We start from the raw sequence: 144,179 nt of genomic DNA, 5'->3' as shown, positions 1-144,179 counted from the left end.
AGTGGAGTAAAAAAGGAGCAAACTTCAAGCCCTTTTATAAGGACACTAATCCTGTCCTAGAGGGAAAACCCTCATGGCCTAGTCATCTTCCAAAGGCTCCATCCCAAGAAAGATTAAGTTCATCAGCTGGGCCTTTACATTCCAACTATGAAATTTTGAAGATCCTCATAAACTCAAACCATACCATCTTCCCACATGAGACTTTAAGAAGTGGACACTTTTTCTCAGGCCATAGTTACCTCTGCCCAGTACACCTAGCACTTAAGTAAAATCCATACAATCCTCCCCATTTATACTCCTATAGCACACTCACAAAGCACTTGCCATGGTAATTTTTAATTACAGATTGATTTAAAAAAAAAAAAGACTTCTAAGCCCCTTGAGAGAGGGAACCATTTTTCATCTTTGCATGTGCCTGCACAGTGTCAGCATCTAATTGTTTGTTAAAGTTGTTACATGATTGCTGAAATGAATTGTGTAGCTTAAATCTGTTCTGAAAAATAATGCCACATGACTTGCTGATCTATTCCATGCCTCAAAGGATTTGATTTTCTAGAATAGAGTTGAGTAGCATGGTCACTGAAGTATTGTAGAGACTAGGCTTTGGGTTTGGCATTTTTGTTTGTTTGTTTGCTAGTTACAGTTTATAAATAATTTATCAAAATTTCCTAGAAAACTGCAGTGCTCTGTGTATCAGAGGTTATAAGCAAGCATCACCAATGGGAATATTTAGAACAGACTTTCAGAATGCAACCTTCTGTTAGTAGGATCATTTGTCCATTCAATAAATACTTCTTACTTTGTGTCAAGGTGATCTAAGATTGGAGATGGAGTAATGAAGAAGAAAATAAAAGATCAATAATCCTCTCCTCTTTGAACTTCTGTTCTAGATAGTGAAACACATAAACTACATAGTTATGGGTTCTGTTGACTGTTAAGAAAAACATTCCATTGGGGTGTCATAGATAGAGGATGCAGTGGTGCAGTGGGAGTTGCTGCCTCAAGAAGTAGTCAGGGAAGGCCTTTGATAAAGTGGGTTTTGAGTCAAAGCCCATAGGGAAGATGCAATTAAGTACACTGGCCAAGGAAAGAGGTCACAAGCACAGGACCCTAAGGCAGAACTGTGGTTGGCATTTTCCAGGAGCAGCAAGGCATCAGGGTGGCTGAAACAAAGTAGCAAAGGAAGATAAGGTAGAATGTGACAGTGACAGTGGCCATGCAGCGAGAAGCAGTAGGCAGTGGAAGCCTCAGAGGCAATATTGTTGGAACTCTGATTTTTACTCTGAGTGGCTGGACGATTACTGCAAGGTTTTGAGGAGATGAATGAGACAATTTTACTTTCATCTTAAAGATAGCACTGCTGTGTGAAGAGTACACTCCGGGGACCAAACGATGGATTAGGGAAACCAGTTAGGAGACAACTGCGATGATGAAGCGAAAGAAAAGTGACTGGGCCCGGGATGCTATCGGCTGCCGAGGTATGAAATGTTTGCCTCTGGATAAAGTCTTGAGAGTCAAGCCAACAAATTGTGAAATGTGAGAGAAAATGATACATCCAATAGATTTGCCATGAATTGATAAGTGAGATTCTGTTAAATGTGTATCTTGTGGGGAGATGCAATGTCTTCTTTATTTCCATATTTTTAATAGATGATAAAATCATATAACACATGTTAAATAACTCTGAGGATCATTTGAGGGGTACCTTTTCTTCTTCCATTTCTCCCCAGTCACCAAGCCCTGATGCTTCTTTCTTAGAGTCTCATACACCTGCACATTTTCATTCATGTTCATTCCATTGAGGCCTTCAGCGAGTGGCCTAATCAGTCTCCAACCGTCAGTCTTGAATGCCGCCAGTCTCTCTCACACTGGCTAAAGCATGTAGAGAATTATCACCACCTGCTTAATGATCTTTTATGGTCTTTGTCCGGCTATTGAATGAAGACCAAGGCTCTCTGAGAGATTAGTATCTTTACAACACACTTTTTAAGCTTTGCCTCTTATTATGATTGGATCTTAAACATTCCCTCAAAGGCCATGCTGTGTTAGAGAGGTATTGCAACCTTTGTGGGGCCTAGTAGAGGAAGGTTAGTCATTCAGGACATGCCCTTGAAGGGAATATTGGGACCCCAGTCCCATCTTCTACCTCTCGTGCTTCCTAGCAACATAAGGTGACCTGCTTTATTCCATCTTATGCTCCCTGCCATGATATTTTGCCCAAAAAGGCCCAAAAGCATTAGGCCAACCATGAACTGAAATCTCTGAAACTGTGAGCCAAAATAAATCCTTTCTCCTTTTGATTCTTTCTCAGGTATTTTGTCACAGTGACAGAAATCTGACTGACATATCTCCTATTCTGTGGCCCATCGTATTTGTATCTTGTGTGCTACTGGTCTTTGCTTTAGTTGGTTTGCACTGTCAGCTCTTCCCAAACCTGCCTCATTTCTCACTATGCAAGTTAAAATGTTACCAATCATTGAATATCCATTCTTCTATGAAACCTAACAGCTTCATTCAGTAAGAATTAATGTTTTCCTGCCTTACAGGTCTACAATCCTTTGGGCCTCTACTTACTTCATTGTTTTTATGGAAAACTATGCATATGTTTCTACATTTTCTTTGAGGCAATGACCTACTGTATGAGAACACAGTCTTGGTCTCATAAACCATGTTTTTACAGTGCTCGGCAGAGTATTTCTTATAATTGATCCTCAATACATATTCACAGTGGATTTTGTTAAATTGCTACTGCAATGAGAATAAGTCTTTTTTTTCTGGTACTGGGGTTTGAACTCAGGGCCTTGCACTTGCAAGGCAGGTGCTTAAGCCACGCCTCCAGCCCTGTTTGCTCTGGTTATTTTGGAGATAAGTTCTTGCTTTTTGCCCAGACTGGCCTGGACTGCAATCCTCCTATTTTATGCTTCCTAGCATCACTGGGATAACAGGCACAAACCACTGTGCCCAGCTTTTTTTCTACTGAAATGGGGTCTTGGAAACATTTTTGCCCCAACTGGCCTCAAACCAGTCCTCTGATCTCAGCTTTGGGATCAGTCCATCTTGATCCCAAAGAGCTAGGATTGCAGACATGAGGCACCTGTTCCTGGTGAGAATAAGTCTTAATATTAAGAAAAGTCTTTCAAGATTTGTGGTGAGTCCTCACACATAAACATTACACCCACACACATTATTTTTCCAAATGCTTTCTCTTTTCTAGGATATTGTTATTATCAAAGACTTTTTAGAATGAACCTACCAAAAGTATTTTAAAGGTCATATTCAGATAGCATCCATAAATATAATCGTCTCTAGAGAAATATTTAGAAAACACTGTAAAATAAATTAGATGTTTTGTTCCTCTGCGGCCAAGTATGTTTTCATTTTCTTGTGCAAATAAAAATATATTGATTTTTCTTTTTCATTTCTGGACAACAAAACAGCAACTGTTTAAAACACACTAGGCAAACTGCTTATGTGTTGCCAAAGCCAGATGTCTAAGGGCACTGAAATAGAAAAATTAGTCCTGTAGCTCATAACTTAAGGATATCTTAAGAAAAAAGTGACAAATTTGTGACCTGGAAGCTGGAGGCTAGCTAGTTATATTTTGCTTAATATCAGGAGCACCTCCAGTACTCACTTCACTGCTGTATATTAACCGCATTGGTATAAATGTCTTTCTCTACCTAGATAATCACCTCCAAAGTCTCACTCCATTCCTATGAATTAAAATTATGGCAGGGGAGTAGGGGTGTAGCCCAGTGGTAGGGCACAAGCTTAACATGCACCAGACCCTGGATTCTAAACCAGCACCCAAAAGAATGCTAGAATAATAATGAATACAAATAAAATAAAATTGTCATTTATATATTTATTTTCATTAAGTGACAAATTCCTTGAGGGACACTGTACATCTTTTATTGGTATAAATGTGTTTTTCCTCACTAGATTTTAACTTTCTGAAGTGCAGGAACTATCCTTTGTATTTCCCACAGCTATTACCACAGAGCTTTGCACACAGTATTCACTCAAGAAACCATAAATTCATCTCCCCTTTGACTACTGCCTCTTTCAACTTCCCTTTCTTTGCTATTAGACATTAAAACACTCATCACTATCTCTGAGTTAGTACCTTGTATTATTTGTAATATAAATTCAGAGGCTGCAACAGATATCCAGAATAATAGATTTGTGTGTGTGTGTGTGTGTGTGTGTGTGTGTGTACACGTGTGTGTGTGTTATTTTGTTAGACACAGGGTCATGCTATGTAGCCCAGGCTGGCCTTGAACTTGCAATCTTCCTGCTTCAGCCTCCCAAGTGCTAGAATTACAGGCATGCCCTACCACAACCAGTTGAAAATAACAGTATTTTAAACATCCAAGTGTAAGCCTCCCAAGATTTACTCCTTCAGTCTCTCCTACCTGCAGAGGTGGCTCTGAGGTACTATGTGTGGTTGTACAGGATGTGCACTGTACAAATCCATGGAGACACATTAATTTTGATCTATGGGAATACAGTGAACACCTACACTGCTGTATTTAGAAGTCCTGTGGCTGTTTCCTGGCTCCTTTATCCCATTGCTGTACTATTCCTAAGGAGTTTCAAGATCTGTTGTGTTCCGGCTGGCTGCCACCGCATCCACATTCCAATAACATGGTTACAGAGAGTTACATGTGTCACTTCTATTCACATTGGCTATAACCTAGCCATACAGCCACGTCCAGCTGTAGAGGACACTGGAAAATGACTAAAGTTAAAACAAAAGGACTCAGTGATTACAGAAGTAGAGCACTGATTCAGGAGAAAATGAGAAGTCTCTACCACAAGCTAGAATGTTGCTTTCACTTTGTGAAATCACTTCAATTTCTTCAATCCTTGTTACAACTATTGTCACTCTTCATTCTGATAGCACTACAGCTTTTCAGACACACTTTATTTGCTGTCTGCACTCCTGTACCACCTTCTGTACTTCCTGGCCTCCAAGCACTCAGCTCCAGTCCATGGCTGATGTGAAATGCCAGCTAGTCTAATCCAGCCCCATCTCTCTTCCCTGCATTTTTCCTGCTGGATTTATATGCTCTTTCATCTGTTCCTGTTGATGTCCTAGTCCTTCCTGTAAGTAGTCTATATTTTCCCACCTGTGGGTCTTCTCAGATAGTCTCCTTTGCCACGATTACCTTCCTGCTCCTAATTATATGTCATCATCCTAACTGTTCTTTCAGTCCCAGCTCAGAAATGCCCCATCCCTTAGTCATTACCTAACCCTAGTCAGTTCTATTTCTCTTGAATATCCATGTGCTAATTTTATCATTTATGAATTTGTTTAAATATAATATATATATATATATATAGTGAAATGCACACACCTTAAGGATCTGACCCTATTAATTTGTACATCTGTAAATGCCTATTGTAGTAGGTAACATTTTGGTCCCTGTAACCCTCACCTCCTATGTCACATCTATGGATATGTTAGATAGAAGAAGGACTTGACACACCACTGCTGCTTTGAAGATGGACAGGATCACATAAGAAGGAATATGGTGGCTTTGAGGAGCTGAGAGAAGCCCAAATTGATAGTCAGCAGGGAAACAGAGAAGTCAGTGCTACAGAAAAACAATCTGTGAAAAACCTGCATGAACTTGGAATTTTTGCTCAGAACCTCCAGCTAAAGGACCCAGGTTAGCTGGTACCTTAATTTCCATTTTGTGGGTCCCTATGCAGAAAGTGCAACTGAGCCCAATGGGACTTCTGATCTACAGAACTGAGATAATAAATAGGCATTTTATAAAGCCACTAAGTTTACAGTAATTTGTTATCCTTTGGGGTCAAGGATGGGGCCAACGTCATAGCAGGGAACAGAAGATACAGAAGTGTATACAAATTAGTGAAAGAAAATTAATATGTCCATGTAAGCAGCCCCTGGATTCAAATTTGGAGTATTTCTAGTATTTTATGCTTCCTTAGTCAACAGCCCTGTGCACCAAAGGTCATCACTATTATTTCAATCATCATAATTTAGTTTTGCCTGTTCTTGAGCTTTCAGTGAAATCACATAGAATTATATATCTTTTATTGGCTTCTTTTACTCAACATTATGTATAAAATAGTCATCCTTACTACTGCATATGGTAGCAGTTAAATTTTAGTCACTTATTAACACTCCATTAAATTTGTTTACCCATTACTCTTCATGGACAGTTGGGTTGTCTTCAGTTTGGGCTTGTAATAGAGAACGTTGTTGTAAATATTCTTGTATATATCTTTTGAGGAACATGTACCATTTCTTTTGAGTATGTATGTGGGAATGGAACAGCTGAGTCTTTGGGCAGATATTACCATTTTTTTAAGTTCAACTTAGCATTGGCAGTATATGATAATTCCTATTCCATCACTTCTTGGTGAATTTTAATTTTAGCTATTTTGTTGTGCTATGTCTTGTGGCTATAGTTTGCATTTCTCTAATAACTAATGATTTTGTTCATGTCATGTACTTAATGAATATTTGGATAAGTTCTTTTGCAAAGTGCCTGTTACTGTCTCTTTTCTCATTGGCTTACAGTTCTCTTAAATTGGAGTCTTTTGTTGGATGTACATACTGTGATGATCTCCTCCCAGGCTGTGGCTTACCTATTCATTTGCTAAAGTAGTCTGCCACTAAACAGAAGTTTAATGAAGCCCACTTTCTTTATTTCTTTTTGTGCCTAGTGCTATTTGTGCTCTGCTTAAGAACTCTTTTGTGAGATAAGGTCAAAATAGTTTTTGCCTCGTAGCGAGGGGTTGGAGAGGGTAAGGGAGGAGGCAGAGGGGTAAGGGAGGGGGTAGGGGGAAGGGGGAAGAAATGACCCAAATGTTGTATGCATTTATGAATAAAATAAATAAATAAATAACTCTTGTGATCTTGAGGTTATGAAGATGTTCTACATTTTATTCTAGAAGCTTGGTTTCCCTTTTCAAATGTAGGTCTTTGATCACATCTTGTAAACAGATTTATGTAATATAAATCTGTTGGCATTTTCATTGGATTTACATTAAATCTATAGATCAGTTTGGAGAGAATATCACCTTAATATTGACTTGCTCAATGTATGCATTTTTCTATATAGGGCTTCTACCTATCATTTATAAGCTTTATTTCTAAGTGATTTTCAATGCTATTGTGAATACTAATTTTTATGTATCATTTTTAGTTGTTGCTAGTATATAGAACATACAGTTGACTTTGTGTATTGACCTTGTAATCAGCAAACTTGCTTAATTAATTTGTTAAGGCTAAGTTTATCTATAGATTCTTCTGATTATCTACTATTTCGACAGGCATATACCACCCATGAATAATGAGAGTGTTTGTTTCTTTCTTCCTCATTCTTATACTCTTCCCTCACCCTTATTTCATGAGTTAGAATCTCCATGACAATAAAATTGAAAATTTAATAGTGGGAAAATTTGTACCAGAAGAAAAACATTCAGTCAGTATATATCCCTTCAATATGATAGCCACTGTAGGTTACTTCTAAATACTAGTAGATTAAGAAAATTTTTGTTTTATTCTTAACTTACAGAACAGGGAAGCTATATGGGTATCTTTGGGACCTTCACATCCCCTTTCTAACCACTCTTGGTACTTCTTCAGGTGCTTAAGAATTCAATAACTTTCTCTTAGAAACTCTTCCATTCAGTTCTCAGAGTATAAATATTTACCTTCACCAATGATCACAATATTTTTGTTGTTGTTTATGAATTGCTATTTTATTTTAGACTAGATTTTACATTTTTAAGGACCATGCTTTACAATGGAAATGTAGAAAGAGATAACAATTAACCTCATGGAAATATAGCTAGTGTAGAAATCACTACCAAGGCAGTAAAAATATAAATTCATGCTGGTCATAACCTATAGTATCATTGACTCTAACTTATATAATATCTTATAGGTTTAGCATTGACTACAACAAACAATCCTATTAATTCCTCACAGATCATAAAGATTCCTGAGCAGTAGGATTTGAAAACAGTCTTGATGATTGTCACACAAGTCACATAAAAGACATTATCTACAACTCTGAAAGAAATGCTGTAGCAGATTGCTTATAACTGCTTATTGTAGTTTTACTCAAGTAAGCAAACAGCATACTTCCAGCACAGAACTCACTCACTAAACACAATCTTCCAAGCTCCCAAATATTTTAGATTAAGCACCTTACACTGACGATGCTCCTTTTTGATCTGCAAGTGGGTGAGGGTCTGTGGTAAGGCATCCATTTTGTTGGGAGGAATGGTCTTAATTTCCTTCAGATATTTATGATACTCTTTAGCTAGGATTTTTTTAATGAATTGTGGAGTAGACATTTTAGTTGAACTTAATTTCTGGGAAAGGCTTCCTGTGATTGAAAATGGTCACAAATTATTTATCACTCTTGCCATTCAGAGATATCTTAATTCTCCCTCCCATGAGTCCAGGCTGGCCTTGGGTCTGTCTAATTAATAGAATGTGATGTGAGCAACATAGAGCCAGTTCTGGAACTAATGTTTATGAGGACAATTTTCCCTTCCACCTCTTGAAATGCAGCCTCTCAGACCATATTACCTTGGAGAAATCCAAGATGCACAGAAAAGCCATGCAAAGACAACCACTTGAGAGCTCTAGCCAAGCATCAGACAAAAGCCAGCAGCAAATGCCAGCCATATGAGTCATTGTGGATGTTCCAGCTTAGTTGAGTGCCTAGGTAACTGCAGCCTCATCTGACATCACAGGGAGCAGCAATAAAGCCCCATCAGTTTGACCAGTTCATTGTGGCAAAAGAATGGTAATAGTGAAGTGACAGTTGTTTTAAGTCACTAAGTTTTGGGTGGTTTCTTAACTTAACATATAAAGGTATACCGCTCTCATATTTCAAGGGCTGGTAGAGAGGCTCAAGCTGTAAGAGTGCCTGCCCAGCAAGCATGAGGCCCTGAATTCAAACCCCAGTACTGCCAAAAAAGAAGGGATAACATTGTAGTTTTGCCAGAGTGCCTCAGTCAGAAAGAGCACCTGTTTAGCAAGCATGAGGCCCTGAGTTCAAACTCCAGTACTACAAAAAACAAGCCAAAAAATGCATTTCAGTTCACTGCATGCAGTCCTGCTTGTGTCACTGACACTCCAAAAAATCTGTTCTGTTAAAGTCTGAAGTCAAACTAATCATTGGCAAACATAAAAGGCTCCTTTCTATTCTTGCCATACGGGATTTCCTACTCCATTTGATTACTGACCTCTTCCTTTAAAAAAAATATATATATAGATTGATAAATATTTTCACAGGGTTTAAAAACTAGAGTGAGAAGTATCCACTCCATTTTTTCTGCAACTCAGCCAATCTCACACCCATTTCCACCCCCAGTGGGTAAAAACTATCATGTTTCTAGGTGTCTTTCCATAGTTTTCACATAAACATATAGATATTTAGGTGTGTCTTACATGTATATACACACATCATATGCGTATGTATATGCATACAGGTTATTTGTTACATACATGTACATTTTTCTCATTTTTTAAACATCCTATACACATTATTCTGTCCCTTTGTTTTTTCCCCATTATCAATGTACCTTGCGGATTTTTAAATTTTCTTTATTTTATTGTTATTGTTGTACTGGGGGTACAATGTGATAATTACAAAAGTTCTTGCAATATGTCGTAGCTGAATTCACCCCCTCCATCATTCTCCTTTAACCTCCTTCCCCTCATTTCTGGAATAGTTTCGACAGGTCTCACTTTTCAATTTACATACATGTGTACATAATATTTCCACCATATTCACCCTCCTACACCCTTTCTTTCAAATTTAAAACCACAGGTTTTTTTAAAAATGTCATAAGGCAAGTTCTAGATTAAAATGCTATACTTCCCAGCTAGATTTTTGTAGACAGCCTAAACAAAGTAAAAAATTTAAAACATTAGTTGTCTTCTTTCATTTCTAAATTAATAATGGCTAAGTATGCCATTCATAGTTGAGGGTGGTCCTTAGAAGAAGAAAAAATAACCAGTCGGTTGATCACAAATAGAATTCTACCTATTTCACCTTCACTAAACAGGCATTTTAATTTCATACTGAAATTAAATACAGTCATGGCTGTATTTGAAGAGTTGTGGAGATTAAAAAAAAAACCAAAACAAAACAGAAGATAGGAAGGACACAAATACCATACATGTGGACAAGTCTGAAAGCCTTTTCCTTTGATCCTTAATAGTGGCTGTATGTTCAAGTAACCTTGAAAAGTGCCCCTGTTATATACAACAGGCAGCATTCCATTTTGATGGGAGAAGATCTAGCAAATAAATGCTGCTAGAATACTGTGAGATCCAGCAGTGGGATAAGAAAGAGTAATAGAGGAGGTGACTATGATCAAAGTACAATTTATGCAACACCTTTGTGTGTGTATATACATATATTTGCTAATAAAAATGAATATTGGGAGAATTCCAAGATGGCAGATAGTTGAAGGACGCAGAAACCCTAAGCTCCACGATTTCAAAAAAATACTTCAGAACTGTGGTAGCAAGAATGGGGTAATTCTGATTTTTCAGCCAAATAAATTACTACCAACACATAGGATGCACATAAGGTTCAACGACCAACCCTTAAAATAGCTTTTTATTGCACATAACAGCTGGGGAAGTCCCAGCAGGGGTTGGGACTGGCACAGCTGCCAGGAAAGCTGTTCCTTCCCCTTTTTTTCCTCTTCACTTCCTCTCTCCTGTTTGAAAAAAGAAAAGATTCAAGGCAGAACCTGGACCCACCATATTACATGGACACAGAACCTTAGACTCCAGCCTACCTGCTCCCTGCCAGAGCTGACCCAATTCCACCAGAGTGAAATCTGCAACCCTGACAGGTAAGAGCTACATATCACCTGCCCTGGAGGAAACCACATAGGCTAGTGCAGCTGGTGAGCAGATTTCACCTCCTTGGACTAAAATGGTGGACATAAATGGAAGGTACAATTCACCTCTGCCTATTGGGGACAGGGCAGAATGCTCACCTGTCTCAGCCTGAGTGGTGGCAGAGCAATACAGCTGCCATCTGGTGAAATCAGCAACATACTGACCACCTTGAAGAAACAAGCAGTGAGCCAAAAAGTGAGTGCTCAGAAAGCAATTTCAGCTTGCCCTGTGGGCAGAAGAGACCAAAAACTGCTCACAAACCAGCTGCTGGTGGGACCACTTCAGAGAACCTGCCTACACTAGATGGCCCATCCCACCAAGGAAAGAGTGGGCTCAAACACCTTGAGCAGACTCCCCCAAAGCTGTCAGATTAGGAGGGGCAACATCCATTGCCACACAGCCCAGCATATCAACCTTAAGAAGGAACAGAGATACTGAGAAAGCCCCTGTCAAAAGTGTCAGCACCTGGATTTGAAATCAAAGGAAAAAGACAGAACTTTTAGCAAACTGATTTTTTTATTCATTTATTCACATATGCATACATTGTTTGGGTCATTTCTCTCCCCTCTCCCCTTACCCCACTTCCAGGCAGAACCTGTTCTAGCAAACTGATTTTTTTTCTTTTTTATTTAGTTATTTCTGTTTTTACTATTATTTTTATCTTTAACTTCACTTTCTTCATTCTTTCCTTTTTCTTATAATCTATTGTTACTTATCTTTCTCTTCTATTCTGTCCAAATATCAATTTGCTTGCCCTCTCTTGCTCCACTTTCCTTTCTCTCCCCCAACTTTTTATTCATCTCTTTTCTCTGTTCTCTCCTTCTTTCTTCTCCTATCCCTACTTTCCTCCCTCTACCTTTCCCCCACTGCCTCTATCTCCTCCACACTCACCACTCACTGAATAGTCTCCTATACCAACTTTATATATTACCTCCATCCTTCCTACCCTGTGATCCTTGACAATAGCACCTTCCCCCCAATGGCTGAGCTACATCTTCACACACATGAGGACCCTGTTACCCTATAGCCCCTACACCTCACACCTCTTTTGCCATCCATTCCCCCTTCCTGCCCCTTCTTTTAGTGCCATCTTTTCAATTACCCAAATAATCCCAAATAATATCTCAATCCAAACAACTGTTATCTTCCTAAAACCCACTGTTGGTAGACAATATCACCAAGGGGTTTTTATATATTATGTAAATAACTAGTTTGGCATTGAACTTGTGAATTTGTTGCTGCCTAGTTATACCTCCAGCAATTTTACAACAATCTAGCTAACAAATAAGCTAGTCAAAGCATAGAAATTAAGTCCAGGAAAAGAAGACAGGTGATTAAAACCCCCAAATAATTAATCAATAGCACATGAGCAAAACACAAAATAGAAACATGGGGACAAGAAGAAGGCAAGGAAATGTAACTCCTCAAAAGGCTAACAATAACATAATTGAAGATTTAATGGGAAGTGAAGAGGGTGAATCCCAAGTTGCTGACCTCAAAAGAATGATGATAAGAAAGTTCAATGAGCTTGAAGAGGAACTTAAAAAAAAAAACATGCAAAAACAATTCAACAAATATCAAGAGAGCATGGGGAAAAAACTCCAGAAGACACAGAAACAACTAAATGAACTCAAAGGATTTCAAAAAACTCCAAAATGAAACTAAGGAGACTATAAAAAAAAAGAGGTATATGAAATAAAGAAGACTAAAAAATATGAAAGGTTAGTATAACAAAGATATTAGAAGGTCTCAGGGGAAAAAAAATCAAACAGAAATCCTGGAAATAAAAAGTCACTTAAATCAATTACAAAATACAGTGGAAAGCCACTTCAACAGACCAGAACAAGTGGAAGACAGAATTTCAGGGCTTGAAGACAAAATAGATATATACAAAAAAAAACCAGAAGAATCTTTAAGCAAAAGACTCAAGACCTGTGAAAGGAACATGCAAGAACTCTGAGACTCCATCAAAAGACAAAACCTGTGAATCATGGGCACTGAAGAAGGAGAAGAGGTCCAAGTCAAAAGTATACGTAATATATTCAACAAAATAATAGCAAAACTGTCTCAGATGTCAAGAAAGAGATGCCCATTCAGGTACAGGAAGCCTCCCAAACACCAAACAGACATGACCAAAATAGAACCTATCCATGATATATTATAGTTAAAACAATTAGCACAGAGAATAAGGAAAGAATTTTGAAAGTTGTAAGAGAGAAAAATCAAATAACATATAAAAGTAGACCTATCGAAATAACAGCAGATTTCTCAACAGAAACTTTAAAAGCAAGAAAGGAATGGAATAAGGTATTTCAAGCACAGAAAGAAAACAACTTCAGCACTAAGATACTTTACCCAGCAAGGCTGTTCTTCAAAATTGAAGGAGAAATGAACACCTCCCATGATAAATAGAAACTAAAACAATACATGACCACTAAACCACCACTACAGAAGATCCTGAAAGGAATCCTACATACAGAAGATGAAAACAAACACAGCCATGAAAGGATGGAAATATTAAACCTCAAGAGAAGATCAGATAAGTAATCAGAGAGTAGCATAGAATTGCATGCACACACACAAACCCATATACAACAAAAACAACTACATAGCAGGAATTACCACATACCTTGCAATATTAACACTGAATATTAATGGACTCAATTTGCCCATCAAAAGACACCAATAGGCAAACTGGATTGAAAAGGAGGACCCTTTAGACTGATAATCTGTTGTTTACAAGAAACCCACCTTATGGACAGAAACAAATATTGACTTAGAGTGAAAGGGTGGAAGAAGATTTACCAAGCAAATGGCCTCCCCAAACAGGAAGAAGTAGCAATTATATGCATCAGATAAAGTAGATTTCAAACATAAATTGGTCAGAAGAGACAAAGATGGGCACTTCATACTAATAAAAGAAGCACTACAAGAGGAAATAGCAATCATTAATATATATGTGCCCAATGTCAGTGCACCCAACTTCATTAAACATACACTACTAGACTTAAAAACACAGATATACCCCAACACAGTGGAAGTAGATTTCATTACTCCTCTATCACCAATAGATAGGTCATAAAGACAAAAAATCAACAAAGAAACTAGAATTGAATGACACCATAGACCTAATGGACCTGAAAGTTGTCTACGGAGTAGACAACACAATATACATTCTTCTCAGCAGCCCTTGGAACCTTCTCCAAAACAAACCATATTTTAGGTCACAAAGGAATTCTTAACTAATATAAGAAAATCGAAATTATCCCCTGCATATTGTCTGACCACAGCACAACAAAACTAGACTTCAACAAGAAAAGAAACAACAGAAAATACTCAAACAATTTGAGGCCAAATAACACATTGCAATATGATGAGTGGGTCATTGAAGAAAAAAGAGAAGAAATCAGAAAGTTCCTGGAACTTAATGAGAATGAAAACACAACCTATCAGAACCTATGGGAAATAGCAAAGGCAGTCCTAATGGGAAAGTTTATAGCCATGAATACATATATTAAAAACACAGAAAGATCTCAAGTAAATGACCTAATGCTGCATCTCAAACTCCTAGAAAAACAAGAACAAGCTAAACCCAAAACAAACAAAAGGAGAGAAATAATAAAAATAAGGGCCCAAATCAACAAACTAGAGACCAACAAAGCCATACAAAGAATCAATGAAGCAAAAGTTGGTTCTTTGAAAAGATAAATAAGATCAACAAACCCCTGGCAAATCTGACTAAAATGAGGAGGGAAAAGACCCAAATTAATAAAATTAGAAGTGAAAAAAAGGAAGATAACACAAACACCAAGGAAATCACCAGGGACTTTTTTGAAAATCTGTGTTCAATTAAATTGGAAAATCTAGAAGAAATGAACAAATTTCTGGATACATATGATCATTCAAACTGGAAACAAGAGGATATTAATGACCTAAATAGATCTATAACAAACAATGAAATTCAAGCAGGAATAAAGAGTCTCCCAAGCAAAAAAAGTTGAGGACCTGACAGATTCACTGCTGAATTCTACCAGACCTTTAAAGAAGAACTAACACCAATACTCTTCAAACTTTCCCACAAAATAGAAAGGGAAGGAACACTGCCAAACACATTCTTTGAAGCCAGTATAACACTCATCCCTAAACCAGACCAGGACACAGCAGAAAAGAGAATTACAAGCCAATCTCTTTAATGAACATAGATGCAAAAATCTTCAATAAAATACTGACAAGTCAACTTCAGCAGCATATCAAAAAGATCATATCATGATCAAGTCAGATTCATCCCAGGGATGTAGGGATGGTTCAATATATGCAAATCATTAAAGGTAATACACAATATTAACAGAAACAAACACAAAAACCACATGATCATCTCAATAGATGCAGAAAAAGCCTTTCATAAATTCAACATCCTTTCATGATAAAAGCTCTGATGAAACTAGGAATAGAAGGAGTACCTCAACATAATAATGGCTATATATGATGAGCCTAAAGCCAATATCATACAAAGTGGGGGAAAAACTGATAACATTCCCTCTAAAGTCAGGAACAAGACAAGGGTGTCCACTCTCTCCACTCTTATTCAACATAGTCTTGGAACTCCTAGCCACAGCAATAAGACAGAAAGAAGAAATAAAAGAAATACAAACTGAAAAAGAAGTAGTCAAAATATCCTTATTTGCAGATGACATGATCTTATGCCTAAAAGACCCAAAAAACTCAACACCATAAACAGTTTCAGTAATGTTGCAGGATACAAACTCAATCTACAAAAATCAGTAGCCTTTCTATATACCAATGATGAACAGATTGAGAAAGAATACAGGAAAATAATTCTATTTATAATAGCCTCAAAAAATACCTAGGAATAAACTTAACAAAGGATGTGAAAGATCTCTACAAGGAAAACTACAAATTATTAAAAAAAGAAATTGAAGAAGATTATAGAAGATGGAAAGATCTCCCATGTTCATGGATTAGTAGAATCAACATAGTGAAAACAGCTATGTTACCAAAAGCAATCTACATGTTCAATGTGATTGCCATCAAAATTCTAACGACATTCATCACAGAGATTGAAAAACCTACACTAAAATTCATTTGGAAGCACAAAAAACTGTAAATAGCCAAGGCAATGCTGAGCAAAAAGAGCAATGTTGGTATCACAATACCTGATTTCAAACTATACTACAAAGCCATAGTGATAAAAACAGCATGGTACTGTCACAAAAACAGACATGAAGACCAGTGGAACAGAATAGAGGACCCAGATATGAATCCACATGACTACACTCATTTGATTTTTGATAAAGGTGCTAAAAACATACAATGGAGAAAAGACAGCCTGTTCAACAAATGCTGCTGGGAAAAGAGGATTATCTGTATGCAGAAAACTGAAACTAGATCCATGTTTGTCACCCTGAACAAATATCAACTCAAAGTGGATTAAGGACCTTAATATCAGACCTGAAACTTTGAAGCTAGTGCAGGAAAGAGCAGGGAATACACTGGAATTAATAGCCATAGGCAACAACTTCCTCAATAGAACTCAAATGGCTCAGCAACTAAGAGAAAAGATTGACAAATGGGACTTCATGAAACTAAAAAGCTCTGCACGACAAAAGAAATGGTCTCTAAATTGAAGAGGCCACCCACAGAATGGGAGAAAATCTTTCCTGGCTATACATCTGACAAGGGTTTGATTACCAGAATATACAGGGAGCCCAAAAAACAAAACACCCAAAAAATTCAATGACCCAATGAAGAAATGTTCAAAAGAACTGACCAGAACTTTCTCAAAAGAAGAACCCAAATGGCCAAAAACATGAAGAAATGCTCAACATCCCTGGCCAAAAAAGAAATGCATATCAAAACCATGTTAAGATTCTACCTTACTCCTGTTAAAATGGTTACTATCAAGAACACAAACAACAACAAATGTTGTGAGGATGTGGAGAAAAAAGAACCCTCATATACTCTGGTGGGAATGTAAATTAGTACAACCACTATGGAAAAACAGTATAGAGGCTCCTCAAAAAACTAAAAATAGGACTAAAAACAAAAAATGTGATCTAGCAATTCCACTCCTAAGGATATATCTGAAGGAATGTAAATCAGGTTACAACAAAGGCACCTGCACACCCATGTTTATTGCAGCATTATTCATAATAGCTAAGCTATGTAGCCAAGATGTCCCACTACCGACGAATGGATTAAGAAAATGTGGTACTTACATACAATGGAATTCTATTCAGCCACAAAGAAGAATAAAATTGTTTCATTTCCAAGTAAATGGATGGAACTGGAGAACATCATCTTAAGTGAATTAGCTAGGTTCAGAAGGTTGAAAGCCTCATGTTTTCTGTCATATTTGGAATATAGATCTAATATAAATGTAGCAATATTATGAAAAACAGGACACACCAAAGGGGGTCACACACAAGAGCAGGAGTGTAAAAGAAGGAAGTTAAGGTCAACATGGCTGATGCACTCTCTATTCAAGAATGAATATATAACTTTTAAACTGGTTGAAATAACCATAAGAAAGGGATTAAAGCAGAAAGAACAGAGGAAATGAACCAAATTGGGCAATAATACATATATACATGGAAGTGCCACAAGGAAATTCCCTATGCAGCTATTTTAAACGAGCAAAAATGTTATTTCTTTTTTCCTTTCCTTTGTAAAATCAGAGAGTGGGAGGGAGAAACGGGTCCTATGGGGGTGATACCAGTGTGGGGGAGGAGCTAGGGAAAGGGTGTAAGAGGGTGAATATGGTGTAAATACTGTGTACACATGAATGTAAAAGGAAAAACATACCTTTGAAACTATTTCTTAAATGAGAGGGGGGATAAAGGAGAATGGTGAAGGGAGTGAATTCAAGAATGATAATTTGATATTTTGTAAGACCCTTTGTAAATGCCATCATGTACCTCTAGCCAGCACAACAATAAAATAAAATAAATAAAAATATTGGGGGATCAATGTTGTCAAAAATAAAGTTAGATTCCTGTCCTACATCATAAACACTCAAAATTACAAATGAAACAAAAGATATATATACCATAGAAGAATAAAATAGGAGAAATGTACTTAAGGTTTTGAGGTGTCTAACAGGAATGTAAAACAGGTCATGTTAAGGGGAGGGTGCTAGTGGAAGGGGGCAGGTAAATGAAGAGGGTAAAGAAGGGTGAATACGGTTGATGTATGTTCTACACATGTGTAAATATGGAAAATTGAAACCTGTCAAAAGCATTTTAAGAAGGGTAGGGGAAGAGGGAGAATAATAGAGGGGATGAACTAAACCAGTGTATATTGTATGCATATGTGGAATTGTCACAACAAAACCTCCTGTACAACTATCATGTACTAATAAAAATGTTTTTAAAAAAGATTTTGAAGTGTCAGGCTCTTCCTAAGCAAAACGAACTCCAGGGAAAGGCTGAAAGATTGTATACACAAAGTTTTAAACATGCTGTAAGACAAAAGCCATCATAAACAGAGCTGAACACAAGCCCCATATAGAAACGTATAACAAAGAATTCACATATATAACTTACATACACTCTTACAAATCCTTTAAGACCAACACCCAAATAGAACAAATATGGACAAATATGCAAGAGCAATCCACAGAAAAATTACATAAACATGTAAATCAGTTTGATTTCAATAATCAAGTACATACAAATTGGAGAAAGTGAAAAAGTTTACACTAGTTAGTGTAAGAATATGAGAAAATGTGTTCCCATACCTTGCTGTTGGGATTAAGTTAATATAGCTTTTTTGAGGTATAATTTAGCAGCATTGAGCAGAATTTAAAATGCATTCCCTTTAACCTAACAATTAACAACCACAATGTCCACCAATGGAGAAATACATACTATGAAAACAGCATGTACACATACAACATATGTACGTAAACCTTGAAGACACTGTGTGAGCAAAACATAAAATATATATAGATTACATTTATGTAGACTTCTGTGCATGTATCTGTGAGTGTGTGTCACAGGAAAGACAAAAACAGACATGTGTTTTATAAAAGTCTAAAAAGACACAAAACTGCTACCAATGCTCTATGTGTTGGGGAGAAGGGAAGAACTGAAGGGGAACAAGGACTTTTTTTTAATTCTATGTCCTTCATCATTTGAATTTTGTCTTTTCTGAACAGCCAATAAAGTCCCAATGTTCCCACTACGACCAGAAAACTTCATGTGTTTGACCACAACAGCTGGACCATTTGACTTGTCAATTCTAATCAATTTAATCATATGTTTTATTCAGATTAGAAATGAAAGAAGATAACTTATAGTCTGTATTTTTCATATGATTTAGAATGAAAAAGATTTACATTACTTTTTAAAATGGGGACTTTGGACAATGAGCTTAAGGGTTTTTTTTTTTTTAAATCATCTTTTTGCTAGCAATGGCAGATTAATGAAGCAATTCTGAACAAAATTATTTCATCATATTCTGATTAAGGAACCCATAACTTTTATATTCTTCAGCTCATACCATACATACAAATTATTAACAATATGCTGACACAATGCAATTCTTTATTTAAAATGGTCTCCTGCTGAAGAAAGTAGTCACATACTCCAGCCCTGGGACTCCCCATCAGGGAGTGAAGTCCCCACTCTTCCTTCCTTGTAAATTCTGCCACGGTGGCCAGGCAGGCTGGAAAAATCTCTCTTCACAATTCTATCTTGTTTGAAAATGCTCATGGTAAAAAGCCATTACCATCAGGATACCACTGACACCCACTGTACTACCACTAAATGAAACAAAAGCCTTCTGCTCCTAATTCAAGATAAGGAAAATAGTTAAATTTATAGTTTTAAATCAATTCTTTTAATTCATTAAAAGGTTAGAAATGGAACTAAAACAACACAGCATTAACTGTACAACACATTAAAATATATGTGCTTATGATTTCTTCTTTGACCATTTATCCAACTAAAAACATAAAGAAAATTGATTTTTGTAAGATATATGTGATTTGAAGTTAATTCACATAATTTTAAATATCTAATACATGTCAATGTCAGACTTGAAACAGAAAGGAATGCCAGGTGTTAGAGAAAACATATACATACAAGTAACAAGTTTGCAGCTTTGGAAAAATCAGTATTTGTCACCCAAAAATCTGCACTCACCCAAAAAGCCCTTGAAGTCATTTTTTTTCTTCTTGAGTACACTTAGTGTAAATTAATCTTTCCATTTTCTCAGTTCTTAAGATTAATTTCTCTTTTAAGGGCTTTAATAAAGTTCAGTTAAAGTTTAGCTCAATAAAACCAGCTTCTGATTTAGCCACAGCTTATTTTAGTCAACTTATGATTAAATTAAAAATCATCCAGGCAAATTATAATTACTTTCTGTCATGCATATTTCTCAAAAACAAAAGCAATACATTTCCCACAATCTTGATATATTCCTAAGATGGTGTGGTGTGTGTGTGTGTGCACGCATGTGTTCCCATGTTGAGAAAAAGGCTTATTTTATAAAAACCCAAAGACACCCTTAGAGTTCTATTCAATTAACAATAGCACTACACAAAAATCTTTTAATATAATTCTAACTGTAATGATGTCTGTTAGTTCATTAAGTGCAGTACAACAAAAAATTCAACTGGGATTTACCATTGTTATCTATTTTATGCTTAGGTGAGTGAATAGTTCAGTGGTATGACTATCTACTATGCTTTTGTAAAAAGCACATGCAAAATGTCTTATTACTTCATATTATATAAATACTGAGTTGTTTTGTAGAAACTTAAAGCTATAGTGTTCATTTTAAAATGAAACAATAAGGAGAGCTGGAGGTGCCTCAAGTGGCAGAGTACCTACCTAGCAAGCACAAGACCATGACTTCATACCCCAGGGCCACCAAAAAGGAGGGGGTAGAGGGGAGGGGGGAGTAATGACCCAATTATTGTATGCACATATGAATAAAGGAAATTTTTTAAAAAGTAAAAAGAAAAACACAATGAGGAACAACCGTAGCTGATTCTTTTCAGAGGTAAGAAATATCTTTCCCTACCCTTTGTATTTCCCTATTACAATATTTCTTAAAGGCTGGTTGTATGGCTAAATTGTTTGTACCAAAGCTGTCACCTAACTTAACACCTTGATGAAAATGCACATTTCTTGGCCCCATAGTCACAGATGCACAATCTGTAAGGGAAGGGACTCTGGGTTCTCAAATGATTCTTCAAAAAAATATGTTCTTAAAACCATTTTTCTGCAGTCATTGTCCTTGAAGTGAAACCATAAAGTGTTAAGTAGATCAGAAATATTTTTAAGTTTTAAACTGTGTAAGTTGCATTTTAAAATGTAGAGGTGTGGGACTATCATAACATAAGAAATAAAATATATTTTACAGCAATTTTAATCTTGCATTATACCTGATTTTAGTAAGGCAGGATAACACAGAGTATTAGAGTAAGTACAACAGAATGCTGTAGTTAAGAACTTTTAAGCAAAATCAAAGTATGTTAATCACAGAATTTTACAGAGCATCACCTAGTGGCATAAAAGTCAATATGGAGGTTAACTGGAAATTGCATATGGCATGAAGAATTTAGTACTTTTAAACACTTAAAAAATACATTAATCTTCATATATCAGAGCACAGGCATATTAATCTGGTAAAATAAATCCTGATGCCTCACTTCACAGATGAATTCTTATGAATCAGAACAAAACATTGTCTGTCTAGGTGTTACTCTACAATAAAAATATTTTTAAAAAAAAAAACCTTAAAACATCAAAGTTAAGGAAGCTTAGCATGGTGGTACAAACCTGTAATCCCAGCTACACAGGAGGTGGAGATTGGGAGGATCGGGGTTCAAGGCCACACTGGGCAAAAATTTAGCAAGACTCTACCTAGAAAAACAAGCCGGGTGTGATAGCACATGCCTGTTATCCCACCTATGTGGGAGACATAGGTAGGAAGATAACAGCCCAAGGTCAGACTGGGCAAAAGTGCAAGACCCTACCTAATGAATAACTAAAGCAAAAATGGGGCAGGGCTGGGGGCAGGGTTCAAGTGGTAGACCACCTCCCTAGCAAGCATGAGGCCCTGAGTTCAAACCTACAGTACTGCTGAGGAAAAAAAACATCAAAGTTAATACCACTAGAAAATGGAAGGAATCAGTACTCCTGCTGAAAGGTGCACAAATTGAATGTAATCAAGAGGAAACATTGAACATACCCAAAGTGGAGGAGTTTTTGCAAAACAATTGCTGAAAAATGTCAGTCAAGAAAAATGGAGAAAAAATAAGGAAGTGCTATCGACCAAAAGATGACAAGAGATAGTAATTGGACTGGGGGTGTAATTAGGTTATAGGGCACTTGCCTAGCATAGGCAAGGGCCTGAGTTTGATGCACAGCGCCACAGAAAACACAACCTAAAACCAAACCAGAGATATAGATGGATGGATGAATAGATTCAATAGGTAGGTAGGTAGGTAGATAGACAGATAGATAGATAGATAGATAGACAGATAGATAGATAGATAGATAGATAGATAGATAGATAGATAGATAGATAGACAGATAGAGACAGAAGATAGATAGAAAGATAGACTGATTGATAGATGATAGATGATGGAAGATATGATGGATAGACAGGTAGATAAACAAAAGTAGTTCTTGAACTTGACTTAGATCTAGACCCAGAACATACACTTGTGCCTTTATCTGTGTTAAGACTGGAATAGGATCTGTAGACTAGATAAAGGTGTTACATAAATATTGATTTCTGTGAAAAAACTGAACCGTAAAATGTAAGAGAATGTTTTGGTTCTTAAGAAATACATACTGAAGAAATTAGTCATAAGAGTAAGTTTTAACTTACTCTCAAAAGGTTCATAAAATATGTGGAGAGAATGCTACAGCAAACGGGGCAAAAAATGTTAACAAGGGGGAAATTCTCTACAGGAGCTCTTTCTACTGTTCTTGTAAACTTGAAATTATTCCAAAATAAACACACAAAAATATTTTTTAAATTTATAACTGGAACACTAAAAAACCTACAATCTTTAAGATACTTTTAGGCTTCATATCTAGAGAGACCACTTACATGTCTATTTAAGTAGTTTATAAACTTAGTCTAAAATATGAACAAATTGAACTTTTCATTCAATTCAATGGTTTCCACTAGAAACTGTAAAATGGTGTCTCTCATTTTATCAATTATACATATAATCTAGATCTATAGATACATGAAAGGAAAATATCACTGCACTTTGAATATTCACTAGAAAGATGTTTAGAATGTTGCTTTTTACAGTTATTTTTTTCCTTCCACAATCCCTTAATGGTCTACTTTTTTAATTCTCATAATCTGTAACTGACTTCAGGTTTGCTTTAAAGTATTCCTTGCCAGAATGTTGTCTGGTAAGTGTGCCCTGATGGAAATAACAAAACTTTACCACATCATGTTACCAACACGCTGTATTTTGTTAAAGTTCAGATAATTATTTTGCAGTGTGATTTAATAGCCATTAACCTAGTAATTATGTCAAAGGTTTGTTGTGTAAGGTAGAGAAAGAGAAGACAGGAGGAAGATATTAAGTCCCTGCAACAGTACCTGGCACACAATTGGCAGGTACGGGAAAGGATTATTGAAAAATTCTGTATCACTAGCAATGTATCACCACAAACCATGGGTAGAAGATAATTAGATGCTTCCAAATCTAAACAGGTGCTGGGCGCTGGTGGCTCACGCCTTTCATCCTAGCTACTTGGGAGGCTGATATCTGGAGGACTGAGGTTTAAGGCCAGCCTGGATAAACAGTTCCCAAGACCTGGAGGCAGGGCTCAAGTAAGTGGTAGAGCACCTGCTTTGCAAGCTCAAAGCCCTGACCCCAGTCCCACAAAAAAAAAAAAAAAAAAAAACCTGCCACGCAAAAATAACACTTCTGAAAATACAGAGATGTCAAATAACAAACATTTCTGGAAAAAATGATTTTCTTATGTTTATTTTGGCATGCTTTTTTGATAAGCTATAGCTATCAGGATTGTATTAATATCAAATTAATACATTGAAAATAACTTTAAAACTTGTATATTATCCAATATATCAAACTACAAAGTTATGAAAAACTAAAATCAACCAGAATTTTAGCGAATGTCACCAAATACAGGTAGTGAGTATCAAGGTTTCCTTATGCGTGTTTTTCAAAGTCTATATGATTGGATTCAACTTCTATTTGATTTGAGCCCTGACTCGCCTACTAAAAGTGGTCACAGGAAACAGTGCAAAGGAATTTCAAATAGATTTTCTTTTGAAAATAGTGCTTTATTTTCTACACAAGTGACAGTTTAGAACTATGGTCTATATGCAAGCTAAATCTACAGTTTAGGTATGTTTTGAGTATATTAATGTTGTCAACAAATAGCTTAACGTGTTTTCATTTTTATTAAAGATAATCACAATTCCTATTTCACTACTTGAAAAAAAAGTATTACAGCTGCTTGGCAGGGAGTAAAAGACAAATTAGTGCAAATTTTAGGAATGTGATAAAAAATATTTCTCATAAGACAAGTATTTAACAAAATGAATATGTGAATTTCTTATGTATGTTACCAAAGGTGGAAGAACTCCTTGAAAAATTCTGCCAATAAAAATTCAAGACAAGAACCGATCAAGTAGTGTAAAACCAGAATGAGCTCTAGCAATTTGAGAATTAGTAAGCTAATACATACTGCTCATTTAACATTCAAATCCAGAGGAAACATTAAATGTAATGTAACAGAAAGTAGCACCTTTAAAAATGAAGTTATTGAAACCAAGTTTGCAAAACTGTTCGCAACTCCAAATCTCTACATGAAAAAAATTAGTAAAGGACACAGTAACGCATAATTAAGCAATTTTGAAAAGTGTAATGTAACACACTGGTTGTAAATGTAAACAATACAGAACATTTAAAGCCAAAATTATACTTAGATATCAACAGTAGGCAGAAAAAGTTCCTTTTCTTTTAAAATCACGCATTTAATCTCTCTCTAAACTTGGTCAGTAAATTAGCACATTTTAATATGGAGGGAGAATTTTTAAAGGATCAACTTAAGAATTAAAGCAGTAGTGAAGTATGTTCAAGTGTATTTCTTTAATAAACATGAGGAAAGCAGCTTTATTAAAGACTTTTTGCACCTGGTGCCAGTGGTTCATGCCTGTAATCCTAGGTACTCAGGAGGCAGAGATCAGGAGGATCATGGTTCCAAGCCAGGCTGGGCAAATAGTTCACGAGACCCTATCTCAAAAAACCCATCACAAAAAAGGATATTGGAGTGGCTCAAGTGGTAGAGCACCTGCCTAGTAAGTGTGAGGCCCTGGGTTCAAACCCAGTACTGCCAAAAAAACAAAACAAAGATGACATTCAGAGTGCACTTCAGACGGTACTTGTAAAATTCTAGTTATCTAAGTACCACGAGGGGTGACCCTAACAGGACTTTTATAACTCCACGGTACACAATAGCCTATCTCGGCCATAAATCTGAGCATGACATTATGAGCACCCCACAGAATTTCTTTTACCAGTGGACAAAGTAGATATTTATATTCTTCCTGATGTCTTAAAAGCCTTGCAGTTTGAAAAGGTTATCTTTGAGTGGTTAGTTCAAATAAAACTAAATTTGCTTAATACTGATAGTATTATCAGTGGCTGAGAAAGATTTACAAAACAGTTGGGGTATAGATCAGTGGTAGAGTTCTTGCCTAGCATGCACAAGGCCCTTGGCTCTATCCCCAGCACCATGAAAAAGAAAAAAAAAGAAAGAATATTTCCCAATTGTGCATCTCTTTGACTACTTTTATGTTACTACTTTACATTAAAAGCTTTACCCTAGCAAATTATATTCATAATACCAAATATCATTATTAATCATAAATGCTGCCTTAACTTGAAAAGATTGTGAATTTCAACACATTATTAATAAGTTATTGTAATTTTTATTTACTTTCATTTATTAATATCGCATAAATGTGACCAGAAGGTATCATGTTAGAGTATTAAACTAATTCTAAAATATTGATTTTAAAAGCCTTGAGCATATGCTGCAAAAATAAATTAGTAAAACTAACAAAAGCTTTTTTTCCAAGTAACACACCCGATTATTTGCTGAGTAATCAACAACTAGAGTTGCTAATATTTATACAGTTCTTGTAAAAAAAAAAGAGAGAGAGAGTAAGACTTGGCACAATATGAAGACAAACACTGGCATGTGTCTCAAGTTATATTTTAAGAAACAATACAATCCGTGATATTTCATGAAGTTGTTTATTAAAACTTGGACTCAAGTAAATCCTGGTTATTCTGGAAAAAGCACCTTATTTGTAGGGATCATTCAATCATCCTTTTCTACAACCACCTCTCCATGAAGCACCTTTCTTCTTTGACGTAGCATATGAAAATAGAGCTGTGGAAACACTTCATTGGAAAAAGAAAACAAAGAAAATAAGCTAATGCTTTAAATTATTTGTTCTCAAAACCTGTAAAGTGTGAGAGTAAGTACATTACCATTAGTATTTATTTACAGACCTTGGTGTATGAACACTAATAGAGGCCCACACATTTCATGTCTAATGTTTTAATGTCATAAACTGTTGGAGGTTTTGCTTTTTTTTTTGTTTTTATCAAACTTAAGATACCTTGATAAATACACCTTCATTATGACCTGGAAGGCTATGTCTAAAATTAGAATTCAGTAATACTTTGAAATGCTGTGCCCCACACTTCTTCCTTCTCTTCATTTTGTTGGACCGTAGGGATCTCATGAGTTCCCTACACACATCCAGGTTCATCCACACATAAACAGTTGCCCCATGTGCACATGCTAGTAACATGGTTAGTCCTCAGGACAGTGGATTAGGCAAGAGGCCTACAAAGACTCTAAGCATGCACACTCAGCAGCTGAGCAAATGATCATCTGTCCAGTCAAATTTGGAGAATATTTTGAGCCAATAGGAACCAATGCTTTAAGTCATAGCATAAATTTTGATTTGAGAACAAACTGACATCAGCTATGAATAATACAAATGTAAAAATATCTTAGAATAACCAAACTAAGGAACTTCATCACCAAACTAAGGAACTTCATCACAAAACAAGCTTTGGATGTTTTACGCAGCTATGAGTAAAAGCTTGTTTGTAGAATAGAGTTCAAACACAGCAAGAATGCAAAACAGGTTTTTGGTTTTTTTTTAATTTAGGTACTTCCAATCTTATAAATGTAGCCACTATGTCATACCTATATTCAGGTCATTTATATGTATAGCTGAGTGACTACTGTAAATACCTCTATAAAATCCTGAGTAGTTTGGCAGAAGATGTGGGCTTGAGTTCAAATCTTGGTGTTACCAGCTGGATGCTTCTTAAGCCATTCACTTAACCTCTCCCACCTGGATATTCTCACCAGTGAATAAGAAATATCACTCGTGTACTAAAACTAGTACTCAACAACTACTTTTAATTAGCAAAGTAAAATTAGTTGATATTTCTGCTAACATAAGTAATGGTAAGGAAGCACAGTGCACTGACTGACAGACCCTGGGGCAAGAGGGAGCTGCAGTAATGGTCAGAACCATAAATTGGAAAGTTGCTATTACCACAGGTCAGAGTCTATGTCCTGTAGGACACTGAAAAACTGTTTAAAGTTATCGATCAGGACCTAGGCTTCTGTGCACAGGATTCAGTGGTCATGAGGAGGGGATATCGATCTCTGCACCTGAAACTCTAGGACAGACACCTATACAGTTCTGGCTCTGCTCAAGGCATGCTACCTTTAACTATAAGGTACTGGAAAAAGCAAGGGGCATAGCAAACAGTATTTCATGCCCCTCCCTAGCTCTCCTGAACTGGCTCAGGTGGGAAATCTGACACAGATTCAGGATAGCATGGTAGAAGATAACCATTTTTATCATTTTTAAAGGAAAAGCTTTAAACCTAGAGACCTTGAGGACCTGGCCATGTTTTATGAAGATCCACTTTAGCGGAGATACTTTATATCATATTAAGTGTTAGAGTCTATAAACTTTCCTCATCTCCTTTCTTCCCCCACTGACATCAGTCTCTAATTTTATTGAAAAGGATGAATAACCTTGCTTTTCTCTCCTATTTCCAGCTAGTGACTATCCAAAATTGACAAAAAAATATATCACTACTAGGACTTAATTGAAGTGAGTGAAGCCTCACAATTCATTGCAATCCTTGAAAGATGATGACAAATTAGTGAAAAGGCTGCTTCATTCAGAATGGTTTAAGAAAAGCAGCTTTATTGTTTTCAAGTACATAGAGCAACACAAATAAGACTAAAAAGTACTCCTTGACAATTTTCCAAGTATGCTTAATGAATAAATAGGCAATGACCTGAAATTTTCTTCAGTAGAATGTTTACATTCAGATACATGATACCAAATGCTTGCTAAAGTTCACTTAGGCATACTTCTCAAATGATTTATTTTTTTTTAAAAAATCATACTATGTGCATTTTAAGTGATTTTGAAAAAAGCAACACTTGTGCATTATACTTATCCTTTTTCTCATAGTAAAAAAAATTCTGACTCACTCCTCTTCAATTATTCTAAAGCATGAATCAATGTGGAGTTGAGCAGAAGTTTTAATGTATTCATAAACAATTATTTCAAATTATTTCTCCTTGCTTTTTTAAAGCTAGACTAGGGTATCTTTCCAAAAACCTGTGTATCAAAGTACTAATAAATATATACTTACATGGTATATACGAAGCCATGGTTATAAGAAGAAAATAATAGTAGTCAAAAGATACATTGTATTTGTTAGGAAGTCTTATTGAAAACATCCCTGATTTCTTCACATATGGCAATGCAGCATATATTGTAAGAAGCTCACCAGCAACTCCCACAGGATATAAGATGATAAAAAAATTGTATCTGGAGAACGAAAAAAACTCAGAATTATTTTTCTTTCATAATTACTGGATTTTATATCACAGTTCTTTCACTATTACTGTATTTAAACTTAGAAATTTTCCTTTCTGTATGCATTTCCAGTAACCACACAGGTTAATTTTTCTGCTCTAATCATTTGCTTAACATTCTTTTTCTAGTAGTAGCCTCCATTCTAAATGGCCAGATCTTAACAAAAGTAGAAGTCATCTTATTTTACAGTACTGAAAGACTTTTAGACATTTAAAGACTGTATATGCAGTTTTTTTGTTCATTTTTTGAGATGGGGGTTCTTACTAGTTCTCCAGGCTGGTCTCTAATTCCTGGTCTCAATCCTTCTGCCTCAGCCGTCAGAGTCACTAGGACTATGGCTATGTGCCACCAACCCTAGTCATGCAGCTTTGGGGGTTTTTTTGTTTTTGTTTTTGTTTGTTTTTATTGTAGTATTATGAAGCTAGTCACTTATTGATCAAATGGTGTGCTTTAAAAAGACGAATTATGATCCTAATTTTTTTCTAAGCCTTGAAATGACCACAGCAGTTGTTTTAGGAAGTATTTGGAAAACTCTTTGTCATTACTAATAAAAAGTAGTTACTATTGCAGAAAACTGATAACACTACATAAAGCATGAGTCACTGGTAATGAGTACACTATCTAAAACTGCCTTCATATCAAAACAACACAAGTGTTTGACCATCAAGAGTTGGCTTGCTGAAAATAAGAGCTGAGAAAGTTTTTCCAAAGCCCCAAATCAACATTTGTTCAGTTCGTCTGGACTGTGGTAAGGTCTCTAACAGAGTCACAGAGTAGACCAGGCCTCCTTTACGCCTCCAGTAGGGAGCACTCTATTCCTATCTCCAACTGGAAAAACCTAAAGGATCAAAGCAATGACATTTCTCTATTTAGGCTACACTTTAAGTGTTTTCCTTTTTTTTTTGGTGGCACTGGAGTTTGAGACATTTCTCTATTTAGAAAATCATTTTTCTCCAAGTCAGTTACTATATAACCATTACCATACAAATAGGGTCAAATTTTTATGAAAAATCAAATTAATCTATATTTTATTTAATCTGATTGTTAGTAAGAATATTTACAAAGAAAAGTCAAATTTGTCAGTTGAAGAAGTTTAGAGACAACTTAAAAACCACCTGATTCCCATGTGCCACAGGTTTACAAAGGTGAGACGGGAGAGAAGGGCAGGACTGTTTGCCCAAATAGATTAACGGTTAAAGAAGAATAATCACTTCACTGTACCTACCTATTCTCTCCTTGCTCTGGCTATTATACCCTGTTTCCTTATCAGTCTTGTGAGTTATTTTTTTGTAGACTTTAAATCAATATTTTCTTATCACAATTTTTTAAATCACATAACTGAACATTTTATATTCCCATTTCTTAGTACTTAAACTGATTTTTATGTTTTTTTAAATTCATGTGACACTCAACTGATTTTTGATAGTACTGTTCTTTAAGAGAAAATAAATATTGCTCCTAGAATAAACAACTTCGAAGTGTTAAAGACAGTGAAAAATTCTAATGAAATGAGAACAAATTATATAGTTTATCTGGACTCACTTGCACTTCACAAAGAATATATGTCTTTAACTATCTAAGTTCTGAGAGTATTTGGGTGATTTAGCTACATATAGGCCACATTCAGAAAGATATAATTCTTCCTTGAAGATTCCCAATTGTTACCTCAAATTTTTTAGAGGAAACGCACTTTTAAAATTAAAAAGGAAATCAATACGAAAACATAACTCAATATAAAATCATCTGTTCTGTGGACATCTACAGGAACACTTTCAACATGTAAATAGAATCAAAGTAGTAAAATTTTGACATTAGTCCAGACTATTTATAAACGAGAAGGCATTTCTAACATGAAGTTTTGAGAACAATTGCTCCCTTATAAGAACTTAAATATAATAGTATTTTAGATTATTTAATGAAGTTGACAAATATATTTAGGCAGCTGAGATTTTTAAGATTTTTTGGAAATGCAACAACTATTCATGGTTATGATTAACTGACATGTATTATGCTAACCCATACATTTCAGTGTTGAAAGATTTTTATACAACACCTTGTTCAACATTAAGGCAACTGACAAGTGATTTCAAAACAGCAAATTTAAACATGGAATGGTAGAATTTTGTACTTTTTTAGAAATTTAAGACATGCAAATGCATCCCAAAAGGCAGAGAGACAATGTATTAAAAGCTAACATGCCTGACCTAAGTGCATTCTGTTATCTTTTTCAAACAAATTTTGTAAACAAAACACACAAAAGAGACTATGTCATGGGTTAATATTTTTAAAGGTGCCAGAGATCCACATGACTCCCATGCAAAAATGATACTGATTCACACTCCAAAGTTAAATCCAACTACATGCAAAGTTGCCAACCTCTTAAAAGCCCAAACTCTGAAACTGAAGTATGTTTTCAGTTATCACAAAAGTAAATCCAACCAAACACATATATGAAATGCAACTTTCTTACATCAGACAATACATGTAATCTCAGATTATAATTTTAAAGTATTATATTAAAAACTGGTAAGCCAAGAATGTCTAAAAAGGAGCTAGAGAATATTTTTAAAATATATAAAAATACATATAAGTACACATACATATTATATGTGTATACACACATATATATGGGCTATGGGCATAGCTCAAGTCATAGAGTACCTACCCAGCATATGTGAGGCCCTCAGTTCAAGGCCCAGTACTGACAAAAAAAAATTAAAAATAAGAATTAGAAAAGACTGGGCTGGGGTGTAACTCAAGTGGTATAGCAATCACTTGCCTAGCAAGTGAGAGGCCCTGAGTTCAAACTCCAGTACTGCTAAAACTAAAAAGCTAAATTAAAAAAAATTTAAATATATATGTATATATATATATACACACACACATACATATGTAAAAGGCAATCTCTGTGTAGAAGGTTTGTAAATAATTTTAAAGTTTTTCTTTCTTTTTATTTACATATTATAATTTATTACATTTGAACATATATAATCATGAGTTATTAAAAAAGCATAATCACTTAAGAAAGTGTTAAGCTTTTAATATATGGAGAGCTAAAATGTGAGACTAGCTAATAATTAAGAATGTATTAATACAATTATTAGTGCTTTTAAAATAACAGAAATATAGATATATTGTATATAAAATCTCAAAGCATTATTCATAATATCTGGAAGTGGTCTAACTTTTAGCAACATAGAACTGATTCAATCACACTACACAGCATGTGCAGTGTTGGAGTACTGGAGTTGAAGAGCTAGGTTGAAATATACTGTACCGATTTTAAAAATAGTAATGCAAGATATTAGCAAAAAGCAATGGGGTGATAATATCACCCTATTTATGTTTTAAAAAACTCACATCTGTGGTCTTGCATTTTTAATAGGAAAAGGTCTAGATGTGTAAACACATTATTTTTTCCTACAGGGCAAGAGAAGAAACAGGAACTTTCCATGTTTATTCTATATACTTCTGCATTATTTGAGCTTTTTATGATGAAAATGTGTTGCTTCTGTAGTTTAACAACAAAAATTAAGAATGAAAATATTCTTACCCTTTTTATCCTACACATATGGTACATACATATGTACTTACCATCACCTGATTTATTAGTTGGTTTTTAAATTTTTTTTGTCTTTGTCTCAAGAGGATATACTACATGTTTTGTTTTGTTTTGTGCACACCTGCATCTCAGGTGTGCAGCAGGCATATACCATGTGTCATAAACAAAGAAACATAACAAAGAAAACAGAATGAATGAATCTATGCTGGTTTGTGATTTGTTGTCCAAACAGTGGCTTTGTCTTTATAATAGCTATAAAATGCCAGTTGCTCATAGAATTCAAACTTCAAAAATCTTCAAATGTTTTGTTTTAAAAACTATTGCTTTAGGATAGATATATTTGAAACCCTTAAAGTATAAATATGGTCCATATTTCAAATAAAATCATTTCAAATAAATATGACTTTTAAAAATATCTGTCTTTTACTTACAGCAAAATAAAAAAATTGAAATTAAAAATGATGTTGTTTAAGGAACTGTGGATGCTAGATTAAATATTAAAATATTTTAAAATCAACCAGATAACATATTTTGATAGTTTATTTAATATAGTTCCAAAAATATATATGACCATTTCTGAGATAGTTAAGGATACAATTTGCCTTGTATTGATTTCACATAAAATGGATTTTAATATGATTCATCTCTGATCATTAAATTAAGCTTTTAAGAATCAAGTTATAACACAACTAATAGCCAAAACAGCTTCTGGCACCATAGAGCTACAACACAAATTTTAATTCTCTGGTGTTAGCTTAGCACACAAAATCAGCATGCACAGGACAGTGAGAAACTAAACTGCAAGACATCGCCACCTGGCCCATTTAATGAAGTATGGCAAGTGGTCGAGAAGACTGAATGTGTAGAAGGAATAGCGAGTGATCTCAGTCACAGTCCACGAGACCAGAAAAAGCACCACGCTCTCCTCATTCTGGATCTGCAGAATTACAGAGAAATCCTTGAACTTATTTTTTCAATGAGATATTTTTAAACTATTTTGTCTTCGATTATAATGGAATGTTCAGATTAGAAAACACAATGTAGGAAACAATGTAGTCACCATTATGAAATTAGTTATAAACAGGGATGCTAAGTATATCCTATGCAGAGAAATGATCAACTATTTACTGATTTTTCTCCCTTATCCTTTACTCTAGCCAGTATCTCCACCATTCCAGGACATCATCCCCGGGAAAGCAGAATGGGAACAATGTGACCTTCCCATTTTTTAATTTAATTTTATTTTTATGGTGCTGGAGATTGTTAAACTCAGGGCCTTCCACATGCTAGACAAGTGCTCTGCCCACCGAGCTACAGCCTCAGCTCCAGTAGTCATCAAATCACACAAACTCTACTATGATACTAATCCTGTAATCTGCCCACTCATCTTTATCCTTTTTATCATTATTTTAATTCAGAGCCTTAGCATTTCTTATTCAGACTACTCCAACTATTTCTTAAGTAATTTCTCCTCACTTTATTTATACTCATGGATGAAAGTTTTCTCTTAAAAACAAAGCAAACAAAACCATTAGAATCTGTTAAGTCTTATGATTTTGACATTTTGGTCACCCTTAACAGGCTGAAAAGATAAATCCTAACACCTGAGCCCAATATTGAAGGTTCCTGTAACTTCAGCTCAGAGATCTTTCCAGCTTCAACTCCAATAATTCAACCATCCCATCAACTTCTCACCCTGGTGATACTACACTTTATGTTATTTCTAGAATGTGCCATGAACTTTTGTGTATTCACAATATGCTACTTCCTCTAATTAGAATAAGGGAATGTTATGCCCTTATTGCTTCCCACAGAAAAATCCTTTCTCAGATTTTAAGACCCAACTAAAAGATCATACCTTCTGGAAAACTTTCCTGTTATGGTCTGAATATGAAAGGTACCCCTCAGCCTGAGTTGATAGCACTATTTGGGGAGGTGGTAGAAACTTTAGGAGGTAGGACCTAGCTAGAGGAAGTAGGTCACTGGGGGTGTGCCTTTGAAGGTTATACCTGGTACATGGCCACTTCCTCTCTCTCTGTTTCCTGTCTTCCATGAGGTAGTAACCTCTACCACATGCTCCTTCACTATGATGCTCTGCCTTACCACCAGTCAAGATTCAACAAAGTCAAGGACTATGGACTGAAACCTCTGAAACTGTGAGCTATAAGTCTTTTCCCCCTTAAGTTGTTTATGTTGGCAAAAGCTGACATGCATTTCCTGAACCTTTTTACTTGAGTGGTTACTTATTCACCTTCCTTGTTCTTACAGTACCTTGTTCATATTTATATGAACAATTTGAGTTCAAATTTTTTCTGGCTAACTCTTGTACATCTGTCAGTGCTCAATGTAGATGTCCATTTTTAGGGGGAAGCCTTTCCTCACTCCCTAGAGCAGACTAAACTATAGGTATTTATTATGATGCTTACTGGACTTTTGTTTCAAAGCGCTTAAGCCCAATATAATTAAATAAGTCTTTGTGTAACTACTTATTTCGCTTCTCTCTCAATAATTGGCTCCACAGAGTGGGAACCATATTTGTATTATTAGCAGCCAAATCCCTAACACAGTGTCAGGCATAGATTAACTATACATTTAGTACTTGTTGCATGATCAACACTTGTATGACTGCCCCCCACTTCTCAACATCCAGTACAGTGAGAGCTGGAATTGTCTTATTCATTTTCATAAATCCAAAAAATTAGCACAGTGCCAGGCATATAGAATGTGTTTAAGAAATACAGATGAATTAATTATAGAGTGGTTGATAAGATGCCACTGTGAAACTACTTTTGGATAAACAGAAATAGTAATTCTAGGGGGACAAATCCTGTGGAGGATAAAAGGAGCAGAAGGTTCTTTTTTCCCTTTGGGACTCACTGCTTTTCTTTAATTGCTTCTCTCAAGTTAATGTTGGCTACACCGTCTTTTGTCTTTCTTTTCCCTCTTCCGATTTCTTGTGGTCCTAACCCAACTATTATATTCACTCACTGCCTGGAGTAATCTTTTATTCTGTCAATATTGCACTCCTGCTTTCAAACTAGTAAGCAATCTTAATTAATAAAAAATTTGGCTCTCTGTGTGGCATATACACATTACTATCTATATGACAGTTCTGATTAGGGACCTAGTGGATCAAGCAAGTTGAATGAAAGATCCTAGTCAAGAGAACTGAAGTGTAGAGTAGTAAAAGGGCAGAAGGTCAGCGATCTGCCCCTATGCAGATGGAGGCCAGTGAGGCTCAGAGGAAGTAGAAAGGTTAGGTGTCAGCCCCAAGCACACAGGAGACAAGAAAGGCATCTGTGGAATGGAAAGGAGGCCAGAGATCTGTCCTCACATGGACAGGAGACTACAAGGCTGTCAAAAAGGTCAGAAAGGCTAGCTGGGAAATGTTTCTGACATGGCTTTAAAAGGCCCATATCATCACAGAGTCTGCATGATGTCTGTTTTGTCTACCAAGTTTAAGCTGCTAATTAGATCCAGTAATTAGGTCTTTCTCCTGTCATACATCCATGAATGTTAATTTTTCCCTATGTTACTCACCTCTAACTTTAAAAAATTATTTCTAATTGACAAATTTAAGTTGTGTATATTTATGGTACACCACCTGATGTTCTGAAATACAGACGAGTTAAAGAATGGCTAAATCAAGCAAATTATCATATGTATTACCTCACATGCTTCTCATTTAGTTGTGGTGATGCAGCATTAAGTCAATGTACAATGCTACTTAAAATCCAGCCCACCTCCTTTTTGCCCAATTGTTCTGCTTCCTGAAATATTTGTGTTAATATTTCAGATTCCTATTAACAAAAGTCTGTCCTGCAAGCTCAGGTAGACAACACATTTTCATTCCATAACTTACTGGTTTTATACTGTGAGTAATAAGCCACACCATGAAGATTCTTGAACTCACTTGGACCCCAGTCACAAGCACAGAAGTAGGAACAATTCCTGAAAGAGAAAAATGAGTCAACTATTGCCCTAAAGGTGATTTATAATAATAGCATAAAATTAAAGCAAAAACTCACCAATTAAACAGTGCACTATCTGTAAGCAAATAAAAAATCACAAATCAATTATATAAAACATAAAATAAATGCTTGTCAGCACTGCTATTAAACAAATCCGTAAGTGGTATATAATTAGCAAAATAAGACTGACATTGTTCAACAAAAATATTTGCAAATAAATAAACAGTATAGCACTGAAAATAGCATGATGAAAAACTTACCTCAAGCAAGGCAAATGTTTGGAAAAATTTAAGTGTCTTCTGAATACTTTTATATAAACCTCTGTGCGTTCCTTTTTCCATATAAAAGCGTACCATGGCAATAGCTAGAACCAACCACCTAGAGAAGATAAAAGAATTTTACAAAGTTCTATCAAAATTAATACCACTGCTCTGTACATGTGTTTATAGCAGTATTATTCACAATACTGAAAAGGTAGCAGCAACCCAGGTATCCATAAATTACTGAATGGATACACAAATATGTAGTCTATACTTACGATGGAATATTATTCAGCCTTATAAGAAGAATTTTCCATACATGTCATGACATGGAAAAACCCTGAAGGCATTATTATGTGAACTAAGCCAGTCACAAAAGGGCAAATACTATATGATCTCACTTATATGAAAGAAATCAAATCAGAGCGAGCAGAAAGTAGAACGGTCCTTGCCAGGGGGGAGGGGTAAACAGGACAATGGGGAGTTAGTGTTTAATGGGAACAGAGTTTCAGTTTTGCTAGATGATGTCGGGGAGGTGGCTGGTGATGCTGGCTGCACAGCAATGTGAATGTATACCTCATGCCAGTGACCTGAACATTTTACAAAGATTGAGGTGGCAAATGTCACTGAATGTCCTGAAAAGAAATGCCACAATTTATGTAGTAATATGCATGTTTTATTATGCTCAGATCATTACTCTGTTTTTTAAAAGTCCACAGGCGAGCTGGTGGAGTGGCTCAAGCAGTAAGAGTGCTTGCCTAGCAAGGGCAAGGCCCTGAGTTCAAACCCCAGTGCTGCCAAAAAAAAAGCCCACAATGGTATTTTTATACCAACTCTCCAAAGGAAATAACAACATATAAGAGACCAACTACAGACAAAACAATGTCCAGTGAATTTTGGGGGCTCAGCAAAGAAACGGATGGGCCAAAGAAATTAGTTCTATTTATCAAAACTTAAGTTGGGTGCAAGTGGCTCACACCTATAATTCTAGCTACTCAGGAGGCAGAGATAAGGAGGAGTTGAGGAGGACTGCAATTCAAAGCCAGCCCTAGCTAATAGCTCATGAGACCCTATCTCAAAAAAAAAAAAATCACAAAAAAGGGCTGGTGGGTGGCTCAAGGTGAAGGCCATGAGTTCAAGTCACAGTACTGAAAAAAAAATTAGTTTACCATAGAAGTTTTAATAATTATATAAAGGTATTGAGATCAAAAGCTGTCAAAAACTGTATATGCATAAAAAATATGTATTTTACACAAACAATAGTACATAATTATAAGTAGGAATCTTTAATAAGAATTATACTTACCATTTGCATAATTTTCACTAAATAAAAACAACTGCTATGCCATAGAGGGATACATACCAAAGATCAGATATGTGTCTGCTTTCAAAGAGTTTATTTTTAAAACCCAAAAAAATACATATATCCTTGCTTTTCAGCTTATATTTGTATATTAAATATGGACTCTGCTCCATGAGTTAACAGTACTTAAAATAGCAGCTACACAAGGGGACACCAGGTTTCTCATACATATTTCTTACTCTTCCTGGAGTCAGGTTCCCTTGCAATTATGAAAACATGTTGAAGGTTAAGAAAGTCGCTCATCTATGGCTTTTTAAAAGAATAATACATCCATGGAAATAAGTAGCTATCCCAGGTTTTAGGAGCAGAGATCTCCAAAATGTCTACTTATACAGATTTATGTTTACTCTAACCTACAATTTTAACTAAACAACATATAGTGGACAAATGGCTTAAAAAGATTCCTGCAAAACAAAAAAAGAAAAAAGCCTACTGACAGAATATGGTGAAAATGACAGCTGGACAGAACAGTATGGCAATAACAGAATGACACTTTCACCCCTAGAACTTTTCTTCCTCAGCACCTAATGAGGTAACAGCAGTGACCTGCTTTTGAGATATGACAAGAAGTCAGGTAAATGTCTAGAACAGTCAAAGACTTCTGAGATGCAGAAATATTAATGACACCAGCAGTGGCAACAGTGTGATTTCAGATTCTTTCTATGGTCCAGACACTGTTATATATTAACGCTTAACCTTCACAGTCACCCATGAAGTATTATCCAATTTTACTGCTGAGGAAACAGACTCGAAGGGACACACAGCTAGCCAGCTGGGATGGAAAGCTCTGCTCCTGGGCAACTACACTCACTTGGTCTGGCTCCAATTACCATGATTACATAGCAATTCAAATTTATATTATAAATGCATTATAAAAGTTATACACAGAGTCTATGCTCGGATATTTTAACTGGTAATAGTGTGCTTTCACAAAAGGTTGAAGGCCATTCTTTCAGACAAGACAGTCGTCATTCAGAGACATTAAGTGACTGAGCCCAAGTCTTGGAGTATGCTAATGGACAAAGCTGAAATAAGACTCTAGGATCTTTGATCCCAAGTCCTGTACTCTTTCCACTGGATTCAGCTCAATCTGGTATAAGAGCCAACACTGCATTCAGTGCTGGGATAATCCTAGAGTGCTAATCTGGACAGTGTTTTGGGCACCTCCCAAGCTTAAAATATTACAATTTCACTATCCTTAATTCCAAGTCCCTGAGCTTCCAATGACAAAACAAATAGCTTAATAAAGATGTTTTCATTCACATTTTTCATGCACTTGTCTGTTTCTAGGCAAACCCAAACTAGACAACTATAAAGAATAAATTTGAGAAGCAATGATTAACCTAACAAAGAACTCATCCAAGGATTAATTCAAATGTCATTTTCTACATTTTTGAAGAGCACTCTACAAAAACCCATGCACTGTAACTGTAACATTTCAAGTTTTACTGTTGTCCGTAGGTGGCAGCATTGTATCAAGTAGTACAGCATCACACACACATCAATCACTAAGGTTCAAAATAAATTAATGCACTCTGGGGTTTGAAAGGCCCAGCGAACCAACTATTCTAACCTCATCTGTTTTTCAGTAAATAAGGGTACCACCTACTCTAAGCTAACCAGAGCTCACTCCCTAATCCTACCATCAAACTGTCAAAGTTTCTCTGAGGACTCTACTGATAGCTAACTTTCGGCTTCCTTTATCCATTTGGTAAGTGATTATAATAAAAAATAAAACAAAAATCCAAAGCAACTGGACTAGCTCCTATTAGGAATTATTTTCTGACATGTTTTGTTCTGTTTTGGTTTTAAATATGCCACAGCTATTGATTACATGAACCGAAATAGATATGGTCTTTGATAAAACAGGTTCTATTCAAAAGAGAAAAATAACAAGAAATGTGTTACATATGTAGAAGATTTCTTGCTTGTTTCATTTATTCATTCACTCAGTTATTCATCTTTTGGGTTCAATATTTACTGTTAAGCCAGATATTAGGCTAACTGCTGGGGATACAGAGATAAATGGGTCATAGCTTTTGCCTCAGGGCACTCTTAAATTAGTAAGTAAAGATAACAGTATTTATCTTTACTTCTTTAACAAGAAGCAAGAATCATAACTTACAAAACACAGGGTCTTTTCACGCCATGATGGTTATAATAATCCTGAAAAACCTTATCTCGATCTTCTAGCTGACTTCAGGTATTTCTTTTTCTTCTGAGATTCCTCGAAGACAGACCACTTGTTCCCTGAAACAGTTATCTATGCCCATGCCTTCTTTTAAAAAATAATTTCAATATTGCCTTTAAATTTTTTATTGTAAGCAATTTCAAACTCATCAAATTTATAAAGAATGGTATAATGAACCCCCCATGTGCCCACGACCCAGCTTCAAGGATTATCATCTGATAGTCAACCTTGTTTCCTCCAAACATCTATGACTTCCCTTCCCTGATTATTTTGAATCAGATTCATAATATTCTGTAATATAATTACAAATGTTTCACTGTGTACCTCTAAAATGATTATTTTCTCAGAAAAATTATATCACTACCCACATCAAAACAGTAACTTCTTAATATTGTAAAACATTAAGTGAAGTACAAATATCCTCAATTGTCTCATAATTATTTTAAATCATGATTGAAATAGGCTTCATATACTGTAATTGGCAGGTATGACTAATTACATAACTCTTAATTTATAGGTTTTCTCCTCTGCCCTCCTTTCTTCCCTGGGTCCTTCCTTCCTTCTCTTTTCTTTTGCAATTTGTTCAATTTGAAAAATAATGACACTCTTATTTCCAATTTCCAAGTATCCACTTGGAGGCGTGTATGAGAAATGTCTTCAATTTTCATATATCTGTACACTCATAATTGTTCATTAACACCTTTAAACGGCCTTTCCAAGAATAAATTTTTACTTTCCTTTGTAGCCAACATATGAGTGTTTGAACTGATTGCACCTAGACACTTGTGCCAACAAAGAGTTAAGCTGAGGTTTTTAAGAGAAAAGACTGATAAACTGCACTTCAAATTAAGACCACCTGCTCTGAGAGACACTATTAAGAGAAGGAAACCAAGCCACAGCAGGTAGGAAACATTTGCAAATCACATATCTGGCAAAGGATTTGTACTCAGACTGTATAAAGAACTCTCAAAACTCACTATTAGGAAATCAAACAACTCATTAAACGAAAAACTCAAGAAGACATATAAGCCGCAAGTAAGCATGTGAAAACACTCAGCATCTTTAGTCACTAGGGAAATGGAAGTTAAAATCACAGCAAGACAACATAATATACCTATAGAATATCTAAAATTATGACGACCAGCCATACACCAAATGTCAGAGGGGATATAACTGTCTCATTCATTGAAAGTGGGAAGATAAAATAGTATAACTACTTGGGAAAAGTTTAGCAGTTTCTTAAAAATTAAACATGGGACTACTATATGACTGAGTCACTACATTTGTGGATTCTTACACACAAGAAAAACAAAAGCCTTATACATGATACATGAAGGTTCCCAGCTTGTTATAGCCAAGAACCCAAAAGTCCATCAACAGATGAATTGATAAATTTGTGGAGATCCATGCAACCAGTCCAACCTCCTCAGCAATAAAATTTATCTAGAAGATAAGGCTATTACTTAACATTTTGAGAAATAAACCTTGGTTTCATTGTTCTATTAAGTCACACTACATTTTCCGTGAAAATATCTTAAACTGCTTCTCTTTTTGCAAGAAGTGTAATTTTAAATTACATGTGGGGAATGGAAATGACCATTTTTAAACACCTACTATGCATCGGGTACCTGTGCTAAGAACTGTATACCTATTATTTCTTTATTTCTTATCCTAATCTAACAGAGTATTTGTATTGTTCAGTTTTACAGATGTGAAAACTATGTGTCGGAGAAGTTAAATAACATGTCTGAGGTTAACCAGCTTCAAAGGAATGAAATAAAATCTTTAATCAACATCTTCCTGTACTGTTAGTGCATTAAAATCCACCTGTAGGCAAGACACCTAAGGCCCTTCCACCTTCACTTCCCACTCTGCACACTTCAGGCCGTTGTTGTTATCTCACCAGATGTGTAGCAACTTCACATCTCTACCCTAACTCCTTCTGTCTTCTCTTCGATACCCATTAAGTCCTACTTATCCTTCACTGCTCAGTTCAAAGATTACAGTATCCCACACAAAGCGTTCTCTGGTTCACCCTACCTGTTTGCTTATCTACTTCTTCTCCTTCTATTGCAATCCTTATTTATACAGAAATTTCCCTAGGTTATACTTCTTTAAGGACAGACCTGGAAAATTTGCCTGATGTCCCCCACTTGACCTAGGACAATGCACTTAAACTTATGTTGAACAGCGGGTATGAGAGGGGACTACTCACTTCCTTAGTCAAGAACCTATTATGGATAAGTATCATAAAAATCCTTCAAAGGTGTAATTTTATTCCTGACAATTTATCACAAGCCACTAATTCGACGGAAACAAATCAAAGCAAAATACGATTATACTAGGCTTATAGAATTAGACAAGTTCCTTTTTATGCTTATGTAAACATGTATTTCTTTTTTTCTTTCTTTCTTTCTTTTTGTGGTACTAGGGGTCGAACTCAGGGCCTTGTGCTTGCTAGGCAGGCTATCTACCACTTAAGCCACACCATCACCTGTCTGGATTTCTTAAATGCTATTTTATCTTATTCTGTATTACTGGAAAAAGTCAGTAAGCATTCTAAAGTTCTGCTGAAAGAGAACTAAAAAGTTACAGGAACAAAAAGAACCTCCCTCGGTTAATCTTTGCTACTTCATTAAATGCAGATTTTGGCCCCAATTTTAACACCAACTCCAATCTTATCCACGACTATTCTCCAACATACTCCTCTTGTTCAATAATATACCAGAATAGCATCTCATGCTTCTTTCCAGAATTTATCTCACTTGAAATGTCTATCCTCTACGCATTCAAATCCTATTCCTTCTTCAAATCTCAACATCTCTAGAAAGCCTCCGCCAAAGTGGATTATTCCATATGGTTACCTTCGCCCTGTGGCTGTCTCAGTAGAGGCAGAGAAACAGATATTTTTAGGATAAGCACTGGTTTGCTGGGGAAGGGGAGGAAGAACAGGAATGAAGTGTGAGAACGCAAAAAAGAAAGCATTCGATTTGGCTCCAGATGAGGCAGGAGACCTAAGATATTTCAAATAGGCTGACTTGACTTGATTAGAAGTCAAGGGAAGAATACGGAGGCCATTGTAGAAAGAGCGAGCAGTCTGCGAAAAGACAGAGGGTACTGTGAAAATGCACTGAATTTGAGGAATCGTGAGTCAGAGATTTCAAATACAATTGTGGCTTGAAACGTAGAGTGACTGCCTAGCAAGCATGAGGCCCTGACTTCAAACTCCAGCACTGTCAAAAAAGAAAAGGAAAACTGGAAGGGGAAAATCTGGAAACAGACTGCAAATGGCCTTGAATAACAAACAGACTAAATCCCTTAGATTAAATGTCAGTGGGGGCAATGGAGGAGTCACTGAAAGCTTTTTTTTGGGGGGGGGATTGTGATTTTCAGTTTTGAATTTGCAACCTGGCCTTCAAAATGGAGTGGCCTGGAAAAAGAAGAGCCAGCCAGCCAATTAACACACAACATGTATTCCAGAAATGCTTATTAACTGCATGAGACTATCCCAGAGAGAAGAGAAGTTTCGCAGCCCGGACAGTATCTCACGGTGCAGCAGCTCATGGTGGGTGCTGGGTTCTTCTACAGTTGCTTTGAATACATGTTTTCTCTCCTTTCAAGATTATAAAATTTAGGAAGGCAGAGAGATGAAGTCACACAGACTCTGGAGTCTGGTAGTTTGGGTGGAAATCCACGTCTGCCACTTGCTGTTTGTGAATTTGACCAAGCGATTCAACTTCAAATGTTTCCTCACTTTTCTACAGGTTACAAGTACTTTCGTGTGTTACTGGGAAAACTAAAAAAAAAAAAAAAGTAAATATAATTTAGCAACGGAAACGCATCTTCCCGAGAGCTTTTGAGAAGCAGTTGACACAGCAGTCACTTGGACAGCTCTTTGAAGAGCGATAGTCATTGTGTAACCCTAACTTCCAAGTGACACTAAGAGCCAGATATAAAAGTCCAGGGTATCAGAAACGGAGCATGAGGCCATAAAGAAGCAGGACACGACTGCCATGCGCCCAGAAGGTAGAGTTAGTGTTTTAAAAACTCGTTCCAAGTTAAGAAGCTTTAAGATGTACCAAGGCTGAAAAAAAGAAAAAGTGGCGGTGACATAAAGAGTTAGGAAAGTGTCCAGCGACCTGTAGCAAGAGAAGCGCTGTCAGAGCCCGGGCGGGCCGGGAAGCGACAGTGCGCGGCACTGTCCGCGGACAGCTCCGGGCTTGGGGTGGTCCCCCGGTGTTTCTTCAACAGCAGCGCGAGGTGGCGGCCCGGCCGGAGCCGCCTTCCCAGCTGATCGACTCCGCATTCCTGCCCGGGTCTATACTTAACCCCGCGGCCGCCGCGCCACGCCGTGCACCGTATTAGGCAATGCCCAGCGAGCAGTGCCGCGGCCTCCCCCGCGCCCCGCCCGGCTCCATTCAACCCGGGCGGCGGCGCCCCTCCCCCACGGCCACCAACCTCGCACCCCCTTCCCCCACCCCGCGCCGCGACCACCCAACTGTCCAGCCCCGTGCGCCCTCTCCGCCCGCCGCCTGGCCCGGAGCGTCCGGGAAGGAGGGCCTGGGGATGGTGAAGGCCCTTCGGGGCGCGCGTACCCTGCGGTCATGGCGATGTTGTAGAAGGTGAGCCAAGCGGTGGCCAAGAAGCCCAGGCGCCTCCTCTTGCTGGTGGCCTCTTTCTCCTCGCCTGCCTCCGAAGCGCCACCGTTGGTGCCGTCCTCCTCGCTGGACGCCATGGTGGCCGCGCACCCAGGGGACGTGGAAGACAGGGGTAGGGGAGTGGGAGGGGGCCCCGCCGAGCGCGCCTCCGCCTCGGTCCAGCGCCCCATGTGCCGCGCGCAGGGGGCTCGGCGCCGCGAGCTCCGGCCACCACCCGCCCCGCCCCGCCCTTGTCCCCGCCTCTCGGGAGCGCGCGGCCAGGGGCACTGTCACCCGCGCGCGCGGGGACAGGGGGGCGCAGGGCCGCCAGCCCCGGGTCGCGGTTTCCAGGCGGCACTGTGCTGTGCGCTCTCATGGAAGAGCTATTCTCCTGCTAGCTGGGAGCACCTCTTCCTCGAGAGATGTCCAGACTCCTGTGCGACGTGCGCCTTGCTGGTGCGCTCTGTGGGCTCAGACGCCACACACCTGAACTTGACCCGGCCTGCCCCGCCCAGTCTTTTGTAAAGTGGAGACTGGAAGAGGGGGACTCCGGTCCCCAACACTCACTCTGTAGCGCTTCTGGGGAAGAAGCGCTCAAGTCGCCCCGTGTCACTTTTACTGGCCAGATGGGCAGGTAAAAACGTAAATGCACTGAGATTATCTCACTTTCTGGGATTCTCCCAGAGCCAGGGCTCTAAAAGCACTGACAGAGATTCATCGTGGAAGCTTGGAGGTCAGAGGACGATAAAGAGGACATGACAAGACAACCAAAAAAGAAAAGTTTGAACAGATATAGATAACCTAGTCGTGGGGCCCATAAAACTCTTCACAGCAGGGAGAGTAGTGTCCACTGTGCACTACTCTTGTGATTCTCATTCTCGCTCCTCCCTTCCCTTCCCTTCCCTTCCCTTCCCTTCTCTCCTTTTACTCCTCTCTTCCTTTCAAGATCCATGCTTTTTACAATATCTCTTTCCAGTTTCACCTTAAAGCAAGCATGGGGTTAAGAAGCAGGCTTTGGAGTCAGATTAGTGAAATTTAAACCCCAAATCCCTGACTCCACCCATCAAATGAACTGTGTGAATTTGGGCAATTTAACCTTTTTATGCCTCAGTTTCCTCAGTTGGCATAATATTTTTAATCTACTGCATAGAATTGTTGTGAAGTTTAAGTGAAATTATCCATTAAAAAACACAGATACGCCTGCAACAGTTTGTCACCCCAAATCTGCTTGTTCCACTATTCTGTAACCCCGCAGTGAAAAGAATTCTGCACAGGGCAACAAAGGGATGGCCCCTACAAGCCAGTTCAGATACTTCTTGAGGTATCCTAGTCCTAGTGCTCAGAGTAAAGCCTTGGAGATAGTATCAAAGGGAAGAAAGGAGCAATTGGTTACCTCACGCAAAGCTAAAGAGAATACTGCTTTGAAAAGTAATTTGGCTTTTTCTTAAAAAGATCAACATACACTTGCCGTATGACTGAATATTTTAAATCTTGGTATTTAACCAAGACAAATAAAAACTCATGTTCACACAGAGACTTGGATACAAACGTTCATAGCAGCTTTAATCATAGTAATCTCAAACTAAAAATAACCCATGTATCCATTCACACGTGAATAGACAAATTATAGTGTATTCATACAGTGGGATATTACTCAGCAATAAAAAGGATTAAACTATTCCATGTGCAATATGAACAAATCTCAAACTTTATACTGACCAAAAAGAAGCCAAGCACAAAACTTTATATGTTGTATGATTATTTTCATATGAGACTCCAGAAAAGGAAAATCTAATCTATAATGACAGGGTTGCCTGGGGCTGGGGATGTCTGTGAGGAGAACAGACTAAGAATAGACACAGGAGTTCTTTTAGGGAAATATAAATGCTGAATATGTTGATAGTAGTGGTTACACAGGCAAATAAATTTGTCAAAAGACATCATACTGGATGTGTAAACTGGGTGCATTTCTCTCTGTATATAATTGTTACTTACAGCTGACTTTAAATGTCATGAACAGCAAGTATTTTAAAGTTTAAAATTTATCATACTATTGATATGTTTAACATAATACCCAAGTATTGTGGCAGAACAGGTTTGTGTTTTGTGGTTAATAGTTTCCTTCCCAAATGTGCCTTTAACACATTGAATCTGACATGAGATGTACCTCACAATGGTTATGTTTTTTACAAAGCTCAATATAATAACATTTTTTATAAACCTTAAATATCCTAGGAATAAATAACATCAACAGATTTGTGGAACTGTCCCTTTAAAAAGTGAGTAATTTACTATGTTCTAGTTGCCCACATGAATGAAAAATGAGAGCTTATTCTCATGAAACTAGCAGGGTTTTATAGTAGATAAGAAAATCTTACAAATAATGAATTCCAAACTATCAAGCTATATTAGTAACATACTACTTCTCATGTGCCAAGCATGTTTTATTTGTTTGTTTTTGTAGTGCCGGGGATTGAATCCAGGGCTTTGTGCATACAAGGTAAGCTCTCTACCACTGAGCTATAGCCAACACTGTTTTGTTGTTTGTTAAGATAGTGTGAGGGAAGAAGTGACAGAGGAGACTGTCATGAGAGAGGCTCTTTAGAAGCAGACATCTAAAGGGCCATGGAAAATAACAAGCTTCTCAGAGAAATAACAAGTCCTTTACCAAAATAACAAAATGTAGCTGCACAATCTGGGTAGTGGGCCCCAAGGCCAGGATGAGCTGTCCAGACCTTCTTGGAATGCTCTGTTCAATAAGAAGAGGGATGGACATGTGACTGAGTTTAGCAAGAAGCTGAGCCAATCGCAAATACAGTTTCAAGGTAGAATAGTCGGACCAAAGCCTCGCAGCACCCTATATCACTCCTAGACTCCAGCTATACTACTGCTTAGCTCTTTTCCCTAAGCCTCTTCCATCCATTGCTATCCTTTCAATAAACTTTGTACTTGCTTTATTCTTAACTCCTGGCCCAGCTTCTTCAATCAACTTCTCCAGGACCTGAATCCAGGATCCAGTTTCAATAGGATCTCACTACGTATCACTGGCTGGCTTCGAACTCTGGATTCTCCTGCCTTAGCCTCCAGAGTGCTCTGATAACAGTCATGTGCCACCAAACCCAGCTCTCCTTAATTTTTATGGATGTGAAAACTCAGACACAGCAAAGTCCTTCTAGAACTTACCTAGAATCTCCTTTAGAACATCATCAATCATACAAATTTGGCTCTAGACTAACAGATAAAAGTTAAGACTTTAAGTAAAAACCTTTAGTTCTATAGGTATATAATTAAGAACTTCATTCCTGAAGAACCATTTCATATCTTACAATATTGCTCACGAAAATAAAACAAAACATACACATATGCTATTATAAGCATTCATTCTATATGAATTAACAGAATATTAAAGGTATCGTTTTAAATGTTCCTTTGGGGAAAGCACACATCAGCAGAGATATAATCCAGGGGACTTCAAATGAAGTTGGCTTTTTTTTCTTCTTATAAATCTCCCTATAGCAAGCAAGTATGTTTTTCATTGTGCTAAACCTTGAATTACCTTCAAAACTGAAGTTATTGTTTTGATGAATCCTTGAATGGTAAATAGATTCCTTGGTGAGGTTTTCCTTTTCAAAGAGCCTTCAGAATATACCAGCTGAAGACTGCGTTAGAGAAATCACAATGAGTCCAGACTAGCTGGTAAGTGTTGCTAATCCAGTTAGCCAGTCTGTGGCAATTATTATGTATTAAATATGATCTTTATAGTGGAAGGGAAGCAAAAGTGGAAGTCATGAACTAAACGATAGTAAACTGGGAGACTTTATATTTATTATAAAACTTTTATTATGAAAAAACCCTGACACTATAAAGATTGCTCAACTTTTCCCATTAAATAAATAACAAATAAATAGCAAGCCAGTCACCCATGGCTCACTCTCTAATCCTATCTTCTTGGGAGGCTGAAGTCAGGAGGATTGAGGTTCAAGGATTGGGCAAAAATGTTCCCATTTCAATGGGAAAAAGCTGGGCATGGTGATGAACACCTGTTATCCCAGAGACAGCAGGAAGCGTAAAATAGGAGGATTCCTGTCTAGACCAGTGTAGCAAAAAGCAAGACCCTATCTCTAAAATAACCATAACAAAAAGGGCTAGAGGTGTGACTCATACCTTAAAGTGCATACCTAGTAAGTGTAAGCCCTGAGTACAAACCACAATACCACCAAAAACAAGCAAAAAAAAGACCAGTTGTTCTAGAATATCTCTTACAGAAGGAAAAGCAATCAAGCTGCTGAGGTGGGGTCTGAGACTGTGGTTTTCAAACATCTTTGCTTTCTCAAACACATATCTTCTCTCATTCTAAAGTGATGACCTAAAAATATTCATCATAACCACAAACAGTTGTAAAGGATGTAATTTCTGGCTACTTTTAACAGTTTTATTGAGCTATAATTCACATATAATACATATATCTATGAAAGCATCACTATGAGAAAAATAATGAAGATAGAATACTCCAAATATCCTTATTTCCTTTTTAAAACATCCAGTGAAGCCCTTTTGGTCTATAAGTAACTTGACTGGAAGCTTTGAACAAGAAATACAATTTCTTTAACAGAAGTAGAGTGACTTAGGTAAAATACTGGTTAAGATTTAGTCATTTGCGTCTTTGAAGGAATTTGTCATTTCTTCCACATTGTCCTTTTAATAAAGTCAGTCATTATAAGCCAGGCATGTTAGAGTATGCCTGTAATTACAGCTACTCAGATGGCAGAGGTAAGAGGATTGAGAGTTCAAAGCAGACTGGGAAGAGTTAGAGACACTATTTCAAAAATAAAATGTGAACAAAAAAGCACTTGCCTGGCATGTACCAGGCTCTGGGTTCAATTCCCTGTACCAAAAGAAAAAAAAAAAGGAAAAAGTAGATCACAATATTTCATTATCATTTTAACATCTGTAGCTTCTGTAGCGATGTCACTTTTCTCATTTCCGAAATTAATAATGTCTGACTTTTCTTTTTTTCTCATCAATCTGCCTACATTTATACTTTTATCCACTCTCCTCATAAAACTAGCTTTTAGCTTTATTTATTCTCCCTATTGTTTTTGTGTTTACATTTTCACTGATTTCCATGCTTACATTTATTATTTCTTCTGCTTGCTTTAGGTTTCATTTGCTACTTTTTCTAGTTTCCTATGATGATACTTGAGATCATTAATTTGAGACCAAGAAAGGTTTCACCTCCTATAGGTGTTATATTGTAAATAAATACTATAACAAATGAATATACTATAATTTTATGAATACAGTATACAAATACATACAAATTATATAAAATATAAATAAAAATTTTCCATTTTTATTTCTCTTTGACTTCTGGGTTATTGAGGAATGTGTTGATTAGTTTTCAAGTATTTGGGCTTTTTAAAACACCCTTCTGCATGGGTCACACTAAGGGGAGAACGTGTACAAGAGGAATAGGGAAAGGTAGGAAACGTAAAACGCGAAAGTGTTTGTTGTGCCCACTGTAGAGGAGTGAATAAAGTAATATTAAACTAACAGAGGCCACTATGGGAAGGTGACTGGGAAGTAGTGAGTGCAGAGGTCTGGTAGAGATGAACCAATTTGGGTTGCAATACACATGTGCATGGAAGCAATGCTAGGAATCTCTCTGTATAGCTATCTTTATCTCAAGCTAGCAAAAATGCTATGTCTTTTTTTATTATCTCTTATGTTTTCTCTTCAACAAAATTGGAGAAGAGGGCAGAACAGGTTCTGCCTGGAAGCAATGGGAGTAGGGAGAGGGAGGTGGGGGTGGGGAGGGAGATGGCCCAAACAATGTACACATATATGAATAAATGAATAAACAATTAAAAAAATTTTTTAAATACCCTTTTGTATTTTTAATTTAACTCCATTGTAGTCAGAGAATATACCTTGTATGACTTGAATTGTTTTAAAGCTTATTAAGATTTGTTTCACAAAATTTAGAAAAATTAAAAGAAAGCTTAGAGTGTAGCTCAATGGGAGAGCCCATGCTTGATGTGCACGAGGCACTGACTTCGAGCCCCAGAATCCCAAAAAATAAAAATTAGAAGGGTCTTCAATACTTTCTAAGAATGCAAAGGGACCCTAAGACAAAACATTTTGAGATCCACTACCTAGTAAATATCTTTTCTAATGTATAACTTGTATACATTTCAATTCTTTTAAGTTCAACAGTTGTTTGCAAGTCAAAGAGAGGACATCCTCTCTCCACAGACAACTCCATTTTTTTCCCTTTATGCTGTTTCTCTGACAAATGAGCAGGACACACAGAGCCCCCCAACCAAACAGCAAGTAAATGATAAGAAATGAGTAAACCCCAGACTATGACAGCATGAAACAGACAGATACATAAGCTCCTTTGGTAACATGGAGTAAAATATGCTGGACAGGAAATTAAATTCTTTCCTTTGCCCTGTTCTATCCCATAAAATGGACCCTGAGATTGAAACTGGTTCTAACTGTATTCAGTGTTATATAGTAATGGTTCAATGACCACTTGCCTGATTTTGCAAACAGTTTTACTGAAACACAAACACACAAAGTTTGTTCTGTAACCCATATTATCTATCATGATAAATACATCATACGCATCTTGAAAAATATGTGTATGTATGTTCTATCAACTTCAATTAAGTTAGTTGTGCTAGTATTTTTCAAGTCTTTTACAACCTTATTGACTTTCTACTTGCCTTATTGATATCAAGACAGTGAAATTAAAATTTCCAACTACAATTATGTACTTGTCTATTTTTTTCTTAAAGTTCCTTCAGTTTTGGTTTCATGTACTTTGAGGCTCTGTTACACGTAACAGTGTATAGAATTATTATGTCCTCCAGATTATTTGATGCCCTTCTCATTATTAAATAACATTCTGTATCACTCAGTATTCATTTCTCAGAATCTTAATATAGCTACTCCAGTATTGATTAGTGTTAGCCGGGTACATTTTTATTTTCTGTATATATTTTATATTTTTATATTTCAGGTGGTTTTGATTGAATGTCTGTTTTATCTTGGGGAGTGCTGGATATTTTTGTGTTCCTAGAATGTTTATGAGCTTTTCTCTGGTACATAGTTATGTTACTTGAAAACATCCTGATCCTCTCAGGTCTTGCTTTTAAGCTGTCAGATGGGCCAAAGCAACTTTTAGTTTAAAGCTAATTTTGCCTTGCCATTGAAGCAAAACACTTCTGACTACTCTAGCCTGAGTACTCTACCCAATAACCTCTGTGATATAGTATGGGACCTATATGAGGTCTCTGCCCCCCTGTCTTGGCATGCAGTTTCTAAAATCTTCAGAACCCCTGAAGTAGTGCCTTTCTGTATGCTAATGAGATGACTGGTGGCAAGGTGGTCCTGTGTAGCCTCAGATGGGGGCTGGTTGCCTGGAAAATATCATGGGATTGAAGAGTTGGAACTTTCAGCCCCACATCACAACCTCCAGAGAGGAAGTCAGGTGTTAAAGGCTTTGTTGACCACCAGTGGCCAGAAATTCAACCAATCATGCCTATATAATAAAGGACACAAAACACAAAGAACAAGGTTTGGAGATCTTCTGGGTTGCTGAACAACCAGAAGAGGCTCAGAGGGTTGTGTACCTGAAGAGGACATGTGTTTTATGTTGGTTTTTTGGTTGTTAATTTTCTTTTTCCCTCTAACTTGTTCTTTAGATCTCTGTCATGAGAGTGGCTATAAGCCCTAGTTCTACGCTGTTTGTGGGCCTTTCACCATGTGCCTTTCACATGTTACTTCCTTATCCTGACAGAGTACTTAATGTGTAAGTGTCCTATTCATGACCAGGTGTCCCTTTTACAGGGAACTTGTTTGTACAGATGGTCCCTGGGTTATGACAGTTCAACTTGGGATTTTTTTTTTCAAATTTATAATGGTGCAGAAACAATATGCATTCAGGAGAATCTGTATTTTAAATTTTGAATTTTGATCTTTCTCTGGGCTAGCAATGTATAGGACAACAGTCTTCTGAGATGGCTGGGCAGCCTAGGTAAAGCCCAAACCCAGTCAGCAATTCAATCACAAAGGGAAACAACTAGTATGCTATACTCTACACAGTACACTGTGTTGCTGAGTTATGATGCTCAGTAGGTTAGATATTAAATTTGTTACGTGCCGGTTTGAAGTGTTGCAGGCCGATATGGAGGGTCCTTACCTTCATAGGCCAGGCAACTGGCTCATGAGGCAGCTGAATGATGAGCCAAAGTGGGATTTATTAGAGAGAAAGGAAAGTCTACAGATAGAGAAGTGCAGTGGAGCCCAGAAACCGGCTACTCATTGCTCAGGTGAAGACTGGGGTTTTAAGGATGCTTTAACTCTGGGTTAGGTGGGGTTTTCCCATTGGCTGTGGATTCGTGGGCTTTCTCAGGTGAACTGGTTTGGATTGCACCTTTATTGGAGGAGGGGAAACAATCTTGGGAGCATTTTGCTCATCAGCCCTGTGGCAGATCTATCAGACCCTGTATCTTTTCTTTAGGGTGCAGAAATGTGGATTTACAACTCCATCTCAGGGTACAGAAATGCAGGCCTCTTAACTCCTCAGGATGTAGAATGCAAGTGCTCTCTATGGGGGGATGGAAATCTGCCTTAGGCCTCCGGATCTAACAAATTCATTTTAGATTTACGGTATCTTCAACTTACAATGGGTTTATATCAGGGCAAAATCCCACTATTAGTCAAGGCGTATCTATACTGGAAAACACCCTTGTAGCTTTTGTCTGACTTGTGGTCAGTCAGTTTACTTAGGCCACCATAGCTGCAATCCAGAAGAGCCCTGACTAGGAGAGAAGGTGGGGCTGGGTGTGTTGGTCAAAAGAGACACAGAGGAGGCCACTTAAGAAAACACACAGAATAAAAGAAGCAGTTTATTATAAACCGCAGAAAAGGGTAACATGTCCCCCAGGGCTGAGAAGAATATAGTTTTTCCAAGACATGGTGCTCAACCAGTGGATGGGGAACAGGAGAGACAGAGGGTGAGGTTCCTGTGGGACTTTGCTGGGATCCAGGGCGTTCCTCAAACAGGTTTCTCTTTGGAAAGTTCTAATTGGTAGCCATAGAACAAGCAGGGACAAGTTATGTGGAGTCACATTATGACGGAGAGGTGGCCACTGTGGTGTTTCTGTACAGTACATGATGGATTTGGGGGGAGTCATTGGGGTGATTCAAATAGGTTGTATGTAGATGTCCCGTAGGGAGGTGGCTGTATAACACAGATATCTGGATTGACCACATTGGGAAGTTGGGAGGAGGAAGAGAACTAGAACCAGTATAAAGAATGACTAAGCCTACTCCTGGAATGAGAAAGTCTAAATTATATTTAGCCCAGTGTATCCAAAAGAATGTGCTCCAGGACATGATAGAACCACTTACACACCCATGTTTATTGCACACTATTCACAATAGCCAAGGTTTGGAAACAGCCCAGATGCTCCATAGCTGATGAATGAAGTAAGAAAATGTGGTGTATGTATAATGGAGTTTTATTCAGTCATAAAGAAGAATGAAATTATGTTGTTTGCAGGTAAATGAAGGGAACTGGAGAATATCATTTTAAGCAAAGTGAGCCAGGCTCAAAAAGTCAAAGGTCGAATGTTTTCCCTCATATGTGGAAGTTACCTATAAGTTAGATGCATATAGAAACACATATATAATCAGATAGATAGAAAATAGAGTGAGAGAGAACAAAAATGTGAGTCTGTCTGAGAGGACTATGGGAGGCAGGAGAGGGAAAGAAAATGTTACAGAGTGAAAAATATTGAAGCAAGCCATTTATATATAAATATAACATACTGTACTATAAGCTGTTGAATATTAGGGGAGCATGGTGATAGAGAAATAGGAAGTAATGGGGGGGGCATTAATTTGATTAAAGCAGGATATACACAGGCCTGAAGTACCAAGACAAAACCCGCTTGGACTATTAATATACACCTTAAAAAATGAAGGCTAGGAAGGTAAAATAGGTGTTTTCCAGGGATAATTACAAGTAGGAGTAGGATGGACATAAGGAAAGGGGGAATGATAGTGAATATGGTGAATGTATTTTATATTTATATATGAAAATAGAAGAATGAAATCTGTTGAAATTGTTCTAAGAAAGGGAAAGGAGGATAAAGGAGAATGATGAAGGGGTAAATCTAAGATATATTGTAAGCACATATGTAAATATCTCAATGTATCCCCATGTTCAACTATTATATGCTAATAATCTTTTTAAGAAATGGATGCTCAGGCAACATAAATTATAAGAACTCCCCATGGCATGAATGCTCCATATTCTTTCCCTCTTACCTTGCCTATGTATCTCTTTCATTAGGCTGTTCCTGAGTTATGTTCATTATAATATACAGGTAAATGGAAATAACATGTTAGCCTGAATTCTATCAGCCTTTCTAGCAAATAATCTAATCCAAGAAGGGAGTTATAGAACATCTGGTTTTATAGACAATCAGTTGGAAGCACAAAAGACAAGGTGTCTGAAATAGGGGCAGTGTTGTCAGAGAAAAATTAACCTGTGGGATCTGATGCTGTTGTCAGGTAGATGGTGTGAGAATTGAGTTTAATTGTTGGGCACCTGGTTGGTATCCACAGAGAACTTGAGAATCAGTATGGAAAACTCCATACACAACTGGTCACAGAAATGTTTTATGAACAGTATGAGAATAGAAAAAAAGTGTTATTTCCCTATACATCCTCTGAAAAATGACGGTATTTTTTTTTCCTGTCTGATGGAAACTAGCATCATTCTTGGCCTTTTGCAAGCTCCAGAGATAGTTCTCTCTAATGCCCCTGTCTCTAGCTTTGAGTACTTCCTTCACATGCATCAGCTGATCAATGCCCAGCTAAATATCCAGGAGGAATCATCTGCAGACCTCCTGAATCCTGTGTGTCACAAGTACTCTGTCCTGTGCCGTGGGCACCCAATATCCTCATCTCAAGGAGACTGTCAGTGCCACAGCCTAGAAAATCTACACAGGCAGTAATCTAAGGCATTCCTAAAACTTCATTTGCATCTCATCTCATCTCATTGTTTGTGTCCTCAGAACTTTTCAATTGTTTCAGGTAGGAGGACAAATCTAGCTTGTTAGTCCATCTTGAACAGAAAGTATCCAAAACACTCTTTTCTTTCTTTGCCTTTAGCACGAAAAAAAACTACCTATACAGTAATGAAAATGGGCATTCAGGCTGGGAGTGAGGCTCAAATGGGAGAGTGCTTGCCTAGAAAATGGGCACTCATCATTTTTTTTCACCATGGTAGTTGTAGAGAGGGTGATTGAGGAAAAGTAGTGTAGACGGGATAAATTTGATCAAAGTACATTCTATGTATGTTGTAAAATATCACATTGAAACCCCTTTGTACAATTAGTTTATGCTAAAAAAATTTTTAAAGATGGTAGCTGTAAGGTTTTTTGAAGATGCCATTTACCTGAGTTTGCTAAAGAGTTTTTTTTAATCACAAAGCTGCTGAATTTTGTGATAGGTTTTTCTGTACTTTCTGAGGTCATAGCTGATGATGAATTCTTGTTTGTTTGTTTTGCATGTGATTCTTTGTTTCATCTTTTGTATGCTGGGGATTGAACCCAGGGCTTTGAACATGCTGGACAAACTTTACTAATGAGCTACACTCCTCCCCCCTGCTCTCACCTTTATTTCAAAAGATATTTTGGCTATTATAGAATTCTATGGTGACAATTTTGAAGTTTTACAGTTTTAAATGTACTGCATGCTGTCTTTAAAATTGTGTAATTTTATTGTAAGTGTACTGTAATCTTATCTTTATTCATCTGTATATAACATATCTTTTTGGTTTTGGATGTTTTTAAGATTTTTGTCTTTATTACTGATTTTCAGCAATGTGGGCTTTGGTAACATTGTTATTGTTGCTATAGTTAGGGTTTACTGAAATTCTCAAATCCGTGGGAATAGCCTGGCACTGGTGGCTCATGCCTGCAATCCTAGTTTCTTGGGTGGCTGAGATATGGAAGATAACTGTTCAAGGCCAGCCTGGACAGGAAGTTTGAAGGACCTGTCTCAACCAATAGTGAGGCATGGTGGCATGTGCCTTCATCCCAACCTACAAGGGAGGATAATATCATGGATCAAGGCCAGTGAGACCCCATCTCAGTGGGAAAAAGCTGGGCATGGTAGTGTGTGCCTGTCATCCAAGCTACTGGATGGAGGTATGACAGTTCTAGAATTTTATTTATTTATTTATTTATTTATTTGCAGTACTAGGGATTGAACTCAGGACCTTGCACATGCTAGGCAAGTGCTCTGCCACTGAGCTACAGCCCCATCCTTGAATTTTACATTTTTGAATGCTGGTATTTTTTTTTTGGAGGGATGTTACAGTTTGGATCTGAAGTGTCTCCCAAAGTCCCACGTGTTATAGGCTTGGTCCCTAGCTTGGTACTATTGGGAGGTAGTGGAGTCTTTAGGAGGTAGGGCCTGGTAGAAGGTCTTTAGGTCATAGGAGACATGCCCTTGAAGGGAATAGTGGGATCTCAACCCCTTCTTTCTTTCTCTCTTTTCCTTACTGGCCACGGGGTGAGTGCTTTTGCTTTGCCACATGCTTCTGCCATGATAGGCTTTTTTTGCCTGAAGCAATAGAGGAAACTCATCACGGACAGAAACCTCTAAACTGCAAGCCAAAATAAGCCTTTTTTTCTTTAAGTTGACTATCTCAGGTATTGGTTAGAGTAACATAAAGCTGACCAACATGGGGTGGATATTCCTTTTAAGAGTTTTATACTTTGTTTTACCATTAACATATGTGTTGTCCATATGTATTGATCCTTTCAAGAGTTATTTATTTTTTTGCAGTACTGAGATTTGAACTCAAGGCCTACACCTTGAGCCACTCCACCAATTCCCACCCCCTTTTTTTTTGGTAATGGATTTTTTTTCAAGATAAGGGCTCCCTAACTATTTGTCCAAGCTGGCTTCAAACCGTGATCCCCCTGATCTCTGCCTCCTGAGTAGCTAGGATTACAGGTGTGAGCCACTGGTGCCCAGCAAGAGTTACTTTTTAAGAGCAAATCTAAAGCAGCCATCTTTCTTAGGCTACTTTCCCTTACTAAGACATCACCTCTTTGGGGTGCTTACCTAATAACCAGTGTTTTAGGTCTCTTACCTCTGATTCTGAGAACTGAAATGATTCCCAGATTATTGTGAAGTTTGGGGATTTTCAGGTTTTGCTCCCTGATAATTGTTCTTTCTGTGAAAGTTCTAGATTTGTAGAACTTTACCTTGCCCATGACTAGATTAGCATCCAGCAAGTCTCAATTCTCTGCAGAGCACCTTCCTACTCACTCCTTCAAATTCTTATCTCTTAGCTTCACCAAACTCTGATTTTTTTCTCTTCAATACTTCGAGAGCTTCTGGTTCTTTTTGGATTCCTTCTCCCTGTGCCACAGTCCAGAAACTGATTCTGGGCGGAAAGCTATTGGCAACCACAGGGCTTACTGCATGTTTCCTTTGTGCTCAGGATCCCACTCTAGTGTTGCCTGTCATCTCACATTTGAAATCAGTCATTCCATGTATTGTTGTCTAGTGTTCTATTTGCTTATGGTGAGAAGTCCAAATCCTATTACCTCCTTATGGCCAATAATGGAAGTATGACATTTAATCATAGCATATTTCATAATGCATTTGAAAAACATTTATGTGATACCTGTGAAAGCCCATAAATACAAATGATTAAAAAACTAATGCTTATATAAATAGGTAAAAAGTTATAATATTGTGGTAGCATTTAAATATGACACCCCAAATTCCTTGAAATTCCCTTCCCCAGAGGGTAAATTCTACTTCCTCCTCCCTTGAGGGTAGATACTGTGAGTGCTGGTCCAATAGAGTACTATTGAAATGATGCTGCACCCAGTTCCTAGTACAGGTCTTAAGAAATTAGTAGTTTCCCCTTTCTATCTTTTGGAATGCACAGACTTATGTCCATTCAAAGTGCTGGGAGGAACCAAGGAGATACATAGGAAGTCTCATGTAGTTGTCTGGCTAACAGCCTCAATGATCCAGTCAACTGCCAGTATCAATCGACAGATATATAACAAGCAAAATTTCAAATATTGCAGCCCTAACTGTAGAGTCATCCTAACCTTTGAGCTACTCCTTCTGATACTGTGTTTCAAGAAATGCAAGCTGTCCCTGCCCCTGCTGAGCTCTGATCAAATATCTGATTTGTAAGCACCAGATGATTGTTTTTGATGTAAGAGGCTAAATTTGGGGTGGTTTTATGTAGTAATCAATATCTAGAACAAATGTCATACCATTAAGTGCTGTGACACAAGTGGCCAATTAACCAATTAATTACAAATATTTACAATGTGCCTTTTATTGGTTAGGTACTAAGTCAGGAAATGCTTTTGGGAAATGAAGTCTGAATGGAGATGTACAGAAGGTCCAGGATCTATCTAAATTGAATAAGAGTTGTTCATTGGAGGATATGGAAAGGATGGGGATATGTGGCCAATTGCCAGGAGTTCAGAACAACTACAGAGTATGAGGAAAAAACTGTGTAGAGATGAGGTACTTAGGGACTAGTTCATGAAAGATGCAATACTAAAGAATTAGGGCTTAATCTTGAAAGCAGAAAACCCCACATTTGTAATCAGACAATTTAATTATTTAATGACTAAGTCTTCCCACTATGCTATCCTCCAATACAGGGTAAGTTCACATAGATCTTTTATCTTTATGCGATTCCCAGAATCTAGAATGGCACCTGGCATGCACAGGGAGTTAACATTTATCAAATGATTGAATGACTTCAGAGTCATGTAAGAATTTTAAGGGAATGATACAATTATATTTGCATATTAGAAAGAATGGTCTGGGGATATGTGATTGTATTAGTCAACTTGGGCTGCCATAACAAAATGCCAGAGTGACTGAAACAAACTGATTTTCTCACAGTAATGGAGGTTGGAACACTACAATCAGGGTGTCAGCATGGTTAGGTTTTGGCAAGAGTTCTCTTACTTGCTTAGATAGGTGCCTTCTTGTGTCTTCATAATGCAGAGGAAGAAAGACAGCAAGTGATGTAGCATCTCTTTTTATAAGACACTATTTAATCCCCACTAATCCCATCAAAAGGGTGTCCAAATTTAATCATCTCCTAAAGAACACACCATTGCATTGGGATTAAGTCTTCAATATAGGAACTTTGAGGGATACAATTTGTTATATAGCAGTAGGAAAGAAGAATATATTGGGATGTGAAAGTATTAGAGTAGTTTCCCCCCCACACTTATCTATTGGGGATATGGCCATGGGTGCCCCAAACTGTAGCTAGTACTGCACCATATAAACCACATATACGAATATATGTATTGTTTTTTCCTACACATACATACCAATGATAAAGTTTAATTTAGAAGTTAGGCATAGCAAGAGATTAACAACAATAAAATAGAACAATTATAATAAAAGTTATGCGAATATGGTTAATATCATAATCAAATGGCTAGGAAGTGACTAATGGGAGGTAGCATATATAGTATGGATACACTGGACAAAATGATGCACGAGGCTAGAAGGAGCACAATGGTGTGAGAGTTCATCATGCTACTTAGAAAGGCCTGCAATTTAAAACTGGTTTATTTACTATTCTTGGACCTGGCTAAGCATGGGTCCTGCAGATAAGGGGATGAAGTGTATCAGAGCTACAGTAGTGACAATGAAGCTAGGGAAGAAGGGCTGAACCTGAGAAATATTAGTCATTCTTATTTGAATTGGAACTATTAAACTGTTAATAACCTTTCTGAGATATTCTTTTCCCTAAATCTTAAAATTATAGATTTGTCCTGGAGTAATTCTGTTTGCATGTCAGTGTCTTTGTTTGCAATGTAGAACAATTTTCAAAATCAAACTGAGAATAATGGGATATATTTTAAAATCATAATAGAATTTGTTAAACATAGTATTATAGAAACATTACAATGTGAAATTGAGACAGTCTCTCTAAAATGTTTTAAAAGCAATGTAGTTTCAGTGTTCTAAAGGGAAACTAGCTTCAAAATACAAACAGTTTGCTTCTTATATTTGGCTTCTACTTTAAATATAAAAAATCATGAATTTTGTATTTTAAAAATGTTTATTTTTGTAGCATAGCAATCATAAAGACGCCCAATAACTTGCTAAAGCCACTTTTCTAGGTCAGAATACATGGGTGTTATTATTGTTACTACCCATATTCACATATTGATAATTAAGGCTTGAACAATTTGTTCACTAGCTTATTGCTGGCAACAGAACAATTCAATCTCATTACTGGAGCAGAAAGCATGTCCAAATACATTTTCATAACTATCTGGCCCTGATACAGGACAATTATGATAATGTCCCCAAGATGCTGCTCTGTAACTTGAGGTGGACAAGTTGTCACTTGATTCTGTCAGCCTAGTAATCCAGAGCAGGTTTTTGAGAGACAATACTCTGCTTCTCATATGTAGTGATAATTTGGAAAAATTTTATTCTTGTCATAATGAAAGCACAGCACTTTTTTTTTTGTGAAGCTGGGGTTTAAACTTAGGGCTTCATGCTTGAAAAGCAGGTGCTCTACAGCTTGAGCCACATCTCCAGCCCATTTTCACAGATACGTTTTTGACATTGGCCCTTCTAAATATTAAGAACCTGGTGGTACCAACAAACCACATTTTTTCATTGCTGTTTTTAACATGGTTGGTTTTTTATTTTTTGCCTTTGAAAGAAAATATTAGGGAAATATAAAATGCACGAGGACCAAAAGCATCATCCAGAATCTTAACATTCCAAAAGAATAATATTCTCATGAATTTCCTTTCAGACTTTTTAAGTTGAAGAGTATTTGTATTTTAGTTTTGTAACCTTTCAAAAACATGTATTCAGATTTCCAATATAAGTACAGATCTATAATGTCACTTTCAATTGGCTATATGGATTTAAAATCACATGTACTATAACTTATTTGACCAATAGTAATTATAATGACTGGTTACTTATTTAGTGTCTACTGGATGCCAGGCACTGTTACAAGGGTTTTGTTTGTATTAATCCACTTGACCCTCACAACTCTATTATTCTTCTTTCTTATAGATGAGGAAATAGACAACCAAAAGGCGAAATAATTTGTTCAATCCCTTAATATTGGATATTTTAATTGCTAACCATGCTTTGATATTATACCCAATATTGCCATGTATATCATCGTCCATGTTTTAAAAGAATGTCTTTAGGATAAGTTTCAAAAAGTAGAATTGCTAAGTCCAAACGTATTTACATTTTAAAAGCTTGTTACATACTTTCAAATAGTACCCTTAGGAAGACTGTTAATTTACACTTCAGCCAACATATGTAACTGTTCAGTTCCCAACATTCTTGATTCGTCTATCTTTGTCTGAATGAGGAAAAACATTAACTGCTACTTTAAGTTGCATTTTTCACCTTCAGAGTTGGGGTTTCATTTTAACTGGGGTTTTGTAAGCACATTTTGTGTACTACAATCTAATCGTTGACGTGTCAATGTTTGTTTCCAGCTACATTCGGAAGTGTTGTAATTTGGGTTTAATTTACATAACTTCGATTTACGTGCAAGATGAATTTCCTAAATTTGTCCCAAATCTCCAGGAGATGGCCCTTAAAATTTCTACTTGGCCTACAGGCTAATTTTTTTTGCACCTAAAAAAACGGTGCAAAAAGAAGTCTTGAAATCAACACATTAAGCTGCTAGGAATCACTCATCAGTCGCTAGCTCCGTTTTTTCATTCTGGTTTTGCAGTTAGGGGCGGCGACCTCGAGCAGCGAACCGCTCAGTTCTAATACCGCAGCTGCCTGGTGCCTGCCGGGTTAGTCACAGGTGCAGACGCCCCACGACCCGAGCTGTCCGCACACGGGGGACTCCCGGGGAGGAGCCGCGCGGCGCGGTGACCTCCTCCTCCGACCGCCCCGCACCGCACGCCCTGACACTCCCCTCCGCAGGGATTCCAGCCAGCTCCTCAGCTCACATGACTCCATCTAAGCAAGTTTCTGATCATCCCAGTCAGCGAACCGCACTCATAGACTTTTTACTTAGAAGATGATCCAAAAGAATCCCCATCCCTTTCCAGAGGTTCTGCAATGTTATGACAGCCGAAAAAACAAGCCAGAGAGCAAAACAAAACAAAGCAAAAGCAAAAAAAAAAAAAGGACTTCGCCCTACCCCAACTGGACCCTGTCTCAGTCTGATTCACTCCTGGGGTCGTTAGTCGGCTTCGGTGCGCCTGGAGGACCCTGTCCTCCGGAGCCGCCTTGCCAAGGGAAAAGCAGAAAATGCAGCCACTAATTCTTCTCGCACGTGTGGGCAATCAAAATAGAAATGAGATAGAGGGGGCTCTGTTGGTGGACCTGCGCTGACCGGTCGGATTCTGGTTAGTTTGAGGAAGGCAGTGCTGAGGTCGCCTAGATTCCCGACATGCTCTGCGCGGGGGCCTGCTCGGCTCCTTTGCTGTTGCCGCCGCTGCCGCGGTTGCTGGGGGTGGATGGGAGGAGGAGCTGTCGCGACCCCTGTGGAATCAGTATTTTCTGTTTTTACCTGAGCCGTCTTTCATCCTCCATCGCACCCTGACTCCCGTGTGTCGAGGGGGAGTTCCTGCGGACACCCGGCACGCAGTGGAGATGCCTCTCTTTGCCACCAATCCCTTCGACCAGGATGTTGGTAAGTGTTTTTACCGCTCGCTCTGCTGTCCATTTCCCCACTATTCTGCAAGCCCCCTCTGCCCACCGCCTGCGTACATTGTGGACTTTAAGGCCATGACCAAGCTCTTCCCCTTTCCCGTGGCTCCGTTAAGAGCTGGGAGAAGGGGAGGCTAGTGCATCCTTTTAGGAAGAAATAAGACACAGAACCCCTCCAATGGGCCTTGAGCTAGTACCATGGGTTTGGAAGGAACTTAAGGGGTTGGTGTGAAGGGCCCGGGAGGGGCAGCTGGTGGAGCATCTGGTGCTGGGACTTTGCTTCTGGAAGAACAGGGAAGGGCTGAGGCGGATCTTGGCTGGAGAAGGATTGTAAACCCGGGAGCAGAAATGTTTCTCTTGCCAAATGAGGAGCATCTGAAACTAACAGAATCTTTTAGCTAAGGCTCCTTAGAGGGTTTTATAATCTCTTGTGTAAGGGTTTCTGGAGGAGAGAGCTCCGTAAGGGTAGAAATGTTGGGAGATACGAAGATGAAATACTTGGCCACAGCTGAAACGCAATTGAGGACCTGAGACTTTGGGATGTCTTTCCCACGCTAGGTCTTTGCACGTGAAGTATGGAAGAGGACTTTGAATCTGGAAACGTGTCTGAAATGCTGAATTTGTGTCGTTCTCTTGAGTCTTTTTGGGTTCCTACCCCCGGGTTTGGAGTAATAATTAGGGGATTTGAATTTGAGGGAAGAGAATTTTGGGGTGATTTGAATGCAGTTAGGAACTACCTTGGCATAAAGTGTAAAATGAAAGCAAGCCAAATATTATATCCAGGTCCCATAAGAGAGAATTGAACAATTACTATAGAAACAGTGTAAGGACAACCTGACAGTTACTTTATGCATCTTTCAATGTTGTGGTTATGAAAGGTGAATTTTGAATTTTGTTCCTTTGACTTTTCTTTAAGCATGTCACTGAAGCTTGGAGGTTTGGGTTAAGAGTAGAAAAGGGTTCAGTCCTACCTGTGCCACCACCTAGCTCACAGTGAAAACATAGGCATAGTAAACTCTCTTAGTTCCAGTGTTCTCCTCTTTAAAGAAGGGAAAACTGTTCTGTGAGTCAATGAAATATGTAAGAAATCCTACCACAGTACACTTATACAGGCACTTGATGGATGCTAGTTTTTTTTGTTCCAATTTGAATGAAGTTCCTGAATCTTAGCAGTAAATGGAACTTTAGAGCTGACTAATAATGCTAAACAAGTAACAAATTGGGAAATTTGTTATAAATGCTCAGCCACTATTAAACAACACAGTGCTCATTCACTTAAAGATAGAATGATGAAGGAGACCTGGTTGCTGCTCTCAGGCAGTTTCACAACTCATTACATTCATCTTAAATGCTTAAGATAAAACAATTTTATATTTGTTTCTTCTGTTTCCAGCACCTTTTTCTAGTTTTAATAGTACTGTGTAATCTAGCTACCAACTAACCTTTATGTCCCACTGACGACTTTGTTTTTATGGTGCTGGGTTTTGAAGCCAGGGCCTCAAGCATGTTCCTATGATTTTTTGGTCACATGTTTGCATTGGATTCAGATAAATTTCTTAGTAAGAAAAAGTAAATAAAAAAAAAACCCCAAACAGATCAGTTTCTTAATGTCAAACCTGTTTTTTGCACCTACAACGCCCAGTAAAAACACAGGCTCTTCTTGCCTTTTAACTTTTGTTTCTATTGTTTCCTCCTTCTACATGTCTTCATATTTTAAGGACAACTCAGAATCCAACTCGATATACCTGAATTATTTCCTGATTACTATAGCCTAGAGTTTCTCAGTAGCAACATGTTTAACAGTTTGGGCTAGGTAAATATCTTTATGGGATCTGTCTTACACAATGTAGGACATTTAGCTTAATCCTTGGCCTTTACTGGCTGGATACCAGTGGCACCCTGCTTTCAGTCGTGATTGAAAAAGTCTGGCTCCCAGTTTAAAACCACTGCTCTAGTCCATTGTAATTTCTACCTTGTCCCAAACTCCTGCAAGGCATTTTAACATTTTTGTCTTTATCAAATGATTAAGCATTAGAGATGTTACACTATTTTTTGTTCCTTATTTTATTACTGCGCAGTATGTTTTCTCATTGTTGTGTTGTGTTGTTTTGTTTTGTGTTTACTGGGTATTGAATCCAGGACACTGAGCTTGCATTTTACTAGAGGAGCCATATCCTCCAGTCCCATAGTAGTTTTTCTTGTGGTGTGGGAAATTGAGCCTAGGGCCTTGCACATGCTACACAAACAAATATTCTACCACTGAGGTACATTTGCCACCTACCATAGTAGGTTTTTAATAAATGTTTGTTGAGTTGAGAATGTGTCCATTGCGATTGCTAGACAGTAAACTTCTTGGATGCAGGAATGTTGTCACAGACTTTTGATCCACTTGCCTCAGCCTCCTGAGTGCTGGGATTATAGGTATGTGCTACCACACACAAAACCAGAAAAGTTTACTTTTTAAAGTTAGTCAAGTTCTGGAATTTGGGGCAGTTCTTTCCTCATGTTCCATGTATTGAAATTTAATGAAAGTTCGCCTAGGAAGACCCTTTAGAAATTCCCAGTTAACAATCCTTGGGCAGAGTCCAATAGACTCCCATGTTCCTTTTTTGTTTTTTACTGGTAAGGCATACAGAACACAGTATGTAGAATACATTTAGCAATATTCTTTTTTACCTGTCTGCTAGTAAGTGTGTGAGTTACAACAAAGCATTCTAACTCACTTGATATTTTTGATAAGCTAGCATTTGCTTTTTCTCAAAATTGACATCATCCTTATTCATGCCCTGAAACCTTGAATCAGAAATTGACTGATTTATGTAATACAATATTTTTTTGTTGTTGTTGGTAGTACTGGGGATTGAACTCAGAGCCTTGCTAGGCAAGCCACGGTGCCTGAGTAGGCAAGAGCTTTCTGGTAGGACTCTTTGTTGCCACTTTTGCTCTTTATAATTGATTTTCACTACATTGACCTTTTAAAAATGTTGGATAGAGGTCACTTACCTGCACTTAGAAGAAAATGCGAATTCCTTACTGCGGCCCTCGATCCAGCCCCTTCCTGGGTCTCTCATGCAGTTATGACGGCCAGACCCTGTTGCGCCAGGATTCTTGCTATCTGAGCACTCAGAGCTTATTCTGCCTCTCTAGCTGTCATGTGTTATTTTCTTTGCTTAGGTTACCCTAAGGGTTTTTTGTTGTTGTTCTTTTTGGGCAGTACTGGAGCTTGAACTCAGAGCTATGCCATTGAGTCAAACCCCCAGCACTTTTTGCTTTAGCTATTTTTCAAATAGGGCCTCATGTTTTTTGTCTGGGCCAGCTTGCACTTCAATCCTTCTCTATCTATGCCTTCGCATAGCTGGAATTACAGGCATGTCACACCATACCTGGTTCCTTCCCTAAGGTAGTTTGTGGTCTCAGTGTCATCACATCATTCAGGACTTGGCTCAAAAGTCACTTTCTAAGAGAGGCTTTCCTTTGTTACCATCTGTAAAATGTATATCCATCCATACTCACTCACTCCTTCCTTGTTACATTTACTTGACATTGGGAGGGTGGCTCAAGTAATAGAGCACTTGCCTACAAAGCATGAACCCTGAGTTCAATCCCCAGTACTGCAAAATAAACAAACAGAAACAAAACCCAAAAACTACCTGATATTAAATTGACTAACTGATTGTCCATTTTTTGGAATATAAACTCCATGAAGATGAGAACTTGTCATTTTTATCCCTAGTATTTCAGAGACAATGCCTGGTACATAGTAGAGTACTCAATTTATCCAATAACAAATTATTAATACTTTTCTAGCTGGTCAGTCTTGTGTCCCTTTTGGTTGTTTTATTATCACCTAAAAAACAATCTTGAAAAAAAAAGTACTTAACTTTCCAGTCTGGTTCTTCATTCATTACTTGATAATTTTATTGTGTTCCAGTATCTTGATTTAAAACCCAAGAAGTGTCTTTATTTTGTTTTATTTTATTTCATTTTTAAGTTTAATTTAACTTAATTTTATTTTTTGTGGTGCTGGGAATCAAACATAGAGCCTTGCACATGCTAGGCAAATGCTGTACCACTGAGCTACACTCTCAGCCCTTGACCTTATCTTTTTTGTTTTTGTTTTGTTTTTTTGAGACAGGGCCTTGCTGTGTTGTGCAAGCTGGCTTGAACTTGTGTCCTCCTGCTTCCGCCTTCTGAGTTCTGGGATTATAGGTGTGCACCACTAAGCCTGGTGCCAACAAGAGGTGTCTTTGAATCACTACCGTCTCTACTAATTCATTATATCTTTGCTTATATACATATATATATATATGTGTGTGTATAAGCAAATATACACATATATATATGTATATATATATGCGTATATATATATATGTATGTATAGTAAATTTGAATTCTTAATCAAACTACCCCTAAAGGGCCAGTACACACTGTACAGACTTAGGCATGTTTTTAATCCATTTCACTTTGTCCAATCAGTATTAAAAACCACAATCAGTTTTTCCCCAGAACTGTTGTTTGATGGGAAGACTTTGTTGGCTTTGGGCTTAAATTGTACCTACAACATTTACTCTTAGTAAATGGGCAAAATTTATAGTTGCACATGTATAGAGAGAACCTCTTTGAGATCACTTTTCACACTGTAACTAGGCATAAAAATATCCCACTGATGGGGTTGCTCTGAGGATTACTTTTAAAAAGAATTAACATTCTGACTTTTTACTGCAGTTGGGTGTGCTTCATCTACTTCAAATTTGACATATTCAAAATGATACTAAATTTTTTTTCTCAATTATGCTTTTCCTCTGTTTTGATGACTGGTACACCAGTTTTTACTTAGGGAGGTCAAGAGCCTAGGTGTCATCTTGACTTCTGTAGTTGTAATTTTCTACATTCCAAGCAATAAATATGTACTGTGTGCTGTGTGTCAGACACATTGAAGATGCCCCTCGACGACTGCAGCGTTGCTCTAGCCTGTGTGCCTATCTTCCTCATAGCTCTTGAATCCATCCCTCCATTCATGCAGCTGCTTTTAGATTAATACAGAAGCCTCTAACTGTCCTTTCCTGCCTGTAGTCTGTCCCAGTCATTTTCCAGGTGGTTGATAGTGATATTTTAAAACGGTGAGTATAATTGTATGGCTCTTCTGATAAAAGTATTTCATTGAATCTGAAGCCTTCATGGTAATTTGACTTCTCAGCATGGCTTATAAGACCTCCTGAGCATTTGGCTCCTTCTTAACTCCTCAGCCTTACCTTCCATTCTGAGGTAATGCTGTTCTAAGGTATTTCATGCCTAAGTGGTTTTACAATATTATGCTTTTCAGATGTAGATTTTCTGGCCTAACATAACCTTCTCTCCATTGGTTCTCTCTCTTTTTCCTTCTGTTTTGTTTTGTGTGCTGGAGATTGAACCCAGGCCCCAAGCACATACTGCACGCTACCTCTGAGCCACACCCCCCGCCACTGGCCATTGTTGAAGGAGTATTGTGTCTGTAAACTGACTCAATTACATCCTTCTCTGGCAACCTGAACATAATGGGTAGTCATCCCAAATGATTGACAGTCACAAGTTTTGAGGACATCACAGTATCTGCTTATCAGAAAAAACTAATCCAATCCATTGAGAATACCATTGAGATTCATTTGAGGCTCTGGTGTGATTTTTCTGGATACTGTGGGCAAATTTCTGAATTTTTTTGCGTATTAGTGTAAAGATAATCTGAGGATGAAATTGTCATCATGAGGGTTTAAGTTCTTTAGAAGCAAGTCTGTTTTGTGTTATTTGTTCATGGGTGTTCAGAATATTTGATAATGACTGCCACACATTCCTGGATATGCATTAATTCAGAATTCTCAAGATTGTAACTATGGTAATAGGCAGTTTATAATTAATCAGACATAGGCCTGTCATTTTAAAATAGTAACTTTTTAATAATTTATGTGGGTTTTTTGGGCAGTACTGGGTTTTGAACTCAGAGCTCTGCATTACCAGTTGAGCCACACCTCTAGCCCGATAATTTAGCTTTAATTAACTTAGCTAGTATATTTTTAAATGAGATGGTAAGTTTTAGGATTTAAATGTGTTCTTTTAAAAAATGTATTCTGGTATTTTTAAAAGAGGCCAGTATGGCTACCAGGCAGTAAGAATGATGAATTAATTATTAAAATGCACTACCAAATCAAAATAACAACTGGCTTTCCTTTTCTAAGATGAAGTAAAAATTAGACTGTGAGATATTGTTCAGAGTGTCTTACCCAATCCCTTTGAACTGCACAGCAGTTGAGGACTATTAGGTAGGGTGCTGGACACTGAAGCTTCATATTTGAGACTCTCTTAGTGTTAGTTGAGTACTCAGGCTGAGGGCATGCATACTGAAACAATTACTCAAAGTAGAACTTGTTATTATTTTTGAGGGATTTACAATATATTATGGCTTCTTGAATAATTAGAGGTAAATCTGAGACAATTCTCTTAGCATACCCCTAAGCCAGAACAAAATTGAAGAGCATTTCAACAAGTGCATCCTAAGTAACCTACTTAATTATCAGAGTAATGTTATTTTCTCTCTTATGAACCATTTTTACGTATTGACAGTAGGTTAATTTCTTTCCAGCAGCCAAGATCTGACTAGATTATTTCCTTGTTCAAAACTCTTGGCTGTCTGTCTCCCTTCCCCCTTGCTGTACGGAGGTTTGAACTCAGGGCTTTATGCTTGATGGTCAGGCACTCTACTGCTGCAGCAACACCTCCTACCCTTTTTGCTCTGGTTATTTTGGAGATAAGGTCTCACTTTTTGCCCAAGCTGGCCTGGACCACAATCCTCCTGTTTTAGGCTTCCCACCATCACTGTGATGACCCGGTTGAGATGGGGTCTTGAAAATTTTTTTTGCTTAGCTGGCCTGCAACGATGGTCTTCTCATCTCAGCCTCCCACATGGCTGGGATGACGGGCATATACCACCATGTGTCAAAAACCTTTCTGGTTCTTCTTTTCTCTCCCTACAGGCTCTCTGCCTTTCAACTTGCATGAGGGTTTACATTGCTTCTGTGACACCTTTTCTCTTTTGTATTTAGGCCTGTGTTACTTTCGTTTCCCTTTTTAGGTTGTAAGCCACTTCAGTTAAGGCCTGGAATAGACTAGAAGTTCATTCTGTTTTGTTGAATATATATTCAAATTTTATAAATTGCTGCAAATAAGTCCCCTTACCAATATAGGCGTGGAAAAGTGGGGGTGCTTTCCTGTCCATCATAAAGAGTCATGGCCTATACCCATGTGACAAAAGATAGGTTAAATGGGGTATGGTGGCACATGCCTGAAATCCCAGCTTTCAGGAGTATTGTGAATTTGAGGCTAGCCTGGGCTATGTACTAAGACCCTGTCTCAAAAAACAAAACAAAACATGCAGCAATAACAAAACTTGTTAACAAGAGAAAAGCATAAGGAATTGATTTCATTGTAGTTTTACTTGACATGGAAAGACCTGGGGTGAACTATTCATTTTTATGTTTAGGTTTGGTGAGCTAATGGTAAAAGGCTGAGGGGGGAAACACACAAAGATCTTTCTATTCAGGTTCTTTTTAGCCATTCAGTTACAGCAATTCTTCTGGGTATGAGGCAGGATTGAGAGTTTTAATTTCTTTACAGCCAGCTTCTAGACAGAAATAATAATAATCGTAATAATAATAATAGTAATTCTGGTTTTTATGGCTGGCTGTGGAGAAAAGAGCTTCTAGTTTCTATGATACATCTTGGTGATGAGGAATTCTAGTTTTTAAGACTTGCCTCGTGGGATTATGAGGGGCACAAGACAGGCGAGCAGGAGAAAATCAGAAACTACTTTTGAGGTTTATGCTTTGGAGTATCACTGTCTGAGCCCCAGCCCTGAAAATCACAAATGTTTAGACATTTTGTGTTCTTACACAAGGGACTCATAGTGTAAGTGTCTTTGTTGTCTTCCATATTAGAGGACTGTGGGATGGTGCAATGGTTTGAATATGGTTTGAGCATGTCCTTCAAAGGCTCATATGTGAAAGCTTGATGTGCCCAGTGTGAAGATGTTGAGGTGGTGGACCCTTCAGAGGTAGGGTCTAGTGGGATGGAATGAGGTCATTGTGGGGCATCATCCTTGGAAGAGATTTATGTAGTTCTCCTGGGACTCTGGTTAGTTTCTCTGAGAGTAGGTTGTTATAAAAAGAGTAAGCCTGGCACCTGAATTTCTCTGGCTTCTTGTTTCCTTAATGATCTCTTCCTTATTTGCCCTGACCATTGTGATGCTCTCTATCATGAGGTCCTCCCAGAGGCTGAACAGATAGGACTGCCTGATCTTGGACTTCTAGCCTCCAAAACTTGAGCTAAATAACCTTCTTTTAAAAATATAGTACCCAGCCTCAGATATTTTGTTATAACAGCAGAAAACTGATAATACAGATAGCTATAACTACCCTACATACCAGTACCCATGGTTATTACCTACTACCTTTGTACTGTATGCTTATGCCAATTCTACAGTGCTGTGACCGACTGGTAGGTGATACCATGTCCCTTAGGGCTGTGATATAGATCAGGTTTGTAAGCCTGCAAAGAATTTGAACACAGTTGTTACTTTCTATTTTCTGGTTTTTAACTTGTGAGCTACCTCCAGCTCTCAGTTGTAAGTCTAATGGAGAATCCAGTGTTCTCTGTTGAGTTAGGCAGCAGAGCACTGAGGAGAGGAGGAATCAGGAATTTCATTGTCTCACGATCAAGACAAACCATTGCAACAAGAATCTTATGGATTAGTCCATTTCAGGTTAAAAAATCAAGTCAGTTATTGAGGATCTTGGTGATGTTATTTTTCACCATATCTGATATTTTGAGCTGTGCTCTAGTCAAGACTTTGTTATCTTCTTGTATATAGCTTTTGTCTTTCCACCATGTATATTCTGTTTCTTCTACATTGCTTTTTTCCGTTGTTTTTTTTTTTGTTTCACTCGTTCATCTTTTCCTTAATCTTTTATAGTTTTTTTTTTTTTTTTGCTTTCATTATTTTCCAGTAGTGTCTTGAGGGTTTTTTTTGTCTGCGTCAGCCTGGACCATGATCTTCCTACAGAGGGGTCTTGCTAACCTGTTTGCCTGGACTGCCTTTGAATCACAATCCTGATTTCCTCCTCAATAGCTAGGATTATAGATCTGAGCTTCCTTGCCCAGCCTAGTTCTTTTGATTTGCTAATATTTTGTTGAGAAATTTTGCATTTATGCTCATGAAAGGCATTTATAGTTTTCTTGTAATATTTTGTTCGCTATCTTAGGGATTAAGTTAATGGTGGCCCTATTAAGTTAATGGTGAGTGGTTGGGAGGTATTTCCTTTGCTTTTGTCTTCTGTAAAAGATTGTAGAGAATTGGCATAATTTTTTCCTTAGATATTTGTAGAATTCACTGGTGAGCCCATCTGGTATTAATTTTATTGGTTCAATTCCTTTAATGGATGATAGGTCTACTTAGATTGTCTGATCTTCTATGAGTTTAGGCAGATTATGTCTTTAAAAGAAGCAGTCCATTTCATCCAGGTTATTAAATTTATGGGCATAGAATTAGTAGTAGATAAACTTATTCAAACTAATAGCAACAATCTAGTATGCTATTAGTTTGAGTAAATTTATCTATTAGATTTTCAAGATTTTTTCTTAATCTTTGAATTTCTGCAATTCGAATATAATATAACTGTGCTAGCTTTCTTGGTATTTATTCTGTTTGCTATTCTCAGAGCCTCCAGGATCTGTATTTGTGTCTGACACTAATTTTGGGAAAACTTCAGACATTATTACTTGAAGTATTTCTTCTGTTTTTCTTTTTTTCTCCTGGTGTTCCCAAGACGCATATTATACCTTTTGTATTTTTTCCACAGTTCTTGAAATTCTCTCTCTCTCTCTCTCTCTTTCTCTCTCTCTCTATTTATTTTCAGTGTTGGGAGTTTCTGTTGATACATCTTCAAACTCAAAGGTTCTTTCTTTTGTTATGTCCATTGTACTAATGAATCCATCAAAGACATTCTCGATTTCATTTTTGTAGTTTTTGATTTGTAGTATTCCTTTTTGATTTTTTCTTAGAATTTTGATGTCCCTGCTTGCATTGTCTGTTCTTGCATTTGTCTATTTCTTACATCAGAGCCCTTAGCATATATTAATCATAGTTTAAGATATTCTGGTCTGATACTTCTGACATCCTGCCATGTATCTGTCTAGTTCTGAAATTTGCTTTGCCTTTTCAGTCTGGTTTTGTTTTTAGTATGATTTGTAAGTTTTCATTAATACCCATAGATGCTGTACTAGAGAAGAGGAACCCATTCCACATCTTAGTGGCCTTTAAATAGGACTCGATAAGGTGGTAGTAAGGTGTCATTGGATCATAGTCCTATGATCCAATGATTAAGTCTTGGTCTTTTTAGGTTTTTTTTTTGAGTCAGGGTCTTTCAGTGTAGCCTCAGCTGGCTTCAAAACTTCATTTTCCCAATTGTGAGGACTAGGACTATATGTGTGTACTTCCATGTCCTGCTAGCTAGGTCTCAGTGTTTTTGTTTGTTTGTTTGTTTTGTTTTGTTTTTTTGGCAGTACTGGGTTGTGCACTCAGGGCCTTGCATTTGCTGGGCAGGTGTGCTACCATTTGAGACACACCTCCAGCTCTAGAGCCTGAGCCTGTGTTTCTGGACTGTGAAGTCATGAATGTTTCTCTGTGTTTTCCCACTTAGGTGAGATAGACTAACTAGAGTGGGTTGTTCGATTAGACATTAGTAAAATAGTTTCTTTTAGCAGCAGGCCTTATTAAGAAGAGTGAAGTTCTCTGGGATGTTTCAGAATGGTTCCTTTTCCTTTTATATTGACTATGAAAACCCATTATAATTTCTGGAGTTGAAACTCAAAGGTGTGAGGTTTCCTTTCTCTGTATTTGTCCCCTGGAGTTTTAACTCTCACAATGTTCTCACTGAGCCTCCAGCAGTTTGATAATTACTTTAGGTTTTCCAGCCCTGGTTTGGTCCCTGTGGAGATTTCTGCTTGTTGTAAGTTGCAGTTCTCTGTCTTTAATTTTTGAATCAGCAATTTGTCCTGAAAGCTCCCTTTCCTGAAGGATCCAAAAAGAGTTTTAATTTTTCAGTTTGCTCAGCTTTTTGTTAAGATGGAGTCATGACTTCTAAGCCCCTTTCACGTGGGTTGGAAACTAGTAGTACTTCCTTTATTTTTTGTGCTTTGTCTCTTCTGTGCCTAGCATCTACTAGTCCATAAAAGCTTTGCTTGACCTGCAGAAAACAAAGCTTCACCTTTTCGCTGCAGTTGAGAAGTGGTGACCTACCTACATGTCAAACATCCTTTATTCATTCCTTCTAACTTTTAAGTCCTTTCTTCATTTTCACTGCCATACTTTCTTTCTGCTAAAAGTTTTTGAACCTTCTGAGAATTCAGTGGTATAAAACAGGCTTGTTCTTAAGCTTTTTCTTAACTCCTATTTTGATCTTCCTTGCTTGGGTCTTCTATGTACATTAATATATATAGTATATATACATATATTTTTACAAAGGTTTTGGGATGCAGTTGCTATTAAGAGTTTCACATGTTTAACTGGTTCTTGTGTGTTTAAAAACCCTTTTTTTTAAATTGAGGGAGGGAGCTAGGGAGCTGAGTTAGATGATTGTGCTCAATCTGTCATGCCTCTGTTAATGCTTTTAATATGTCAAGTTTTTATTTGTGGAGAAACACTCAGTCAAAGCTTGACTTTCTTTATTCCTGCAGTCTCCCTGCTCCATTCTCAAAAAATCAAATCAATAAAACTGCAAAATAATTTACTTGAAACATTTTGATAGAGATTTGTGCCAAGCCCCTTCATTGGCAAGTAAAGCTAAGAATTTTTTTTTCTTATTTTGCTCTGTTTGCAGGTGGAGATAGACCTGAATATAACTTTTTTAAATAAAGAAAAATCAGTGGCTGATAGTTGATGCTAAATAAAAAGCAACTGAAGTGTGACTGGGGAAAAATTTTGTGACATAATAAGGGTGCACTTTCCCTTTTTATTTATTTTCTATTTATTTATATATATTTTGGTAGGACTGGGTTTTGAATTCAGGGCTTCATTTTGCAAAGCAGCCACTGAACTCTTGAGCCACACCTGCAGTCCATTTTGCTCTGGGTATTTTGGAAATGGAGTCTCACGAACTATTTGCCCAGTCTGGCTTTGAACCTTGATCTTCCCAATTTAAGCCTCTCAAGTAGCTCAGATTACAGGTGTGAGCCACCAGCCCTCAGTTCACTTCCCCTTTTAAAGATGGACATGAAAATCTTATTAACCAGAGTACTAGCAACTGTTTGGTTTTGATGTTAAGACTTTATCATATGATTACATAAGGATTTTTACAATAATATTTCTGTAATTACTTTTATATCTGCAGAGAAAGCAACCAGTGAGATGAATACCGCTGAGGACTGGGGCCTCATCTTGGATATTTGCGATAAGGTCGGCCAGTCTCGTACTGGGTAAGTGTTCAAAGTTTCAAGAGGGTTTTTAATCCATCCTTTTCCTAAACACAGAGAGAAGGATTAAGAGGTAACATGTTACTACGTAGTTTGAAAAGAGCATTTTTTACTAGAAAGATTTGAAGAATCATTCCCATTTAGGTTATCCCTTTTAACCACTGAGAGTGACATGCCTAGTAAAAAGGTAATAACTTATCAATGATTGTCTTCCATTGTTTACCTTCTGAAGTATAGCTTTTTCCACAGACTAGAGAGTCACTAGTCATTTCTTAGGTCTGAGTGCTTTTCTTAGTCATATCTGCAACATTCTACTGGATGGATCAATGACTGCTGAAAGAGATTGAGATAAGGGAGATAAAGTCTTAACCTTTTTGGCATACATTACAGTTCAGAGTGGATTTACTGATGTGCACAAGAATGATTCTTCAACTCCTGGGCTAATAACAGTCAACCTTTGGCAGTCTTATTTACCACACTATGCCACACAAATAGTTTTGTCTCATTTGTGTACTTTCATGTGAAAAAACTTAGGAAGCACTATTAAATTGCGCTTGATTCTCTAGTTGGCAATCCTTCTTTGGCTCTTACAGATGTTCCTTAAACTTTCCTGATCCATTTTTCCTTTTTAATACTTTTTCTTTTGAAATCTTACAACTTCCAGGTGTCTTTATATGGGTGAAATTGCTGTAAACCTGTTTTCCCTCCTTTGTTGCTTCTTTCTGTTAATGATGTTATTCTTTCTTTGTACTTAAAATGTCAAAGTCACCTCCACATTTTGTTACTCAATTCTACTACTCCACTTCCATAATCTCTCTCAAAATGTTGATGTTATAAAGTCTCTCTAATTCTTGAGCCTGGCTAATCAGGCAGGGCCTTACCACCTCTTCATTCTAGTCCTGTAGACCTTCAGTGTACTCCCTCACCAAGTTTCCAAAGATTGTCCCAAGTATGACCCTGTTTCCTTGGTATTTTACATTTTAGTGTATTAAACCATATTTCTTTCTGACCCAGTTCATTAATTTAGTTGAAGTTTGATAACTACTGTGTTAGTAGTTTCATTTTCATTTGACCCGTTTTGCTTGAGACATTCCTTACCTTGGGAATGGTAGAGTAACCTGATACTTCTTTCCATAGCCATCTCTTTTTTTCTAATTCTTACAGCAGCAACGTATAACAGCTCTGTTCATGTTACTCCCTGCCTTCTGTAGCAAGTTAAGTTTAAACTCTCTAGTCTTTTTGGTCTTTTATTTTCCTTTTACTTCTTTCCTATCTGACATTCATTTCAGTACAATTACTTGAGCTGCCAATGCTGTTTTGGTCTAATGATTTTGGTTCTTTTATTAGTTCTGCGTGGAATATTTTCCTTTCTCATCTTGCATCTCTGTGTCTTAAATCTTACCAGATGTAGGTTAGATCATTTCTCACACAAAGCCTTTCTTTATCCTCTTTAATGACAATAGTACTATGAATTCTCAAAACACTGTTGTCAAAAACATTCTTCAGGCTGGGGATGTAGCTTAGTGATAGAGTGTATACTTAGCATGCCATGATTCCCTGGATTCAATCTCCAACACCAAAAGCAAATGAAAAGAAAGTCTTCATTCTTATTTGTGCTTGGTCCTATATTTTAGTAATTTATGGAATAAACTTAGATTTGTAGAATGAGCAGTCCATAAATTTTTGTTGTGCAGAGGAAAAAAACTGATAGCTCAGTGGTTGAGAGTATGGACTCTAGAATGATACTGAGTTCAACACTTAGCTTTGTCAACATTGGACAAGTAACTTGCCTTTGTGGGCCTTTTCTAGTTTACCTCATAAAAATAGTATCCTCTTCATAGGAAGTTGTTAAACAGTAGTTAATCTACAGGGTGTTTTTATCAGTACTTGATACATAAATACCTGCTTTTGATTAAAGTTGTATAGTTTGATCTGTCTCTGTGTATTTTATTTGATAAAATTTTATTTCATTGTTTTTATTTTCTTGGGTGGTACTGGGGAAAGTTTTTAAAAATGTCAAGCCCTCAGTAATTTCTTATCTGTGTGATTTCTGTTTAAAAACACTGTTTTGCATACATATCCAGTTGTGTTTCTGCTTTCTTGGTGTAACTTGATACTCTCATTGTAGAACTTTACAAGCATAAAGGCCACATTGTGGCTTTCCTGAACAGTAGGCACTTTTGCTTTCATGGGCTCCTTTCTAATTAAAAAAAAAAGATATTTTATAATTGCAGTGTATTAAAGAAAATTATACTTACTGTATTAAAACATTTTCTTTGATGTAAAGTTCATTTTTTCTTATTTTAAAAGAACTTAAAAATTTTTGTGTGCCTCCAAAGTTATCTTGAGCCCTAGACACTGTGCCAGAAGCCCAATAGATAAGATTACAGATTTGGTTTATATATTCACAGATCAACTCTTTAATAGAAAATTATTAAGGTTCTTTTCCTGTGAGCAATAAAGTAGGTTATTTGTGGTGGCATTCCTAATATGTCACTTGTTATGAACTTATTTTTATTGTGGTACAATATATATATAAAATTAAGTTATACAAAATTGAACTTGCCTTTTAGCCATTTTGAAGTGAGCAGATCAGTGGCACTGGGTACATTCCCACTGTTGTGCAGGCCTTACCAGTGCCTCCCTCCAGAACCTTTTCATCTCACAGGGACCCTGTGTCCTCTGAAGAACTCATTTCCTCCTCCTTCTAAGCACTTAACAATAGTTTTTCTTTTTTGGCAATACTAGGGTTTGAACTCAGGGCCTCATGCTTGCTAAGCAAGTACTCTACCACTTGAGCCATGGCCATAGCCCTGCTTTTAATCTTTTAAATCATCTTCTAATTAGTGTATTCGGAAAACTTATGGAGATCTGGTTTATGTTACTTAGGAACTAAATAAATATGTTTTGAGATGGTTGCTGATGGTGGTGTAAGAATACAGAATAGTACTGCATATGTATTACATATTGTCAGTGAGATGTGGTGCCTGATGTACCATAAAGAAGATTGAGACATGTAATTTTGGTGAGGGGAGAAGAGGACATGAGTCCTCCTGACACACATTCAGATTGGGTTGTTTGAAGTAGCAGAAGAGAGAGGTTGTGTTTTGGGATGTAGTCTACAAGATGATTATATATTAGGCAACAGTCTAGATTTTAAAGAATCTAGATTTATTGACATTTGATGTTAGCCTGAAGTTTTATAAAATATGTGGATGTATTTAAGAGAACAGATTCAGGGTTGGTAGATGGATCTTAGAAAAAGCATTTCTCTTTTAGTAATTTTGCATTTTTTTCAATTAAAATGATTTAAACTATAAATGTATAGTAGTAGAATTAAAGTCTAAATAAAATGAAATAATTTATATTATTTTAAGACTTTTTTCCCTCCTACCCCTAGTCTTTTATGAAACCATTTGTCTTAGAATTGTGGTAGTTTGAAAAATATTCTTAGATTTAAAGAGGAAAGAAAAGATTAAGTATTGTGAAATTTCATTTGGTTAGAATTGTGACCCAGAAACATAGCTCCTAATGATGTGAAAAATTCTCCTTAATTCTTTAAAAAAAAAAAAAAGAAAAGAAATCTTAAAAGTTCTTTAAATTACACACACACACACACACACACACACACACACACACACATATTTACATTTGTTAATTTATATATGCTTACATAAAGTATGTAATACTTTTTAAAATAGGTATTTATTCACATGGTTCAAAAATTAGAACAATTTAGAAAGATGAATTTTTGGTTAAGTTTTATTTTTGAGACAGGGTCTTGCTATATAGCTCAGACTAGCCTCAAACTCTGCCTCAGCCTCTCATGTGCTAACATAACTGGCGTGCACTCCCACACTTACCTACCTGAAGATCAAAATTGATGAATCTGACTTCCAACCTAATTTCCCATCCCCCCACTTCTTATAAGTAACAGCTTTTTCTTTTGTATCTTTCCATTGTTTCTTTATACAAATGTGGATTCCCCCCATTCATATATACTATTTTGAATTTGTTATTTAATTCTTCGACATATCCTGTTAATTTTAGAAATGTATTTCATTTATTGTTTGTTAGTATTGGACAAATTCAGAAACCATTTTCTAATTTAACATCAGTTTTGGTTAGTGACGTAAAGATCATTGGACACACTTATATTCAATAATTATTAGATAAAAACTACTTAACTTTTAGGAATATATTAATCTCAGAAAACTGAGTAGATGTAATCCCTATTTGCTACACATAGGCTATATGTTTTTGTTTTTTAAATCCTGTTTGATTATGCAGAATTTAAAACTTTTAGAAAACACTCTGAAAAAATACTTTAGCCCTCTCAAGATATTCACATGATTTTTAGTATGCTGTTCCAGTGTATGAGTAAGTAATGAAGAATGCCAGTTAGGTCCTGTGATGAGCTGGATGGTCTCAGTTTGTTTAGGAAACAAGAGAGCTTTTAAATGGGGAACAGTTTTCTTTCATATGTCTTTGTACAATAAACAGCTTTTCTCTGCTAGTTTTGATTGTTTGTATTCTCATATGTAAAAATAGATGGGGGATAGGTATTGATTGTCCACAATAAATTAAAATTAAAGTTGTGTAATTGATGTCTGGCTGAAGCTATGCTCTTATTTTGTGTGCTCATTGTTTTTGCTAGAGTTTACTGAAGGTGGAAAACATACTATTTACTTGGCTTTTTATATTTCAGTAGTGTTTTTGGTTTATTTAAACAGAATGAAGGATAAAATGATAGTCATTACTGGTAATTTGTGAAAAATGTAAACATAAGTCTTTGGGACCTTATTAAAAATGTTTTCCTTGGGTTTGTATTGTCTTGTCCAGGACTGGACAATGACTGTTTCTGACCTTCAACTGGAAGTTACTGGAATATTGCGTGATTTTATAAGGGAAATAATCTCTAATCACTTTAGAGATTAGTGTTGCAAGAGCAGCATTAGATAGATAAACAGACCTCTTTCGTTTCTTTTTTTGTTTTTGGCTTTATTCATTTCCTTGAGTTACAGGCCCTAATTTTTAGAAGACTTTTATTGACTCATGTAGTCTCATCTTACTTCCTTCTGATGTGAAATACTGCCATCATGTATTATGTACTGTATTCCTAAATATATTTGAATCTATTGTTGAACTTTCTCTTTTGTCCCATTGGTATGTGTCTGTTCATGTGTTGTTAGTTATGGTTTTAAGTATTAAAGCTTTATAATATGTTTTAATATTTGGTAAGACTAATGTTTCTCATTTTTTTCTGGAGTTTTTCTGCATATTCTAACTCGTCCCTATTCCCCCCAGGTGAACTTTATAGAGCTGACTTGACCAGCTTAAAAGCGAAGCTGTTTTTAAATTGACTTAGTTTTAAATTGACAAAATTTGTATCTTTTTAAGTCTTCTTGGGAACATAGCATATCTTTTTGTTTGTGTCCTTTAGTGGATTTTAAAGGTTTTTGGTTTTTTTTTGTGAAAAAAGTACTTTTTTTTGGTGGGACTGGGATTTGAACTCAGGGCTTCATTTTTGCAAAATGGGTGCTCTATCACTTGAGCCACACCTCCAGTCTGTTCTGCTCTGGTTATTTTGAGCGTGTCTAATCCAAAATCCAAAACTTTTGAACATCCTGTTGGCACTCAAAGTTTCAGAGTTTGGAATGTTTCATGTTTCAGATTCTTGGAGTAGAAATACTCAACCAGTAAAGTCTATGCAGATATCCCCAAATTCATAAACTCGGAAATCTGGAACATTTCCTATATGACATGACCTTATATGCAAGCTAACTTCTTCAGCTGGTACTCAATGGCAATTTTGGCCTTACACCCTAACATTGGAAACTCAACCCAGGAAATATTGTGTTCTGTGATATTTTATGACAGAACAGTTTGTGTTTATGGACTTTTGTCAAATAATGATGAGAGAAACACATATTTTGGAATAGGAAACTGGGAATGATGAGAGATTATTCTCTTTCCTATATTTGTACCTGTCCTGGTCCCCATCAGTTTGTTTTCCCATCTCAAGAGAAGAAAAAGAGAAGGTATGTCTTACAAAGTTTGTTTTTAAATACCATGCTGGGATTATTGAGAAGCTTTTTGGCAGAGATAGGCATTTGCTCACCCTTTACAAAGGTAGGCTTTGGAATCCTTTGTAGGTCCTTCTAAATACACATGCAGATTTTACTTAATGTATATTTTTACAGAATACTTTGTCTTTATCTTCAGTCTCTTTCTTCATATCCTCTGTTCCTTACAACACTTCTTGTACATTTTCCCTGTCATGGTTTTATTATAGTTATATGAACTAAATTTTATGAAAGCAATATTCATTGGCAAGTTTGCTTGCCAAACTTGGTGTGTATTTCCATTTTTAAAAATAACCATCCCAATGGGTATGAAGTGGCGTTTCAGTTTGATTTTGATTTGTTGTCTATTGGCCACTTGCATATTCTTCTTTGAAGAAATGTCTATTCAAGTCATTTGTCCATTTTTGACTTGGATTATTTGAGAAGTTCATATGTTCTAGGTGTTAATCTCATCATAAATAAGATTTTCAGAGTCTGTGGGTTGACTTTTCATTAGTGACAGCATTCTTTGATGCACAAAAGTTTTTAGTGTTGATGATATTTAAGTATTTTTTTTTCTTTTGTGAGGAATTGATATTAATTTTTCAAGTTTTGGTAGAATTCACCAGTGAAGCAATCTAGTCAGAATTTTCTTTGATGGGAAGTTTTCTTGATTGTTAATTCAGACTTTTTACTTGTTACACAGGTCTATTCATATTTTCTCTTTCTTTTTGAGTTAGTTCCAGTAGTCAGGCTTTTAAAAAAAATTTTAATGAGGCTTTTGTTCAGTTTGGGGTTTTTTTTGGAGTCAGGGTCTTGCAACTAAAGGATTTTTGTTTGCTTTTTTTTTTTTTAAATAAAAAAAAGCACAGTCTTTGGTTTCAGTGAATTTGTTTTTCTATTATTTTCCATAGTCTATTTCATTTTTCTCCTCTTCAATCTTCACTAGTTCCTTCCCTCTGCTTGTTTTGGTTTAATTTGCTCTTTTTCCAGTTTCTTAAGGTAGAAGTTTAGGTTATTGGTTTGAAATTTCTTTTTTGCAGTGGTTTTTGAGATAAAGGATTTTGTTTTTTTGGTGGTACTGGGGTTTGAACTTAGGGCTTGCTAGGCAGGTGATCTACCACTTGAGCCACACCTCCAGCCTGCAATGTTTTTTGTTTTGGCAAAACATAAAACATAAACTTTACTGAATAATTTACATTATTCAGTATATAATTCAGTGCTACTAAATACATTCATAATATTGTGTAACTGTTAACATCTATCTTTAAAATTCTTTTCCTCTTGTATAATTGAAATTCTATACGCATTGAACACTAACTCCCCATTCCCCTACACCCCACAGTTCCTGACAACTACCATTCCACTAAGATTTTAACTACTATAAAAGCCTTGTTTAACAGCAGCATCTTAGAGTATTTGTCTTTTTGTGACTGGCTTATTTTAATTGCCTTCAGGCTTCACCCAAGTTGTAGCATATTATGAAATTTATTTTTTAAGATTATCAATATATTTATGCATATGCCTTATTTTGTTTATACATTCTTCAGTGAATACTTGGGTTACTTCCATGTTTGAGCTATCACAAGTAACATAGCTAATGAACATAGATGTATATATATCTCTTCAAGACCACATTCTCTGTTCTTTGGTATATTAAGTAATATATAATTATATATATGTATATAATTCTACTTCTCTCTCCATATATATATATATATATATATATATATATATATACACATATGTGCAGAAGTAGAATTGTTGGATTACATGGCAATTTAAGGTTCCTTACGCATTGTTTCCCACATTGCCTCTACCATTTTACATTCCTACCAATAGTGAACAAGTGTTCCAATTTCTTCACATCCTTATACGTTACATTTTCATTTTTTTAACAGTAGGCATACTGATAGGTTTGAGGTAGTATTGGGATCTTTTTTCTTTTTTTTTTTTTTTTTTTAATATTTTATCTTTTTTTTTTTGTCATTTTTCTTTTATTATTCATTTTTTTTTCATTTTTCTTTTATTATTCATATGTGCCTACAAGGCTTGGTTCATTTCTCCCCCCTGCCCCCACCCCCTCCCTTACCACCCACTCCACCCCCTCCCGCTCCCCCCCTCAATACCCAGCAGAAACTATTTTGCCCTTATCTCTAATTTTGTTGTAGAGAGAGTATAAGCAATAATAGGAAGGAACAAGGGGTTTTGCTGGTTGAGATAAGGATAGCTATACAGGGCATTGACTCACATTGATTTCCTGTGTGTGGGTGTTACCTTCTAGGTTAATTCTTTTTGATCTAACCTTTTCTCTAGTTCCTGGTCCCCTTTTCCTATTGGCCTCAGTTGCTTTAAGGTATCTGCTTTAGTTTCTCTGCGTTAAGGGCAACAAATGCTAGCTAGTTTTTTAGGTGTCAGCCTGCAATGTTTTTTGTTTTGGCAAAACATAAAACATAAACTTTACTGAATAATTTACATTATTCAGTATATAATTCAGTGCTACTAAATACATTCATAATATTGTGTAACTGTTAACATCTATCTTTAAAATTCTTTTCCTCTTGTATAATTGAAATTCTATACACATTGAACACTAACTCCCCATTCCCCTACACCCCACAGTTCCTGACAACTACCATTCCACTAAGATTTTAACTACTATAAAAGCCTTGTTTAACAGCAGCATCTTAGAGTATTTGTCTTTTTGTGACTGGCTTATTTTAATTGCCTTCAGGCTTCACCCAAGTTGTAGCATATTATGAAATTTATTTTTTAAGATTATCAATATATTTATGCATATGCCTTATTTTGTTTATACATTCTTCAGTGAATACTTGGGTTACTTCCATGTTTGAGCTATCACAAGTAACATAGCTAATGAACATAGATGTATATATATCTCTTCAAGACCACATTCTCTGTTCTTTGGTATATTAAGTAATATATAATTATATATATGTATATAATTCTACTTCTCTCTCCATATATATATATATATATATATATATATATATATATACATATGTGCAGAAGTAGAATTGTTGGATTACATGGCAATTTAAGGTTCCTTACGCATTGTTTCCCACATTGCCTCTACCATTTTACATTCCTACCAATAGTGAACAAGTGTTCCAATTTCTTCACATCCTTATACGTTACATTTTCATTTTTTTAACAGTAGGCATACTGATAGGTTTGAGGTAGTATTGGGATCTTTTTTCTAACATTTGGTGCTTAACAGGTGTAAATTTTCATATAAGCACTTCTTTACTGTATCCCATAAGTTTTGTTTTGTTATGTTTGCATTTTCATTCATCTCAGTGTATTTTCTAATTTCCTTTGTGAATTTTTTTTTCTTTAATCCATTGACTATTTAGGAATATGTTGTTTAATTTTTTGCACACTTTAATTTCTCAAATTTCCTTATTTTACTGATTCTAATTTCATTATGTTCTGATTGAAGAACATGCTTCCTATGATTTTTTCCTTTGAAATCTATATAGAGATTTGTTTGATAACCTCACATTGTTCATTCTGTTTAGTGTTCCATATTTACTTGAAAAGAATATATATATCTCTCCAATCATTTCTTGGTATACATTTGGGTTGTATTTCGTTTTTAGCTCTTATGTCTAGAACCACTATGAACATTCTTACACAAGGTACTAGGTGTGATTTTATTTTTATATCCTTAAGTGAAATTATGGTTTTGTAATTTCATTTGATGTAAGTATTATTGAGGTATATCTTGTTTAATTTCTAAACATTTGGGAATTTTCCTGCTATGATTTTGATATTAATTTGAAATTTAGTTCTGATGTGGTCAAAGAATGGACTTTGTATGACTGTAGTCTTTTTAAATTTATCAGCATCTTATAGCTTAAAATGTGTCTATTTTGTGAATTTTCCATGCACTTGAAAAAATGTGTAAGGTCAAGTTGTATGATAGTGTGTTTCAGATGTTCATATCCATATTCCATATCTCACATCTGTAGTCCATTCATATCCATATAGTCTAGTATTATCAAATTATTATGAAGGCTATATTGAAATTTCCAATAGATTTGTCTTTTTTTCTTTTCAGCTCTATCAGTGTTTTCTTTGTGTATTTTGAAGATAGTTTGTTACTTATGTATATATGCATTTAGAAATGTCAAGCCTTCTTGGAGGAATTAAGAATTAATACTTTTATTATTATGTAATCTCCGTCTTTATATGTGGTAGCGTACCTTGTTCTAAAAACCTCTGAAGTAGTTTATTAATATGGTTAGATTAAAATTGTAATCTGCCATTTTTCAGATTATTTGTATCTTTCTTTTGATTTTTTCCCTTTACTTCCATTTGTCTTTTTGAAATCAATTCTTTTTATAGCTTTGATCTTTTTTACTAGTTTTCTTAAAATAATTTGCAATGGCCCACTTTTACCACTTTTTAGTGCTTTTTTTCCTCTGTACTTCGATACTTTCAGCATGTTTTCAGATTTACTGATCTTTCAAATTTACCTGATTAATTCTGTAATCTTTCATTTTGATATTTTCATCTTTAGAGTTTTATGTAGTTCTTTTTATATACCATTTCTTTCCTTATGTATAATTTTTTATACATACTTAAACATACTTACATAAGTCCTTAATTGCTGCTTCCACAATGTTACTTCAGTTTCAGTTTCCTTCTAGTTATTGTGTCACAGTTCCCTATTTCATGTCATTTCTAATAACTTTTTTTATTAAATGTTTGGGTTTTGAATTCTGTATTGTTGGGTACCATGCTGTGTTGTATTCCTATTGAAGAGTGTTGGATTTATTCTTCTGGAAGTTATTACCGTGGCTGTTCTGTAGCTTAGTTTTCAGTTGTTAGGTGATTTGGGCATAGTTCAGTACCATTGTTATTGTCTAAACCCTATGGAGTACGCATGGGTATTTATCAAGGACTCTTCACTTTGGCATGAGCTCCGACAGCTCTATGAGCTTTGGGAATTCTTTGGCATATAGCTCTCACTTTTTACCATAGCCTTATAGACTTTGTCACATATGACATTTTCACAACAAACCTAAATGAATCCCTGTGTCGGTCAGATTTTCTGTTGCTTCGAGAAAATACCTGAGAAAATAAACTTGAGGAGGGTAAATTTATTTTGACTAAATAAATGGTTTCAGAAATTTCAGTACATCATGGCAGAAAGGGTGCAGTAGAACAGAGATTTTGCATTATGGTAGCCAGGAAGCAGGGAGAATGCCTATGCTAGCTGGCTTTCTCCTTTTTCTTCTTTTATTCCATTCAGGCCCTCGGCCTATAGGATGGTGCTGCCTGTATTCAGGGTGGAAACAGCCTCTCAGATTTATCCAAGATTAGTTTTACTAATCTCCTAGGTACTTCTCAATGCAGTCAGGTTGACAAGATTAATCATTTAATTCCACCCCTTGTCAACTTGACACTCAAACACGTCTCCTTAAACCGTAACATTACTGGCCTCAAAAAGGCTCATGTCCATCTCATAATGCAAAGTGCATTCAGTCTGTCTTTAAAATTCCCAGTAGTTTTAACAGTTTCAATATTATCCAAAAGTTTGAGTCCAAAGTCTCCTCTCAAGACAAGCTCTTGTCTGTGAGCCTTTATAAAATCAAAAAGAAATCACATGCTCTCAATATACAATGGCATAGATTAAACATAAATTTCAAAAGGGAAGAATGGGGACATAGAAAGGAGGGATGAGATCAAAGCAAGTTCAAAACCCAGTAAGGCAAACATTAAATCCCATAGGTCCATATCTAGCTACCAGGGCATGTGGTGCTGTTATGTGGTGATATGAACTCCCAAGGGCTAAGGCAACCCCATTCCTATGTTCTGGCCAGGCCTTGCTCTTGGGTTGGCTGCACTCCTTGCCTCTGGTTTTCCTTGGAAGATATTCTCCCTTGTTTGCATTTCTAACTTACCAAGGTCTCCATTGTTTCTTTAGCTTCTCTCAACTTCCAATGCCACACTCAGAGGCTGCCTGCAGGGATACAGACCCTGCCCCACATTGCCTGGCCTCCCAGGTCTTCCTTTGAAATCTCTGTGGAAACTTCCATGAGACCATAACTCTTACATTCTGTATGCCTGCAAAAATAGCATTAGGTCAGCAGTGCCAGTGTCTGCCACCAGCTCTAATAGTATCTGGGCTCCTTTGGACCATGGCTCCAGTGGCATCTGTGTGCCTGGATAACTGATGGGAAATACTTCCCTAGGCTACTCTGTGTGAACAGTATGTCCCAGAGCTCTCTTCTCAAAGCATAGTCTTTCAAATGAGTGGAAACCTCTGTCCTTGAGCCTCTGATGGGTGGAGTCTGGCAAATTCTTGGAATGTCCTCAAGTCATCTTTCCTGTTGCCCTGATGCAGAGTACTGATGGTGCTAATCTCTTCTGCAGACACTTTCCTTGGCTCTTACTTTATTCTTGCGTCTTTTCTGTGCAAACTGCAAGTTTTTCAAACTTTTATACTGTGCTATTTTGCTCACAGTTCTCACTGTAAACTTAACTAAAGCCAGCTACCAATGACCATGCCACAGCCTGAATGGTGGGTGGTGGACTACTTTGAAATCTCCAGCGCCAGATAAATTAGTTAATTACTTTTAAGTTCAGCATTCCACAAAGTCTCAGGATATGGGCACAATGTGGACAGATTCTTTGCCAGAATGTAACACAGGTGCCTCTGGTTCAATTCCCACTAGAATCCTTGTTCTGAACCTTCATGAGTAGTTTTACTATCCACATTCCTGTCAGGGTTCTGGTCTTCTGAGTGTCTACCTAAATTGCCTTTAGGGTCTGCTTACAGCATTGTAGGGCTTCTCTAACCTGAGTCTCCAAACTTGCAAGTTCCTCCCAGAAATCATTCCAAAGGCTTCTGAACCACAAGGTCGAGAATAGCCATCGCAACAAGCCCATCTCTGGCACCAATTTTCCATGTGTGTTAGACTTCCCATCAGTGTGGGAAAATACCTGAAAAGAAAAGTAATTTAAGGAAGGGGAAGTTTATTTTGGCTTACGGTTTCAGAGGTTTTAGTCCATCCTGTGGGGAGTGTGTGGTAGAGCCAAATAACCTACAACCTGACAACCAGAAAAGCAGTAAGAGAGAGTGCCCACACTAGCTGCCTTTCTCCGTTTATGCTTTTTATTCTATCCAAGCCCCCAGCCTACGGATGGTGCTACCACTTTCAAGGAGGGTCTTCCCTCCTTGCTAATCCTCTCTTGAATTTCTCTCACATATGTACCCAAAAGTGTGCTTTACTAGGTGATTTTCATCCACTCTCACAATCCCTATGCAGATAACTAACCCTCTCCTCCTTGTGGCACCTTCTATTCTGTGCTACAAAATCTAACATCACAGGCTTCCTGAATTCTGATTTCTTTCTGCTCTGCAGTGAGATCATTCTATTCCTCTTGGGATCACCTTCCTTTCACTATAATCCAGAAGCTTTGTTTAGGTAGAAAGTATGCACTAATATGGAAGAGTATCTCTACACAAAATTGAGGCAAATCTGTAACTTCTTTCTTTCTTTTTTCTTTTTAACTTATTTATTTTTCTTCTTGGAATTATCTTCAATATTGCCTGTGGCCTAATGTCACCAGACAGCTATCTCGGCATGTATTTTATTTTTAATTCACAATTTGTAACAGATTTTTTAAGGAATGGATTGAGAGGAAAAAAAAAAACATAGGGCAGAGAAGTATGGAATAGAAAATAAGTACAAATGTAGCTCAGTGGGAGAGTGGGTGCTTAGCGTACACAGGTTTGAGTTCATTCCCTGTACTGCAAAAACCGAAACCAAAAGTATTTTGCCAGTTGTTTTAATAATCATAATTAGTATAGTGAATTTCTGTACAAAGCACATAGAAAGGTGTTCCATTAACATAGCAAATGATTTTAGTGTCTGATATTGGGAATGTAGGCTGTGATCCTTTTTTTAACAGATCCCTGGGTGTGTGGCACAGACCAAGCTTTTATCCAGATTTAAACAGAAGAATGGCCTCTCGGCCTCAGTAAAGTAGATGTAATGTTTGGTGTTATGTGTAATAACTACGAAAGGTCATGGGTGCGGTTTTACTTTTTGTCAAACTCCCCATTTGAACTCATTCCTCAACAGGAAGATTTTAACTGCACTCTTGCACCACTGTAAAAAAGCTTCTTGATAATGGGCTGCAATGTCCTTTTCAGTTGCTGGAATAGCACAGTCCAGAAGTCCTGTTGCACTTCTGGAGATGTCTACATTTTCCCCTCACTGCCATTCCTTCCCTTGCACTTGTTTACTGTAGATCCAGGGCTGGCCAACAGCAGTCTCCTGGGGGAGGTGCAGACACCACTTTGGCTCAGAGGGAGCTGCTTGTCACTACCAAAGCCATGAGACACAGCTCTCAGTATATACTTTAAACATATTTTTCCAGCTTTGTAATTTTTGCAACAAGTATATAAATCTGGTTGCATTAATTCTGTCATGACTGGAAGTGGAAGTCTTGGCCTACCATTTTATTTGCTAAATGTTTTCATGTAGAATTAGACTGAAAGGCCTAATCTATGGTTGCTTGTTAATATTGTTTGAAAAATCAAAAGGAACTAGTTTACAGTTTTTCAAACATGTCAGTAAAAATTAAACTGCTATACCTTATTCTCCTTTTTTTTAAATAGTAGTGTATTGACTACAAAAACTAGAGGAGAAAACACTACATTACACCATTAATTATTAAATTTCTCCTGTTCTAGACCTAAAGACTGTCTTCGATCTATTATGAGGAGGGTGAACCATAAAGACCCCCATGTTGCCATGCAAGCTCTGACTGTAAGTATTTTCATGTTAAGCCATACTTTCCCTCCCCCCCCAAAAGAAATTGTGCCCTTTTAACTTCTGATTTTATGCTATTAGCTTCTAGGAGCATGTGTATCAAACTGTGGCAAAATTTTTCATTTAGAAGTATGTTCAAGAGATTTTGCAAGTGAAGTAAGCAACGTATTAAATAAGGTAAGGAATGTTATTTCCGGAAATTCATTAAGGCAGTCTTCTTTCTTTTCATTTTAAATCACAAAGGACTATTCTACTTGTGGGTTTTTTTTTAACCCTTTTTAGGCCATGTATTATTTAAGTAAATACTATGTTTTGCTGCAGAGACAACAAATTCACATAACTTTGAGAATTGATTTTTTCAAGCCATATTAAAGTATATTTAACTTTTTCCTATCATTTCTTTAATATGTATGTTTCTCTATATAACTAAATTAATATCAGTGTATTTTAATGCAAAGTTTTTGTAAATGCATACTATTCTAACATAGAACCCTTCAGAAAAGACTGACAAAATGTAAGGCACTTTTGAATTTTCATCTTATGTGAATAAGGTCACTACCTGGCCATCATAGGATTTTAATAGTACTGCTCTTAGTGTGGTCAGACCTGTCACTGGAGTTGCTCCAAAAGTATTAGCAGGGGATTTCCTGCCAGGGACTGCCCCATAACATCCCAAGATAGGCCAGTTGTAGTTCCAATGAAAGAAGGACTAAATGCCAGGATGATCAGGCCAAAGCATTTGTTAGTGAAACTTACATTTAGAGGCTGGAAGGTCTTCATGGTGGACAGTGAGAAAAGAGATGTTCTACCCAGGTATGTCTATAACGAGGGCATCAGGCTATGGAGTTTAAATCATGGTTTAAGGAATTTGCCTCTGGGTCAGGGCAGGTTTCTACATGTTTACCAACATATAGATCCTTTAGTACTTGATCTTTTAGTGTTTCAGACAACAACTTGAACAACTTTATCAATGCCTGGGAATGTTTAAGGGCTTTTCTTGGGTTCAAGTCTGTAGGTGAAAACATACAGCTGGCCAGGCCACCATACAGTGGTTGAGGCGCTGTGTGCTTCTAAAGCAGGGGAATGGGGGAACCTACAGCTGCCTACTTAATTGCATGTAGGATAAAAATTTCAACCCCACAATTCAAGGGACTTTAAAAAATTTAGTAGGTAATATATGAGTTTTCCTAGTAGAAATTTTCAGATTGTAAAGGTAATTGTTTCTGACTTAAAAAAATGTTTGGTATTATCAAGGAAATATTTCAGTATTAAAATGGGAAATGCTTAATTTTTTTTGAAAAATGAGTAGTTTCAGGTATGAGTAGAAAAATGCAGTGCAGAAATATAAGAACTTAAAATTCTATACTTTTTTAAGCATGTTTATGTAATGATGCCCTTTCTCTTCTGCTTTATTCAATTATATTTTTTTCTACTAATTAATAAATACTGTCTTTTAATGTCCTGAATGTCCATCAAAAGGTACAATTGTTAATAAAGAGATTCTGTTATCATGTTTTCTGTAATTTAATTGAAGATGTGCTATACAAACTTACACAGTGATAAACAACTGCTTTGGAACACAAAGACATATAGGAAAGAGGACTTTGTTTTCTAAATGTTGTACAATTTATGTCTTACTTTTATACTTAAGGGAGAGATATTATTTGAAGTTTCCAGGACAATTAGCCTGTCCAGGGCTCAGATAATTAGCATCAGGGGAAAAGCACACAGTTGTGAACATTAAAAGTCAGGAATTAAGAATAAAGGAACTGTGCCAGTCCTTCTCACCTTGGAACTTTTCTCTTGGCCTGCAAAAAGCAAAACAAAATAAACGGCTTTTCCTGACAAAAAGCATGTTTAGCTGCAAAATACCCTGAAAAGTTCTTTCTTTCTGATTTCCAGAATAAATTACTACATATTTAATGTTTCAGTCTTGGAGTGAGATATATCATATACCTTACCCTTGTTTTTTCACAGTGTGAAAATAACATATATTTATTTCTTGTACCTAACTATATTTTCTTATTTTCACATGTATATTCTACAACCAGGGGCAATTTGTATTGAAAAAGAGATATAACACTTTGTAATTTCTCTATTTAAAGTATTTGAATTAAATCATTAACCAGGAAATTGGTACTTCATTAATTTTTTCCCTATTTCTTAGGGTCATCCTAAAGTATGTGAAAAATTAAAGGCTCTTATGGTCGAATGGACAGATGAATTTAAGAATGATCCACAGCTTAGTCTAATATCTGCAATGATTAAGAACCTTAAGGAACAAGGAGTTACATTCCCAGCTATTGGCTCTCAGGTATTTTAAAAACTGCTTATGATAATTTGCTTTTCTACAATAGCTATGTTTATTTGAAGTGTTCTCTTTTTTTTCTTCATTTCTAGGCTGTTTTTACTACTTCAGAGGAATTTTGTTAATAGTCTTGTGGTCAAGGGTGCCAAAAATGTCAATGTGGAATATTAATGTGCACCAACTTTATTTTCCCACTACTTCTCCTTTACGAATTAAGTTGTCTAATAATCCTTAAATTTTTATGTACTTTTAATATACCAAATTGCTTAACTATATCAGTTATAGCTGTTAATCTTATTAAATGTTCATAATTCTGTAATTTTATATGCAGAGAATGATAGCTCAAAAATCAGTATATCTTTACAATTTAGGGATGAATTTCTTGGTTCTTTTGATAAGAACTTTATGAACATCTGTATTAAAGATGGGGAGGTATAAGGAATGAAATACAGAAAGATGCACACACAGCAGCCTTTTCCTTAATAAGAGCTGACCAGTGCATAAGTTCTCTTCCTTTCCCTCAACAAATGTGATTGATTGAAAGGGTTAACTTTCCTGTCTTACACACAATTGTGTAATGGGATCAATCTCTGATTTATGTCATATAGGAAAAAAAATCAAGGTGTATCTTTTATATCCATTCTCTAGGTAACCATCCTTTAAGGTGCCCAACTTAAAATGTGTGGTAATATAGTTTAGTATTTTTCCCCACTGGATGAATCAGAACAAAATTACAGTGAGTGGTATGAATCCATGAATGGAACACACACACTCTCTTTTGACCACTCGAAGGAGCCATATAGATTATCTACTTTCATACATATCTCTCTAGATTTTCTTCCCAAGGCATTTCCATTTTATCTGTGTGCTCTTGATTAGTGAAGGGCTTGTCAAAGAGAAGTCAGCAAATGACATTTTCCTCTTACTTTAAGAAAATCAGTTTATGATTAGTTTTACAATGATATATTATGTCTTTGAGAAATATTCATTCATAATTGCTAGCTGGCTTTTATTAAGAATAATTTTGAGAATCTATAATTAAAGGATAATTTTATGCAGAGTAAGCCAAGATAATTATAAATTACTTGACAAAAGAAACAACATTTATTTATCCAAGGGTAGATTGCAGAAACCAAAAAGTGTGGATACTTTGTAGAATTACATTTTCTATTCTAGAACTTGTTACTCGAAATGTGGTTACCACCATCATCGGTATTACCTTGATGATTGTAAGGAATACAGCCTCTCGAGTGCTACTCCACACCCAATGAGTCATTATTTCCATTTAATAAAATCCTCAGATGATTCTTTGTGTACAATGAAGTTTGAGAAGCACTGTTGTATAGTATAGCTTTCAGTGTAACCAAAACCCACATTTCACTCCACAAATGGACTTGCACTCATAAGAGAAGGAAGAAGCAGTGTTCTGTTTGACGTGTAGCCTTACTTGGTTAATCAAGAATCTTAGATAGTTGTGGAAACAACTTTAGGCATCCTGTTCTCTAATCTAATTCCTTTATTTTACAGTTGAGGAAATTGAGACTCAGAATGGTGACGTGACTTTCCTAGAGCCATAGCTAGTAGTCCTCAGAGCTAAAACTAGAACAGAGTCTAGTATTCTCTCCACAACCCAATCCTGCATACCTTTTGATTTAGAATTTAGTGGATATGTGTCTGTTCAGACTAGACTTCAAAGGACAAGAAGAATAGTGAACTCTGGCAGACGCATTTCTTTCTTTTTTTCCCTTTAGTCATATATTCATATGTACATACATGTTTGGGCCATTCCTCCCCCCTGCCCCCTGCCCCCTCCCTCTCCCCTCACCCCCCTCGCTTCCAGGCAGAACCTGTTCTGCCCTTTTCTCCAATTTTGTTGATGATAAGACATAAGTAATAATAAGAAAGACATAGCGTTTTTACTAGTTGAGATAAGGATAGCTATACAGAGAGATTCCTAGCATTGCTTCCATGCACAAGTGTATTACAACCCGAATTGATTCATCTCTATCTGACGTCTTCACTACTTACCAGTCACCTTCCCATAGTGACCTCTGTCTCTTTAAGGTTACTGTATTAGTTCCTCTGCAGTAGGGACATCAAACACTTTCAAGTTTCAGGTTTCCTACCTATCCCCATTCCTCACATATGTGCTCTCCACTTAGCATGTGACCCAAGTCCAACAACGTTGCTGCATTTACCCTAGATCTAAAGTCCACATATGAGAGAGAATGTACAATTTTTGGTCTTCTGAGCCTGGCTAACCTCACTCAGGATGATGTTCTCAAGTTGCATCCATTTACTTGCGAATGATAAGATTTCATTCTTCTTCATGGCTGAGTAAGATTCCATTGTGTATAAATACTACATTTTCTTAATCCATTCCTCAGTAGTGGGGCATCTTGGCTGTCTCCATAGCTTGTCTATTGTGAATAGCGCTGCAATAAACATGGGTGTGCAGGTGCCTCTGGAGTAACCTGAGTTGCATTCCTTTGGTTATATCCCTAGGAGTGGGATTACTGGGTCATATGGCAGATCGATGTTTAGTTTTTTAAGAAGCCTCCATATTGTTTTCCAGAGGGGTTACACTAGCTTGCATTCACACCAACAGTGTACAAGGGTTCCTTTTTCCCCACATCCTCTCCAGCACCTGTTGTATTCTAATGGGTGAGGTGGAATCTTAGTGTGGTTTTGATTTGTATTTCCTTTGTGGCCAGAGATGGTGAGCATTTTTTCATGTGTTTTTTGGCCATTTGAATTTCTTCTTCTGAAAAAGTTGTTTAGTTCAGTTGCCCATTTCTTTATTGGTTCATTGATTTTGGGAGACTTTAGTTTTTTGAGTTCCCTGTATATTCTGGTTATCAGTCCTTTGTCTGATCTGTAGCTGACAAATATTTTCTCCCGCTCTGTGGGTGGTCTCTTCAGCTTAGAGACCATTTCTTTTGTTGTGCAGAAGCTTTTTAGTTTTATGTAGTCCCATTTGTCTATCCTTTTTCTTAGTTGCTGAGCTGCTGGGGTTCTATTGAGGAAGTCCTTGCCTATACCTATTGCTTCCAGAGTATTCCCTGCTCTTTCCTGTACTAACTTCAGAGGTTTGGATCTCATATTAAGGTCCTTGATCCATTCTGAGTTGATACTACTGCAGGGTAGTAGGTATGGATCTAGTCTCAGTTTTTTCCAGGCAGATAACCACTTTCCAGCATTTGTTTCTTGGTTGTTAGCAAAGTTAGGTTATTCTCTTGTTCAAAATATTTAGGACAGAAAATACCAGTGGTAAAGTTAACACTTTTCTTTTGATCTAGATACTGTAAGATATGCAAAAGCTAATTTTATTTTACTTGTCTTTCAGCTACAAGAAATATATAAACTGCATATAAAATGAAATAGCTGGAATGGTGATTTTCTTTTAGTAATTTCTAAAAAGCTTGCCGTTGGAAACCATATGTGTAGAGAACATGATTAGGCCAGGTGCCAGTGGCTTATGCCTATAATCCTTGCTATTTGGGAGGCTGAGATCGGGAGCATCGAGGTTTGAGGCCGTCTGAGCAAATTATTCACCACACCCCATCTCCACAATAACCGGGGCAAAATGGATTGGAGGTGTGGTTTAAGCGTTAGAGTGCCTGTTTTGCAAACTTGAAGCCCTGAGTTCAAACCCAGTCCCACCAAAACCTAAACAAAATAAAACATGATTAGTGAAAAGAAATCATCTAGGTTCAACTGCAGAACTCCTGGATTTTAAACCCACTTAATTACTTAAGTAATTATTACATTTTCAACAGACTAGAGTTTTTTCAGGGTATATTTAACAAAAGCCCCTAAAAATATAAACATTTTTATAAGTGTATCACTCAAGGGCAGATGAAAATAATGTAAAAACATTAAGAAAATTCACCCCCATGCTGATGTAGTTCTGTGAACTGTTACTTTTGATGTAGCAGTAGAAGTAAGGGCAACACCACTACTGTATTTGACTAGTTAATAATCCAGTATCATTGCTACTCTAAGAACTCTCATGATAGAAAGGAATGTTGTGCAATTTAGTAATGTAGAATGTACCATATTTCTACTCATCTTTCTCAACTGAGATATTCCTTCAGAGACACAAAAAAGTCATTATATCTTCCATATGTTGATGCCAGCTGCTGTTGTAGGTGCTGTATATGTGATAATTTGAATGTATCTTACCTAATTTTTTGTTTTGGTGATGCTTAGGTTTGAACTCAGGGCCTCACACTTGTTAGGCAGGTGCGCTACTGCTTGAGTCACTCCACCACCCCTTGAATGTATCTTAGAATTCTATTTTTCTTAATTGGTTGCTGCTCTGGGAATTACAATATACATTTGTAACTTCCCACAATTTACTTCAGATTAATATTGTGTGTATCCTTTGCTATAAAATATAGATACTTTGTAACTGTATAGGTCCATTTACAGTTCACCTCTGTATTCTTTGTTTTATATTCATCATATTAATAACTCTATATACATTATAAAGCTTTAAAAGTAATGTTATACCTTTTGTTTTAAACCCTGATTGTACCTGATTTGGGGAGCTGCGATGTTTGAATCTAATTATCTAGATAGGATGTGAGGTGCCCACGAGGTACAGATATTATATTATCCTTATTTTATTCCTGAGGAACTTGAGGCACAAAGAGTTTAATGTACCCAGTGTCATTCAGCTAAGTGGTTGATGTGGGATTTGAACCCCTGTTTGCCTGGCTCCACAACTTGCGTTTCTAACCACCCATTTCATAGTACTTGTCACAGAGGAGAAAATGCTTTAATTGAGGGGTTTAGGAGTGTTTCTTTGAGAAAGTGATATTTTAGCTGTTTAGTGACTGGTAATTTGAAGCTCAGTGGGGGAAAATGTGAATAGAACAAATGAACCAGAGGAAGGAGAACATAGGACCTGTGTCACAGGTGTAGAAAAAAGCGCCAGTATATAGAATAGTTAAAATGAGACTGGCAAAATAAGCTAGATGCTGATCTGCATTGAGTGCATGCAAAAACTAAGAGGGCACGGAGTACAGAAGGCTTAGAACCTTATAATTCCAAACATGTGAATTAGTTTGTATGTTCACTTACTTCTCATTGCCTTATTTGTAAAATATGTTTAATATAAGCAGTAATCTATGGCCAAAATTAGCTACTTGTATTTTGGTTTATAAAATAGGATTTTATGAACATTTATGTTGTTGTATATAAATTTGTGTTCCTAAAGCTAGCACTCTAACCTTAGATCTGGAAGGAAATAAGTGTTGAATAGTTTAACTCCTGCTTCCAACCCCTTCTCTGGCTTTAGAATTTTTCTAATCGTTCTTTCCTGACTTCCATGCTGTTTTTAGTTTAATCCAGTTGCACACATGTCGGGGGAGAGTGGTTGGTCTGTCACTATAGTGGTCCAGTTGCTTTCAGTCCGTTTTCCTTAATTCTGACTTTTTCTCCACCCTTTCAGCGTATACCCTCCTCCAGTTTGGATGATGTTCTTCAGAAATCAATAGTAGATTGATGAGAGGGGTCTTGCAGATTCTTACACTAGGTATGGATGGGTAATAGAATTTGAAAACAGCCTTTAAATGCTGTATTCTTTTTGTGTGTTAGGCTGCAGAACAAGCGAAAGCAAGCCCAGCTCTAGTAGCCAAGGATCCTGGCACTGTGGCTAACAAAAAAGAAGAAGAAGATTTAGCAAAAGGTGCGTTTTAAGTCACTGAAGGTGGGAAGAAGATAAGTCTGGCTGAATAGCTTTTCCTTTAGATATTTAGAGATAAAAGAATCGACTCTACAGCTAAAGCAGAAATGTGCTTTATTCCCCTCTTCTATGTTATTTCTTTACTGTCCTCTTCAGAACAATTATCATATATGTCCTTCCAGTCTATGTTTTTATAATATTTTCACTGCAGTATATATAGAATTAATATCAAATACTTCTTTGTCCAACAAAGTTTTTTCATAAGCAGTGCATTTGAAGTATTGCCTGCAACTTGTTTTCTTCATGCATTGTGTTCATGAAGAGACCAAAAATTCATTTGCTTTCGCTAATACTTAATATTCCATTGTACTAAAACAGCATGCTTTTTCTGTTCTCCTACTGGTAGACATTTGTGTTTCTCGTGTGTTTTTCACTGTAAGAAATAGTGCTGTGGTGAGTGTCCATGTATATGTTCTCTTGTGTGTATGTATGTGACTATTATGAATGGCTGAGTGGTATTGTTGAATCATGGGATAGGTGTATGTTCAAATTTGGTAAATGTTTGTTTTCTTCCATCAACAATGTATGGAAGCCATTATTATGATTATTATTATTTATAATCTGAAAACACTTGGTATTGGTAGAGGTTTTTTTTTTTAATGAATCTTATAGACTCAAAATGAGGTGTAAGTGTTTTAATTTCTATGATTATTAGTGAGATGAGTCCTTAGATGAATTGTCATTTTCTATTGAGGTTTTTCTTTTTTAAATAGTGATGTGTAGAAGTCTCTATTAGATCTTAATCTGTTACTCATATCTATTATAAGCATCTGTCTCTTATTTTTATCTTATATTTTAATTTTGATAATGGTATATTTTATCAAATAGACTTTTTAGGGGCTGAAGGTGTAGATTGGTAGTAGAGCATGTGTATAGTATGCATGAGGCTTGGTTCTTTCCCCAGCACACCCACATACACATATATACAAGTCTTAAAATTTAATGTCAAAATTTTTTGCTCTTAGGATTTTTACTTTTCTGTTTCTTGTTTAGGCTATGTCTCCTGCCCCAAGATCCTAAATGACATTTTCCTGTGTTGTCTTACAGTTTTAAATTTTTGTTTTCATATTAATTTTTTCATCAAGGAAGGGTTGGGGGGAGAGTAGAAGTTGAGGTTATGGTTCAAATTGAAATAGGGAAGTCTGTGCATTAAGATTACATTGCAGAGTAATAGAGTAACATGAAGCAATTATGTAACTATATGATCTGTGGTTGGTATCAGTGGGGGAGTAATGGTGGAGGTAGAGGTGTACTTTGGAGGATTTGTTAGGTTAGTCTTTTGAATGATGACATAACAATTACTTTGCTTGCAACAATACAATCCAGGTTCTCAGATGCTACCCATGATTCTCTGATTAAGTAAGTCTGCAGTGAGGCTTTTGTGCTCCAATTTCCCAGGTGATTTTCGTTATCATTTTGGACACTTAAGCTATAGGAATACTTATCTTAAAAAGGTGAAAGGAAATATAAAATATCTGTTGCTAAATGTGAAAAAAAGTATCTTAAGAATTTATATCTTTTTATTACCCAGAATAATTTAAATTTTGTCTTTTCAGTAAGAGTCATGAACTTTTTTATTCACTTATTTTTAAGCTTTCAATTGCAAATGAATGAACGCAGTTGACAAAGTTATTTCTGTTATATCAGGATATGTTGTAGGTTTCAGCTACACTGTTGAAAGAATGCTACTTTTTATGTTGAGTTTTTTTTTTTTTTTTACTTCTTTGGATTGTTGGCTCTATTGACATTTGGGGTCTTTAAAAACCCATTACTTTCCAGCCATTGAGTTGTCCCTCAAGGAGCAAAGGCAGCAGTCATCTGCTCTTTCCACTTTGTATCCAAGCACTTCCAATCTCCTAACTAATCACCAACATGAAGGCCGAAAAGTTCGTGCTATATATGACTTTGAAGCAGCTGAAGACAATGAACTTACTTTTAAAGCTGGAGAAATTATTACAGTTCTTGATGATAGGTAATGGTAATTATAAATTGAACATTCTTGTGAAAATAATAACTTCTGTTTCATGTTATTAGTGTTGAATGCAGTTACCAAATGCAATAAAAACATTGACCAGATAGGTGATCAGTTGATTTGCTTGTCTCATCCTGTATAGATTCTTATTTTGTAGTTTTAATTCTTACCTCATTTATATTATTTAAATAAGTGCTTAATGCCTAGTTTTTATCTATTCATTTTTGGTTCCATTTAATAATATAGATTGTAAACCATTTAAAAAGTTAAAGCTTTAGAAGAGCTTGAAGAGGAAAACCTTTGTAAAATTTGAGCTGGTTAGCTAAAATTATAAAATCTTGGTTATTTATCCTTGGAAAAAAATCTTCACTGAGCACTTGCCAGCTTTCTGTGTACTAGGCATGGAGGATACATTGGTAAACGTGGGTAGACACCTGATCATGTGCCCTTTGTGAAAGTTTTGTGCTATGAATGGTGTCTTCTTTTGTATGTGTTACAGTAGGAAAAAAAAAGAATTTTGCTAATATGTACTAGATATAGCAATAATTTGGGAGTGAAGATTTAGATTAAGTGTCTGCCTTTACATCTTACATAAACAGGTCTTATGATAGATCCCTTGGACCTAAAATTGACAGTTTTTAAGCAATAAGGGCCTCTTTTTGGGGAGAGAGTTCACAGCTTTTTATTGATTCTCAAAGCACTCACTGGCCTTCAAAAACATAAAGAACTCTATGTTTAATAGCTTCTTCCTTTAGACCTCATTTTTTATTTGTAGGAAAGATATATTCCTTGATTCCTTAATTGGATTGTTGTGGGATTCCAATTGGTAGTAATAAATACAAGCCACATACTATAAAAGATAAAAATTTATAGAAATAAAAGTCTTTATTTTAGTAAAGCATTCTGTTTTGTTCATCATAGTGATCCCAACTGGTGGAAAGGTGAAACCCATCAAGGCATAGGATTATTTCCCTCTAATTTTGTGACTGCAGATCTCACTGCTGAACCAGAAATGAGTAAGTATTTTTCAGTCTGTCCATAGATAATAATTTTTTTTTTTTTTGATGGGACTGGGGTTTGAACTCAGGACTTTGAGCTTGCAAAGCAGGTGTTTTGCCGCTTGAGCCCCACCTCCAGGCCATTTTGCTGTGATTATTTTGGAGATGGGGTCTCATGAACTTTTAGCCCAGGCTGGCCTGGGCACCATGATCTTCATGATCCCAGCTTCCCAAGTAGCCAGGATTTGTAGGTGTGAGCCAAGGGCTTATAATCTTAATGAAAGGTGAGTAAAGCCATCTTTCTGGAGCAGTGGCTTCTCAAATGTTAGTGACTACAAGATGTTTATAGAAAATTTCAGTCCCTTAGATTATTTACCAGAAATAATGTAATAATTAAAATTCTCTGTGTATTAAGATTAATTTTTGATAGATTATGGACTTTTCTTTATCATAATGTATCTAGTTGTATAGATGACATTGTAAAAGTGCAAATTCATTAAGAAGTGTTCTTATCTTCTGATGAAAATGTGACAAATGCAGTGTGATCTCATAGGTTCTTCCTTTTAAAGGTTTTCTAGGGTCTAGCCCTTATCTTGACAGCACTGATTCTGAGCAAGACAATGACCCTAAGTGTAAGGTTTACAGAAGGAGCCACATTAGATGTTTAACTAATTCTATAAGATTTTTGTTTGTTTGATTTCCAAATCTTTGCTGACAAGAAAAAAAAAAAAAAAAGAACTAGAAAGTGGGGTCATGAAGGAAAAGTGATAGTAGTACCCATAATAGTTTCAGGAGATGTAACTGCCAGTATTCTGTCAAAGTGTTGGGAGGCAGTTCATTCTGTTTCTACATCATACCATACTTCACTGAATCTTCACAATGATAAGTTTGAGTCATCAAGAAAAATTTCACAATCTTCTGCTACTTAAGAAAACAGAAAGATATGTTCAAGCCTAGACAGAGTTGTTAGTGACATAACAATTATTAGCTTTTCTATATAAGGCTAGCTGCAGTAATCTGGCAGAATATCTCATCTTTCTATAATGCCAGATAGAAGGGATGAAAGAAAGTTCCAAACTACAAGTTGCTTAGTTCTTTTTTAGTTCACAAAACTTTTTAAGAAAGTACCTTTGTCTTAGCTGACTTTCTCCCCGCCCCCAACAACATCTGGCTTATCTGTAGAATAAATAATATACAAATATATGCATGTGTTTACAGTGAAGAGATACTTCTCTTTGAAGAGAGCATTTTAACAATGCATTAGAAATTTAGATCTTTAGTCAAATAATGCTCTCCCATAGTTATTGCCAGGTTGTCTTGAAGCACTTTTTATAGACACATTCCTGATACCATTCTTTTAATCAAGCTGTTTTTTGTTAGTTCTCAAAAATGTGATATCTATTTAAATGTTACTGCATAGTTTCCTGACTTTTTAATAACCTGGGCAGATAGTGGTTTGGTTTTGTTTGTGTGTGTGTGTGTGTGTGTGTGTGTGTGTATTGTGTTTTAAGGTTTTTTTTTTTTTTTTTTAAGTGGGGGGTCCTTATATCAGCAGTTGTTTTTCTAGTTCTCCTGTGTTTCACTCTGGACAAAAGAGAAACAGGAGAGTCTAGTTGCTGTAATGTAGTTATGGTTTTCAGACTTGGATAACGAGTGCATACCCCCATAACTTCATTCTTACAGAGGTAATGGAAGACCACTTCACAGAATCTACCACACAGAAACACTTGCCCTCTTTAGGTTGTTTTTATTTTGGAGATAGCATTAGATACTATGAAAAAACTATATCTTTTATATATGTGAAAATAATTTTTTATATACCACACACGTGCTATTCCTATGAGAAAAAGGGCAGCAGACTTGTGCACGGTCAGCTATATGAATCTGCCATGTGTTGTCTTATGGGTAACAGCCAATGCAGTCTGTCCCAGGTTTCTACTTGTTAATAGCTCAAGATATAAAAAGCAAAAATGTCTGTGGCAGATGTCTCTTTTTCTCCAGTGGAAAATGAATCAGCTAAAAGTTTTGTATGTAGAAATTTGCTTTATAGTGACTTGAATAGAATGAAAGTATTATTGTTGCCCATTAAACCATTTCTGTTTTATACAGAAGTACATAACACAAAATACATAAGAGATACAACTTCTTGTTCTCAGAGTAAAATCACAGACCAGATTCCAGTGTTTTGGACTAATAAAACATGATAGACTACCACACAAGTCTAGGCTTTGCAATTTATTAGTTTTCTCTTTTCCTAAACCACCTTATTTATAAAATGGGCACATCACCTAGGATTGTTTTGGAAATTTATTAGGGAAATGTAATATTCCATCAAATATATTGAATAGTTTAATAAATTTTATTTCCCTTTGTTGATTCTGTTATCTCCCTTAATATTTTTATGACTTCTGTTTGACAGATGAAAAACACACATAGGAAGTTTCTGTTAGAGCTGTATGTGCTTTTTAGTGTTATTTGGAGGTTGCCATGTATCAATAACAACCTTACATTAAATTTTTTTTCTTCGCTTTTGGGGTAGGGAGTTGTCTGTTTTTTGAGCACAGTCTCACTTACTATGTAGCCTAGACTGACTCCAAACTTGAGATCCCCTTGCCTCCACTTCCTGAGTGCTGGCTTTACAGGTGTGCCTACTACATCCCTCTCCCTAAACAGTTTTCTGTTGGCTTTGGTGAGTAACAGAAATATGTGCTTTTGGCCAATGATTTGCTTATCCCTTAATGACAAAATTTTCAGTTCAAAGTAAAATGTACATCAAGCCCACCTTATTCTGAGATTTAGTTCACACAGTTTTGACCAAGCATGATTAAAAAAAATTAAATAAAACAAAGAAATTTCAAAAACGAAAATTTTAAATGCCTCCACCTGCATTATGTAGCTCAGTTGGCATAGAGAAGCTCTCAGCCAGTCCTGCATTATCATCAGTTGTGTTTAAATTGTGTGATCTGCTGAGGGTTTCCCTGCACCCTCAGTACAGTACTGAACTCTGCATCCTAAGCATTTGCGGGTTTTCCTCAATGCGGTTTCTTTGGAGCCAGAGACCCACAGATTCCAAGAGTTTTCTCTAGCAAGAAAACACAGGCTGATTTGCTGGTAGAGAGAATTGGTTTTAAATTGCAGCATTCATTTATGCCATCGTAAAACTTTGTTTTTTCTAACAGTATACTGAACTCCATCTTAGGTGATTAATTTTTGGTTTAGAAACATAACTCATTTTTAGTGAAATCTCTTATGAAAAACATGAAATCTTTATAAGACAAAATTAAGATGTCTTGACAGAATAATTTCATGAAGTAATGTTCTATCATTATTGGTTAAATCTACACTCTAACTGTGCCTAAATTGAGTCTTTCAGCTTGATGAAAATGAAAGACAAATGCCAAATTCTTTCTTAGAACTTAAGATTTTAAATATAATTTAAAATTTATTATAAGGAAAAGATAATTTTTTACATATTTTACAGTTAAAACTGAGAAGAAGACGGTACAGTTTAGCGATGATGTTCAGATAGAGACAATAGAGCCAGAACCGGAACCAGCCTTTATTGATGAAGTAAGTGATTCTCTTGGTGAGAGTGGTTAGTACTTTCTTTGTATTGAAGTTGGAATCTTTTTGCTTTCTTTTGAAACAATCAGTTACTTCAGTGATCTTGTTATAAAAATTCAAACCACATAGAACACAGTATAGATTGATATTAAAATGTCCTCTTCAGTCCTATTTTTACCCCATCAAGACCTCATTAGTTTAAATTCTTGGTTAGGGCTGGGGGTGTAGCTCAGTGGGAGAGCACTGGGTTTGATGAGACAGGCCCTGGATTTGATCCCTGGTGCTGCAGATAGTAATAACAATAATACCAGCTTTTCATAAAATAGATTTATCATGATTAATTATTCTTTGTTGGACACTTGAGTTGTTTCCAGTTTGAATTGCTATTTCAGGCAGTATTGTAAAGAGATTTGTTTTTTAAACATCTACCTTTGTGTTTCTATTGAGTAGATACTCAGGAATAGAACTGATGAGTTCAAAGGTGTGTGTGTTTTCTATGTTAATAGATACTGCCAAATTGTTCAACAAAATGGGATTTTTACACACCTGTCAATACCATGTGAGAGTACCTGTTTCCCCATATACTTAGCAAGCACAACAGCAATGCATGTTTCCAGTAACTGTGTTTGAAAACATACAGTGCCAAATTGGCGGCAACTCATTCCACAGGTTTTGGTTCTAGTTATTATTACCCGAACTTGTATTATTATAATTTAAACTTGGAGTTTTCTTGAATTAAGTTAATTTATCCTGCTCTTTCCTATATTGGGCAGAACCCCTTGCCGACAATCATCATTTTCTCTCCCTCCTCTTTTACAGTTTCCCTCTCCCTGTGTCTTACCCTGTGTCTATACCAAACCTTACAGTGGTGTATTGCTGAAATGCATAAAAATCCCCAGAGACAATTCTAAATTTTGGGGTTGGTGCTTTCATATATTTTGTAAACAAAGTATAGGAGCAAAATGACTTGTCAGCTGGAAGATAATTAAAAATAGTTTTATGATAGATAGGCCATTGTGATTCCTGACATACAATCCAGAGATAACTAAAGGAATTCAGTGATATTTCTGTAACAGCTTGTATTATAAACCAGATTTCTCTTTACTTTGATCTATAAAAATTAAAAAAATAGGAATACAAATGATGCTGAATCCTGGCTCATTTTATTAATTATGAAGTATGTTACTTTGACCACTTTTATGCTAACAGGAATCATCAACTCATGCAGATGAATTAAACATTTAACATTATCGATTTATATACATACTTTTATTGCAAAGAAATTTGGTATAGTCCTCAGTAGAAGACATTCAAGTATTTTACATTGGGGTACAATTTTGTAGGAGAAATTGAGTAGAAATGTGATGATTTTAAGGAGAAAAATGAATAATTTGAAATTCCTGACAGACTTTTTTTTTTTTTTTTTTTAATGTTTCTTTGCTTATCTGGTGCTGGGGATGGAATCTAGGGCTTTGCACATTCCATGCAAATCCTCTACGAAGGCACATCCCCAGCCTGTTTTTTTAAATGATAATGGTGGATGCAGATTGCTATGATATTTGAATTCCTTTGAATATATTTCAGAGGTAATAACTTTTGTTTTAAAATGTCAATATGTAAATAGTAGAAATTATATCCTTTGTAATATTTTTAAACTTATGAAAAACGAAAGTCATCATTTATATGAAAGGATTTATAGGTTTTTGGCATTCTTTTGGTAGAGATAGGAACAGGAGAAACAGAGTATGGAAGACTGCTAAGCCCAGGGAATCCAGTGGGGTCAAGGAATGTTGTTTGGTGAGGCTGAGGAAATGTGTGTAGAGTCAGACTAATGGTCTATGTAGGAACCCTGTTTCTTTGAGACTAAATAATTTCAAGTAGTGTATAGTATTTTGTAAACAAACAAAACAAAAATTATCTACATGTTAATTGACTCTCATTTTACTTTTTTTGTGGTGGGGGAGCTGGAGGCAAAACTTTCTGATATGTGCCTTCCTCTTAGACTTCTTTTTTCTCTTGGTTTTTGTTTTCTTACATGCTTAGAACAGAATTTTTGTTTTAAATAACTACTTTGCTTAGAATTAGTAACTTTTAAATTACTTAGCCCTGTGCATGGTAAATTACTTACCTGGTAGGGTAGCAATATCACATAAAAACTGTATGGAGAAAGGTATATAATTGTTGTAGCATTCTTTGAAAGATTAAAAAATACATAGGCACTTATATAATGTATAGATGTATTTATGTAATGATGATTTTATTAGCTCCTTTGGTCTTTAGCAGCAAAAGATTCTGAAAAAGATCTGAGTCATTGGCTTGAGATATCTTCAGTCCTTCCCACACAGGAGAATAGAGAAAATACAAGTTTCCTCCTTCCTTTTATGACAAACTGAATCATTGGTGGAAAAAAAGATAGAATAAATCCTTAGAGCCCAACTTACAAGAACAGCTGTAATAGAGCTGAGCTTGGCTCTACCGAAACAGCTGCTATATTCATCATACGCAAGAAGTAATGACTGAGCTGTTAGTCATGGCAAGCCATCTTGAGAGGGATGTTACACCTGTCACATAGCTAAGCTACAGCTGCTCCAAAACAAAGTGAAATTTTCTAGTGTGATAGAGAAATCCAAAAACTTACATGTTGTAAGTTAAATGTGGTGGGCCTATTTCTTATAATTTGAGAGAAGCTCTGTTAGTAGTTTCAAAAAAGCATAGGAATAGCTTCCAAGGGTCTGATTTTACATGGTACAAAAGAGATGCATGGGATGCTAAAACCATAAAAGCAGGACTGGAGGTGTGGCTTAAGTGGTAAATTGCCTGCTTTGTGGGCGTGAAGCCCTGAGTTCAAAACCCAGTCCCACAAAAAAGAAAGGAAGCTAGAAAAGAAGAAAACATAAAAGCAAAATTAGTCTCCATAACTGTGAGTCTTATATCCATTATCTAGTTAAGGAGGTGAGTGCATAATGTTTTGTAAAGATTGGTTGCTATTTATAGTAAATATTTAATTCTTGTAGGATAAAATGGACCAGTTACTACAGATGTTGCAAAGTACAGACCCCAGTGATAATCAGCCAGATCTACCAGAGCTACTTCATCTAGAAGGTAAACCTTGTTTTCTGTTTACCTTGCAATCAAATAATAATTAGAGAGTGTGTCTAGCTTTCTCTGTTGCAGAACAGTATTTTGCAGTGACCTTAAAAATGTAACTTTCTCATTCTTTCTAGACCAGTCTCACTTGTATGCTATTTAAGCCTTGGGTAGAATTTGAAATCTTAATCTCTTTATCAGATGTTTTACTTAGCATCTTATAGTCTTGTAAACTGAAAAAATTTAAAATTTGAGGTCAGTATTTTAAATTGTCACGTTATACCTTAAGAAAATCAATTTTGCGTTCTTTGATTTAGGTTAATTAATATACTTTTATTACTATAAATTAAATCTTTTATCCCTTTAATTACATGAATATTTGTCAAAATCTCACCTTATTATTTCTTTAAATCTTGTCATCTTAGCAATGTGTCACCAGATGGGGCCTCTCATTGATGAAAAGCTGGAAGATATCGATAGGTAAAAGAACATGTTGTATCTCTTCTTTCCTGAAAATGTCTATGAACTGTAGAGTAAGCTATACCCACCTTTTTAAAAAAAGCATATTTCAAAAGGAACCCTTCCTATTCACTTGTTTTCTACTAGATATGGAAAGGTAGACTCATTAAGTGAGGATGTAATAGGCCTTCACTGTGTTATTCTTCTTAAAAATAAGAGCAAGTAGACTACCTAGTGCTTCCTAAAGTAGCATTACAAAAGCCCATAGACTAGCCATCTGTTAGTAACGAAGGAAACCTAGATATTTCAAGGTACAGTCAAGTATGGTAAGCTAGAGCTTCCTCAGCACAGTACCATACCTAAACCTAAAAGCATTTTGGTTACCAAAATCTAAGATATTTTTTTCATACAAGTTAAATTTTTAATAATGTCCACTAGTATTAATTTTTACCATTTTGATGCATCAATAGTGAACTATGTTTCAAATTATCATGTGATGTTTCAGAAGACATTCAGAACTCTCAGAACTTAATGTTAAAGTGATGGAGGCGCTTTCATTATATACGAAGTTAATGAATGAAGATCCAATGTATTCCATGTATGCAAAACTGCAGAATCAGCAGTATTATATGCAGCCATCTGGTGTTTCTGGTTCTCAGGTATGCTTTTTAAAGCTCAATTCTTTTTAATTCTCTAATATATTTGAGATTGTTTGGGATAGCTGTGCTTTTATCAAATGTGAAACTTTTTTTGTATTTGTTTTGAGACAGGGTCTTGCTATATAACCCAGACTGGCCTTGAACTTGTGATCTTCCTGCCTCAGCCCTGTGCTGGGATTACAGGTGTGTACATCATGCCTGGCTACCATATAAATCTAACTGTGATGTTCAGAATGAAAATAAAGTTTAATAGAATTTTTTTACTCCATGAATAAAATGTGTAGTATACTAAATATACCAATTTTTTTCTTTTATTTTTTATTCTTTTTCTTTTTAAAAATATAGATACTTTGGTCCTATCTTAGACCTATTATTGAATCAGAATGTTTAAGGTTGAGGCCCAAACATCTACATATTTTAAAGCTTCATTAGGAGCTTCAGGTTTTTCTTAATTAAGTTGAATCTTTAATTAATACTAAATTCTTCTGAGTATCTGTAGTTTTTGTTTTACAGTAAGCTGCTTATGTTAAGTGTTCTTTTCACACACTCAAAAATAAAGAGTATGGGAGGAAACTTTTGGATCGATAAACACATTTGTGGATTAGATTATGGTGATGGTGTCAAATTTATCTCCGAACCATTAAGTTGGATTCAGCCTTTTGTAGGTCAATTATATCTCAATAAAATAGTTTTTAAAAACCCATAAATTAAAATGTACCATTTCCAGAGATAAAAAAACTGTTTTTGAATGCTTGAAGAAGTTCTACTTATCCTTAAAAGGAAAACTTAAGTGCAGTGGGAAAAATGGTTGAAAATCTGTTATAAAGGAAATGAACAAAATGTAATATTCCTGTACATTTTAAAAAACTGCTTCAGTATGAAATGTTTTTTCCCTTCTTTACATTAGAATGCATAAATTTCTGGGTGTATAGCTCAGTGGTAGCGCTCTTGCCTAGTGTATACAAGGCCCTGGGTTTAATTTCCACACCACAAAAGCAAAACATACAATACTAGAACGAATATATTGTAATTCAGAGACCCTTTTACTCTAGGCAGCTGTTTAAGGGTCCGTTTTCCATAAATTTGGCAAGTTCTGGGTATAAGGAGTAATTAACTATATACTCTGTTTTGTTCATTTAGGGTGTTCACACATTTTGTTCAGATTTTTTTCACAGGTCCATTTTCCCTGAAATGAGGGGTCAACATCCTAGAGATGAACATCCAGGCTTGAGAAATGTGAGGCATGGATTTGGATTTATGGCAGGCCTGTCCCTCTGGGCCTCTCATGTATCCCACATCAGAGCAGACTGGCTCCAAACCATTGCCTGTCCTCTGCCGGTAGACTGCTCACACTAAAGTGGGCTGCACAGTGCAAAAGAAAAATACTAAACAAAACAAAAAGCAAGTCTTCATCACCAGTTTGGGTTAAACAAATAAGTAACCTTTATTGCAACAAACAATGAAATATAGTTGTGAAGACTGGTATAGTTATATTTATAATGAACACATTTTGGATTCTTATGTATATAGAGTCTATTATGGTTTAACAGAAAGGCAAGATAATTGTCCCTATCGCTTGGCAGTTGCTTGTTGTTGTCTTAACATGTGGGAACAGATTTACTGCATGAACTGTAGAAGGTCTCTCTCTTCAAGCCTTTGAAATGGGCACTACAGAAAATAAAAAGATGTGTGAAACTTCAGTCTCCTTTTTTTTTAAAAACAACAACAATTTTTGGACATAAGAGCAGGCAAACAGATCTTGTCTCATGCCTGTTTTTGTCTTGAACAAAACAGCCGTTGTCATTTCTATATTGTCTATAGCAGTGTTCTATACCTGTAGAATTCAGTAATTTTGACAGAGACCATATACTCACAAAGCCTAAAGTATTTACTTTCTGACCCTTCATAAGAAAGTTTGCTGACCTTTGCTTTAGAAAGTTAGCTTGCTCTGGATTCATTAAATTACAGTTTGGAAAACATGAATTTAAGTTTAGTCTATGGCTATAAAGCAGTGAATGCAAGTACACTTCTTAAATGTCCTTTTAAAATGTCAGCGTGGAAAACATTCAGTAAATTTAATAGATTATACCTAGCATAAATTTTATGGGTAAATTCCTTTAATGATTCTATGTGGGATAAACGTATGTTGCATCTAAAAACAAAAATCATTAGCACTCTGCTTTACTGAAAAGTATATTGTATCAAATGCCTATTGACAGAAGTAACATCTAAGACTCTAGAGAAGTAATTTTTGTCCTTTCTGTAGCTGCATGCCTCTCTGGACCAGGTTGGGAATGTGTATTCAAGTTTTATAATCAAGAATGTTTTCTCACTACCTGTTGTAGGTATATCCAGGGCCTCAACAAAGTAGTGCTTACCTGGTTGCAGGGAGTGCACAGATGAGCCATCTCCAGAGCTACAGTCTTCCCCCTGAGCAGCTATCTTCTCTCAGCCAAGGAGCCGTTCCGCCATCAGCAAACCCAGCCCTTCCTACTCAGCAGACCCAGGCTGCTTACACGAAGTAATTACATTAGTGATGGGTTTTTGGGGTTAAGGCTGTGAAAATTCTTTAATTGGCTTCAGTGGTCTGTAAGCTTAGACCTAGATAAGAAAAATAGAAGGTCTAGAGTATGGCTGTTGCCAGACAGCCCCATTTGTGGTATTGAGTACATTCTACAGGAACTCTTGTGATAGCACATTTGCCAGCTGAAAGCCAGTCCTCTAATCAAGTAGCTAAACTCTGGTAGAGTTTGAACTCAGGGCCTTGTGCTTGCTAGGCCTTGTGCTTGCTAACCAGGTGCTTTATCACTTGAACCATCCCTTCCAACCCTTTTTGCTTTAGGTCTTTTTTGAATAGATCTTACATTTTTGCATGGACCAGCCTGGTCCATATTTATGCCTCCCTCATCACAAGGATGACAGGTGCATGCCACCAAACCCAGCTTTGTTAGTTGAGATGGGTTTCACTAACTTTTTGCCCAGGCTAGCCTTGAACCGCAGCCCTCCTGATCTCTGCTCCCAAGTAGCTCAGATTAAAGGTATGAGCCACCATACCAGCTGTATTTTTTTATATTCCTATCATGGGTGTTTTTTTTTTATGTTTGAGTCTGATATTTGATAATATGTTTAATGAAACTGACTTTGGTAACTATAATTTATCATTTTCCCACAAATTTTATATAAAATTATGTTTTTTGTTTTTGTGTTTTTGGAATACAAAGAGACTGGGTTGTCTCTTTAAGTGGATTGTTTCCTGATTTTTGCTCTGTATTGCAATTTAGTTTTATTACAGAAGGTACAGAATTTCAAATCTATATGCCCCATTGATTTTCAAGGCACGAAACTGATTATGTGATGACAGAAGGCTTATTATTTTGGGTATTCACTTATAGTGTTCTCTATCACAGTTAAGTGATTATTAATTATATATGTGTCTTTTTTGCTTTAATAGAAGTTTAAGCTGAATTCCTTCCCTTGAAGCAATTAGAGGTTAGGTTTGAAGAGTTCATTAGCATGTATTCTACAAGTCACAATGTTTTGACTTACATCATCAGTTTCTAAGTAGCACAGGCACATTTTCTAGAAATCTTTCCATCAGTGTCCATAAGTGTTTCTGAACTACCCTCACTATTGTAAAATTGAGCCTCAAAGAATCACATTTTGGAGACACAATTGGGGATTTTTCAAGCTGTATTCTTTGTGAAATTTAATAATATCCTGAAGTTGCCTTACAAAGAAACATAATGAGGAAGCCTGACATTTATGGAGTGTCTAGTATGTGCCAGTATGCTTTGTTTTATGCATATTAATTCGTTTGTCCCTTATAATGACCTGTGAAGGAGTTACACTAGTACCTCATTTTATACATGGGGCAACTTAACTAATCTTTAAAACCAGGTATTCTGACTGCAGAGCTTACCTTGTAGTCTCTACACTATATTAGTGCAGTATTGTGGTCCAAAATGATATAAATAATCGCATGAAATTTAACTTCACATTTCACAGTGCCGTATATACGGAATGATAATGAGTGATGCATACAGCACAGTGCATCTTACGAAACATCCCTTGAATGTTAGCTGTTGCTATAGTCATTCTCGCCTTATGTTTCTACCTCAATTTACAGTTCTACCACCTACCCACTTGTCTGAGGCAAAACCCTACAGTTTACAAAAGCTTCTTCTCTTATCTTTGCTTTGCATTACCTCTCTACCATGTCACCAGTATATAATTATCTGATAATTGCCTGCATAAGTCTTCCCCATTGATACCATTGTTTCTTAGAGTTAGACATTCATCATTTCTTGCCTAGTTTGCATGGTCTCACGACATCAGTCTTGCCTTTTTGAATCCATCTATCCTGTTACTATTTTCATTATCCTTAAGACTCAAGCTCCTTAATATGCTACCTAAGGCCCTGCATTCAGTCCTTGTCAATGTCTTCAGGTATATCTCTTAACATTCCCACCATACACTTTAAATCATTAGTAACAGGATACTGGTGATAACACCCACCATATACCAGGCCTTTCACCCCTCCCATTCTTGTGCATACCACAGATAACATGCCATGCTGTAGTACCATATCTTTGCTTGTGATAGAACATCCTTCTTTTTTTGTCATTCCTAGCTAAGAATGACACATCCTAAGTATATTTTCTTAGGACATTTGAGACATTTAAAGCACTGGATACGTATGTACCTTTATGATTTATGTTGTAGCAAATTATATAGCTTTGTATGTTTGCCCTTTCTTAGAAGAAACTCAAATTTTACTTGTATTTCAGTTGTTTAGCATACATTTATAACTTTATTTGGTTAACTTTGCTTTTCTTTCTCTTCAATGTTTTGAAGTTTATTCAATTCAAAGAGCTAATACTAGTTTGTAGAGCCTTTCAATTCTAAGTTCTTGAGGTATATGCCTATATTAAAGATCTTCTCAGTAGATCTTCCTTGACTGTCCCATTTCAAATTGAAGTCACCTATATCACTCTCCTTTTTCAAGAAGTATCTTTTTTGTTTGTTTTTGTGATGTTGGGAATCAACCCCAAGGATGCCAGGCAAGCATTGCATATTGAGCTACATCTCCAGCTCTTACTAAATTTTCAGTAAACTCTGTTTAACAGAAGTAAAACTGAAATCATAGGTAATTTAGTACATAATCTTTGGTGGCCTTATAATGTCACTTATTGTCACCTTATAATACTGTCATCACTACAAATAGCTTTTGGAAACTGCATCATTGCCATCTTCTCTCAGTAAGCATCTGTCCTAAGATGAAAGAAGTCTGAAAAGGTGTTAATTCTGAAACCAAAATTGTAGGTAAAAGAATGAGAAGTAGCCTCCTAGGTGTGAGCTGAAGAGCACTGTAACAACATGCCTATCAAAAACAACAAAACTCCTCATTGTCCTTGATATGTAGCTGGAAAGCTTACGTCAAATGAGCAGTACACCTCTAACAAGTAGACTTCTGACCCTGACCCTTTCTCCTCCCAACTATTCCACTTTTGCTCTGCTAGCAGTTTCCTTAGTTCTCCGTTTAAGCATACGTATTTGTTTTGATGTGTTTGTGTGTGTATGTATCTATATGTACATTTACATCTAATTTCTCCATTTAAGCACACACATACATTTGCTTTTATATAGATTCTTAAATTGTGTCAAAACCTTTATGTAGCCTTTGCAGCAAATAAAAATACCTTACTGGCTTAATACAGCACCTGAAATTATCATCATTAACATGTATGCATTTATCGAATATTTGCTTAGTTCCTATTTGGTATAAAACTGCCCTAGTCAATGTGGCTATAAAAGATAAAAGAGACTCAACTTCAGCTCTTAATATACTGTAGTTAAAGGGGATACAGACAAGTCAAAAAGCAATCAGTGAAAATGGCACCCATAGGAACCGTGCTGGAGAGGCAAGAAAGCAAGGAAGGCATCCTAGTGAAAATGAAGCTAAGCTAACAACCCACTAGAGAATTAACAGGAATGAGCCAGGCCAAGAAGGCTAAATATTTCAAGGACATGCTCTACAAATGCACCTGTTGAATTGTACATGTGTTCTTTAGTGGTAACATTAATAGCTACACTATGTTTGTAGGGTCAGGCCCTGTACCAACAATTCGTATATGGATATAGTTTCAGATCTGAATAGGTATAGGTACATATAATTGACAAATGGTTGTGGTAGGATATGTGGAATGTCTTGTATTTTTTCTGTATTTTTAGGAAAATGACAGATGGGATTATCAGACTTTCATCTCCACTAATCCATTGAAATTGTTCTTGTCAACAACACTGGTGATTTCCATATTGCCAGATTGTGCAGTCAGTTTTCAGTTCTCCCATGCCGTTTGGTAGTTCGTCATTCTTTCTTCTTTTTTGAAATACTTTTTCACTTGGCCATGCCTATTGTTTCTTGGTTTTCCTTCTCACTGCTACTCCTCAGTCTCCTTTATATAGTGCCTCTGTCTTTCTGACTTCAAGTCTAGGGTTCACTAAATGAGCTGTTTTCTCTATTAGCAGATATACCCTAAAGGATTTCATGTAGCCTGTGACTCTGAACATCATGTGTATGCTAATAACTGCAAATTGTATTTTTACTCTGGACCTTCACTTGGCCCCAGATGTGAACAGCCGACTGCCTATGCATTATCTTACGAATCTTCTAGACGTCTCACTGGATACTTCCAGAGCCATTCTTTGATCTTCCTCACCCCTGTCCTGTCCCCAGACTACTGCAGTTCTGTCTGTATTCTTCACTTTTTTAGTGAATAGCCACTCTGCGTGTTTCTTTTTCCAGTTACTAAACCTCGCACGTTGACTACTATGTCCATTATCAAATTTTGGTGACACAGTCTTCAAAATATGTTTGGAGTGTGATCCTTTTCTCCCTTCTCCACTATTGCTCTGGTCGCCTGTCAGCCCTCATCTGGAAAAATGTAGTAGTCTCCACATTAGTTCTGTCTTCGTTCCAGAATAAGACTGTTAGAATGTGAGACATATCAGACTGAGGATGAAGCTCAATGGTATAATATTTACCTACTGTGCACACAGCCCTGGGTTTGATCCCCAGCCCTGCAAAAAAAAAAAAAGAAAGAAAGGTCCTATCATATTACCCTTCTGTTCAAAACCAACCAACAACCAAGGTCTTTCAAGGCACTGTATGGTCTGAGTCTCCTGCCCCCTTAATTCTGTCATCTTATTTTGTGCCACTCTTCCTTGTGCTGATCTGCCATAGTCCTCTTGGGCTCCTTCTGTTCCTTGGATATTGAATATGGCTTTTTCTGTCTTTTGCCTGAAGCAAGTTTTTCCTAGATAATTGATATGATGGCTGCCTTTTTCCCTTCTGTGGGTCTTTGCTTAAATACTGCTTTATGTGAAAGCAGCACCCAGTAAACTATAATCTATTACCTCAGGTACTTTGGACCTACCATGTTGTTTTTCTTCACACAACCCTCAATGACACAAACTTGTTTTTTATTCCTTTTCTCCCACTAAAATGTGTGCTCCATGATGTTAGGGCCTTATTTTTCTCACTCTTTTTACATCCCAGTACCTAAAAGAACAGTGTTTGACGCATTATAGATATTTAATTAAAAAATGTATCAAATGAATTTAAATGAGTGTCTAAAAATCTCTTTCTTATTTATCTTTAAGTAGTAATGTAATTGAATATTAACTAATTGTTTTTCTTCCTCCGTAGTGCAATGGTCAGTTCTGTTCAAGGAAATGCATATCCCAACCAGGCTCCAATATATAGTCCTCCTCCTGCTGCTGCTGCTGCTGCACCTGCAGACGTCACTCTATACCAGAATGCAGGAACTAATATGTCCCAGGTGCCAAACTATAATTTAACAGCATCAGCCCTGCCTCAACCAGGAGGCAGCCAACAGCCACCTCAGCCACAGCAACCATATTCTCAAAAGGCTCTGCTATAGGACCTGGTGTTCCTTTTTTGTGGCACATACCTGCTAAATGCCGCTGACAAGGTTAGGAGATTCATTGCTACTTAAGATTCGTTTATCCTCAGCTTATAGGAATCAGTCTTGGTCAACAAGTTAAAATACCCAAGAACATAGAACTCTCTTCGATTTGCACTGACTTGTTAGAGGTTCATCCCTTTTCCTCCCCCAGAGGAATGAAACTACTTACAACACTTAATTCCTTTCGTAATATGAAGAATTGATACGTGATTAGTGTCTCATAAAATTATCTGGTCTGCAAAAAGTCAAACTTACAAAAACTGTTGTGGCAAATGTTATGCACATATGTTGATATGTAGCTTCATTAGTGGCCGTTTCAGTCACAGTGGTGATCATGTGAGTGTTTAACACTGTGTTAAATTAATTTACATTGCTATTTTATTTTAATCATGAACAGTTACCATGTTTCCTAATGTTTTGTGTAGATTTAAGATAATTACACTATCCTGTTAAACTGCAAGAGAGCAGCGTTGTAGCGTATTTCCAGGCAGGCATTGTTGTCCATGGCTCAGTTTCACATTAAGCTGACCTCCCTTTTATTCATTGTGACTGAACTTATGTGTATTATGTGTTTCTGTAGTCTCTGCATACTACTCGCTGTCATCACACCAGCGGACAGTAGCTAAATTTTTGGTGCAGTTACAGCAAATGATAATGTTCCCTTTTAAACTTTACATCTTGGCATGATATTTCAGGTATTGTGGGACCGTGAGACAAAATTAAGTAGGATCACATTCTTTACATCTTAATTTTAAAGAAATAATGTTGATTTACTTTTTCCTAGTTGAAGATAGTAATTAGGTTTCTAAGTGTATATTGTGTTTATTGGTGGCAGTGACACCAAAGATAGAGGCCATGAATAGAAATTTTTTAACTGGAAAGAAAACATTTATTACACTACATTTTCAAAGTCTCTTGTAATTGTTTAGAATATAAACAAAATTTGATTCATTTGTCTTACCCTACTACTAGTCTTTTAAATATGTCTTTAACACATTGTATCCTTTAATTCTTCATTAAAATGGATATGAGAAGATGTTTCAAAATAATTTATATTCCTGGCTTTGCTTAACAGTTTATGTATTTATTACTGTGTTTCAAACTGGAGTTCTGGCTGCTTTCTCTCTCTCTCTCTCTCTCTCTCTCTCTCTCACTCATTTAAAGTTTTTATGGAATTATTTTGGCTTCTTATTCAGGAGTGTTTTTGAATACTCTCTTTTAATCCATAGAGAATGTTTTTCACTGACATTTAAAATGGTAACTATTCCTAATTTCCCTGGTTGTACTATACTATAATTTAGCAGTATTATTTGCACAATTGAAATTTTGGGTTGAGTACCATGTTTAATGAATTAATTCAGCAGGATTCATACTATAAATACAAATTTGGTTTGTATTTTCTAAGACTCTTGTAATAGGGAAGCTTGTCTGTTTTGTTTTTGACGAACAACTCCATCTTTGGCAGATAATCTTAATGGCGACTAACTTCAGGTTTGGATGCACCATCTTCAACATAAGTGTGTCACCGTGGTGTTACATGTTTTCCTGAGTTGAGAGAGAGAGAGAGAGTCCTGTGATTTGAATTTAGGGTGGCTTTTTTGGGGGTTGGGGAAGCTGCTGTACTGGGATTTGAACTCGGGGCCTAGACAGGCAGTCTTACTGCTTGAGCCACTCCACCAGCCCGTATTTAGAGGTGCTGCCTTCAAATAGTAATGTTTAAAATTCAATTCAAACTTCACACCTTATTTTTCATTAGTTCTTTTTGTTAAACAGATTATAATCTTTTTTCATTCCAACTTAAATACCATAGTTTAAGTGATACTCTTTTCCCCAAGTCATACTATATTACTTTTTGTCATTTGATAAATTCCTGTTTATAACTATATCCTTTTCACATTTTAATTTTGATATCCTTTGTGTTGTAAAATCAATTAAACATTCTCTAGTATGCTTTTTGCCTTAGAAATGTCAAAGAATGTATACCCAGTAGGTTACCAGTTCATAAAATGAAAAAATCTTACCCTAATTTCAATGTATATGTATTTTTCATTACCTATTAGATTACTACGCTTACAAAGATTTAAATGAGTATTTGAAATGAAATTATTTTAGTTGGTGTCTTTCACTTATTAGGAATGAAAACACCAAGTTAGAAATTTTTCAATGAAAATGAATCACTGGCTTTTCCATCTTTGATCTGACAAGAGTGGGAATAGGAATGGGTCTCAAATAATTTTCTTTTGAAACCTGTGTGTGTTATACTTTCCCAAAATCTTTCATTAATAGCTGTCCTTAGCTTGAAGGAGTAGAATTATTTATAAAATGAACTAATTGTAGTGCAAACTTCTGTGAAGCATATTTTATTTCTCAGCTTATTTATAAAGTGTGAATTGCTTCAATAAACGTGACATCTAAATGGAAAAAAGTTCAATCCAGTTACTGTGCAGCATGAATGGCCAGTATACCCCATGGTTAAGTGGGTGTGACAGTGTATCAGTTCTCTGAACCTACTAGGAGTACACATAGTGTACTCACTATGATATTGTAGTATGTGCTAACTCTGATCCTCCTTCACTTTACCTATCTCCCCTACTCACTGAGGGACCTTTTTATGTGCCTAGAGATTCCCTTCATATTAAATATTTATGTAATTGTTTGTCTTCACCTCTTAGTTTTTATATTTAAAATGCTTAATAGACCAGTGTCATTCATTTCTCATGGATTTGGCTTTCATATGTACATGTTTCATTGAGCTTGAAGATACCCTTTATACAAAGCTGCAGGTTTGTATAAAACAGCTTAATACCCTACATGATAAAGTATACAGCTATAAAATTATAGAAGTTATTTTACAGAATGAGGTTTATTGGTATAATTGGCCACATTTCCATCTCATACACATTAAAATCACTATTTTGTTTTTCTCATCTATTTCCTTGTTTTAATTACCAGTTGTACTAATTATTAATTATTAATAGGTTTCTGTTACATCACTTTTTAAATATTAATAACAAAAGTGCAGTTTTAATTTTCCACTTTTGTATCTAATTATTTTTGTGAGATTTTTGTTTCGTTTGTTTGATTTTGGTTGATTGATTGCTTATACTCCTTAGAATAAAATATATGGAGGAACTTAGCTATATATTTTCTCTAAAGTTTTATTTTTAATTATCTTTTTTTTTTTTTCAAAGAAGGGGAATAGGAATTATTAAATTGGCCCCTTGAAGTATCAGACACTGTAAGTGGTGCTTTTTCTAAGGAGATTCTGCACTAAGAATTTTCAGGCCTACAGAAAGACTAAAAAAGTAATACATTGGACACCCAAACATTTTCATCTAGAGTCACCAATCATTAACAATTTGCTTTATTTCCTTATGTATGTTTGTATATAGATGTATGTATATGTATAAGATGTGTCCATATGTGTATACATACACACACATACTCTCATATAACCTAAGCCATTATCACATCTAAGAAACTAGCAGTTATTCTGTATTATATTATTCTCAAATGTCCCTACAAACATACTTTTTAATACACATAATGCATTAAACACATACACACAGTCTTTAATACAGAAAATACATGCCACCTTTTTGATGTCCCTTGATTCTCTGCTAATCTGGATCATGTCATGTTTTCCTCCATGACACTGACTTTTTAAGAATTGTCTTATCAAATGTCCCACATTCTGAATATTTATCTCTTTATGATAACTTTATTTAACTTGATGCTGTATTCTCACTATAATGGCTGTTATTTATTTCAAACAAATTATAATCAGAACCATATGATTTATGGTTGGAGTAATGAAAGTTATTTTTCAGGCTTATATCAGAAGCCACAAACATAACTGAACATCACTAATCTTAAAGTCTCTACTGGTAATTTTAGAAGTGTAATCAACAATTATAGGGCTGTGTTTGGGATACCTAAATTTTGACATGTCTGTTTTAAAGAATTTCTTGTTACCTAATAGTCAGTACCTATTAAGATACTAAAGTTGCTGAAAGGTGAGGAAAGTTCTTTCTTTTTAAAGTCCTAATTGTTACTTAATTTCTTCAACTTGGTTACCAAATTGGAAACAGGCTGAGTAAAATACATAAACCCATGGTCAAATTAGAAACACATGCAACTTAACAGTAATGTACACCTACAATTGCTTGTTTAGGGCCTTAAATTATTTCAGTTGATTAATGCTTTTGTAAACAAATATAATAAATGTTTGTTATCTGTTGTTTCTGAGGCAGTGTATATGAGGTTCTTAGCTGAGGACCATGACATGTCTTACTACTTTAAAAAGAAACATGGCATATAAACAGTTGAGAAGATTTTCAGTTAAGTTAATCATGTGTATTATTATCTGTTAGGCAGGTGTGAATTTCCAAATAGAAAAAAATTTATTTATTTATTTATATTTATTTATTTTTGCAGTGCTTGGGGTTTGAACTCAGGGCCTCATGCTCGTAAGGCAGGTGCTCTACTACTTGAGCCATTCCACCATCCTGCCAAATAGGAAACTTTACATGAAATGCCTATATATTACAGTTACTCTTCTCTGACCCAAAAAGTGCAGAAAGAAAATGTTTGTTTTGCTATTTTGGAATGTTTTCTTCCTTAAAAGAAAAAGATTTCAGCATAAGTATCTCTGATATTTTATAATCTAAAAATATAATTGTAATAACATACTCAAAAGAGTTGCTAACTGTAACTGAAGAAGTTTTAATCACGAATATAGGTAAAATCACTTAGTGTATGTCAGATAGGCTTCATAATAATAACTTCATTTCTACAAATACTGGGTGGCACATGACAAGGTGGTTTCACTAATTTTCATTGTGAATGTATCATAGTTTGTTGATCACATGGATTTCTTGTAAAGAAATGTGCTGTTTGGTGGTGGTGGTGGTGTTTGGGATTGAAGATATGAATAAGAAGTCATTAAATTGACTGATTCATTCTGCTATTAAGTGGAAATATCAGTTTATTGTCCTAGGAATCCAGAGAAGAGGATTTTAACCGTGATAAAGCTTTCATCAAAAGAATATCTTGGCAGATGTGCAATCTTGGGCAGCTCTGTGACTCTCTCTTGGCTGCCTTCTAATTTGTAATTTGTAGAACTAATGTAACTACATGATCATTTGTAGTTTATAAAAATTCAGTGCTTTATATCTTCTACTTCTGTCTATCTGAAATACTACCGCCATTGACCCTGAATAACTCATCCAGGACACTAAACTTATTCCATAGTGGCTTAGAAGAGGAAAAAGGGTGGAATGGGGTTGGGTCCTGTGGTGCTGAAACTCGAAGACATAACACAGTCATAACTATTGTAACAAGTTACTTTCTGAAAATAATCTGAGGATTCTGTTTATCCAGTAGCAAACTGGTGAGCTTTTTGTTCTTGTTCAAATTACCCTACTAGGAACATTTGCATTTTGGGTAGAAGTGCTTTCCTTATTAATTCTTTCACTTTCATTGGCACTGATTTGGAAAAAGAAGAAAAAAATTACAGCTCTGGGTATATACTGTATTTTTATACTGCTTGAAACCAAAGGAGATCGGTAGCATCAGATTGAAATTTTATAGTTCTTGATGTTCTAGTAGGCAAAGTCCCATTGACCTGAAAACAGTGGAGGCACTGCACCACTGTCACTGTCCTCAAGCTATTCTGATTATTAAGTTAGCAGATTGCTAAAATAGTAGAGTTCTGTGGAAACATAGTCTCCATCTTTGGTACTAACTGAGTGGTGTTTTCTAATACTTCAAATAAGGTACAAAACTAGCAGTGACTTCTTGATATCCCAACTACCTTCCCTAAAAAAAATGCCTTTATATTCCATTGAGTTACAGATTATTAATATAAAAATTAATGTGGCTATTAAATTTAAGAACACTTGATTCTTTTAAAGAACTTTTTTCTTATCTATTAAATTAATCCAATTTAGTGTATATTGTACAAAATACTGAGATTCTTCATGCCATTTTCATATGCATACATATGTCATGCTTTGATCATATCATTCCATAACCTTCACTTACCTCTGTCCTTTCCTCTTCCCTGATAGTGCCCCTTCCATTTTAATGTCTTTTAAAGTCCATTTTTATATTTACTGAAAACAATTCCAGGAATAAAATTTGTATGTTTAATTTTTCTGCTTATCTTTAGGACATCAGGTACCTTGATGGCATTAAAAAAATATTTTTCCTACGTGAGTTTCTGTTACTTAATGGAAGCTGTTAAAGAAGGAATGGCTTACTCAACTTTTGAGTAAACTAGATAAGCATTTCGAAGGTGTATGTCTGTATATATATATATATATATACACATGTATATATGTATATATACATGTGTATATATATATATATATATATATGTAGAGTGAGAGAGAGGAGGAGGAGGAAAGACAGCCTTTTCAATTATGTATTATGTATTATAGTTCGCCTTTGTAAGCACATGCCTTTTAGAATCTTTTGGAAGAAGGAACTTTTTTTCTTGTTTTGAGACAGGGTCTTGCCGTGTATCTTAGGCTGGTCTTAGAATTGCAGTCCTCCTGCCTCAACCCCCTAAGTAGCTGAGATTGCAGGTGTGAATCACTTACACTCAGCATTTGGGAATCATTTTTGCTGTCTTAAGTTATTCAAACATGGCCCCAGAAGGGAATACTGGTTGGGTTTCACTTCCCTACAGAAAAAGTTTTCATTTTCCAGCAAAGTTATCCTTAAAATTTGATGATGAAATACATTCCTAGATTAGCATACCCTGAAGCAGTTCATTTCCACCAAGTCTGCATTGTAGAAGATATTTAAGGGAGTACTGCACACAGAAGAGGAAGAAAGGCAGTCACATGAGAGCCCAAGAAAGAATAAATTTCAAGAGAGGAATAAGTGAAAACATATGGATTAGGAAAGAATAAAACATGCTGAACTCAGCAAACCAGCAAAACCTAAAGATGAATAAGGACCAAAGAACAGCATGAATATTTGAATAAACTTGGAGGGAGGGGAAACAATAAAACCACTGCAAACGGTAAATCACCCTAAATGTAAAAGATCTTAACTCTCCAATCAAATGATAATAGGTTGATTGATTGGATTAAAATCAGGATCCTATTATTTGTTGTCTACAAGAAATATATTTCATAAAGACAGACTGTAAGAATGATAATACTAAACAGATGGAAATCAGAAGCAAGGAGAACAGCTATCATATATGACAAAACAGACTTCAAGCCAAAATTAAAAGAGTAAAAAAGATCATTGCATATTAATAAAGGAAGAAACTATTAAGATAAAACAGTTCTAAATATCTGCACCAAGTGTCGAAGTGTCAATTTCATAAAAGTTATCGAACATCAGGGTCCTATTGTAATAATAGCAAGTGGTTTCAACACTGAGCTATCAATACATCGATCACCTAGACAAAAATGTCAACAGATATTTTAGAATTAAACAGCATAGTTTGGCCAAATGGACTTAACAGGCAGCAGCAGAATACACATTCCTCTCAACAACCCTGGAACATTATCCAAAATGGACCACATTTTAGGTCATAAAGTAAGTCTTAACAAATACAAAGAAAGAGAATTATGTCTTATATCCCAACAGACCATAATAGAATAAAATTAGAAATAAATACCAAGAAAAACTATTCAAACTAGATTGAACAACAAACTTGGGAATGATCAGTAAGTGTGTCGAAGAAATCCGGAAAGAAATTTAAAAATTCCTGGACTCAAATGAAAATAAGAACACTACCTACCAAAACCTGTGGGACACAGTAAAGGCAGTCCTAAGAGAAGTTTATAGCTAGAAGTGCCTACATTAAAAAATCGGGATCGCAAATAAGAAGCCTAATGCACCTCAGTGTTTTAGAAAAACAGGAATAAGCCAAATCCCAAATCAGTAGATGGAAAGAAATAATAAACACTAATGAAATGGAGACTGTATCTCCAGGTTATTTTGGAGATGAGAGTCTTGCTTTTTGCCAAGGCTGGCCTGGCTGGCCTCAACCTGTGATCCTCCTGATCTCAGCCTCCCAACTAGCTAGGATTAGAGGTATGAGCCACCAACATTGGGCTGTTCTCTCCACTCTTAATAAAAGTGCTTAAATGCTTAGGCAGAACAATAAGGCAAGAGAAAGAAAAAGGATACAAATAAGGAAGAAGTCAAATTATCCCTATTTCCAGATGACACGATTTGTAAAAGACTCAAAGACTCCACTTTCTCCATAAAAACAACCCTCTTAAGTCTGATAACATTTCAGCAAAGGAGGACACAAAATAAATGTACAGAAATAAGCTTTTCTGTACGCCAACAACAAACAGGCTGAGAAATCATTAACACAATCCCATTCTCTCTCTCAAAAAAAAAAAAAAAAACCACCTAGGAACAACCTGAGGAGGTGAAAGATCGCTAGTCAAACTATAAAACCTCAAAAAAAGACACATGAAGATAGTTAGACCTTTAGTTTGTGGATAGGATCAGCAGAAGCAATGTTATGAAAATGACCATACTACTAAAAGTCATCTACAGATTTATGCACTCCTCATCAAAATCTCAATGATATTCTTCATAGAAAAATCAATTCTAAAATTCATGTAAAAGCACAAAAGCCCCTAAATAGCAAAGTAACCATGAGCCAAAAGAACAAAACAAGGGGCTATCACAATACCTGACTTCTACGTTATAGAGACATAGCAACAAAAACAATCTGGTACAGGGAGAATAGAAGACTCAGAAGAAAGCCCACACAGTTCCAAACATCTGATTTTCAGCAAAATGCCAAAAACATACATTGGAGAAAAGAGAAGCCTCTTCAACAAATGATGTAGTAGGGAAAACTGGATATCCACACATAGAACTGAAACTAGGTCCCAGTCTCTCACCCTGTACAAAATCAATTCAAAATGGATCAAAGACCTTAATGTAAGACCAGTAACTTTGAAACTACTACAGGAATACATGGGAAAAACACTGGAAGATATAGGCATAGGCAATAACTTTGTATACAGGACTCCAATAGCTCAAGAAATAAGAGCAAAGATTAACAAGTAGGATTGCATCATATTAAAAATATTCTATTAAATAAACAATTATTATGATAGAGACTGTCTGCAGAATGGGAGAACAGCTTTGCCAGCTGATGAAAGGGACTAATATCCAGGAGATACAGAGAGCTCAAAAAACTAAACACCAAAAGACCTAATAAATGGGGAAATGAACAGACAGTCCTCGAAATAAGCAGTGCAAATAGCCAATAAATATATGAAAAATGTTCAACATCGTCAGCCATAAAATAAATGCAAACCAAAACACTGAGATTCCATCTCACCCCGGAGAGAATGGCTATCATCAAGAAAGCAAACAACAAATGCTGCTTAGGATGCAGTGAAGAAGGAACCCTTATACTGTTAGTGGGAACGTAAACTTAGGCATCCACTGTGGAAATTAGAGTTTCCTCAAAAAGAACTAGAACTGAACACAGTGGTTAACGTCTATAATCCTAGCTATTCAGGAGGCAGAGATTGGGAAGATCATGGTTCAAGACTGGCCTGGGCAGAAATTTAGTGTTTCCTCCATCTTAATAAGCTGGATGTGATGGCCTGCAACTGTCATCCCAGCTATGTGGGAGGCAATAGGTAGAAAGATCATGGTCTGAATCCAGCCACAGGCAAAATATGAGACCCTATCTGAAAACTAACCTAGGCAAAAAAGGGCTGGAAGCATGACTCAAGCGGCAGAGTGCCTACCTAGCAAGCTCAGGGCTCTGAGTTGAAACCCCAGAAACTGACAAAAAACAAAACTGAAAATAGAACTACCATAGGATCCTGATATCCACTCTTCGGCTTATATTTGTAGGAATCTAAGTTAACATACCATAGATACCTGCACACCTGTGTTTGTTACAGCACTAACCACGATAGAAAAGCTATGGAATCAGCATAGGTGCCCATCAACTAATGAATGGATAAAAAATGTGCTATATAAACACAATTAAATAATTTTCAGCCATAAGAATGAAATTATGCCATTTGTAGGAAAACAGATGGAGCTGGATATGTTGAGCTTGATTGATTAACCAAGCTGAAAAAGACAAATATGTTTTCTTTATGTGGACTTTAAACCTAAAAAAGGTGTGTGTGTGTGTGTGTATTATATTTACATTCGTGTTATATATTTATATATTGTAATAAATACACATTTTATATATATTTGTAGATATAAAACATCAAATGCAAATGTGGGATTGAGGGGGCTTGGGGAAGGAGGAATGGAGAGGGTGACGGTGTGAATATTACCAAAGTACATTATATCTTGCATGAAAATAGCATAATGTAACTCACTAAAAATTAACAAAAGGGATGGACAATAAGAAAGAGGGTGAATTTGATCAAAGTACAATACATACATGTATGGAAATACCACAATGAAACACCTTTGTACAATTAATATATGCTAATAAAATATTTTTAAAAGTTTTTGTGTAATAAATACTGAGTTTATATTTATATGTTTTTTTCTTCCCTTTAAAAGGCAACTTAGGTTCTACTAAAGCTTAGTTGAAATAATGTCAAAACTTCACAGCAGTCTTATTGTTGCCAAATGTTTTTACATGAGGAAGGAAAATCGTCCAATAAATTTCCCTCAAGTTAAATTTAATATGTATTTGAAATAGAAATGTCTGTAGCTAGAATATAATCACATTGGGCTGATGGTTAAGTTACTGTCCTTTGCTTACTTCACTAAAGAGTAGGATATTTCTACTTTTCTACATGCCTTTTGTATATTTGAAAAAGAATGATTTTTCTCAAGGATTTAACAGGTTGGGAGCAAATTGCTTTTTTTTTTTTTTTAAACTTTCATTCATCATTGTAGAAGGCAAAAAAATACCACTGATTATTTTTTGAAGAATACGTATTGAAACTAGCTCCTGTTTAGCTCTCAGTGGGAAAAATTGAATAGGTGTCCAGTTTATACTGTTTGCTTTATGTGTGATATAATTTTAAATGGTCAGGAAAATTGTTTTCAAAATGTAAGTAAAAGAGGATAGTGATACAGTAAAAGGTATTGGTTATAACTAATGTATTTTAGTACTTATGTCAAAAGTAAACATTTAGAACTATTCTGAAGTGCTAATATCCATTTTTGACAGAGGGTAAATATAAGTAAATTAAAATGGAATAGCATGGCGCTTAATGTCCTTTGAAAGTGACATTTCTAAATACTGTTCTTATCTATTAACCCGTGAATTACTAACAAAGTGCTGTTTACAACTGGTTTGTTTCTAGACATTTATTCTAAGAGCTTTCATTTGAGAATTGTAATATGCTATCCAGAATGCTTAAGGACAGCTTAAGGGAAAACTAAACATTGGTGGTGGTTTCCAGCAGATGCCTTTTGCATATTGTTCTTTAATTGTTGTAATTTTGATGAAATGGAACTCAGAATACTGCTTTGATGCATTTTAGAAATCACTGTGCTGTGCACAATTGTGCCATATAAATGCATTAGGGTCATGAAGAAAATTAGGTTAGAGCATTCCTTCTGCATGTCTTTTATATATTAAAAAACTGCAGCATTGGTTGGGGGTGGTGGTACATGATTGTAATCCCAGCACTTGGGAATCTGAGGTAGAATTGCTAGTTTCAGGTCAGCCTGCATTATATAGCAAGACTCTCAAAAAAAATATAAAAAGCCCAGGCACAGTAGCTCACACATGTAATCTGAACTACTCAGGAGGTGTGGAGGTTGGGAGGATAGCAATTCCAGCTAGCCTGGGCAAAAGCTAGTAAGACCCTATTCCCAAAATAACAAAAGTAAAAAGGGTGGGTGGAGCATGGCTTAAGAACTAAACCTAAGTCCAAACCCTAGTACCACACACACACACACACACACACACACACACACACAAAGCCAACATCTGCAACACACACACGTACACAAAACCTTTAGCAATGGCAGTTTAAGAATAAAGGTAGGAACTTAATAAAAATAGCACAATGTCACACATGTTTGATGGTTAAGAAATATATAGATCAGATCTAACAATAAATATGGCACTTTACCTTAGAAAAGACCTGAAGTAGTGTGCCTGTGGAAATGGGCATAGGAAGGTGATAGCTTATGATTTACTGTGAAACTGTGGGAGCTGTCAACTGAAATTAGAGGGCACATTGTCACCCCGAGTATGGATGAGTATGATTTAATACTCTTGGGGAGCCCAGGTCACTGGTGATAGTTTGAGGTTTGTGTATGTATGCACCTGTGAGCGTGTGTTTTGTGGATTCCCATGTTAGGTGTGTTTTTCCATATTTCATGTGTTTCTGTTACACAAAATAATATGTAAGCAAATGTGAAATTTGAATTTTTTTCACAATTTATTCTCTTAGTGTATCAGTTTCCTAGAACAAGTGTTTTCCTACAATACAATACAATACCAATACTGATGAAAAAGTCATTTAGAAACAGAGAATAAATGACTAGTCACCACTTATTTCTAATTTTAGAAAAATACCCTCTATACTTTTGACTGATTGATTAGAATTATGGGTGTCTAGGTTACAAAACTGTCTTTCCTCTTACCCAACCAGAACACATTCAGATTCAAAGAATTATTTTGTGTTTCACTTAAAATACAATATTTGAAAAATGATATACCCTATAGTCCTATTCTCTCCAAAAAAAAAAAAAGAAAAGAAAGAAAGAAAGTAAGGGGAGAGGATTTAGGGGGTGAACATTTTCCTAGTTAAGTAGGTATGGTCATTATGGTTTTGTTTATTAATTTCTGGTGGTTTGTCCATTGGTTGACTTGAGTATATGTATATAAGATTTTCAAGATTTGCTGACTGCTCTATACATTTTTACATTTTATTGACTAAATATGGCAGGCATTTAAAATATTTTGAGTATCTGCAGATCAGAAAACTTGAGTCCAGGCTGTTATAAGTTTATGATGATATCAACAGGTAAGCTTATTAAAACATGAACAATAAAGAAACATATCAGTGAGTCCACTCTAGTATCAAAAGTTAATTGTTATGCAGTATACTCTGAGGTCTTTTGCATAAACTGTCTCTAATCCATGTGTTCTCCAAGCTCATTTGTAACATAGTTTTGGAAAACATTTTAGGAAAGATGCTGATCCTGGTTACTGAGCTGCCAGGCTCTAATCTAAACCATGTTAATACAGGATATGACCAAAGTGTGGCATTGTGTCTGTGGTATGTGCAGTTTATATAATACAATGCTTTATAGGAAGGAACAGGGTCCAAACTGGATTGCCAGAAGCACATGTCTTAGTGCTGAGCAGTGGGTTCCAAGACTCCATCTCCCTGTAAGCTGTGGGGTGCATCTCATCTAAACCCTTACACTACCTGGTCTAGGCCAGTTTTCTGTGTCCTATCCTTTTTGTGCCCCAGAAATAAATCTACCTACCTTCTTTTTACTTTCACAGTTTGTAGCTTCAGATCACATTTTCATATTACTGGATTCACTGGAAGAGAATAAATAATCTCTCCCCTCCTCCCGTTCTCTCCCCCAGAACTTTATTTTCCTTCCTAACAGCACAAGGCTGACCAGAAGCAAGCAGACCAACCTGATGATGCCTGTTTGCAGAGAGGCTACCATTGGTGTACCCACCTAGGAAACTCAGAGCTCTGCTCCATTGCTAAAGGCCAGTTCAGTAACCATCTAGTACTGGGGGCAGGGGAAAGGAAGGTGTGCTTTCTACTCCATGAGCCGCCTCAATCTTTGTGTTGTAATGCTGTCTGTGATGATTCCAACATAAACATGTATCATTATCCTTTTCATTTCTGTATGATTCCAGCAATTTTATGGCTTGTTATACTAATGTGTATTAACTGTACAAAGTTATGGTTTCACTATGACATTTTCACATATGCATAAACCTACTTTGATCCTATTCACTGCCCATGATGTTGTATTATTCCCCCTCCTCCCTATTTTCTCCTACATCCCAAATAGTCCCCACTTTCACATTCATAGTTTTCCTCATAAATTCCATATATGATAGAAAACATGCAATACTTGTCTTTGTGAGTCTGCTTTATTTCACTTGACATGATGTTCCATTTTCCTGCAAATGGTAAAATTTCATTCTATATGGCTGAATAAAATTCCATTTTGTGAATATACTACATTTTCTTTATCTGTTCATCCCTTGAGGGGCACCTAGGCTGATTCCATAACTTGGCTATTGTGAATAGTGCCACAAGTTCATCCCATCTCAGTCAAATAGCTATCATGAAGACAACAATAAAATGCTGGCAAGGATGTGGAGGATGGGTGGGGAGAGGAGGCTCTATACATTGTGAGACTGTAAATTAGTCCAGCTGTATGGAAATAGGTATGGAGGTTCCTCAAAACACTAAAACTAGAACTACCATATGATCCTTCTATACCACTCCTGGGTACAGTCTGTATCCTAAAAAACCAAACCTTACAAGAAAGATACTTGAAGTGGAAAGCTAGAGATTTCAGTGGACTGTAAGTTTCTGAATAAAATCTATCTTTCCACTTCTAAAAGTGTCTGGTTCTGATTGTTTTTAGCAGTTGATAGGTGGAGAGTTCTCAGAGTGTTCAGTGACAAATCAGAGACAGGATGACTAGCCACAGGAATGCAGGAATTAAATACTGGATTGTCTGATTTTTTTAAGAAACCAAAAACCTGCTTTTCATTGGAAATCACCTACCCATAAAATATTTTTTCTCTTTTTTTTTTTTTAAACAAATTTATTTTCTGCAGGCCAAATATGTCAAACTGGATCTACCTATCAGTTTTAACATCTGCTTAAAGGTTCTTATCTTTTTGTTGTTGTTCTCAGAGCTCTGTGGGATATGTAGACAATGGGCGATTTACAGCTAAGAAATAGTCATTGGTTGAGAAATTATGAAGATGATGCCTCAAGGACAGGCCTCTGGAGTGTTCGGTGAGGATGGGCCAGTATGATTGGATACCAAGGGTAGGAGAGACTGTCTCTGAACTGACCTAACAGGATTCTTGCTAAAACTCAGCTATGAAGACCTAGCAAGGACATGGTCAAGATTGAAGCAGCAAAGAGAAGAGAGTTTAGAAGACCTGTCTAAAGTGTGATTAAGGAGAGTATCTTCTCACTACAACATTCATTTTTTGCCTGATTCCTGGCAATTTTTGAAGTTTTGGTTCCTGCTCAAAGAGAGGGTGAATTCAAGGTTACACTGACCATTGGAACCCAGGGCACTTGTGCAAGCATAGAACTGAATCTCAAATCTTAATTGGGATTGAAAAGAGCAGTGTAGCCTACTTCATTGTTATGAGTGGGACGCTATAACCATTGCATCACATAAAATGGTATTGCTGAAGCGCGTTGACTTCTTATTTTTGCCAATGTGGCTATTGGAAAATGTATGTGTATGATTCATGTTTGATTTTTTGTGGAGCTGGTGATTGAACCCAGGGCTTCCTGCTCTACTTCTGAGCTACATTCCCAGCCCTCATATCTTGTTTCTTTTAGCACTGATCTAAGGCTTGTTGGACTAACTGGAATCTATTTTTTGACTGTCCTAAATTGTTTATTAGGTGTGAATTTTACAAACATTACTTACATCAGAGGTACTGGTGGAGCTGAGGAATATTTCACCTTCTCCACGGTGCACAGCAGAACCATCAATGGTGTGGTAGAACTTGTGGTCTGCAGATGTCTGCATGTCCCTGTGCTCATGAACTGGTTTGGTGATCCAGTGGGTGTCAGGATTTCTTCTCATAGTTTTATGGAATGGATCAATAAGGATAACCTCAAAGAATTGTATGTAGAATTTTCACCAACCCAGTAAGAATTCGGGACTCTCAGAGCCCTGTGGTGACACCCAACTCCTCAGCAATAGAGTGAGGGCTTCAAGCAAACTTTAGCTGGTAAATACCACAATGGACAGGCTTGCCATAAGTCGCACCCTTAGGAACTGGGTGTTTGTGGCCACCACTGCTCACATGAACCTTGTATGTGACATAAAACCTTGCTTCACCTTGTGTCCAAGCAGTGTGCTTCATCTTCCAGGTAGGGCATGGAGCCCTGTGGAGCAGAAGGCTGGCAGAACTACGAATAGTGGACCCTCAGCACGTCATGCCAGAATGCTTCTTCCTCCACAGCTCCTGGATGTATCTGTATGCACCCATCTTGACTTACCTAATGGTAAGCCAAAGGATGCAGCCTTTTTCCCTGGACTAACTGAAATCCTAAAGAAGGGATCTGGCCTGTGGCAGACGACTCTCAAGTGGGTCTTCGTGATGCCCCTCCTTTGAGTGTGGGTAGGACACTGACTTGATGATAGTCAATAGACTACAATAGAAAGAGGTGATAATATGCCATGCAAAATGCCATCTTGCTAACGGACTGAGCTTGGAAGCAGACTCCAGGCAGAGCATCCTGCCCTGGCTAATATGAAGAGGACCAGACTCCTGCCTCACAGAAACTAAGATAGTAAATGTATATGTAGTTTGAAGCCGGTAAAAGTAATTTGTAATGCAGCAATAGAAAACACATAAGATGGGGAGGGGACATGTGGAACTATGGAAGTCTAGCAAAAGGGACATCTGGTAAGAGGGCATCGCAACTAGAATAATTTGAGTATTCTAGTCCCTTGCATAAGTTGTCCCTTAGGTGGCAATGCATAGTGCTTTGGTGCCAAGTAGCCTGTCTGCCCTTATGTTGCTTTCATGGTCACAGAATAACTTGGTGATGGCAACTTTCTTCCTGTGTAAATTTGCATGAAAGAGAGGAGGTTCAGATCCTTCTGAGTTTTACAGGTCAATTTTAATAGCTTGTGGGATGTATTTAGCCAGCTAGGTCCAGGCTACTGGGGAGTGGTTAAATTTAGCCTCATCCTACTTCTTGGATTCCTATTGGCTGTAGTTTTAATTGAATGCTGTATGTTCAACAAATTGAACACATTTAGTTTCAGCCTCCATCAGAGTAATCAGAGTGAGGAATTGGTGTACTTATGGGAAAATTTGGCAACACCTAAATGGAAATGAAAGGTAGAAATTATGGAGAAAAGCCAAGTTGGTACCTCAGCTCTGCAATCCCAGTTGCCCTGGACCTGGAAAATCAAGAGAATTTTTGTTTGAGGTCAAACCAGGCAAACCTGGTAATAAGCAAATAATAATAATACCAAAAAGTGCTGGGAGCATGGCTCAAGTGATAGAGCAACTACCTTATGAACATAAGGCCCTGAATTCAAATCCTAGCACTGCCAAAAAAAATTGTTGAGAGATAATTCCCTATCATTTCTTTCCTGTTTCGGTATTAGGGTAATCCTGGCTTCATAGAATGAGCTTGGTAACATTTCTTCCCTTTGTATTTTTTGGAATAGTTTAAGGAGCATTAGTGTTACTTTTTCTTCAAAGGTATGATAGACTTCAGCAGGGAATCCATGCATTCCTGGACTTTTCTTTATTCAGAGATTATTACTGCTTCAATCTCATTGCTCATTATGGAACTGTTTTGATAGTTTACATCCTCTTGACCAAACTTAGGGATGTCATATTCATCTAGAAATTCATCCATTTCTTTGTAGTGTTCCAATTTATTAGAATATGAAATTTCAAATTATTTCCTGGTGATTCTGAGGATTTCATTTGTATTTGGTGTGATGCCCCCTTTTCATCCCTAATCTTATTAATTTGCATCTTCTCCCTCTTTCTTTTGCTTGGTTTGACTAAGGGTTTATCAATCTTGTTTATCATTTCAAGGAACAAATTCTTTCTTTCATTGTTTGTATTTAATTAATTTTTGCCCTAATCTGTGTCATTTATTTGTGCCTATTCATTTGGGTTTGGCTTATTATTATTTTTCTACAAACTTAAGGTGCATTATTGGGTTTTTTGTTTGTATTCTCTGTTTTTTAACAAAGGCTGTCATAGCTATAAATTTTTCTCCTAGCCCTGCCTTTGCTGTTTCTTAAAGGTTTTGGTAAATTGTGTTTTCCTTTTCATTTGATTCTAGGAAATTTTTTTTTAATCTCCCCTCTTATTTCTTCAGTGACCTCACTGATTATTCAATAATATATTGTTTAGTCTTCAGGGGTTTGAATATTTTCTATAATTTCTCTTGTTAATGATTTCTATTTTAATTTCATTGTGGCTTGATAAAATACAGAAGGTTATTTCTATTTTCTTGTATTTGTTAAGACTTGCCCTATGTCCTAAAATATGATCTATTTTGAAGGAAGTTACATGGGCTGCTAAGAAGAATGTGCGTTGTATAGCTATTAGATGAAATATTCTGTAGATGTCACTTAAGTTCATTTGGTCTAAGGGGTCATTTAATTCTGAAGTTTCTTTATTAAGTTTTTTATTGGGATGACTTATGTATTGGTGAAGTGGGGTGTTGAAGTTATCCACTATTATTGTGTTGGGGTCTATTTGTGCTTTTATGTCCAGTAGAATTTATTTAATGAAATTGGTGCATCAACATTTGGGATCTATATGTTTATAATTGTTATTGCCTCTTGATGTACTATTCCCTTTACACAATGAAGTGAACTTTTTTTGTCTCTTTGGACTAATTTGGGTTTAAAGTCTGCTTTGTTAGATCTGACTATAGCTACTCCTGCTTGCTTTCAGGCTCCATTTGCTTGAAAAAAATTTCTGTCCTTTCCTTCTAAGCTAATGTTTGTCTTTGCCAGTAAGGTACACTTTTGGTAGACAACAAATGGTTGGGTCTTGTTTTTAATCCAACCAACAAGTCTGTCATTTGATTGGAGAGTTGAGACAATTGCCAATATTGTTGACCAATTAGCATTATTATTATTGAAAGTTATGCAGTATTTCTTACCATTTTGTTGTTTTGTGATGTTTGCTTCTTTCCAGTTCCTTATTTGCTTATCTACCTATCTTGTGGGATTCATTCTTTCTTATATTTTCCTGATTACATTTTTTCTTCCTCTTTTGTGTGTGTGTGTGTGTGTGTGTGTATGTCTTTTAAGTATATTCTGCAGTGGTAGGTTAGTGGTCATAAATTCCTTTAGTTTTTTCTCATCATGGAAAGTTTTCATTATTCTTTTAATTACAAAGAATAAGTTGGCTGGATACAGTAGGTTGACAGTTATTTTCTTTCAGGGCTTGAAATATATCATTTCATACTTTTAGAGTTTCTGTTGAGAAACTTGCTGATATTCTTATAAATTTACCTTGATATGTAACTAGTTCCTTCCCTCTTGAAGCTTTCAATATTCCTTTTTTGATCTGTATATTTAATGTCTTAACTATAACATGTCTTGGGAGTTTCTTTTTTGGTTCATCTGTTTGGTGTTCAAAAAGTTCCTTTACCTGATGACTCTCTCAAGATTTTGGAATTTTTCTGCTGTAATAATAATAGAAACTGTTAGGAAAAACGCCGCTCTCAAAGAAAGCTCATGAGAAAACTCACGTCCATAGAGCAAAGTTTAATAGCAGGTCCAAACTGCCAGGCTGGCTGGGGAAAAGATGGCGCAGCCCCAATCCTGAGCGAGCAGTGGCTTTTATAGAAGGGGGAGGGTAAGGAAGTTAGTACAGGTGCAGTAGTCTCTGGTAGGGGTGGGGCTCTCTTAGAGCATGGGAATTTAAGGGCAGGGCTGCCATTTTGGCTGATTCACAAAATGGTGACATTATTCCTCCATTTTTTCTTTAATAATGATGAGGGTAGAGGCTGAGGATCAGGAATTGGGGCAAAGCATCAATCTCTTTAACTGCTTCCTGCTGGCAGGGGGAGTTGTATGGGGCAGGATCCTCAGCTCCTGTGGTGTCCTGGATGGGGCCTTCACAGTAGTTTTCAGGGTGGTTTTGGAGAGGTTGGTATCCCTGGAAGTACAACTGGTTAAATTTTTGATTAGCAATAACAGAAATGCAGTATGATACAGGGGAGGAAGCTTAAGAATAGGAGAGCAAGAAACATAGGCATTAGGATGGGCATTGGCCAGGAGAACCACTGTGAAATGTTCTTCCCTAGACAATTTCAAGAGTCCTCCAACTACAGAGAGAGAAATGGGTGGCCATACATTATCTAAGACCCAAATGGAAATATTAGGAGGAGCAAAAAAAGGTGTCTGATCAGGGACTACATACCTAGTAGTTTTGCATAAATTCTGCAAAATCCTATAACTGCCAGGAAAGTAAGCTGTCTTATGGTAAGGGGGTTGGGAAATGGAAGATTGGGTTGATGCATTTATGTCTCAGGGAGTGAGTCTGTCCCTTTAAGGCCACACCTAGGTAAGTGACCTGTGGGAGGCAGGGATTGTCAGGATTTAAATGTAACACTCTTGGATAAAAGAGAGCTTTAGCTCATTATTTTATATAAATTGACACTTAACTTTTTAAATGTTTGTACCATATTTAGATAAAGTATAACATAACACTGTTACAAGGTGGTCATTTAAGACACATAAGCAAATATGTAAATGAACTCTGGTTTAGTAGTAATTAAAAGTTTGACATGATCAGCAGAAAACACAAATAATTTCTTTGATAAAATCTTTCTCTGTAATGTTTTTTGTAGATGTTACTCAGAACAGAACAATATTAAGATAACCTTGTTATTTCATAGACATAGAGGATTTGATTTTAGTTTAACATGACCCTAAAAATCTTTTAGGCCACTCTTAGATTATATTCAACTTTAACTTTGTCACACATCAAGTTTTTTATTATACACTTTTAAAACTTTCTCAGACCTTTAGATAACATACTAAACCCTTTGGTGGCTTGTAATCCTTCCTATTGGAAACAATCTTTAGGACAAATGCCTTCTTTGCAAAATCCCTTCTCATCCAAAAAACCATTCCTTTTTCCTTTAACTTCTCAAAAAATACATTTATTACTTATCTATATCCTTTCCAGTTGTTTACTTTGTAACTTGTATTTTAAAATTAACTTTTATAAGAATTTTAAATTTATTATAGGGGCTGGAGCAACTAATTAGTAGCCCTTATTGTTTTTAGGAATAGGCATAAGGCCTCATCTCCCTCAGGCTTGAGGGGATATTGTTTTAGGTGTGGAAACTGTGAGGGATTTTTGAGTTTTATTTGAATAGGGAGGGCCATCCTGGCTCACCCTATACTCATTTCATCAGTTCACACTGTGGAATCTTCTTTGTTCCTGAAGGAGGGGGCAGCAGAGATAGATGCCTGGGGAGAGGAGAATTTGAGCTTTTAATTGAGATAGTAAATCCTGTCCCAGCAGGGACACTGGAGTTTCAGGTACTATGAGGAAAGAGTGACAGAAGAGGAGGTCTCCCCTAGAGCAGGCCAGAGGCTAAGTAAACTAGTGCTCTAGGGGCTGGCCAGATTTGCCCTGAACGATAACTTTTGTCATTGAACTGGGGACCAGAAGAAAAAGGTAAAACAGAGAAATGGGCTCCACTGTGTAGGAGGAAAATGACCTTTTGTTTTTCTGCCACTATGGCTCCTCACCATTGATGCCAAGAAGTGGAGTGTGGCCAGGAGGCTTGGACCCATCAATCCATAGGAGGAGGCACCTTGCCTTCCATCTGGTGACGGGGGAACTTAGACCTCCAGTGGTTACCCTTGCAGAGGGCAGGGTCCTGGTTGGGGCAGGGCTGTCTCCCAGGCTGTCCCCCTTTAAGCATTCTCTGCAGAAGTGCCCCTCCTGTCCACCACAGTAGCAAGTTCAGGATACAGGCCCCAGTCAGGTGGGGCCCTCTCTGAGAGCAGCAGTGAGGCCATGGTGTCTCTTATGTTGTTCTCTCCTGTTAGTAAGGACCCTGGACATACAGACATAGCCATAAATACAGACATGGCTAGCTGTATTACTGGGTTCAATGACTTTTCCCTTCAGCCACAGTCTGAGTTTTTACGAATATCTGGGGCTGACTGTTAGAAATTTATCTTTGAGGAGAACCTCTCTCACCTGTGACTCTGAGTCCACTGTGGTATGCTTTCTGATAGTGTCCTTAAGATGCTGTAGGAGGTAAGAGGATTTTTTTTTAAGTTGTTGCTGTAAAGTAAAGTTGTTATTTTACATGGACACCTGACACTCTGGAGAGCAAGTCTCTGAACTGTTCTGGGCCTCAGTTTCCTCACTTGAAAAATGAGGGATCTGGTCTAGGTTAAAATACATTTTTCCACTATGAGATGGCTGAAGTGACATTAAATGCCACTTCTTTACCATTTTTAAATTTTTTTTAGTAATGCTGGGGAATTGAACCCAGGGCTTTGCACATGCTGGGCAGACATTCTCCCACTGAGCTAGTTCCTCCCGAACCCATTGCTTTTCTGAGAGAAATTTGTATAGCGGACCTCAGTTTACTTTTTTTTTTTTTACTTTTATAGAAAAGGTTTAATTGGAGTTTGGCCACTTCTCTTGGTCACCCAAGGCATACTGAGGCTAGGCCTCAGTACAAAGCTTCCAACATCTACCAGCCAGAAGACTGGAAGATGCAAATCCCATCTAGAAAGAACAATACGTTAGGATCCTGTCTTTTAGCTAAAAGCGGGCAGCCTCTTTAATAAAGGCTATCTTTTTAACAAAGAAATCATTTGTAAAGTTAGAGAAGGGCATTCAGAGGACATTTCAGGCCAATAACAGTGCCATACGGGACAACTAGTGTTTATATTTGGAGGGAAAAAATTATGTTGAGGCCAAAGGTATAGAAAATTCTAAATGAGAGACCACAGTAATGTCTATTTTGTTATTTCTGGAACTATAACCTTGAGCTAATAATTGGCTTACAAGGGCTGGGTCTGATGCCCTGAGGTGTGAGGTTGGGCTAGGAGCAGGACTTGTGCAAGGCGCCACTCCCTCTACACACACCTGGGACAAATGACTGCCTAGGCCTGATCCTGTGGCCTGTCGCCCCTCCCCACTTCCTGTGTACTCTGTGCACGTTTATTCTAGGGAAAGTGGCAGCGGGCTGCAGCCATCACCACATGTGGCTGGTGGCCCAGAATGTACTGGGTCCTCTCTATGGATTTTCTTAGCTATGGCAGGAATTTTTGCTATGTCCAGGAGCCAGCATCCTATGCACAGGTGTGCCTGTTTACTTTCCCTCCTCCCCTTGTGGGGGCAGAGTTAGAGCATGAGCGTGGCAGCTGCAGGTTTTTGTAAGTGCTTTTGTAAAGTGGCTGACTTAAAGTTACTTTAGATTGAGAGGCCTGACAAACTAATTGGAATAACTTAAATCATAAGGTACTATGCTACAGGTTTTTCATGGGAGGCAGGGTCCCAGTAAGCCCAGGGAGGGGAAGGCAGACAGAGACAAAGGACACGTGGTGAGACCATGGAGGAGGCAGAAAGGTGTGCTGACATCTTAGGTAAGGGAGGGGAAGGCAGAGCCTGGAGGCATGACACACGCTTTAAGGGATTAGCCATCACCTGTGTCTCTAGGTTGCTCCCATTGATTGGTACTGGCAGGTTTTCAGCAAAACAAAACCTCCACTCTCCAGTCACTGAATAAATCTGGGGCTTTGTCTCACCCCAGAGGAAGGGAGCATGAGCTCTCCCAGAGCTGGAACCGCATTGAGGCCAAAATTGGCAAGGAGTGGCTTGCTTAACTCCATGACGGGGAAAGTTTTTCAGGAAGATAGGAGATGATAGATATGGTAAGCAGTGCAAGAAGTCTGCTTACATGGGGAATGAGGAGGTTTGGGAGAGGAATTCGCTGATTTAGAAACTGGTTTACAGGCTGATAGAATCTGCGCAGGGGGACAGAAAGTACAGAGGGAGGGTCTGATGCAAAGATAGGGAAAGGATTGGACATAGGAAAGTTCCTTCCATTTACCAGCATGCTCACAGAGATTGCATAGATCCCTTAAAATATTGGGATTGAAAGTGCCATTAAGTGGCCATTTGGAGGCATTGTCCAATGGATATTGGGTCCAGGCCTGATTACAGAGAAAAATGAGCTTTTGTGGCTTAAGATCAGGTGTTAGGTGGAGGGGCCCAAGGTTGGCCAGGAGACATCCCATTGGGGAGTCTGAAGGAATTTGGGATGGTCCAACTCCTATGGTGAAGGCCTGACCTGAGGAGAGATATGGCGGGCATCCCTGAAATATCAGGTCCTCAGGAGAGAGAGAGAGAAATGTGGAACTCAACCCCCAGAAGGAATGTCTTCACTCCCAGGGGGTCCACAGTCCCAAGCGGGGAACCCAGTTCCTGGGACGAGAGCGAGCTGCAACCTAGCGGTATGGTTTTCAAGGAAATGAGAGAGAGACCACAGCTCAGCGTGTGAGGAGGACTCACCCAGGGAGAGAGGACCTTGAGGGAAGATTGGCCAGTGGTGGATGGCAGTTGGAGGCGTGCTGGGGTGGAGGAACTTCCCTGTGAGCTAGTGAGAGTGGCGCTTTCTAGGATCGGGGGTCCTGGTAAAGCAGCTCAGATCCCGGAGGAAAGCCAGGAGAGCAAGGTCAGTGCCGGGAACTCAACCCAATCCCGAGTTTCGGCACCAAATGTTAGGAAAAATGCTGCTCTCAAAGAAAGCTCACGAGAAACTCACATCCATAGAGCAAAGTTTAATGGCAGGCCCAAACTGCCAGGCTGGCTGGGGAAAAGATGGTGCAGCCCTGAGCCTGGGTGAGCAGTGGCTTTTATAGAAGGGGGAGGGTAAGGAAGTTAGTACAGGTGCAGTAGTCTCTGGTAGGGGTGGGGCTGTCTTAGAGCATGGGAATTTGTTTAAGGGCAGGGCTGCCATTTTGGCTGATTCACAAAATGGTGACATTATTGTTCTATCAGAAACTATATATGTTTTCTATGCTTTTAGCTTATACCTCTTCTCCTATGCTCATCAGTTTTGTCTGGTGCCCCAGAGGTCTTGCATGTTCCATTTGTATATTCTTATTTTTTATCTGAATGTTATAATTCCTCTACCTTGTCTTTAAGCCCTCATTCTGTCTTCAATTTAATTCAGGTATTGCCCAGAGTCTAAGCTGAGTTTTTTTCACTTATTGAGCTTTTTTTAAGTAATAAAAAGAAGGGGTTGGGAAATGAAAAGGGAAAAAGCAAGGCATGATAAGGGAGAAAACACATGTTGCATAGTTAGTAATAATGGTGAGAGAGAGCATAGTAGAATATGGACAGAGAAAGATAAAAGTCAGAAAAGGAAACAGACAATAATGACTTCAGAAAAATAAAAGAAAGAAAAAGAAAGAAACAATCCCTACCACAAGTCCCAAAACAGTTAATATTTCTTTGCTGTTGGAGAGGAGCAGTATCTTTTTTTTTTTTTTAAAGTCTAAACAGATTAGGATACCAGGGGTTGTCATTTGTAGTGTTTTGGGATTTAGCTCAGTGGCAGATCACAGCACAGCTTCTGTAAGACTCTGAACCAGAAACCCAGCACAGGCGGTAGACTGAAAATGCTATTTGCAAGTTCCTACCCTGGTTTCCAGTTCTTTGCAAGTTTGCTCCCCACAGGTGTTCCAATTCCTATTTGATCCATGATGACATCCACATGTACCAGGCCCTGGGGAGCTCACAGATTGTTCTTCTATGGACTTGGGCACACTGTGCTAGGTTCTACATTTATTGACACTCTCTGGACCCACAATGCTTAGGTTTGCATGAAGATTCCCAACTGGCTCTCCATTCATCTTAGGTTAAGATGCATCAGATTGCTGACTTTTGACACCCTGGATTCCCTGTATGGGTCTCTTTTGCAATGTTTCCCAGCTGTCTCCAGGTTGATCATGGCATCTCCATGCCAGCAGTTTCTCCCTGTGTAGCAGCTCAGCTCTGATTTGCAACTTCAAAATCTCCCTGAGAAGCTGTTTTCTGGCTGTTTTTGCTTCCAAGTAGTGGAGAAGCAAGAGTGTTGCTTGCTTCTAATTCACCACCTTGGAAACCAATACTGTGATTTTTCAAATTGAGGCTAACACTTTTGTCTGTCGGGAACATGGAGGTAACACTACACCCTTTCATAGATCTTGATAAATTATGTTAGATAATTAAAATAGAATAAAGAAGTTCTTTATTTTGGAACAGAATGTAATCCACTCCTGATTAGATTTTTCAGAATAGATTTGGATGCCCCTGTGTTTTCTGTTCTCTGGGAGGAAAAAAAGTTTTTATTTGTTTTGTTGGACAAATTACTTCATGTATTTTTAAAGTACACTACCTCAACAAACAGCTCTTTCTACAATTGAGGTCTTTTAATTCACCAAGGCAAGTGGAGGGAGGGGCAGGAATCAGGGCAGTTCCTGTGGGAAAGGCTAGCTAGAGTGATTGGCAGATTTGATTTACTCTGTTCAGGCACTTAAGCTAACTCTTAGGTATTTTAATTACATTCATGAGGTGTGATCAATATTCATGTTTTAAGCAAAAGGCTTATTTTTACCTGCAAGATAAACCAGGGCAGAGCAGAGTTTTCACAAGGCTTTCTACAACAGATTTGCATTTGAAAA

At 36.7% G+C, this 144,179-nt stretch overlaps 2 protein-coding genes and 1 non-coding gene across 6 annotated transcripts; 2 read left to right on the top strand and 1 right to left on the bottom strand.

Moving 5' to 3' along the window:
* Positions 1–26,191: 26,191 nt before the first annotated feature.
* Hacd1 (3-hydroxyacyl-CoA dehydratase 1) lies at positions 26,192–45,112 on the bottom strand. Of its 2 annotated transcripts, XM_020180982.2 has the most exons (7): positions 44,831–45,112; positions 36,682–36,799; positions 36,479–36,497; positions 36,313–36,401; positions 33,266–33,387; positions 28,662–28,840; positions 26,192–26,360 (listed from the first exon to the last, which is right to left on the bottom strand). In XM_020180982.2, exons 1-7 carry the CDS (start codon positions 45,061–45,063, stop codon positions 26,278–26,280), a joined length of 843 nt encoding a protein of 280 aa, XP_020036571.1. In that variant the 5' UTR covers positions 45,064–45,112; the 3' UTR covers positions 26,192–26,277. The 2 variants fall into 2 exon arrangements, with proteins under 2 accessions (XP_020036571.1, XP_020036573.1); XM_020180984.2 differs by lacking the exons at positions 26,192–26,360; positions 33,266–33,387 and having other exon boundaries at positions 28,668–28,840.
* An 18,271-nt stretch (positions 45,113–63,383) lies between these two features.
* Positions 63,384–131,916, top strand: Stam (signal transducing adaptor molecule). Of its 3 annotated transcripts, XM_020180978.2 has the most exons (14): positions 63,385–63,611; positions 76,042–76,126; positions 90,923–90,998; positions 91,083–91,178; positions 93,169–93,315; positions 98,914–99,004; positions 100,841–101,033; positions 101,955–102,049; positions 105,513–105,601; positions 108,610–108,697; positions 109,108–109,162; positions 109,647–109,800; positions 112,146–112,321; positions 117,509–131,916. In XM_020180978.2, the coding sequence occupies exons 1-14, from the start codon at positions 63,572–63,574 to the stop codon at positions 117,741–117,743; spliced, it is 1,620 nt and encodes a 539-aa protein (XP_020036567.1). In that variant the 5' UTR covers positions 63,385–63,571; the 3' UTR covers positions 117,744–131,916. The 3 variants fall into 3 exon arrangements, with proteins under 3 accessions (XP_073912683.1, XP_020036567.1, XP_020036568.1); XM_074056582.1 differs by lacking the exons at positions 112,146–112,321; positions 117,509–131,916 and adding an exon at positions 109,912–112,110 and having other exon boundaries at positions 63,384–63,611; XM_020180979.2 differs by lacking the exon at positions 91,083–91,178.
* Positions 111,042–111,172, top strand: LOC141417704 (small nucleolar RNA SNORA42/SNORA80 family). The gene has a single exon (XR_012442348.1). It is a non-coding gene; the product is annotated as a small nucleolar RNA SNORA42/SNORA80 family (small nucleolar RNA).
* Positions 131,917–144,179: the final 12,263 nt, after the last annotated feature.

The sequence above is a fragment of the Castor canadensis genome, chromosome 15, assembly GCF_047511655.1.
Source record: "Castor canadensis chromosome 15, mCasCan1.hap1v2, whole genome shotgun sequence".
Lineage (NCBI taxonomy): Eukaryota > Metazoa > Chordata > Mammalia > Rodentia > Castoridae > Castor > Castor canadensis.
The sequence above is the reverse complement of the archived record's forward strand: the minus strand, read 5'-3'. Positions and strand labels throughout refer to the sequence as shown.

Excerpts from the sequence above, each read along its gene's own strand:
- Hacd1 (XM_020180982.2), bottom strand. The coding sequence starts at position 45,063 with ATGGGGCGCTGGACCGAGGCGGAGGCGCGCTCGGCGGGGCCCCCTCCC. Across the intron at positions 33,388-36,312 it reads TTACTCACAGTATAAAACCA|ATCCAGAATGAGGAGAGCGT; the intron begins GTAAGTTATGGA and ends GTAATTCTGCAG. Across the intron at positions 26,361-28,661 it reads CATGGCTTCGTATATACCAT|TGTTTCCACAGCTCTATTTT; the intron begins GTAAGTATATAT and ends TTTCCAATGAAG.
- Stam (XM_020180978.2), top strand. The coding sequence starts at position 63,572 with ATGCCTCTCTTTGCCACCAATCCCTTCGACCAGGATGTTG. Across the intron at positions 99,005-100,840 it reads AGAAGAAGATTTAGCAAAAG|CCATTGAGTTGTCCCTCAAG; the intron begins GTGCGTTTTAAG and ends ATTACTTTCCAG. Across the intron at positions 101,034-101,954 it reads ATTACAGTTCTTGATGATAG|TGATCCCAACTGGTGGAAAG; the intron begins GTAATGGTAATT and ends TGTTCATCATAG.